Source organism: Lonchura striata, chromosome 3 (assembly GCF_046129695.1).
Source record: "Lonchura striata isolate bLonStr1 chromosome 3, bLonStr1.mat, whole genome shotgun sequence".
Taxonomy (NCBI): Eukaryota; Metazoa; Chordata; class Aves; order Passeriformes; family Estrildidae; genus Lonchura; species Lonchura striata.
The window spans coordinates 22196184-22318079 of NC_134605.1; the positions used below are offsets into that span (position 1 = coordinate 22196184).

At 38.5% G+C, this 121896-nt stretch overlaps 1 long non-coding RNA gene across 1 annotated transcript; it reads right to left on the bottom strand.

Moving 5' to 3' along the window:
* Positions 1-59501: 59501 nt before the first annotated feature.
* LOC110475799 (uncharacterized) lies at positions 59502-116229 on the bottom strand. Its single transcript, XR_002466329.2, has 4 exons — positions 116198-116229; positions 114703-114765; positions 64055-64082; positions 59502-59575 (listed from the first exon to the last, which is right to left on the bottom strand). It is a non-coding gene; the product is annotated as an uncharacterized LOC110475799 (long non-coding RNA).
* Positions 116230-121896: the final 5667 nt, after the last annotated feature.

Here is a 121896-nt window from a genome sequence, read left to right on the forward strand (position 1 = left end):
GATAGGAATCTTTTGAAAACTATTTTTCACAAAACTTCACTAACAAACTGATCACTGCAACTTCCAAAAGGAAAGAGAGATCAGAATGGCAAAGCAGTTCAGTGTGTATTTTAAACTGCAGCACGGTACATTTATTTTGGCACTCAAATTCCTTGTTTCCCCAAGGACAAAGTGTGCACATCTCAAGTAATGATGCCCAGATGTTTCAAGGATATGGCTTAGCAGTCAGGCTTCTTGCTGGTATAAACTGGCAGTTTCCCTGAACTCCCACATGTGCTGTTGAAAACTCACAAGCTATTTCATCCACACCAACAGGTCCAGCACTCTGCCTAAGCTACCTTTGCAGTAATAATATTTACCATTTTGATTTTGAAATTTACTTCCAGGAAGTTTGCAGTATTTACCCTAAATACTTTGCTTTGTGTTGGACCCGTAGCACCCATTTATGCCATTAAAAGTCTGCCTGTGAAAGAATATCTCCAAGGAGTGAATGCTACCAAAGCAAATGTGATACCAAGTCAAGGAAATATTTGCAGAATTCTTTCAGCACCAACCAAGCTTTAGTGTCAACATATTTGAAATCACTGGAATTAGCAGCAAGTGAGGCTTCAAGATGGTGATGTAGGAAAACATCCTAAAAGAAGGGAGGGACCTTTCTTGACTTGCTAAAATGATTAGGGAAGAAGTGAACAAGCAGCACATGGCATTTCCAGAGTTACACAAGTTTAGCAGAAAGAGCTGCTCCATTAGTTTATTTAATAGAACATTCTGTCACCCCCAGCTTCCCCTGAGGCTGTGCAGAAGAAAAGAGGAATTATTTTCCATTAAATAGCATCAAAGTCTAATCAAAGAAGAATATGTAAAATAACATAAGTATTCTGAGGCTGAGTTAGTTGCTAGAATTGCTACGATTAAGCCTATATTTTAGGCACAGTTGCATTTTCAATTTAAGGCCATAATCAGTATATGTGTTCAAACCCAGGGCAGTTTATATGGAAAATGGGCACTTTCTGATTTCCAAATGAAAGGGGTTTAGTATTTTTTTTAATCTCTGAACACCACTGAAAGTCTACAGGCAGATGAAATTAATCTGTTTATTTCAGTAACCACAGAATTCAAATATGAAGGTACCTTCTCTTTTCTAAGCCCATATCAGACAAAATATATCCTCCTCTCTTAATGACATAAAAAAGAGGAAGGTGAGATCAATGGGGAAAAATGGAAAATTGAAGGGGAGAAAGAGGAAGACAAGAATAAATGTGGAAAACATTATTTGCACAAAAGCTTAAAAAGGAAAACCTCTCCTTGAATTAAGAAGCAACACTTAACCAAGTAATAATTTCATACTCTCATAGGAACACATAATTATTCACACAATGCAAAGGTCTGAAATAATGGAATTTGCTGTAACTCTTGATTTAAAGCTAAATAGCTCATGAGTTTTCATTATATAAAAGCACTTTTCTGTCTCATTTGCAAACAGAATCTTGAGCACCTACAAGAAGTGACTGGGCAAAGCACATCAGGGCAGGATTAGCTTCCCTCTTATTTTCTTATTATCAATTTACTCAAAAGAAAATTACAGTGGAAAGGTCATCACACTGGGAAAAACAGCTGAGGGTTTTCAAGACCAACAAAACACACAAGATTGCCATTTGCTGTGAAAATTTAACAGTAATCCTTCCGAAAGAGCAAGTTTTAATCTTGCTACCATTGCAGTTTCTGAATTTCTACCTCTTCCTTGTTCTTTGACTTTCATTCAAATTATTTAATTAAAGGATGATAAATTCTTGACCTTCCTCTCACAAGCATTCCCCTCTGACATTTGGTAATGCTCTCTGATAGGACAATTGCCTGGCAGGGATTAATATGTATATTAACCTTCTAAACTGAACCCATTAGAAGAATGTAAATTAAGCAAGCCCTCTTGCTGTACTTTCACCTTTTGATAATTCACCATTGATAAGATTTCTGAGGCTAATCAAGAGGTGGAAGCTTTCTTTTTCATATGTAGTGCATTTTGAATGTTTTCTGATATGCTACAGCTTGTTCTCCTTCCTGGGACAATCACGAAGGTGTGCTACAACCCATCTCTGTTGTTGTATAAGTTGTACAATGCCATACAACCATAGGATGCTTTTATTGTTTCGTTTCTTTTTCAGTTTTGGTTTGTTTCGGGGTTTGTTGGGTTTTTTTGTTTGTTTGTTGTTTTTTTTTTGTTTGTTTGTGGAATTTTTTTTTGTTTTGTTGGTTTTTATGTTTTGTTTTGTTTGGGTTTTTTCTGAGGTTGCTGCCACAAATCATGGTGCCAGGACAGGATGCTGTGGTCTGTGACTGGCTTCATGCATAAGGGAAGCCATGGGACTCTGTTGAAATGGATTCTGCTTGGACTATCTTGTGCACTCTCAGGAGCAATCCCATTCTTCCTTTTTAAAATCCCAGATGGTGCTCAGATAACCACCATGCATATCAAGCTAAAGTTAATTCTATTCTCTGTTCATGTGTTTTATTTCACCTCTGAGTTTGTCACCTTCAGCTCCCAGCCTTCTGACTTAGGTGTTTTCCTCCCTGCCTGACTAAACAGCCCTACAATTTCAACTCTTTGCTCATCATTTGGTGTATTCTGCATCTATTGCTCCCAGAGGAGGACATTTGATGGCACAGCCAAATCCAGTAAGGTTTCCCTGAAAGTCAAATCCTGAAAGTCTAAGCTGCTCCCAGGACTGGACTTGGCTGGGTCAGTATTAATTTGCCCTCCAGTTCATTAGTGAGCACAGGTACCAAATGTAGAGATGAAGAGCCTTCTGTGCCCCAAAGGTGTCATGATTCCTCAGGTATCAGCCAGTGCCTCATGGTCACAACATCATCCTCATTTCTCATCTGAGTTGTGAGAAACCACAATAGTTTCAAGATTTCCCCAATGTCACTTGCCAGAAGAGAATCCTCCATCCTAACTGGCATTGCCTCCACAGAAGAATTCCCCATTAAAAGACAGCTTTCTTTGCTCTTTTTGCCAAACCAAACCAGGTTATTCCCATCATCAGCAATTGTCATATTCCTGATACTTGCACTGTTTTAAACTTCACACCTGTTACACACCCTTTGCTAAGCTAATCCTAGAAAGAAAGGAAAGATTTCAGACAGGAGCCATGTCTTCCTGTTTCCAGGTCAGGTTTGGGGCACACCACTTAGCTGTTCTTCATCCATAGATTGTATAACAATTTGATTTTGTGTTACTTTTATTCCTAATGAGAAAACTGTGCATATTTAATGTAAGTCTTATCAAACTTTAATTATGTTGCCATTAAATTATCAATGCTTTCAAATCAATAGTAACAGACTCCTTTGTCCAGGGCAGATGCCAGACTGATTGGTCAACTACCAAAAACTCTCTCTTTAATGTATTTAAATGTTGCAAACTTGTTTTCCTTTACTTCAGGGAAGTTTGTCATGATTTTGAAAACCTATCAATGCCCCTGAACAGATTTTTGCAAATTGTTTAGAACCACAGAATACAGAATATTAACAGTTGCTTTTGAGGAACTTTTTGACCTTCTTGTCTGCTGTAAAGGACTGGGTCCCAGAACCCATTTGAAGACAGACTCAGTAAAGAACAGGGCTTAATGCACGTAATGCTGTGTGAGCCCATGAGAAATTGGACTGAAGGGCTGCAACTAGAGTTTTTATTTACACTCTTTTAGGCCCCTGCTGTTCCCTAAGGAGTGCCAAGGGATGAGCAGGGTGCTTATGGAGTGAGTTATGCTTCACTGAACTTCTTACATTATGGAGACAAGCACACAATCAAAGAGAATTACAGAATAGCTTTTGTAGACATTTACTGAATATTTCTAACTAGTTCTGAATTATCATTCCTTTTTTTTTTTTTTTCCTAAATGTAGTTAATGTGGCCAATAATAGTTTCAACTTTGAGAAACTGGCAAGCTCTGAATGTGATTCATCTCTGAGGAATCAGTCTTTTGGCAACAGGTTATGCCATTTTTAGAAGAATGTGACAATTCTCAAACTTTTCTCACTTGCTGCTTCCTGATTACCCTCTTTCAATTACTAAGTAATAGAAACTTCCCCCTCAGGTGTCATTTATAGTAACTCAACAGAATTAATGCCTGTGAGTAAGCAAACATTCTCTCTTGAGTTAGCCATGAAGCAGATGAAGAATTTTCATTACAGCACATGAAATAATCTAGTTCAATTTCTTTGACAAGTTCTGTAAATCCATGGGGCTGCTCTGAATTTGCAGTCCTTTGGCTTTACCATCCACTCACTAGGAAACCTGAAGGAGGGTGGAACAAGGTTTTCAGAATGGAATAACATAACTTGTATTCAGAACATCCTATTGGGTGATTTGGTTTTAGTATAGCCATTGAGACTTTGGGGATTCAACAAGTCACCATTCCTCCACTGATGCTGGGCTTACAGTCAGTCAAGTGGTCAATAGGTCAATGGGTTAAGATTTCTAAGTGATAGAGCATTCAGTATCTTAGCAAAAAACCCTTGATTTCACTGTGATGGATTATGACACAATACTGATCAGTAACATAAGGAATCATGGACAGAGCATTTTTTAAAAAAACAAATCCTACTTTACTGAGAATTTCACATGTGGTTATGCCAACATGGATGATAAGACAACTGTCCCCAGTCTCCTGAATGGAAGGGTCAGTTGCTCTCTGACAGACAGTGAGAATAAAAGTCTTTCCAATAGTGATTTGAGAAATTTGCTTGAATCTCAAACCAGTGGATTGTCACACCCAGGCAGACACATCAATGAGATTCTGGACCACCCAAGGAATTACCAGTTGACTTTCATCCTTGTATCTCCCTCACTACTTAAATTTGATGGCTTATTTGGTTTGTAGACTGTATACAAAGCTGTAATTTAATAAAAATAAATGCCCATTTATTTTTTAGCTGATGATCTTCTGTAAAGTCATACTGCATATGCCTGGTTACAGATCCAGAATGTCAAGTACATGTGTTTGTGGGATACAGGGGTCTTTTTAACATTGTTTCATGAAGGTTTGGGATATTTTGAATTCTACAGACCTCAAACTTTCTCCCAGCTATCCCACAGCAGTGCAGAAAGAGCTAATTAATTAGGTTCTCCATGAAGTGAATCAGAACATGTTTTGTTGAGGAGGCCTCAATGCTTTAAGTATACACACCTGAATTAGTGCCTACAGTAAGTTAGTAGATGCACAGAAAGGAAAATGACAACCTAAAAACAAAATGTGCAATGGTATTTTTTACTGCTCACTGGGTTTAGGAATCTAGTCTGTGTTTTCTGACATGCCAGGAGGATTCTTGGAGACAGAAGCGCTGCAGATGTGAACTACACAAATACCTGCTTCTTAAGCCTGCCCTTGACAATAGACCCAGTAGGTATAGAATACTTGCCCTCACATTACTTCTCAGGGTTTTCCCCTCTTTCCTCCCCCTATAAAATCTTTTTATCTTGTCCAATGGTTTTTCTCACTTTCAATCTCCCTATTCTCTCCCACATCTTGCAGGGATGGGATGGGAGAGGGAGTGAAGTGAGCATGCAACCCTGTGGGTGCCAGGGTCAAAATACTACAAAAGGTGATTCTGTATCTTCATCCCTTTTTCACCTTAAACAATTGATATACTTCTCTTTACATATTGCTGAAATCAGTAACATCTCTAAAGTCAGAAGGAATTTGGAAGCCAGCTGGCAATATTCAGTTTATCAGCATGTACCTTGTAATGACAGACAGAATTAGCTACTATTCTATTTTTTTTTTTTTTTTAAGTCTGGTCAGAATTTAACTCAAGGCAAGACTTGCTTCACATATGAAGCAAGAATTCTACGAAGTTCATTCACTCATAAATTTTCACCTAGCTCTCAGTCTGGTTTAGAAAACATCATGCATCAAAAGACAATAAAGTCTAGACTTAATAAAAGGGCTGTAAAAATGAAGGTGGCAAGCAAACAGTGACTTGAAATTTACATCAGTCTCAGAGATCTTCATACATCTGAATTTAATGAAAGTGTTGAGATTGACTTTGGAGGTTAATGCAATTAAGCCTTAATAAGAAGACAATGAAAAAATCAATGAATACAAACTGAGTGATTACACATTTCCACAGGCCAGGTAAATTGGAGTGTACTAACTTTACCAGGATTCAAATTTTCTAATTATGCCTACCTAACGGAAAAAAAAGGAACAGCAGATTAATATTGGAAGTACACAGTCAGCTGCGCTAGGTATGGAAAATAACATGCAGTGGTATGGATTCTGTCCTATTCTCATTTTGGAAGGTAAGCAAATATCCTATTGTTTTTTAATTCTTTTACTTCATCAGCAAAATTCAATCTTGAGAGAAGCAGAATGAGGCCTATAAAAGCAGAGAGTCTAAAAGATTGGAGAAATGTAACAAAGATGTAGCATGGACAGAAATTATTAAAGGCTAAATTGGAGAGATTCTCTTTTTGCTTTGCTGCAGGCATCTGATAACAAGAAACATTCTCAGCAAGACAGATGGGACTCAAAATCTGAGTTCAGGAATGGCAGAAATGTATTTCAGGAGGTTGTAAGGGACAATAAAAAATAAAGACATTTGCCACCAGTTCGCTGAAGCTCAAAAAAAAGGGAAAATGCCCTACCATGTGTAGATTGCAACTTTCTTCTTGCTAGGATTCTGTTACTAGATTCTCCATGATTCTACATGATTGGGAAGCTTGAATTACCACCTAATTTCTGCATGACTATAGCCTTCCACTGAGAACAAGACAATATTTACTTCATGTTCCTCTCTCCCTCATGGCAATGTTTTTTAAGCAAGGGGCACAAAGATCATTGCCTTAGTTCTGCTCCTGTTCCTTGGTGTCCAACATTTTCTGACAAACTTCATCTCCAGGGAGAGGAGGTAGATCTAAAAGCCAGGCCTACCCAGCACCTATGAGCATCACTTTGAATCCTTATGGAAGCCTCCCAGGAAATCTTGCTGTTTCATGAGGTAGACAGTAAATGTCACTGATGACATTTTCCCCTACCTACAAGCAACACCCATTCTGTTTCTTGGTGGTCAGCTAATCAGAGATGTCCTCAGGATCAAAAACTTTAATGGCTCTGAGCATCATGCACTTAAAATTCTCTGATGAAGCAATATCCTAAGTAGCTCAAAATGCGCAGGGATCACATTTACAGAGCAAAAAGTGTAAAGTGGCATTTAAAGTAAACACATTTTAAGCATATATTGCTGATTGCAGCAGTTTTCAAAGAGCATTTAGTTCTTCCACTTTGCATATCTCTATCAGTGTGTGTGGTGACTGTTGCATGCAGGTTTAGCAATTTAAAGAAGCAGAAAAGTCAGGTCTGATTTGATGTGACATCCACTACCCTCACCCATGCTCCAGTAAAAGTGGAAAAGATCTGAGCTGAACTGAAGAGTGGAAGCAGGCTGAGTCAGCACTTCACCTGACACAACCCAGCTTTCCCTGGTGTTTCTCTGCAACGTACAGGAATCATAAAAGTACCACAAGCGTGAAGATATTCTATGTAATTCTAAGATACTACAATTAAATTGCCTAAAATTCACATAAACAATGATCTCCTCACTTTGTTTACTAGGCCAACTGATTGTTCATAACAATGTAGATTGAAGATTGCTCTAAAAGCATTTAAAAATGTTGATTGTTTCGGTTTTGTTTAGAAGCAAAATTGCACCCCATTACATTTCTCTTTGATGTTCTGACGGGGTCAGTACATGCTGCCCCTTATTTTCAAAACAAGAACATTTATCTGTAGGCACAAATCAGTAATGAACATTAAAGATAAAATACTGCAGAAACAATCATGTAAATTATTGCAACATCAAAGTAAGGCTCTGCATGATATCCAGCTTTTCGTGTCTGGTGTGCAGGGAGGAAACCACAACTATACTTTAAATGACTGCTGAAGATCATTTGATTCAGCAGGAAACTTAAGGGAAGTCTGGAGGGAAATGCTGAGCAAAGCCACTGTAAACTCTGAGCCACTAAGGAGAGATATTTAAGAATATTCTCCAAAGAGCAGAAGCTTGGAAGCTCTTTCAAATTTTTGAGAACTTTCCTTTAAGACAAAAAAAAAAAAAAAAAAAAAAGCAATGCCTGACTTTCCTTTAGCTTATCTTATGGCTCTTATGGTAGAGCCATGCCTCTCTTTATCCCATTGCCCTTTTTCTCATGTGTCTTAATTAGTCCTTCCTTCAGACTTTGATCTAAGCCCTGCATGCAGCTGAGGTGAGATTAATGGCTTGTCCTTTCCTACATCACTTCTGCTCCCTTCCTAAATAGAGGTACTGCATTTGCTATTCCATAGTCATATCCATTCTCCCCAAAGGTTTATTAAAGATGCTCAGCCAGAGTCCTGCAGTTTCATGTGCCAGCTCTTTCAGCATTGTGTGTTGGAAATTAGCTGGTCTCCTGACTTGATAGGATTAAGTTCTTTGTGTTCTCATCTAGAAAGTGGTAATTTCTATTTTTATAACCTCACAGCTGCTTGCCTTTGCTCAATGGTCACCATCCTAGGACTGCTCAATCCCAGCACAAAACATTCAGTTCAACTCTATGCTTGAATTATGCTTCCCTCTCCTTCATCATACAGCAAACTAGTCTCTTTTTGGTTTCTAAGGCTGAAAAATATTTTGCCATTTCCTATTAATATTTCTTTCAAGGTCTCTCTCAGTTTTGCTTTTGGCAATTGACCTTTTATTCCTGTATTCCTTGACTTCTTGTAAAATCTGGCTTATGGAGAGAATTTTCTCCCTTTTGCTGCATAATGATTGTCCTCAAATCTCTAATTCTTTGAAGTTTAAATCCTGACTGGTAGTGTTGGACATCATAATGAAGCACAAAGAAAAAGTGAAGTAATACAGGAGCAAATAATGAAATGTGTGGCATGACATCAGAACACACAAAAGGGGTACCTGGAGTAGCTCTTGCCAGGTGAAAAGAAACCACAAAGATTGACAGATTTGACAACACAAAAGAAATCCCAAGGATCCAGGCATAACATGGTTTATGTATGTAAGACTTTCCTCTTTCAGCCATTCATATCCAGATAAGCTCCACAGAAGTCAAAGGAATCCCTTTCCATTAACTATGAAATAAAACAGAGGGGAGTTAGGACTGCTGAAAGGAAAGGAAAACCAGAGCAGCTACATCCTGACTTGAGGCCACTGACAGCCCCCTTTAAATGGATCACCTGCAAGCAGGGACTAGAATTGTAGAAATAGAAAATCCCCCTCTGTTCAGCTGCAGTAGCCCAACATATTTAATGCAACTCAAGGAACATTGAGAGGTGTATGGTTTAATACTCTGTTAAAGTTATGCACCACAGACTCTGGGGGAAAAAACCACTGGGTAAATCTCAAGAGTGTATTACACAAATTCATTTAAGCCTTTCCTGTAGATCCTTGGCAGTTTTCAGGACCCTCTTTAATTCTACTCACAAATCAAAGTAAATCCATTGTAAATAGCAGTGCAGATCTCATTTAAATGTAGTTCTAGAGTCAGACCAGAAATCACCAAAACTGTCCCTTTGAATTTAAGGGAGAAGATAAGCAGCAGGTACCATCTGGCTGAAGAGGAGCTGACTTTTATTGACAGGAATGACATGAGGTATTATAGAATACATGAGAGAAGATTTCTCTCTGGTTCTGCTGTTCTGACAGCTCTCTGAAAATGGCACTAAATGCCAAACTCATCTGAAGTATATTCATCCTCACAAGGAATAACAGCAGAAAAGCTGTGCACAATAGACTTTGCCATTAAAAAAGAAAGAATTATTCCATCTCCAAGTGTTTGTGTCACTCTCAGTAAGCAATAAATCCAGTTGACCTCATCTTGGGAGTAGGAATAACTAGCTACAAAGGAGTATTAAAACACAGCCCTCTGACTGCACACTGGGCTGGATGGAAGCGGATGAATCTGGCTTGCTGAACCTGCTAATGGAAACAGGCTCTGTAATCTGAATCCCACTTTCCTAAAGAACTATCCCTCCTCTCCTGATGTATGCTGTCCCAACACAGCTTTTCAGGTGGCTCTTCCCAAAGTTCTTCAAGTCTCCCAGTCTGGGTGGCCTGCTCTTTGCTATCAGCCAGCTTTTTCCCACTGGTAGTGCTCAGGCACTGGGGCCTCTATAAGCACACACTGACCTGAGTCACATCATCCGCCTCAATCCAGCTCTCTTTTCAAAACTTTTTCAAAGTTTCCAAAATCAATTTCAGTTCTGCTGAAATGATAGAAAATAAGGATGGTGTAGAAGGGGATCGCGAGGAGCAAACACAGCTGCAGATTTTCAAGGTCTGTAGCACAATACAGGTATTTAGCAGCAGACAACCAAAAGTTTAAAAAAGCTTTACCCACTACTGCTCTTCTTACCTGAATATCAGCAAGGTTCTCTCAGGCTCTCTCTCTGGGAATAGCACTAATCCCTGTGCACCAGCACCACCAACTCCTCCACCAGGATAACTATTTCTTCTTTAGCCTCACCTACTGTTATTTGCCTAATTAACATTCTCTACTCCTTTTCTTCATCTTCTAATCTGGCAAGCCCAGATGATCCTCATAACCCCCATTTTGTCTCCTCAGAATCTGTGAAGGAATAAAACAAGGTCAGGTGTCTGCTATAGGTTTATCCTTTCAGCATTAAGCTCATTAAGAAAACCTCTCCTTTCCCTTGAATTAAATCCCATGTTGCCATGGGTATGGACTGCTTTCCTGCTGTTGTATGTAGGCATTTTTTTTTAATCAGACCACAAATTAATCAGGTGGGCCTTCTGGGATCCAGATTGCTCAAAGCTCCATCCAGCCTGGCTTTGAACACTTCCAGGGATGGAGTATCCACAGCTTCTCTGGGCAATCTGTTCCAGTGCTTTCCTACCCTCAAAACCATACCCCCTTGTTCTATCACTGTGTGTATAAAAGTCACTCTGCCCCTTTCATGTGTTTTAGCATTATATCAGCTTTTCTGGTTTCTGTGATTTTATTTTCTCATTCTGTTTACTCAGATTATCCCTGAGCAAACCTATCTAACTCCTTTTTGTTTTGAAAGGGGTTTCCACCTCCAGGACAGCCCAGGGTAACATGAGATAAGAAATGCAGATATCTTCACCTTGCCATCACCCCAAGGACATGTGTATATCACATATTTGTCTCCTGGGAAATCCATATCTTGACCAACACCTCAGTGTTTCTTTGCCATGAAGGGAAGCACAAGTAAACCTAAAAAGAATTCCAAATCCCTCCTTCTCATAGACCCTTTCTCATCATTATAACTCACATTTTGCTTGTTGTTTAGGATGATAAAACCCTGCCTCATCTTCAATTCTGAGTGCAGGTCCAGGTTCTGTAGAGCTACCTTGTGAATAACTTTTTAGTAAAAAACATTCCTATCTGTCTACTATCATGCTGCTAAAATTCACTTTTAGACTCCCACTTCCATCTTGCTCACTGTTATATAATTTAATTTAGCTTTTAAAAATAAAAATAAATGTTCATAGCCATTTCACACATGGCAGGAGGTATCCTATTCCTATCCAATCCCTTTAACTATAGTGGCTTTTTTACTTTGCATTCCTCTATGGACTCCATCCTCTCTCACAAAAGTCACAAACTCATTTTCCTCCTTCACTTTTAAGGTATTTCATTACCTCTTCCCCAAAATCTTCCATTAACTATTGAAAGACTGTTTTCAGTCTTAATTTGGTTTATGATCTTTCCCACCATCATTTATTTGCTGCGGTTTTTGGAAGTAGTCTTTCCATTTGTCTTCCCTCTGTTCCTTATGACACCTTCACTGGAAATTGTGTATTCTCCTCAGCCAGCAGCAATATAACTGAACAAAATCAGATACTGAGATAACAAACCACCAATTTCCTCTTTCCTCACAGTCTCTAAAGCAGCTGCATGTGCTCACCTGTGGCCTCGAGCAGCAGCAGCATTGTTACAAGAGGTCATTGAAGTCTCTTCTTTGCTTGTTGCTTTTGCCAATACCTGAGTGAAAAAACACTAAAAAATGCACAAATTAAAATTAAGTCCAGTAGGAAAGTGTAGGTATGAACATTTGTGCTGAAAGGAACATTTGGACTACAGATGCATTGCATGCTTAGAAATATCTGACAATTCACTGAATTCAGGGGAATCAAAGTGAAATTATTCCAATTCCTAGCCTTGACCTCCTCTCTTTACAAGTCAGCAACTCCTGTATTAGTCTAACATGATCTAAATATTTGTTAATCTTACTTGGGTTATGTCAACACACTTTGCACATGGACCAGGGCCTCAAAGGGCTATTCCCACACAGAGCCAGATGGAGAACACATCCCCAGTTATCTCTGGGTGTATCCTGAGCAGCACCACAAGCCATGTTTTCAAAATCAACTCTCAAAAATATTCTATCAAAAAAAAAAGAGGGGAGGAAGGACTGTCCTAAGTGAAGATCATTTTGCACACCATCTGCGAAGTGCTAATTAAACACATCATTGTTTTTTGGCAGGATAAGATATTTCAGAATGATATCTGTAAGCCACCTGCCAGCTCTTACATTCTTTACATCACCAGCAGGAGATTTTTTACTTTTTTTTTTTCCTTAGGTAAGAATCTGCACTATGCAAAATAGTTACATTTTCTAAAACTGGCTTCTTAGCATATAACAGAAGTCAAGTGAACTCCAAATGAATTGATTTGTTTAAAAATGACATTTTAAGTAATGGTTATAATATATGCAGGCATTAGGCAAGAATTTAAACACATGCTTTCTGCTATATTTTCTATATCTTTTATGTGATTTTTTAATAGAAACAACAAGGACTTTCTGTGATAAAAAATTACCATTAACAATTACATTATGCAAACATCTTATTTTATGTTCCCCTAATCCAAATATTTCTATTTTGTATTTGCTTAATATGGTAAAGTATTGTTGGTTTGGGGGTTTTGAGGGTTTTATTCTCCCTATGAATCATTATTATTTTTGTAAACATGAAGAGTACTACCACAGCATTTTACTGTTCTAACCAGAGATTAGCAAATTGCAAGCTACTGTAGAGATGAAAACCAAAATAATTAATTTCTCACAAAAAGAGGGCAAAATTGTGTTTAAGAAATTTAAACAGATCCAGACACAGATGATACTTTCTTGAACATTTTTGAGAGATAATAGAGATGACAGGCAAGTGTCTGCTAAAGGCTCTTGGTATGTAGCTTCTCCAGAGTCATCCATATAAACTCTGTCTTCATGCATAACACCTGTCAGGATACCTGAACAAATATATGTAGAAACAGAATTGACAAGAAAACTTTCCTGAAACCAGATTCAGTTTGAGGGTGGTGGGGAGAGAAAAGGGAAGAAATATATACCCCAAGCCATCCAACCTTCAACACACACAATCCAGTGGGATACTTTCTACTCCCTCCTTAGGAACACAAGCTTCTAGCTTTGCCACCCTCACTTCACCTGATGGAGTTCTTCTACTGTCAAAGATTATATTTCCACTGCCAAAGAAAGGGTTGACTGTTTGATAGCATAACAACAAACCTGATTTAGCTAGAACATTCAGTAAGAGAAACAGCTATATAGGTATCATCTTAACAAAGCTGGCTGAGGTCAACTGCAGTTGAGAAAACAATACATTAACTTCATCTATGTCAAGGGAAGGATCAACTGATTCCAGCTGGAATTTTGACACAAAACAGCCATTTGGAATTGCTTATCCCACTATAAAAGCACACCATTGTGGAGAAATGTATATATATTATCATTGGACACACAGAGAGGCCTTTGAAGAGAGAAATGATATCCAGGAACAGGCAGAAAAAATTCCTGGCAGATGGAGGAATTGGTGGATAGTGAATAGCTTGAGGTACATTCACAAATCTCATCAAAAGGGCATGAAACTACATGGGAGAGGAGAGGACCACTCATATTCTGGAGAACATGGAAATGCTGGAGAACAACATGTGGCTCTGTGGGGGAAAAAAAGATGGGAGAAAAAGGGGTTAAGTAAATCAAATTTCCTGTATTGCCCCAGCCAGCCATATGTGGGGTCAAACAGAAATTACTATTTATGAAGTAACATGCATGTTACTTAATCAAGGCTTAATGAGATAAAAAAACATCAGCAGTGCTCATTAGCTGGATACCACTTCTTTCCACTAATGCACACAGCATTTTAGGACTGATATCTCATTAGAAATAATACTGCCCACTTCCAGTCCATTATCACACAGAATCTAAATCACAAAGAACACAAACACTCAGACCTGGAACAGCACGTTGTGTTGTTTCTCTTTCAGAATATATATTTTTAAGATATCCCACAAACATCTCAGTTTGAATTTCCACTAACCCCAGGTTGCCTCTCTGTGCCAAGTCTGTCAAGTCTAACACCAACAGAGCTGAGTCAGAAACAGTCTGTTGAGTCCACAACATCCAGAAATAGGAATATTTAGGAGTGTGGACACCAAATCAAATGGCCAATGCAAAAACTTCATCCAAGTGCTCAAGACCTTTCTCACATAGAATAACCAAGGCCTCTCACACGTAGAATGAGACACTATGGTTATTGTGCAAATGTTGTCATGCAGACTCAGTACTCCCCAAGAATTTCTCTATTGCACCAGTTACACAATACCCTCAGCTACTTTTTTCCCCTCTTTACTTATTTTGTTTTAAAATAACAACTCTTATGCTTTGTACAAAAGGTCTTACTTGCCAGTTACAATGTGGTTTTCACATGTGACACAAGCACTGCCTCAATGAGCTCCTTTGGTATAGTTATCTTATTGCAAACATGTATTTCACCATGCAGTCTCCAGCTGTTATTAATTTTAAAGAGAAACAAGCCCCACTTTAACTGTGTGTCCCTTGGAAGAAGAAACTTGAGAAGATAATGAATGAAGAAACCTTTAAAGTTTTGAAAAGACATGTACCACCATAAATCTTTTACTGTCTCTCCTCTTGTGTATGTGCCTTATTTCTTCATTTGCAAAGGTCACCTCTCTTAGAAGCTGAGATATCAAAACAAAGGTAATGACTGGAACAGAAGAGGTTGTAAATCCCACTTCGATTTTGTTTCGTCCCCACGCTATAGAGTTGAAAGACTTAAAGCAATTGCTCATCTGCAACCACTGAAGCCCACCCTCCTGAATATGCCTCTGGATTCCTGGAATTTGGACTGTGAACTAAGCCACCTGATGGGAACCTTTCTGTCTCTCTCTTTCTCTCTCCACCTCATATTTACTGTTAAGTAAAATCCAAAAGCTATTGTTTTTGTTTGCACCTTAATTCAGGCAGAGGCATCTCTAATAACCAGATTTTAACATACATTACTGCTATGCCTTTTACATTATAACCTGACAGTCCTTGTGCTCTCATGCTATTTATTATGTAAGTAATATAGAAAAGCAGTGTATAATATATAAACAATATATGAAATCAGTGTATAAGTTTTCTAAATGAATTAAGGTTGTTCCAGCTGTTATTGTTCTTGCTGACACAAAATCATTCCTTTTCTCCTGCATGGTAATTCAGAACTCTTCCCCAGCACATGCAGGGAAAGCAAAAGAAAAAAAAAAAAAACTTTGTGTATACATCCACCATCTTTCATGCATGCAAATAACCAGCAGATGAGTATTTATATTTTGGATTAGAGCTTTGAATAGACAAACAGCAGATAAATTTGTGCCCTCAGAATCTAGGTTACATCCTTTAGGAATTTAGCCTAATATTCTTATTTCATAGGAAAAAAAATTATTTGAAGAAACAATGAGAAGATGAGAAATGAGCTTACTTTGCAATATGGCGATAATGATACACAAATGCTTGCCAGAAGCACATTATTTACATTCTTAAAAAGGTTAAAAGTTCAAGAAATGTAATATAAGGTACAAGGTATAATGAGATGTAACAAGTGAGAACCAGGAATAGCTGTGTTGTAAGTCAGAGGACTGTGCAAGCTTATTTACAAGTCAAAGGGAAAATAATCACTCTCACATTCCTATAAAAGCCCTTTCCAAAGCTCCCATTAACTTTGTTGATGCTTGCTGCTGCCAGGTTTAAAATAACTTGGCCTTCATTTCACAGAACTGATTGACCTCTACTTGCAACCCTTCTCACAGGTGGGCCACTGGAGAAGGCCCTTCCCCATCCCAGTGAGCCAGAACTGGCCATCTTTTTCAGGACTGAACCAGCTCCACAAGTGACATTTTGGGGGAACACCAAAATCTCAGAGATTTGGGGTTTTGTTTGATTTGTTGGTTGGGTTCTGTGGTTTTGGTTTGGGGGGTTTTCTTGGTGTTTTTACTTTTCTCCATGCTTCTTTCTCTGTGGTAAGTCTGGTGATTTTTGCCACTACAGAGAGAACATCATATTAGATCATTTTAGATCAGCAACTTCAAAACTGGGAGGCAGCAAAAAAAACAGCTGACAAGAACTTGTAAAAGCAAAGCTCGAGGCCAAGAGCAGAATTTCAACCTGTGTCCTCGAGTGCTCTGTGTGCCTTGAAGTTGTCCATCACTGCATTTGTCTCGCCGAAGGGCCTTCAAAGCACCCTGTATATTCTGCTACACAAAAGCAAAGTTTTCAGTGCTACTCTCAGTTTGAGCAAGAGGAATGTCATGTACACACACCTTATATTGGCAAACAAACAGAGGTGAGAGATGGCTGCAGCACGGACGTGCTGGAAAGCAAATGCAGCTGAACAAATGAAAAGAAGCCAGGGTGGCAGTGAATCAAGTGGACAAAAAGGAATCTGCCCATCTCCTTGTTATTCTGCAGGGCAGCTCACTTTGTCCAGCTCTATCAGCCTTCTTGCTCTCTGTTCACTACAGGGAACTGGCAGCACAGTATTCCTTTCTTTTAAGAGAGTTCACATGAGTAGGTACTTTCAAAATAGTCCCAAAAATGATCAGGCCTGCCAACAAAGAAACTCACTACATGGAAAGCAACAAAAGGAGAGTCATATTGGTCATCTGGGCTGCTTGCATTAAGATTTTAATTTAGAAAACTCTTTTATTTGCAAATAATTTGTGATTTACCTGTTTTTAATTTTTGAGTAGCCCAATCAGGGTGATTAACCAATACCTTGAGAGTCCTGGGCCTACCAGTTTCAGGAGCAAAATTCTCATTTTAGTTTGACCAAATCTTTGTTTTCACTTCCCTGTGAAAGGGAAGATCTTGAAGAAGATCACATATTATGCAAACCTCAGTATTTAACAGGGTGTAAGAACAAACACTCTCACAGATTTGAAAGGGTTCATGCATATCTGCATTAAATACAGTAAATAACTCAGTTTCCATCAGTCCCAATACAAACCACTTCATGAACCCTGAAGACACAAGCAGCACGTGCCTAGAAATAGTTAAATACATAAAACCTGGGCTAGGGTGACTTTCCCTCCGACATTCCCTGCTGCACCACTGAATGTGAGAGGTATTTTATTGGCATCCCCCCTTCTGCTGCCGTGCCCTTTGGAGCCCCAGCTGATGCGTGGTGTGGCTGAGGCCGTGTGGAGAGCAGTGCCACAGAGTGAGGAGACACCGTCTCGCACTCCCTGGCTCCGGTGGCTCTGCTGGCTCCCAGCACCAGAGCCTGACAGCTTGGCATTTCCCAACAGCCTGATGGATGAAAAGCACAATTCCTGCTCTTCTCCCTGACACCCTGCAGGAGCGACGGGGAGCTTGTGAGAAAAAGCTGGCGAGTTCAAAGGACGCAGATCAGAGTTTGAACAGTGTTTTCTACAGCTCTAATGATCTTTAGCTTTCACTAGGGTCTTTCACAGCCCGGGAATGGTACAGCATTTCTTCCTCTAGTTAATAGTTTCCTTCTATTCCTCATTCCCAGCCCCTAGCATGGCAGGGATCGCAGTGGCTGGGTTGGAAAGGGAGACCATATCCTTCTTTTTGCAGGTGTCTGTCAGTGGCTGCCTAGAGCACCCAGACACCAATTAGCTGCAGTCACAGAGAATACACTGCCCAAATCCCCACTGGCACTGGGGGGATGAAACCCAGGGAAATTTTGTGGGTCACAGGTAAAAGATAAGGGTCAAATGGTTCTCCCAGTCCAAGCAATCACTTTTAATGCTACTGCAATTTAGTGATGTGATAAATTGAATCTACATAATCTGTGAACTTATTCTCTAGTCTGAATACAACAAGGAAAATGCTGGAAAAATATCCACCACTATTTCTTTGGCTATTTTAAGTTCTTTTTCAGCCCCTCTTGAGCCCTTTTGTTTGGTTCTCAGAAAATGTTTGAGTGATCTTGTTTTTCTGACCGAAGGCTTTGGAAAAATTTTAAAAACTCAAGTGTTCCTAGCAACCAAGCTTCAGCTTCACCCACACAGTTATTTGAGCCAGAGTGCTTACATGTTTGTCTAATCAAGGAACAGGAAAAGTATTATAAAATGCTTCTGATCAATAGTCTGTAGGTACAGAGCTCAAACGCTGAATATTCACCAACAATCAAGAGAGCAAATATTTAAAAGAATTTGCTGAAAAAAAAAAATCAAAAACCTGAGTAAACCAAAGTCTGCTGAGAAATTTACTGCTAATGCAAAAAGGAAAATTCTTCTAAGCACTATTCTTTTCAAAGTATTAATTCCTTCCCCACTATGTATTTAAGTTGCTTAAATCTTGCCATAAATAACAGAAATGTTCTGGATTTAATATTTCTTTTCAGGTCATGAAAGAAAATCCTAGTTAAAAAACAATTATGAACATATAGGCCTTAAAAGAGAGGACATTTAGAAAAACTTTGACATTTGACATCATTCTTTTAAACAAACCACAAATGGCAGGAATCAACAGATCTGTGCTATTTATACAAGCATAGCAGTGGGCATGAGAAGGAATAATATGCAATTGTATTTGTATATTTTCCTATTCAAGCAAGATGTCCTCTCAGAATTTTAACCCAGGATGCTTACTTTGCAAACAATATGTTAAGCACAATTTATTTTTACTCTATTTCTCAAAAAAAAAAAAAAAAAAAAAAAAAAAAAAGTCAGGAGCCACATGCAGATAATGTAACACTACATTTCACTTCAACATTGAAATTGTGGGTATGAAGACTATCAAAGAGACAGCAGCTTGCAAGTAAACAAATTATTCATTTTGTTCCATGTGTTCCAAAGGAAAGATCCCACATTTACACTTCAGCACTCCAATCCCTCAGGGCATAAATGTGATTGAGCAATACCTGGATATTGTTCAGCTCTGTACATGCCTCAGTGCTTCCCTGGTTTGCTGAGCCATCCTGTGGTGCACTGTTCACACTCTGCACTGCTATGACTCCATCCAGGTGACAATCTCAAAGCATTTTTGAAACACGAGTGAATTAATTCTCACCCACTGAAGCAAGGAGAGATTCAGTGACTTCCTCAGGGAAACAAAACCCAGCCTTTATTCAAGCCTCAGGCTGCAGTCTGGCACTTCAGTAGTTTTATAGTCATGGAAAAGTCCAAAAGTTCACTCTAAGTCATCAACAACATTCTGCTTTACAGCACACTTTACTCAGGTGATGCAAATAAATGAAAGAGTTGTAACTGCAGAACTGAACCTGTGCATAAATTGTACAACTGGGCCAGAAGTCAGATCTCTCTCTTCCTCCTAGATATCACACCATATTTTCTGATGTCTACAATTAGTTGGGACAGCAGAAGGACCTGTCATCCTAAGCTAAGTAACACAGCTAAAAATGAACAGCAAACATCACCCTATTGTCACATCATTGCCCAGCTAACACCAAAAAGACCGGAACTGAATTGCAGAGAAAGAACAGCTTTGCTGTAGCAAATGCCCTGATGAGATGTGCCATACAGATCTAAGCCATCATTTCTTATTCTAAGCTAAATGGACAGCTAGAAGACCTAAGGGTTAAAACCACTAACACAGATCAAAACTCAAAAGGCATGCTACCTCTCCAAGAAATCATGGGCTTTCATCCCCTTCTCTCCAAAGAACTTTTAAAAAGCATTTAAGGAAAAGAGGTAGAAAGAAAACAAGGCAGAACTTTTATTTCTCGACATACTTTTAAAAAGTCCCACTTTGAGATGCAGAAGGAAAGAGCATCACTATGCAATGAAATGCAGCATTGGCTATCCAAACAATAATTAATGGGGCTATTGCAAGACTAGAGGAACTATCAGTTCCCAGAATGCTTTCATTTATTGGTTTGCTTTCAGCCATTTGTGGTAAAGGCATTGCTATTCAAACAATGAAATATGGAAAATACAGTGAAGGACATGCAGCTAAAAAGTTACTGAAGGAGGCAATATTAACTGTTCTCACTTATTCACTGCTTCAGTACACAACTCATTCTTCACAGCTGCACTGCAGCAAAAATACAGTAATTCACTTCTTATCTCTGAGCTCTGTATTCACCCTATTTTTATTTTTCTTTAAAGAAAATATTAATTTCTTATCAAGGAATACCAGTTTCTCTTAACTTGCAGGGATTATAGGGAGTATATCTTCTCTACCTGGATGATAGACCAGAATATCAAAGTTTCTGGTTCACCTCTTAGCTGAAGATGTTTTCAGCATTATGTCTAAAACTTTTAAGCTTCAAAGATTGATAAAGCATTAACACATTGCTAAAGCAGGAGGTCTGGTGCTTGAGAACAGACACTGGAGTGAATAATGTTGTGGTGGAGATAATTCTGGAGATTTTAACAGAAGCTGAGCACATTCACCTCATTACCTATGGAAACCATCTCTTCCCACTAAGTTGCTTTTATCTATTTCCATATATACAACAAGTTTGTGAGACAATGTAGGATGTGCTCCCAGGTCAGAAAACAAACACAACAAATAATTATAATATATACAGACTGAGGATATGACCTCTATTTTCAATGAAATTACTCAAGTCTCTCCAAATGAAAGAACACAGGGTCTGAGAGGACACTTTGCTTAGCAGCAGGAAGACAATTAGAATAGTTACAAAACATCAGATTATCCAACTGCGTCTCATCTCATTAAACCACTTTTTGCCCACTTTTTCCTTCTTAAAAGACAAAGCATGTCTTGTTAAGATGTACAGTTCTTTTGTGACATCTCTACTCATTTCGAGTTTCACCCGGGGGTTGCAAAAGGTGAGACCAACACTGCAGTGTGCAGCAGTATGTATTGAGCCCTGTAAGCATGGAATGAGATGACCTGAAGAAGATCAACCAAAGAAGGAAGGGCTAAGGCAGCTCAGACCCATCTCACTGCCCCAGCCATGTTAACAATATAGTTATTTTAAGGTGCTGCACACTGCACAAATTTATAATGAGATTCTAAATAAATAAATAAATAAATTCTATTAGTGCTTGTTTGAAACATCTTCAGTGTGACCAAAGAAGTTAATTCATATTTACCAAGGTCGGTCTCTATTGTTACTTGTGGCATGGTCATATTAATTCTCTTTCATGACTGACCCCCATGCCACCAAAGAGCAAGAACACCAAAAATATTTGCTAAAAGAGTTAAGAAATGTACTTCAAGCTGTAAAGCAAAATTTGGCCTTTTACCCTTTCTGTTTTCTGAAAATATATGATCAACTTTTTGGGGCTTTTTATGCCAGGGTTATTCTGAACCCCACTTATGGCATCTTAGCATCATCCCCCCAACTACGTGGAAGACTCAGTACTAAAGACACAAATATTTATGTAAGACAAAAGGTGACAAAGGGACAAATAGAAGTGCAACACTCACTCTTGAAGTGCCAGCTTGTGCCAAACAGATTGTGCCAGATGCAGAGATCAATTATTCTACAATACTGCCAACTGTCTCCAGCATTTGTTCAGGATATTCAGTGGCAGTGGGTGGAGGCCAAGGGAAAAGAAAAGCAGCTCGTATACTAACTGGGCTATTTGGAGTTTTTCAGAATGGCAATCACCTCTCCCTCTAACGAGCAGAACAAATGCTAATGGGCCCCAGTTCACTGCAGCCAGGAGAGGAGGTCAGGCTGAACAGAGAGCTACAGAACTCCCTGCAAACCAAACATCTATTTAATCAGCACAATGAGGCCAAGCCCATTATCCACAGGCAATCATATTGTCTCTCAAATACACTCTGACATGTTAAAACAATAGTCCAACACAATGAGAGGCTCTTTGTGCTACTGTGGGACACTTTGAAGCTGTGACTGTCAATTTTGTGGATTTGTGTCAAATGTTCAGTGCAATAAAAGATGTGAGTGATACCCCCGTCAAGTCTTCCCATTAAGTGAACCTCTGTGACAAAGTACTTCAACAAAATCATGCTGAAATACTTGGGCAACAATGTCACACAATTGTGCTGAAGGTAAATGACATCATTGAAAAAGGCACCAGGCAAAGCAAAACAAAAGGGTTGCTCTAGCAGGTCTTCACTATTATTTCACAGGGAAAAAAATAGAATGAATCAGCTCAAAGAACAACTAAGTGAAGAGAAATCATTAACACTTTCTCCATAATTTTTATATCATTTTCCTTTCCTGAGCTTAGGTACAGCAAATACCTACAAATACATTTATCTTACGCATAAGTGTGGGGGTCATTTCATTAGTAACAGAGACCAGCATTCACAAATATTTCTACAATGAGATTTGAAAAATATGTCTAGTCTAATAAATTGACCTAATAAATACAAGAAGAGCATGTCAGTATAATTCTTAATAACTGCTAACTTGTTTTCTTAAAAAGTATAAATATGCCAATGTACTCTAATGCAAAAGGCAGACATTCATTCTCAGCGTGGGCATTATTATAACCACAGTCACATGAGCACATCAAAAAGCACATGTTGCTCAAAGTGTGCTACTGCCATAGAAGTATGAAAACAGGGCAGAATCTGCCACTGATTGAGCCAAGGAAATTATACTAGGAAAATCAGATAGCATTTCATGTTTTCAATTATGGTTTTCTCCACTACCCTCTGTTTTTTTCTTTACAGCCTACTGTATTCATTATGTAAGACCTCAAAGGGTTCTTTCTCTTTGACTCTGCCCCATTTTGTGCTCAGTTTCCAATTAGAATTTAGCTGAAGACAACAGATCAGCAGAGACAGACAGGAGAAGTGCAGGTCCTGCTGGAAACACTGGGCCCTGCAGATAACCTGTCAGAGCATCAGCATCATGTTTCCATGCCAACTGAAAGCACTTCAGAGGTACTGAATGAACTGTTGTTGGGAAGAAAAAACTATCAGGAATTTTACCTCATCTGCCTTCTGGAAGGATCAAGGACAATGAAAATTTACAACCAAATAGGGTGTGAGCCATTTAGGCACATGGCTTAGTAGTCAGTGCTAGGTTAATAGTTGGATTCAATGATCCTAGAAGTCTTTTCTAAACCTAGTGATTCTGTGATTCAAAAAGCAAAAATGAAGTCTTCACCTTCCAGACAGTCCCACTTTCTAGAGCTCTGAATTTAGGCATTCCAGGCACATCTGCTTCCACATGAGTCTGTCCCCAGTGTTTGCCCAGGTCAGAAACTAGCTTGCCCCTCTTTTAAACTGCTCAAGTTGACCTCTGGCCTTTGGGTCTCTCCACCCTGGATTTCAAACCCCTGCTGCCCAGGGGTGCAGGGGTGTCCTACCTTAGAGCATGCTGGCCTCAAGCCAATTCCTTTCTTCTCTCTTCATTCTGTGGTTACCACAAGTCACTGTTGTGAGTCTCCTCTGCTTCCTTTCCAGGTGTGTTTGGCTCTGACCACATTAAAGGATTACTCAGGCCACAGAAGCAGAGCTGAAATAGGATGCAATAGGATGCAATGTGATGACAGGCACACTACATGGGCAAGTGGGTATCTACCTCACATTCTCAAAACTGATCCTCTTCAGCATCCAGCACAGGATGGACCACATCCCCCTTGTTTCACCAGCTGAGATTTGCTGAACAGTCTGGTCCCTGAAGCAGCTTTTTCCAAAGTCTCACAGCTCCTCTGGCCCCCTGAGTCTCCCTGCTCCAGGGCTGGCTCTTAGCCCTATCTAAAGGTCCTTATTCCCTTATTATTTACATCCGCAAAAGAGAGGCCTTGACAATCTCACATGTCTGCAGCCTGCCTGGTGAGTTCCATCCTGGTCTGAGTTTGAGGTGTATTTACATGACCAGGCAACGCAAGCAAGCCAAAATGCATTTTGAGATAGAAATTCAAGTTGCGCAATGTGTCTTTGTGGGAATTTGGAGTTACACTTTTGTCTCAGTTTAAGACAATTTAGGGGGTAAACACTCTAAAATTAGTTACTTCCCCTTGTATTTTTAACCCCTTCCCTTTTACCCATAAGGAGAGATGAATGTAAGAAGCCATAAGTGAAAAAAATAACAGTTCACTAAAACACAAAACAGCAACAACCAAAACATCAGTAATAAGCCCCTGACAGAAAAATGTTGAATGCCATGGATTCCCTGGGAACAGAGGAAACCACATGGCTGAGAAAGTCCCTCTCAGCTCAACCTTCCCCCTGGAAGAGAAAAACAGGGAGCGTGTACAGAGAATTTCTGGCAGCAAATGCAGGGAACTGACTCCATCCAGAACAGTTCCAAACCTGCAGGGCCAATTTCTGTGAGAAAAGTGTGATTGGCTGGGGGCTCTCTCACCTATGGGGTAGCTCCTAAGATATAAATAGTGTTAATGTGTCCCTAAAGTTTGTACCTCCTATCTCCTGGCTTCACTAATGATCTGTCTCTTTAAGCCTATGTTTAATTACATCATCCCCTGTTCATATCATATTGGTCATTAATGCCTTTATAGCTTAATGCAGCACCACAAATGAACACAGAGCATTTCACAGAGCTGCAAGTACAGTAATGCTTCATTTGGTATTCCTACCAAATGAAAATAGAACCAGCAGGCAGAAGTGTGCTAGGAATGCAAACAGGCATAAGGAAAATATTTGGTGTTTACAAGTTTCATGCTGCTTCAAGTGTTCCGCATTTCTGTGCACGTCTGAGTTTTGATAGCAGTTTAGGTTACAAGTGAATTAGTTCCAAAAAAAAAAAAAAAAAAAAATCTGAAGATTTTTCTGATTGCTTATTTACAAGACTACCCCTTTTACCCATCCAGGCTGAGAAGATGAAGGAGTTGAAAGCAGATCCTCGGGGAAAGACTTGAGGGGACTGGTGGATGAAAAGCTAGACACAATCCATCAGTGTGCATCCACAGCTCAGAAAAACAGCTGTATCCTGGGCTGCACAAAAGAAGTCATGAGCAGCAGGGTGGGGGAGGTGGTTCTGCCTCTCTGCTTTGGTCTGCTGAAACCTGTGTTCAGTTCTGGGGTCTTCAGCACAGGAAAGATGGGAACCTACTCAAGCAAGTCCAGAGGAGGGACACAGACATGATCAGGAGGATGGAACACCTCTCCTTAGAAGAAAGACTGAGAGAGTTGTTCACCCTGGAGACAAGAAGGCTCTATGGGCACCTTATTGAGACCTTTCAGTACTTAAAGAGGTCTTACAGGATGGTGACCAACATTTTAATAGGGCCTACAGCAACAGGACAAGGGGTTTTCAACTAAAAGAGGGTAGATTCAGAATAGACATAAAGAAGAAATATTCCATGAACAGGGTGGTCAAACACTGGAACAGGCTGCCCAGAGAGGCTGTAGATGCCCCATGGTTCCATTCAAGGTAAGGCTGGGTGGGACTCTGAGCAACCTGATCTAGTTGAAGGTAACCCTGTTCATTGCAGGGGGTTTGGACTAGATGGTCTTTGATGATCCCATTCAAACCAAACCTTTCCATGATCTTTGGTTTTCACTTCCCCTTCTGCATTGAATCCACAAGTCCATTAATGCTGCTTTCACTTTCATCTTTCCAGTGCTGCTAAAATCCCTCCTTTACCTGTGCTAACAAGCTTAGGAACACACTTGAATGTTCCTCACCTTCAATCCCACAATATCCCATTATGCACAATTCTTTCTCATGCCCCCTCTGCTATGTTTCCAAAATACTATTCCAGAATCAGCTTCCCAGAACATCTTTGTTCTGTCTTTTACTGTCTAAGAATAATCTTCATTATGCCATGAGCAACTTGTTAGACAACTGCGTGACAGAATCATTGAAAGATTACATTTAAAAATTAGCTGAAAGTGTTATGAAGATGAATAAAAAATAATTTGGACAAATTTCAGAATTATAGAAGATGTGTTTTGGCAGTGCTTTATATAACCACTGTGCAACTGGGTACTGGATAAATGCAAGTTCTAATACTGAAGTAATTTTTTAAAGATATTAGTTTGGGACTACTGGAAACATTTGAGATTTGTCCTGTTATACCTAAGTAACAAATATTAAGCATGAAGATAAATGTCACAAGCAGGTAAGCTTCTGACAAGAAAATATTTTTTAAGATTTTTTCATAGCATTCTTATTTAACAATGAATTATAGCTACCTTGTATAGCTCATGGTCTCCTCTTAGCACTTTTTCAATACATCTAAGAACAGAGACCACATAGGCTTTCCAGACATGTTATTCCACCCTCACACATCAGAAGGTGTTTGAGAAATAAGAAAAAAAAAAAAAAAAAACACTGAAAAATAATTTCCAAATTACGTATTTGTAAATGGTAATAAGATCTGCCATTTGGCTGGGCAAACCAGCACCTACAGTTGGCCTTCAGGGCAACATCAACAAAGTAAAATATGAAGAACAATGTGCTCCCAAACTTCATCTCCAGGAAATACCTGCTTGAAATCCTTCCACAAGTACTGGCCAATTAGAGCAGCTATGGATATCCAATATAAAGACTTACTTTATTCTTTCATAAATATTATGTTCATGATGTCAATAGTTTGGTGTGTCTGAGAGTTCCACAGTTAAATCAAAGGTTGTACTCAAAAATATGCTACATTTCCCTTTTCAATATAATCATATTCATTGCAGCCTGCTAACTTCAATTTGATTATTGAACTGAAGTCAAACATATATAAAAGGATAGACATAACAGAATTAGGTATGAAACTATTTCAAGGCAATCTCTCTAATTTTCTGTATTGTCCTTTCCTTGGATATGGATCTTAAGTCTCTTAGCCTCAGGCATTCCTTTTCCTAGTGAAATGCAAAAAGGAACCACCAGTTACCACCACATGGGCATTTTGCTGTATTTTTTGCATTGTTCATGAAGTAATCCATTAGGGATACATCCATATACTCCTGCAGGTGCTTTTTAGTGTTTTATATTCATTTACAGGGAGGAATTATTTCCCTTCCTTCCTGCAGTTAAATAAGGATTAGCCAGTGCAATTATTGCACAAATAAGCCAAACAAAAATATTTCAAAAAGTGCACTTTTGTTTAATACCAAACTGTTTTGACAACTTGCATGCTCAGCTCTGGAACTGATGAGTCTTCTCACAGCTGCTGAACCTATGAACTTTGATTTTCTCTCCCTAGAAGTTATAGATTTCCATGGGTTTGTGCACTGAGGAAATCAAGACTGTATTTTCTATCGATTTCAGCCCTGCAGAAGTCAATAATCCTAAAAAAGGGCATTTAAAAAGATCCTGAGTGGGCTTTGTTGTAGCTGTTCACCTATTTTTATCCATTAATTATAAAATACTGTGTGATTCAGGGGGATAAAAAGTCCGTTTAAAGGCACTGTTGGAAGGGAAACTAAGTCTTCTGCAGTCAAAAAGGTGGAAAACATTGAAACCTCCCAGAGGTTCATGATGTTCATCTGAGAGCCTCTGCACTACTTCACTGCAGGAAAACCTACCTCAGTCCCCATAGTCCCCATCACATCCCAGAGATCTAGAATGCCTCCCTCTTGAAATAACATCCTGACTTGCTATGTTTCTCTTGAATCCAACAGAAGTTTCTCTAAAAAGGAGGAAAAAGGAGGAAGAAGTCAGCATTTCAGTAAGCTTAGAGTGCAGGACATTAGGCTTTCAGTGAGAGGACAAAGCATGCAAGGGATGCTTCTTAAGCAGCATTCATTTCTGTGCTGTGAAAAGATCATACCATAATAGACAGTCCAGAAAATTTGTAAACAATGATTTTTTTTGTCGTTGTTGTTCTTCACTGTATCTTATTCTGCTTTCCCACTAAGGCCTGCCTGTCAGTATCATGTATGCTCACCATTCAGGTGCACTTGAATTTTTTTTGTTTTACTGTTACTGTAGGAAAGGTTTGAAAAGATTATTTTCTTTTCTCCTGGCAGAAAAATCCCTACTCTAGTCAGCTCTAACTCCAAATACATCTATGGACATCTATGAAGTGTAAAACAACTTGCAAGGGAAATTTCACCTAATTTAATCTCATTTGATATTTTTAACAGAAGTTTGACTTCTACCATTGTACTTCTTAAGTAGTTCAGACTTATTCAGAGAATCAGGACTCATATCAGACACAGGAATAAAAGCTAAATTGCTATCTTGAGGTCTGGGGCTCATTTAAAATAGATTTTTGAATTCTCTCCCAACATTTTGTCAAGCATACAAAACTGAAATGCAGTTACTCAGCACAATCACTCCCCGCCAATGCTCGACCTGCTTGCCCTAAATAGGATCCTTTTCTCTGTACCAAGAAAAATTAACAGACTATTGCCATGGGGATGTATAATAAATAACTCAAAATTCAGTGGAAAGTACTTATGCAGGAAGCATTCACACAAGCACACTACAGATAAAAAATAACAAGGAGACTGTGGTTAAAAGAAAAACAGGAATACTTTACTTTCAAAATACTTTCAAAAGATGGGGGAGAGGATCAGAACAGAGGTTGCCACAAGAGCCAAGACTAAAGAAAGTCAATATGGCCTTTTGTTTGCAGATTACTGAAAAAAAAGATCAATAGATCTACAAAATCAGGCCAGGGTTCTTCAGATGCTATTTAAACCTATTCTCATGTTAAAGTATTACTTGTGGTGATTCAGCTATCAGAAATTATTTGAGTAATGTAGCCCACTTGCAATATAATCCTTATTTTAGTAAAGATGAATGTATAAAAATTGATTTGCACGCAATGCTTAGGAGATTCTTTTCTTCCAAATCACACACAAATACCCAGTGATACTTCCAGATTTTGTTTCTACTGGTATAAAAAAAATCAGCTTTTACATTTATGACACACATAAGATTACTAAATATACCTTAATTTAAAAATAGGAGTTGCGAATAATATTACAGAAAATACTACTGTATCTATAAATGCTTTCATGCTTTTCTCCAATGTCTTGCAAGTTCACCAAGAGCTTCATGCTGCAAATGCATGAAGCCATGCAATTGTAATTATTGTAATCATACCCAAAAAATGTTGTTTTCACAGACTTGGTTTAGAGAGAAAAAAATAAACAAACAAAAACCCAAACAAACAAAAAAACAAACACCCCACCACATTCTGTCATCATAATTTGGTAGTTTTTACTGTGAAAGCTTCTTGTGTTCCACAAAATTATTTAGATCCAAATTTATTCTATATCAGGAGGCTCAACAATTTCAGGGCAAATCTTTGAATGGTTTTAATCCAATACATTCAAAGTAACCGAGTTGACCACACTTGTACCAACATCTCAATGATGCATGGAAAATTTAGATGTTCAAACAAGTTCCAAAACAGATCAGTGCAGCTGAAGTGCTTCACTTTGTTCAGAGTAAGAAAGGGTTAAAAAAGAATTAAAATATTAAAAGTAGAAAAACGATAAAATAAGTTTAAAAAGTTAAAAAAGTAAAATAAGATAAAATATTAAAAATATTGGAGATATATTAATATTAAAATTTAAAAATATAAAAATTGAGACAGAATGGAGGAGTAGACTGTGGGAAGAACAAGGAAAAAATGTGGGTGATGCAGGTGGGACAAAAAGCCACCATTACTTTGAGGGATTCAAGGTGGGGTAAAAATAAAACCAGTTTCATTCAGACTGCAAGAAAAAGCTCATTGATAAGAGCTAAGCAGTCTTCCATCAAGCTCTCACTGACAGAAACACTGAAAAATCTCAAGGCCATTTAGAGTTTTCTATCCATCAAATTGAGCTTATCTTTCTTCCCCACTAATGTTTTTTAAATGCATTCTAAATAAATCTGTTGTCAACCCAACAGTTTTTAACTATCGATTCAATTTAGCTTGTTCCCTATCACACAATTAAAACAAAATAACAGCAGCAGCAGGAGAGGAGCCCAGAAAAAAAAGACCTTTCTGTTCACTGTCTGCAGATAAGGAAAGCATGAAATGTTGATATTCTGCTGCTAGGTCCTATAAACTGAGTAACCAGATATATGAGACCATTGTCATGGTCAAGGAAGACACTGGAGGGAGGGAACTTTATAAATCACAAGCTTCCATTCCTTTCTTTTGTTAGGCGGTATCTCCTCTGTTCAGTATAGAAACTATAGTACAGACTCTACCCCAGATACTGCACTCAAGGGTTAAGATCAGTAGATTGATGCTGTAAATTTCCATATGGTTGATCTGGTGGATTCCAGATGAAGCCTCGAGCTCCAGCCCCATGGAGACAACAGGTCCTTGTGGAGAGACACTGACTGTTCTTGGTGTGCTCAGTTCCACAGCTTCCAGCCCCTGACCATTTTAGCTCTGAGCTCAGCTCTTTATCTTGATCTCTCCCCAGATAGCACTTCACAGCTATAAAATTCCAAGAGACAAGGAAGGGAGAAATTGCTCATCTCTACCCTCCTTTATTCCCCACTCACACTGATGAAAACAGATTTTAAAAGGGGAATTTTGGTCTGCAGAGATCTTTCACTGAAATGAAGCACAAGGGTTGGAGCTATATTTTTCTATTGAAGGATTCACAAATGTTTTGAGGGATAATATGTAAAATATGCATTGATTTCCCCTTCAAATTTCAAATATATCACACTCCTTTCAGCAGAAACCAAGATAAACTGTGGAATTATTCAGAGAACAAATTATCCAGACCTTTCCATAGTTATTTTGCAACAAGTCCAGTTACATCTATCACACAATATAAAATGCTATTAATAAGGTGTTAGAAAAATCCCAGCAGTGGTACAAAAATTTGTGTAAAATTGTAACTCATACACTAAAAATATTTGTATTTTTACAAGTAAGAAACTGGGAAAAAAACCTAGAATGGTATCAAACAATCAGTACAGCCAATAAAATAACATTTTACAAGGCATACTAAGTGGCTTTCCAAAACTGAGCTATTTGTCACATATATGCAAACTAATAAAACTATTCTGCATGCTTCTCCTCTCAGATTCATGGAATATTATTATCAAGATGCAAACATGACAGGCACATTCTCTCTTTGAGAAATGAGAGCTGAGTCATTCCATATCGTGCATTTATCTCTGAATACTGCATTTTCCTCTGCAGTATGTGGAAAAGAATAGACTTAAACATTACAAAGAAAACTCTACATCCATCTTATCCAAGCCCTTCTCCCTAGCTTAATGACGATAGCCCTCCTCATTAAAAAATTCATTAAGAAACACACTTCATGTCCTGATTTTTTTCTCTAGGACCCTGGTAAATAATGTAAATATTCTCCCATTCAATGGAATTGAATAGGTAACACCTTTTAAAATAGGTATTTCTTTCTTAAAAGAAAGCAAACTCTAAAATCAAATGAGAGAGAAACTGCAACAAATTATCCTTTAAGCAACTAAAGCAGAACCTTACAAACCTGCAGGGCTGGGTTTGTACATGGATTCCATGGTAATTTATCCAAAGCAAGTACCTGAATGTGAATTTTTTAGGTTTTATAGACTGGGTCATTGATTCTTATCAGTGAACCATCATGTATTATTCAATTAGTGCTACTTTTCTTGACACCTATAACAAGGACTTATTAACATTTAATTTGTCCAGAAATAGCTATTCATTGATGCTAGTCAATGGGAATATTAGCAACTCTCAACAGACAAGGTACATACAAAAGGAACAGGGAAAGTATAACTCTTTCTATATAACTTTATCTTTCTATATAACTATATATATATCACTATAAATATATCACTACTACTACCATCCTCAACAGAAGCTGGGCTCATCCTTTTGACCAATTCAGTCATTCAACAGCATCAATAAAAAAGTATAAATAGTCTGTTTATTAAATTTAGCTATATAGGAAGTGAACAGTGTGTAAAATTTATGTGTAAAATATGCCCTTTTTCACTGGTGAATATACAAATATTTAGCTGCACTATTTATGTGTCATCAAAAAGTTCTTAATGACAGTGAAAAAGTACCAGAAAGGCAAGGACTAGCAAGAAGGGAGCTCCTTCTACCTTGTGTTTCTCAGGAACATAAGGTAAGTGGGACAAAGAACCCCTAATTTTATATTCATCAGGGTGTAATTACAAAAGTAAAGACAATGGAAGTCAGTGAAATAACTCTCAAACATTTTTTTTTTTAATTTGGCCCTCTTTTTGGAAGAATAAAATAGTAATGAACACTCAGATTGTCCTCATAGGACTGAGATTTACTTCTCATCTTCCAGACAGAGCTATTCCAAATGTATGCACAATGTTCCTTGAAAGATGAAAAAATTAAAACATTTGTTCTTTAGAAATATGTCATTTGAAACTCTTGCCTCCCAGACATGCTGGATTAATGTGAACATATAGAACCTTGCAAAGGAGAGCATTCAAGAGGTTTCTTCCAGTCACTTGTGTTTTCCCTAGGGCATGGATCTGTCCCAAATCTAAAACATAAAGTACCAGCTCAGGCAAGACAGAGTTGAGTAAGAATTATCTATAACACAGATACTCAGAGTTCTGTGCTGGGATTGGCACTGGTCTGGAAATTGAAAAGAAAAGCGGAAATATTCTGATTGTTAAAGATGCCAGGGAAGAGACCTGGTTTCTGAGCAGAGTTAGAAAACCCACACAACATGACACAGCAGTGCACTGATAAATCACTTCAGCTGGAACCAGAACTGCACATAGGAGCTCCTCCTCCTTCCCCTCTTGAATGGAAACTTGGGCTTTAAAATAATTCCATCACATAAAAAGCAGGCATATGTGAACAACTAATTTTGGCAATTAAGAACACCCAGGTGGCTCATGTTTGTTGGTTTGAAAAACACCTTCTCATTTAGTGATATAAATCAAGAGTAATTGCATTAAAAATTAAGAAATCAAACCAGCACAGCAAGTGAAGCAGATCCACTTAGAGTTATGCAGAAAACAGAATTTCAGTCCCAGGAGAATCTCTGACACTTCAACACTAAATCCAATGTGAAAAAGGGAGGCAAGTCAATATATGACACCTTGTGGAAAGTTTGCTTTGTTTTGCAATGCTAATTAAATGAAACTGTCTCAATTTGAACTGTTCTGCATTTTTAAAGCTGAAGAGTTGGAGGAAAATTTTGGGGTTGAAATTAAATTATTCATTCTGTGATTCCATGAGGTGCCTGTTTTGAACTTTCCTATTGAAAAATAGAGGCTCACTCACAAATCATAATTTACTGAGAAAAACATGCAATTATCAAGAGCTCTATCTTCCTCAGGAGGATCCTTGTACAAGTTTAAGACCATGGGGCACAGATATAAATCTGTCCTGTTGCTGCCTCATGGGTAAAATGGGTAGAATAAAAATCAGCCTTACACTTCATTATGTATTTTTAGTATTTTTATCCCATGTTCTTAATTTTGAGTTCTGTAACTTACCACAGAAAGCCTAAACCAGACAATAATACAAAGTCTTCATCTTGAACCATGAAGGAGTCCTGAGCATCACACCCCTTGTCTTGCGATTTGTGTCTGCAAGGTTCTTGGCCACCTTCTGCTGATGGAGAAAGTCCTTGTAAGGTCAGAAAAGCTTAAGAAATCTCAAATACTTGGAGGCTGCCTTCAAGGCCTCTCTGCTATGACATTGTACAACCTGGGATTAGACTGCCAGGAGATGTCCTGTTAAAAGGATTTCCCTGCATGCAGAGTTGTCACCCTTGCTCCCAATCTTGATTTGTTTTCCAAAACAGATCCATCCTTTTCTCCCTGACTCGTGGTCTTTGAATTCTCAGGAAGCTTCTTTTGCCCTTCTTTATCCTCCCTAACTAACTTGGGACACCTGACAATGACATAACTCACTCTACATCCAAGACAGGTTATCTCTGACAGAGCAGCTATTTTGGGAGGAAGAATTTTTGAGCTGCTTAACTACATATCAAGAAGAGAAATGTAATGGCAAACAGAATTAAACCAAGGAAAAAGGACTTGTGCTTGAGCAGTTCATGGAGAACTGCAGCTTGTGGGAAGTACTCACACTGCAGAACTGTATGGAGGACTGTCTCCTGTGGTAGGGACACACGCTGGAGCAGGGACATGAGCCCTCTCCTCGAGGAGAAAGCAGCAGCAGAAATTGTTATAAACTGACTTTAACTCCCATTCCTATCACTCTGTACCAGTGAGGGGGAGGAGGCAGAGCCCAGGAAGGAGGGAGAGATGGGGAGAAAGGTGTTTTTAGGATTTGTTTCAATTCTTATTATCCTGCTCTGATTGAGATTGGTAAAAAACTCAACTAATTTCCCCAAGTCAAATCTGTTTTGCTCATGAGACCAGCTGGTGAGGAATTTTTCCTTGCCCTATCTCAGCCCATGAGCCCTTCATTATATTTTGCCTCTGCTGCTCTGATGATGAGGGGAGGGATAGAGCAGTTTTGGTGGGCAACCTGTCCCAGGTGTGCAATACATGAATGTGAGGAAGAGTTTGCCTGGCTGACCCCTAGGCACCAGCATTATGCACATCTTGCAAGCTGTTGATTATTTTCTAGGTCTGGTGGAAATACGAGTTAGGAAAATTAAGCAAAAGCAATCTCCTGCTTCCACAGGTTAATCTCTTCCTCGTATTTATATAAAGAAAGAAGATGGTAATCAAGATGCTGTCCTACTGCAGAAGGAAGCAAATGCTGGGGTTTCCAGTCCTCAGAGTAAAATCTGGGGTTGACAATTATTGTGTAAAACAGATTTACCTTTGGTTTTTAACACACTGTGTATATATACAGTATGTGGGCCTGAAGACAAGCTTTTTTCCTGAACAGTAATTTTCCTTGCAACATCTGCTGGGTTTTCATCTGCTATTTGTGCATGCAGCCTTCTTACTCACATTATGGTCTGTAAATAATGCATATCTTTCTATTTATTTTCACTTAGCCTGCTGAAATGGGTTTTCTTGAATAAGCAGCATCCATTTATGAAATACTGCAATAAAATTTAACACATCTTCCCAATAGCATTCTGCATCTAAATAAAGTTGTGTAGAATGGAGCTTTATTCCAGGTAAATCAAGAATCACTCAGGTTGGAAATGATCTCTAAGATCATTGAGTCCAACTGTTAACCCAGAACTGCCAAGTCCACCATTAAATCATGTCCCTGAGTTCCACATCTACATGTGTTTGAAACACCACAAGGGATGGTGACTCAACTGCTTCCCTGGGCAGCCTGTTACAATGCTTGACAACACTCTCAGTGAAGAAATATTTCCTAATATCCAATCAAAATTTCCCCCAGCACAACCTGCTGCCATTTTCCTTGTTACTTTGGAGAAGAGACCAACATCTGCCTTGCTACAAACTCCTTCCAGGTAGTTACAAAGAGTGAGGTCTCCCAGATGAGGTGCCCCAGAGCCTCAGGTCACTAGAGGCTGGAAATGTCCTCTCTGAGCATGTATTTTTCTAGGTTGAAGAACCCCTGGTACCCTCAGCTGCTTCTCATAAGACTTGTGCTCTGAGCAACTTAAAATAAAAATAAAATTGATAAAAGGAAGGCCGGGGGAGCCATTAAATTGAGAAGATTTTAGGCCATAACTGGCTAAATGGTCTGGGAAAGTGGTCAAAGATTTCACTTTTTTTTCTTACTAACCAGCTCTTCTATCTGCATTTAAATATGTAAAAACCTCAGCATTCAAACACTGGGTGCAAAGTGCTGACAGTCTAGTAGACTAAAACAAGCAAGACTGCCTTATCATATCTCTTAGAAGTCTTTCTCTGGGCTAGTGAAATTCACTGCAAAAAATACATGTATCTAATGAAATGCATTTATCATGCATTTACAGAAGAGAAAAACTCCAATTTTCAAGGAAAATTATTCTGATTCATTTTTATAGAGATTTCTTATGTCTGTGGAGAAACAGCTGGGGGTAGAATTAGAGGACTCTGAAGTTATATTCACATCCTAACAGAAGCTGCAACAGTACAGGATTGACAGGGTAAAATGCAGCTGCTGCTCCCTGGATGGAATGCTGTTGGTGCGCTCAAAGCCTGCTCCAGGATGGTTCCCCACAGACACAACCTGCAGCCACAGCCCCTGCTGAGGGAGATGGAACAGAGGGTGGAGCAGAGTGGAAAAACTCCAAGCTCCCTTGGAGTCCTGGCAGGGAGGGATCTTGAAGGTGCTTTGCAGCTGATAAACTGCACAGGGCCTGTCAGCCACGGGAGATAGGAGGTGCCCTGTGGCCGAGCCAGGAACTGTGGAGAAATCACTCTCCTTGGGTGAGCTTGGTTCACTACCACACAACTGTATTTACACATATCCCCTTCCCAAAATCACCCTCCTCAGATGAACTCGGTTCACTACAACACAACCGTATTAACATACATCCCCTTCCCAAAATCACCCTCCTCAGGTGAGCTCAGTTCACTACAACACAATTGTATTAACACACATCCCCTTCCCAAAATCCCCCATCCCAATGTGACCACCCCTCACAGGGCACATGCTCTGTGTTTTATTGACTACACCTCTGAGAAAAGCAAGAAACTTTTACACCAATCAATAACAAAGGCATGTACAACTAAAAGTCACTTGAGCTTCACCTAAACATAAAGAAATAGTATAAAAGTAAGCTGAGAATAGAAGTAAGTTAGGGAAGACTCCATTGTAACTACTGGCATCAGTCAACAGGTTGAACCCATGCTCTTCCCCTGCGGGTAAGAAATGTACTCTACATGCTGGGTACTTTTACTGGGAATTAGAGCTTCTCTGAATTGCTTTGAATATGTTTTTGCAGTCCGATACTTCCACTGGCAGTCCTTGAACCTTAAACCTGTCACAATTTTATGTTAATGAGGAATGTTATTCCATGAACTGTCAGTGTTTAAGTCCTTCCCAGGCACTGGCAGCCACCAGCAGCAGGGAACACAAGCGAATAAAGTGGGTGACCTGCTGAGGGATCAGAAAGCAGGAACGGACATTGAGGGTCTCCCTTATGCTGCTGGTGTGTGTCCCTGAACAAGCCAGACATTACCTCTGATTCAGCAGGACTGTTCAGTGAAGCATCCCTGTAATGGGACACTGACAGAATGGTCAGGCACAAGGGTCCTGGTTTTCCTGAGGTGCTGACAGACAAATCAAACACTAAGGGTCAAGGAAATCTCCCCTTTTCACATGAACCAGAGCTTTGAACTCCTCCCCACAAGCATGTCAGGCTGTCTCAGAAGCAAGACACAGCTAGAATGAATTAAACTCTGCTTTTAAGTGCATTTCTGAGCAGATTTACTCTAGAATATATTTCATTACAAAGCACTTTAGCAGGTGTTTGAATTAAACACTTAAAATAATCAAGAGTGGCATTCATATGCTAAAAGAGAACCCCACAGTCAAGTGCCTTGCTGAATGAGAATCTTGGTGAAATTGTTAATTTCGTATTGGTTGAAAGTACTTGAAATTTATTCTACACAGTGCTGACAATCTCACATACTCTTATTATAATTGCAGTGTATAAAAACAGTAAAACAGTCCCTGACCAAAGGTCTGGCAGCCTAATTAAACAAAAGCACTGGAAAAAAACTGAAAGAAAACATATACAGAGTGGGAAGTTAAAGTACCAAGATTTGTGATCTTTAGGTTATGAATAAAACCATATTTCCTCCTCAGGCAAACTTTGCTGGTTATTCTGACAGTTTCTGTGTAGGCACAACATAGAGACAACACTAATTTAGATTTTTCACAATCTCCTAAAGAATTCCTTGAAATCAGTTAGGTCCCAGTGTTCCTCTGAGAAATGTAAGCCTTTGAAATAATTCTATTTCATCTCTACTTAAAAACAAAGAATCAGTATAGCTCTACTTTATACTTCAGGCAATAGTTTCGCAATTTTTTTGGAAAAAATTCAGCTAAAGGAGACAGTTGGACCAAAAAGAAACCACATTAACCTGTAAGTTACATACTTAGGCTAAATGCAGGATACAGAATCTTGATTAAATATTTGAAAATCATCATTTCTAATAAAATAAAAAATACAAATAAAATAAAAAAATAAATGAAAATAAAAATACAATATAATAATAATAATAGGATATTTATAGAAATTGTGGTATAATTTTGATAAAGACACTATCATCAAAGATTCTGTCATGAAACACAAAGTGTGACCATTTAGAATATCCTGAAAAAGAAAGTGATAACCTGCAAACCCCCTTTTTGGCAGTTATCAGAAACATCTTACAATGCCCAAAACGTTTTTGGCAACAAAGAAAGAGACTGCTCACTTAAAAAGTCAAGAAGAATGCTCTTTATGGCCTTCTTGATCCTCTAACCATATCTTTCACAGAGGAAAATGAATTTGCCAGAGAGAAGCCCACTAGACTAAAGAAATGCTTCATCCAGTATTTCCTAGCTCCTGACAGTGTCAGTCATTTAATTCCCAGTGAAAAGTGAATCCTGCCAAGTCATTCCCAGATCAACCACATTCATTTCTGCCTGGCAGTAAATGATGGCTCTTCATTACTCACCAGGTTTGATGAGCACTGCAATGTTAGCTCCCATCTCCTGGCCAAATTCCAGTACAGGTAATGGCCTCCTGCCTCCCCAAATTCCCTTTGTGATTCCCTTAGGTCAGACACTCTTCAGTCTGCTCTAAGCTACCCATGCAGTGTTAAACACCAGAAGGGGTCACTTTTAATGAATGAATTACAGAGTGAGCTAAACTCTTCCGCTTTTTCAGGCTAGAATTCACAAAATGCATTACTGCCATCCATTAATCATTTTTCTAAATGTTACTGGGTCACTCAGTGTGTTTTAATTAACGCCAAAGTATTTTAACAGAGCCTTTAATGTGTGTCCAGGTGTTTTGTTGGCTTGCAGACTGAGGCCAGCCAGGATCATGGTCACAATGAAATGTGTTACACTTAAGTGTATTTCACTGAAATATCAGTGAGATATCTCATCAGCCCCAAAGCATGTACTTGCTTCGGGCCTTCAAAAAAAAACCATGACCAAACTGTGCTTTTTTGTTGTTGTTGTTCAGAAGTGAGGGGGTGGGGGATTAGGATGTGCTAAAGTGTTCTGTTGTAAAGCATCAAATTCTTGCAATTTCTGGCTGGGTACTCTTATTTTACCATGCAGTTTCATGACCTCAAAGTTTTGCATACACAGCACTGAAGGTCAGTGTCAAAACTCCATCGGAACTCTCTTGAAATTAAAAAGTGCCACAAAACATTCAACTCCATGTCATCTACTCTGCCTATTGGGTAAATTCCAGTATTTGCTCCCACATACAAGGATGTAAGGGAGATTCATACCTAGCAAAACAGATCCTGTCCTTTACACTACACTACCCTTACATTCCAACCACAAATTCCCTTTTCTTTATGCATTATTTACAGTCATTGTAGAGTTTTTTATTAATCTGAGCATTTTGTTAATAAAATATTAATAACAACTTTAAAATAATTTCAAGTGCTTTGCAGACACAGAATAAGTTTATGCTGCCAGTAAAACAGATGGAGGAAAAAAAAATCTACTTCAGTTGGTAGCAGAATATTCTAAGCTCCAATTTCACATTTGGTTTAGTCATGAAGACATGCAGTTAATCCACAATGCACCTTCATGAATTTTTGATTATTTAATTTCAGAGTTATCAATATGCAAGTCCTTTTCCTTTTAGAGTAAGGATTTATTTCGTCACACTTTTATTAGTTTTTCAGTCCCTTTAGAAGCTCCAGTGTTCAAGTTCTGTGCATACACCATCTCTGAGGGTGACAAGCAGGTTTCTGGAGAGTTGCAGAGGGGAATCCCAAAGAACATGTGGCTGTGAGAAAATACCATTTCCTTTTAATAACAAACGGGCATCAGTGACAATCCCTCACTGAGTGGGACTTGCAAGCAGCTTGATTTCCCACAGAACTGATGGAGAATCAAAGCCAAAGCACATCCAGCTGGATAAGAGAATCCAACCATCTCATCATTACATCAACTGTGTGACACACTCCAAAGGCAGCTCCAGAAGCCTCCACAGCAATTACCTCATTTACCCACAGTTTCTGTGAAGAAATAAAATCCTGCCACTGGTAAATATCTTTCATTGTCTGGTATCTGGGTGTTTGATTTCTGTTCAAATACAAAAGAGCAGGACAGGTGAAATAATTTCTGTACAAAACTGTTTAAATATGTCAAATGTAGCTGCAGAAAACCAGATATATGCCCCCAGAAAAGTGAGGAATAAAAGGAAGCACATCTCTCTAGAACTTCAAATTCATGCCAGACCAAGAGGTCAGTTCTTCAGCACTATATGCAAAACTGTTGGAGAATGTGTTCCTTTTATACTGTCATTCTGTTATGACATAAATCACATTTATTTCCTTCAGTTCTTCAGTTCAAGACAAGATCTAAAGTGACAGAGATCCTCAAGTTCAGGACTCCTCCTAAAACCAGAAAGATGCTCACCAAGTATTTTTCAAATTGCAAGAAAGAATAATAAAACTCTTTCAAACGGTGTCCATCTGAAATCATGCTATAAATAATTTTGAAACAAAAATAACCAACAACAAACTAACAACAGCAACAAAATCTTTCCATTAGAGAGAAAGATGGGCTTTACATCTAAGGCAGGGACATTCTCCTGGAGGTATCTGGACACAGGTCCCAGTTCCAACTCTTTCCCAGCACTATTACAGTGACATCTAGGAAACTCACAACCACCCTCTCTTATCATAAACAAGGATATCCAAAATCTTCTTTGCTGTCACGACACTTTAGAATATAAACTTTTCATGTCCAGAAACACATGCACAGCTAACCTATTTTTTGAATAGTGAGATGAAAAATCATTCTGCAAATGTGTTGGATAAAAATACTCTGCATGTATTTGAGAAGATTTCAAGGCTTTTCTGTACCACACGTTACAAGCCTTTTAATCATTAATACTTTTACCTATTATAAGTACATATAAATAGCAAAAAACCTCCCACAGATATTGAATGATAAACCCAGACAGACTTTAAAAAGTATTGATTTGCTCCAGATGCACTGCTAATATGGGGTTGTCTCTCATGGATTTCAGCAGGGATAAAATGCAGAAATTATCCCTAAAGGAAAGCATTTAGTCCCCAATGTAAAAACAAGTTTTTTTTTTAAACAGACCTGCAGCTGAGCACTTAATATTTACAGTGGTGAAGAAATAGGATGTATAATTTAAAAGGTGTAACTCCAGAATAGAACAGAAGCGGAAGGAGTATTTGAAGGTTTAGGATCCACCCAAGTACCACTGCCTAAATCTTTCCCACCTATTTATTTCTTCTCCTTCCTCTTTTTCTGAGTTTCATTATAAAGAAATGAGCTATTCAGTTAAAAGCTCAATCAACTCTATGCAATCGTCTTCAAAATATATGTCCTGGCACAAAATTTGTTACTGCTGCCCGTGTTGCTAAAAAAGGATGTTTTTGGAAAAAAAATAAATATTATTTTGTTAAACTGTGCTCAGTAGTTATGCCATTAGCAATACAATAAGCCTCAGCCTTTACCTTTTAATGTAAATAAAGAAGTCCATTGTATTATTTATTAATTGTGTTCCAGAGTACAAAACCATGTGATTAAAAAAATATATATAATTCACTTCTCAGGGAAACTAGTTCTTGATCATTTTTATTGATGTCATTTGAAGTGACTGGTGCCCAAGATCACTGGGAAAAAGAAAAGCCTTACCAACCTCACACACCTGTCACTGAAATCAGCTGCAAATTAATGATGCATGATCTAAAGCTTCACATTCCAGGGGCATTTTTATACTGACATCTCCTTGGAAGGCAAGAAGAGATCAACTCCTAAAATACTAAAACATTCAACTCATACTTTAAAACCAGAGGTTGTACACAGACCACAATTATAAGACTTTGATTTTTGTCCTGCATTACCTGATTTACCTTAGCTATTCCCTGGACACCTTGTTATTCTCTTCTCTGGAGTCCCTCTACCTGACCTCCTTTTTTAACATGATCTCCTCAAGTTTTTGTTCATGTGGAGTCTCCATAATGCAGCCAGTGTACATTCTCCTTTTAGTGAACCATTTTGACTCACAATTTATTACTCTGGCATAAAGAGGGATGAATGTATGTGGTATTAATGTTCTATGTTAAACTGTATTGTTATAATTCTCCATAGCGAAGAAAACAGGATCATCTCCAAGCAGGTTGCTCCTAGTGCTTGAAACCACACCAAGCATGATGGTTTTCATAGATTTCCCTTTCAGCTCAAAGGTCAGGCCAGCTTTTGGACATAAAAATTCCTTACACAGAAAGCAAGAGCCAAGCCTGAGACCAGTCTTGGAGCAGAACTGATTTTGCTCCTTAGAAAAAGGTGTGACATTTGGGGCAGAAACCAGTACATGAGAACTGCTGAATGGACAGTTTCACTCCCTCCAAGAACCTGAGGGCTTCGTTTATAAAAATACTTTAAACTTACAGTACTCACACAAAGAACTGAGTCAGCAAGATGCACATTACCCACAGCCACTTGAAGGAAATAAAAAACTACTTTGAGATAATATCTCCTATATGTACTATCCCTATTGATTATGGCAGCACACAGTGAGAGCATTATGAAGCTGGAATTGAATTTGCCTTACAATATATACTGATTATATTTTGTAAATGCTACTGCACTGCTCCATTTCCTACAGGATGCAGATAAACACTTTTACACTCCCAAGGGGTAATAAACATGATGAGGCTGAATGCTTTGTACCTCTCCCTCCTTGCACACTCACACTTTTGTCTGCCAGCCAATTTACTTGGTCCTTGGGAGAGTTCTCACTTTGCTCTGCAAAAATGGACATACAAAAGCTCTAGTATACTACAATGTGAAAAATACTTTAAGGCTACTGTTAGCTTTCTTTATTAACTGTTTTTATGATTTTAATGCTGTTTGCCATCTGACCATATTGCTACAGTGGCTGCACATTATGGAGTGCTCCTGTCAGCAAGGGTTGATGTGCACTCCAAGGGCAAGGTTTTATTTAAATTCAGTGCACTGAGACTTTATATTCAAGGCATCTTCCTGAGGAGGTGCTCCTCAGTTACACAAGCTCATCAGTGAGCACATGGGAAAAAACAGAGTATATGTACCTTGGCCCAAGAGCCTAAGGCTCTAGAATACTCAGCTCTGAATTAGAAAATGAAGTCAGATAAGAAACACAAAATTCAAACACTGCAGGATGCACAAACCTTTATGATAACCAGCTACGTGGACCAGGTTTTCTTGTTTAATTACATTTGCTTCATATGCAGACTGATATCATTAAGAAAGAGAAAACAACACTTCTTCAAGAATTGTCAGAAATCATATTATGCATAAGAACTTAGATAGCCTGGGAAGAGATTTAGAAGCAATTTATTGTTTATCTAAAACTACCTTGTTCTATAGGTTACAAAACACCACAAAAAAAAAAAAATTATAGTAAACATGCAAAAGTATCCACATTATATTCTAAAAACCTATGTTCTGACCAAAGAGGCTACTTGAAAATTTGCCACAAAGGCCTGTTACAGTTTTTAGTAGAGTGTATTAGGCTGATTACAATGGATTGGTTGGATATTTGGGGGGCTTGCAGAGGCCATAGTGACTCCCTTCTTCTGAGACACTCAGTGAGAAATGCAGAGGTAGCAGCAAGAGGGAAGGACTGAGCTGCCCTTCGTGGTTGGGTAAACCAAGGCAATTTATCACTCACACCCTGAGCACACACCTAGGACCTGAGCCATCCTCCACCTCCCCTTGGCTCCTGCTGCCTCCTGTTCCTCACACGGCTGCTGGGCACTTCCCAGGAAGCTCCACACCCACACCAACTCCTTTCTGAGTTCTTAATCTCATATCTCATCCTGTCTCTTCTGCTCCTAAGTATCTTCTGTTTCCCCTCTCTGCTGTTTCTTAGGTCATTAACCCCACTGACTCCTGCCTACACTCCATCCCCCTCCATCATCAGCTCCTTCCCATGCTCCACAGCCTTCTTCAGGGTATATTGCCTCAAAAGCAAACAGACACCTAACAATCATTTTTATTTATACCTCAGGTTTAATTTTCTCTTTTTGTATCTGGTTTTCATAAGAGATGTACTTTTTTTTTCACATCTGTGCTGACTTGCTCTCATTTTTTTCTCTCTCCTACCTTTAAAAGTTCTTTGTCAGTACATTCAACCAGCTAAGTGGTACTTTTCTGTAGCCTCCTTCACACCACACCAGGTATTTTAAACAGAGGGGAGCTGCAAAGTATCTCCTGACCAGTAGTCACAGACTCTAAAATAATAATTATATTCTCTGCCTTTCAAAATGGCCTCTTATGATCCCATTTTATCCCAAAGACTCAAATAATTTTGGAGCCAACATCAATCTAGAAATATATGCCACTGAAATTAATGCATTCCCAGATAATAGGAAGCCCCAATGTATCTCAAATTTAAAGAAAGAGTCCCCTAGAGTAATAAAACTCCAGCAACCACCCACAGCTAATTTATTTCAGATGTACGTATAAGGTTCCAATTTTATTACATCCCACCAGAACAAGGCAACCTTAACCTCCACTGGATTATTATAATTTCCAAATTGTTTGCCCATCCTTCTTTATATCTTAGGGATATAGTTTGTATCAAGCACACTGTTAGAGCAGTCAAACCTCTGGAGTGGGATTTGCTTTGGTGGAAATGATTAAAAATGAGGAGGGCATTACAGCCTCAGTAATGTATGTTTAAATTATACAACTGACAGCTGCAGTTTTATCTAAGGAACTGATTGAAACATTTGAGCAGATGCCTAAACTTCTCTTTGCATGGTTTCTCCTCCCTCTGTGTGAAGGTGCAGTCTTGTGGGTGCCTTCAGCAGTATGAGTATATATTTTTCTATAAAGTATGTGATGCTACTGACTTTATGGTATATATATTTTATATGGTGCATACTCAAATACTGTCTGAATCTAATTAAATATCCTGTGTTCTCCATCCATTTAAAACAAAAATTTAAAAATTAAAAAAACACCAAACAAAATAGAAAAACAACTTTGTGTGATATTTTTTCTCCCCATTTACAAGTGCACATAACTAGTCTTGAGAGTCTGCTTCCCTCTTTATATTCTCTGTATCTCCAGGGTCTTCTGCTGACACCCAGGATGTCAACTACATGCATGAAGTTAGCAGCAGCAGTATTTTAGTGCACATATCTGAATTTCTGTCACTCTCATAGCTGTTGTGGAAAGTAGCAACAATCATGCATGCAGCTACATTTCTTAGCATCTCTGTAGATATATACACACAAACTCTTTTTCATAAGTCTCCAAGGCTTGCAGGGTTCAGGAAATTTGATAAATTCATGCATCTGCCTTTCTCTTAAAGACTTCTGAAAGGGTGGCTCTTTTGGAGGACTGGGAATTGCTTTTAATTAAACAAACCAATTTCATGGTTGCTTATTCATATGAGCAGATGCAAAAAAGCGTTATTACATAAGGGTTCCCAACCCACTGGGCAATATTCTGGTGCCCATCTGTTCTCATCAGGATGAGGCACTATGCTGAAACATGGCTCTGGAATGGCATTTAAATCTCCCTAGGGACAAAGTCAAACGTCAGCTTCACATGGAATTCTGTGACTGCTCCCATGAAAAGCAGCACAACGTACCTGGACAAGGAGGCAGAGCCTGCAGATCCTAGTGTGAACGTGAAGGGAACTTGAGCAGGCACATATTCACCAGCTGAGAGCCTACTCCCATGTTTGTAGTTCAAATCTATTAAAGGCCATCTACACTGTAATTTGCCTCTGTTGAGTTTTAAACTCCATAAGCTAAATTGCTGCAAATAAGTATGTGGAGCCTCTTATTTCCATTAAAGCCTAATTTTCAGCATAGCTCAATTAGGAGCAGCCTTTCTTAACTAAGTATGTCCACAGCAATTTAAATTTCTTTCCATTAACCAGTGTAGTGAACAACTTTGAATTTCCATGCAGACAATTCCCACCTTAACTTTCTCATTATCACTGCTCAGAAAACAGCAACATATTCCTAAATGAATACTTCACGTAGCCTCTTCTCAATTATACTTTTCCAATTATTGCCTTTTCCCCATTCAGAACCTGAATTTTATTGTATATCTTTACTGAAATTTAAAAGATGCCTGTTCAGTAATTCTTACACACTCTGAAGACAGGCAGATAAGCTTTCTACACGACCCAAACTGAAAAGATCAGCTAATAAAAAATTCTTTACCTTCACTTTTCCTGGTCACTTATGCCAGTCACCAACAGTTAGAAACATTTTACGTAAGTATAATGTGGGTTTACATATAAAATGTATATACAAATATATAATGCACAATAAGATACAGTCAGCATAAGGTGCTGACGTACAGAGAAAGGTTGAAAGATTCTGCTTTCACCAGTATTTTATCCACTGTCCAAAAACTGTGAAAAGAATCTAAATAAAAATAAATCAATACACTCCTCTCATGAAAGATGTGAGATCAGATGCTCATTTTTCCTTTCTTAAGAAGCTCAGAAAAGAACAAAGGTGTTAACAAAACACAGTGCTGAAACCATTAGCCTCATCAGATAGCAGTGCTATCTCCCTGAAGCTACAGATTGCTGCCTGCTTTATTTAACAAATTCCATTCTCACAGGTGCATATTTATGTGCAGATACTCCCTGTGATTAAATCCTTCCATGAATATAAATTCCCACTTAGGAGTTATCAAGAGTTATCAACCTTCATTCATATATATACACACAAACACTCATTCTGACCATAATTGTGACAGTGACACAAAGACATTCTCATCAATTTTGTACAAAAAAAGCAGATTTTAAAGCCCTCTAAAATGTACTTCAATGTTTACACAGTTTCTGACCAGAAGAGAGGGGTCAAAGGTAATAATCCTAAATTGCTAAAATGTTTGCAGCATTTCATGTTAAAGCTGTAAATATTACAGCATTGGTTTTCACAAAACACTTGTTCAAATAAACAGGTAACCAAGGAACTGAAAACAAACTGAACTCGCAGTAAATATAAGTGATATTTTGGTTGATATAATTTAGTGGGGAAAGCTTGGAGAACAGAAAGGAGGGAAAGCAGAGTGTCAGCTTTCTGTACAAGGCATGACACAGCTCCTCAACCAGATAAAAAATTTACATCTAAAGGGCATCAAACAGCTCATAAAAGAGCCTGGTGTGGTAAAAGAGCAGAAGGAAGTCAAGGCTGGAAACATGATCCACCTGAGAAACAACACAACCAGGATTTCCCTACAATCATGTGTAAATCCTAATTAAATCTCCATGCTGTAGACACAAATTTGACATATCATGGAAATTTTGATATCACAGTCACACCCTCATGAGACAGGGTGGGACACTGATTGCTCTATAATGCCCTGGTAAGCAAAAATAGCTCTGCAGCCACTCTACAAGGTTTACCTTGCCCACTGCTTTCACAAACCAAGGGTGAGAGAAACATTTGCCTTTACACCGCTGGCCTGACTGATGAGAGCTGTGGGGCCTCAGCTGGTGTGGAAAAACACCTTTGTTCTAATTAATCTGAACGAGGTATTTTTTAAGAGAAACAACCACTGTTGATGACAATTTCTGGCACTGGAGCGCAAGCCAGGGATGAGTTGTTCATGCATTTTGCTACTGCATAACAATCACCATGACTTTCTCCACTTCAGCCTTGCATTCATCTGTTCTTAAATCCAACTCTTATATCAGCCTTCAAAGTTCTTTTCAGTTTTCATTACAGGTTTGCACAAGACAGAGATTGCCATGCTTTAAGTATGTTCAGTGTTCCTTGCCACAAGCCTGGTTTTACACGTGGCCATGAAGAATATTGTCTCCTTGTGCCTGCCTCACCAAGAAGTTCAGCATCACTCAGAGCTTTCAGTTTGCTCTCCTGCAAGTGACACATTTCTCCCAAACTGGAGTTGTCTGCATAACTAAATTCATGATGATTTTACTTGCAGAGTAAAACAAAGATGTAAAATACCTTAGGGTTAAAAAGCAGTTCCTTTAGGGACCACATTTACACAGGTGTGTAAAAATTATTGTCTGCTTACAAATATATTCTGAGACATATTTACCTGCTTTATTCCATTTAGCAGGGCCCATGGAAATACTATTTTTTAACAAAAATGCCACAATCTATTGAATTCACACCTCCACAGATATCTATGACTGACTAAACCCCTAAGGGTGGAAAGAGAATCTCTGAATGAATCCCTCAAAATGAACACTCAAAGCTGGGCAAGGCTGAAGTGCTCAGGAAGCTCAGGGGACAACACAAAGCAGCTGGCTTTGTGGAACCACAGCAGTGATCAGACCAGAATGGCAAAAGCAATGATGTGGCTCATCCAAAACTAACAAAATACTTTCAAACAAAGCAACAGGTTCGAGGTGGCTTCAACCCAAATATTCCTTCCTGGCAACTGAGGATGGATTACAGATTTACTGACAGAAAGTCCACTTATCCTGTGACAAAACTTTAACATTACCATTATCTCTGGAATTCCCATAATGTTATAAGGTTATTTTTAAAAAAGGTAGGAATGTCTGAGAGACAGTTTAATATAAATTTTTCCAAAGTTGAACTGACTCTTTTTTAGAGTTAAGCAATTTTAATGAATCATTTCCTTAAGCCAGAGAGACATTTGTGCTGGTAAAATGTGTTCCACAAGACACCTACAGTGCCAGAAAAGGAGTTTCCCATCTATCAGGGACACATCTAAGAGAGATGCTTTCCTTAGCAACTGTCTGGTGATTTGCTGCCAGCACTAGCTACTATTACACTACATTTCACTAGCTGGAATTCAGCTCTTCTTGGGATCCAATGATTTCCAAGATCATTTACTTACTGACTTATGACACAAAGCAACAGTTTAACTGGTTTCCCTCCTGGTGCTTCCTATGCCATGGATTTCAACACTGCAGTTGTACATCTCTCTTTTCAGGCTCCCACAGGCTCCCATCATAACATTAATATGATATAAAAATCCTTAGGTATCATTTTAAAATGTTTCACTCAATGTTATAAGAACACTGCAAAGCAATTTTCTGGTTTATTTTGAACTAGAGATTGTCTCACTTATTTTAATAAGCCTGCCTGACATACAAAGGGTATTTTCATATAACAGAAAAAGCCCAAAAACTACTTTCTCCTCTCATTATGATGCACAAGCAAAATACTTCAGTATTTTTGCACGCTAGCTGAGGGCCTCCCAAAAAGAATTATCTATTATGGAAGAACATCCAGACAATGCAAAAATCCACCTTTCCAGGTGAATACCTTCTGTCTTCCAGAGGAATGGGGTAGAAAGAGCAACTATGTTCCAGTTGTTTGTTAATAACCAGCCCAATTTGTTTATAACCAACTAGTGTGAATCAATAGACCAAAAGCGAGCAATTGAATTTTCCTTAACACACTTATGAGCTACTCAAAGCACGAGTTGGATGTTTCATGTCACCTAAAACAGCTCATATCAGCACCTTGCAAGCATTCATTTGTATGTTTAAGATGTATAATTTTAATAGCAATATTAAAAAAAAAAAAAAAAGAAGAAAAAAAAAAAAAAACTAGAATCAAGAGTGAGCCCACATTGTTATCCATGGGTTCCCATGGCACTTAGGCATCTAGATGCAAATTTCAGGAGCAGGGCCTGATTTATAAAGGTGCTTAAAGCTAGGAATAGAACTCATAATCATTTTGAAAATCCCAGCAGGTCCTTAATCTTCATAATTAGTCACTTAACTGCCTCATTACTGTTGGCCCAATTCTCAGCTGCAAGCAAGGGCTATGCTGAGGCACACCATGTTCCTAAAAGTTCTTCAGCTCAATCTCAGCTGGCTCAGCCATGTTTCAATGCTTTATCCCTGGTTTCAGTCATCACAGACCTGGGCAGAGTAGAAAAAATGCACACAAGGCAGCAATAATTTTTTATGAAACAAGGGTAGACAGGGCATAGAAAAACATCACTCTCCAAAAGCCTGCCCTGCAGTCTGTAAGTTGTAAGGTGCTGTTTTCTGTCAGAACTGTTCAGTGGGCTTTGCTCTAGGTCTTATCCTAAGCTGTTAGACAAGTTGGCTGATCTCTCACAAGTCTGTCTAGGTCTTGGCAATCTGGTGGGAAACAACTCAAGAAGTTCCCCCAGAAGTGAATAAACTTCACTGCTGTTTGTCAGATTTAGTGAGATGCAGGTAAATGAGAATTTATAGCAGTCTTCAATCCTCCAGGCCCTGTACCTTCTGATGTGCTTCTAATTTCTTTATAAATCACTTTCAGCCATCGCATACTTGTGGTCAGGCAAGCACTGGGCCTGCAGTAGTTTAACTCTATTTTCCTCTCATTCTCTTAATGAGTCCATTTATTAGTCAATGAGTGGGACAATCTATTACAAGCCAAACCTCTCCTTTTCCAGTCCCAATACATGAGAGAAAGCTGGAGCCTCTTGTATGGATTTGCTCACTATCACCAAAAAAATCCAAACAAAAAGTCATCCATGCCTCCTCAAAAAACTCCATACACTATAAATAAACATATAGGACTACCCACCCATAAACTTTTGAGAATCCACTGGCTGCCAATCATGGACCTTACATGAAATCCCACTGCTCTTAGAACAGTAACATCATTCCAGATATTACAATATGTTCATCCAACACTCACATTCTTCTCACAAACTGCATTTATTCTAATGTGATTCTGGGAACCTTGAGCAAACATTAAGAAAAAGCAGGAATTCCACAATTACAAGACATAAAAGTAATAAAGACCTGTCACCCTCCTACAAGTTGCTTTCATAATAAAACTGCTAGAAAACACATCTTCAAAACTTTAATTTGCTGCTGAGGAGCTTCCAAGATACTCTGATCAAATCAGGTAAATTGGCAATGAAAACAATTTATCTGCACCAGCTCCACATCTATTCATTGCTTATTGTGGGTTCAGTGGTCAAAGCTACTCATATATTTATTGGTGGAGGAAAATGTTATTGAGGAGGAGGATGTCCAACCCATCCCTAGAAACAGGTCTGGCTTCAACAGGAAGTGAGCAAAGGACCACTGCTAGCACCAAGAAGCTGTCAGCAACTGTGGCACAAATTTCTGTAATAAATACTCCTTCAACTCCACTCACAGTTTAATTAAATCCCTACTTTAATTGCTACACAAAAAAAAAAAAAAAAAAAAAAAAAAAAGCACACCGATCAGGACCACAGCTAGAATTCTGTTTCCATTTTTAAATTAAGTGACTGGAAAATACTCAAAAGAAAATTAAACCTCTCCATATCAAGACTGTGAAACTCATCATAGATATGTTTAAAACAAGCATAGCTTCAATTGGGTAAGAAAGCAGGATAAAATTTTAAAGTTGCTTGGTAATGTTTGAAATATAGCTTGGTTATATTTACTGACAAGTCAGAAGTTGTTTGAAATGCAAAAGTATTTAAAAGTAATTTCTGGGCTTTGGGGTTTGACTTAGAGCTTTTCATAGAAGTTCTTATTAAAGAAGCCTTCATTCTTATAAATAATGTGAAAGATGACAAATTATCTGTTACTATAGGGTTTTAAAGAAGACTCAATCCTCTCATCATTGCAATTAAGAGCAAAAGTAAAAAAAACTAGCTTTTATGGGGAACTGATAGCAATCAGAGTTCGTTGATTTTACTGTTGCTGACTGACAAATTGATGTGAAAACATTTATAGTACACCATAAATAGAGCTTGCAGGCAGTCAAAATATACAAGGCAGAATGAGACTCCCTAATAAGGGAACATCTCTAGATATGAGCATCACTGATGTTGTGACAGGCCTGGTAAAATCTTCGCCAAGTTCATGGAGATTTGGTCGTCCAGAGTTTTGGGCAGCACATGGCCACAGGAATTTCAATTCAAGTCAGCAGTGTGTTTCTGACTTGGAACTTTGTATTCCCTGAGGTCTCAGGTCCCCAGTATCAGATATATTTTAGGCAAATTTACTCTTCCCTCATCTCATAAAATTCAGAGGGTGAAAAGGAACACTCCTGTGGAGGAAAACAGGAGCCCTATTAAGGAGTCACTGTTACCCTGTGTCACCCGTTTACTAAAATGAGACCCCTACAAGCCAATTACTTAATGACACTTCAAGTCCCAGTTATACACATGATATGCAGGTCTTGAAGATGCTTATTGTATTCCTGAAAATTTTAGACTTTGTCCTGGCTTGTCTGATATTAATGGAATTTATTTTTGTCAAGTCAGCTTGCACCAGCAAAAGGTCTTATCTTAGACCCTTTCTCAGCAAGTGAATGGTTTAGATTCTGTCATTATCTCTTTCATTTGAAAAAAAAAAAATACACTTTAATTAGTGGTTTCAAAAATAGTGTTACAATTTGTGGCTCCACTTACTAAGAAAAAAAACAAGCAAATCTCACAACCAGATGCTGACAGATAGAAAAATCTAGATGTATCAAATTGTACTCTTTAATAAGACTTTAATAAAAATAGCTGTTATCCAAAAAGTTACCTGCATTTCACTTATTTCAACTTCTTTAATGTTTACAGCTACCTCTTCAATGACTTTGGGTTTGTTTATGTCAAAGAAACAACTTCCCTTTCTACAAGGAATTAATTAAAACATTAATTGGGGGCAAAGAGAGAAATCCCCCAGCTGACTTCATACCCTACAAATGGACTTGAAGAGCAGTTCACAAGTTGCAATAGACCTGTTGTTCCCTAAAGTAAGCATGAAAACATAAAAATACACCATTTTCTTTAAGCATTTACTGAACCACAGAAAATTCAGTAAGTATCGAAGTTACCAGAGCAGAATTCTTTTTGCCTGAATCATGAAACAAGATGTGATTACTGCTCCTGGTATCACATTTCCCTTCCAAGTTTAACAGGATGCTCACACACTTCCACAGTGGTCTAACACCAAAGAGCAAGATATATTGACATATATAAAATACATATAAATAGTCACAGTGGCATGATTTAGTACCTAAATGAAAATTAAATAATTTTACATAGTTATTAACTAAATATATCAGTTTGATTTGCTTTTCTAATTTTCATACCTGCAGGAAATGTTGCACACATTTGTGACACCTGAAGATCCATTGTGGAGTTTAGCCAGGGTGCTGGAAATTATATAACTTTCCAAACTAATTAGTATGAAAAGAGAGAAATCAATAACCAATAGAGGAGAGAATACTAATTAATGAAGTGAAATACATAACTTAGAGACAATGAACATTAATTTCTTTGATTGCTAAAATGTATAAATAAGTGAAAAAGCTTTATATCAGCATCTGTGTGGAGGCCATAATTTTGAGGGCCACACACCTCCTGGACAAGAATAAAACAATGCCTTACTCACCAACATTAAAATACAATGTTAGGAGGTCTTATTTATCCCAACAAGTTCAGAGAATTTTGGTAATAAGGGAAGTGTTTAACTGATTGCTGCATAATAAACAATTTCATAAGCACTCTCCAGAATCCACTACTAAATATACTGTACAAGCACTGCAATCAGGTATTATTCAAATTATAAGGAAGCAAAGATAATCCAGTCATTTTCTGATAGGCAGCAAAAATATGCCTGAAATTAAAAAGCTGTCCACAATAGCAGTCATTGGTTTCCATTCCCTGTACACAGTTATTCCTTCCCTGCAGATTACCTGAGGAGAGCTGCTCCAGACCCCACATTCCAACGCTTCAGCCATCCTGGCAACATTTTGCCCCAAATGCCAACTTGGAAGTTTGTTTACTTGACAAAAAAACAGATTCAAAACATGTTCCATGCTCTCAAAGTCAGCCAGAGACATTCAGAAATTGAAGAGTTTCAGTTCCCTGTGCAACTTAAGACCTCTCCATGATGTGTGTGTGATATCAAGTCAGTTTTCCTTTCCTGCTCCTGTAACACTTCTTGGTTGCTCTCTACCCCACCCCATCCATGCTCTCCCAAGCTGGAGCCTTGGTTTGTTGTCTCTTTACCATTACAGAAAGGTGAGGAGGGATCTGCTTTGGACATTAGTGCTGATCTCAGGTGTGTGGCCAATGTTGGGACCACCTGAAATCAGTAGGATTATGTGAGGAAGTAGTTTCAGGCTGCCTCTGGACTAAGAGGTGTTTAATTTAAGAGCAAATCAACAAAAGCCTTTTTACAGTCTCAGAGCTGCTCAAAGTCCCTTACTCCAAATGGGGTCCATCTCTTACTTATTATGTTCTTATTTCCACGTGAATTGGTAGATGCAATAGCAGTAATGCCAGTGGCACTGAACACTGGGACTGGCTTATGGTTCCCCACTTTGCCTGGGTGCTTATTTTCTATAATTTCCCACCTATCAATTAGCATTTATCTTGCTGATAAGGACCATTACCAAGTTAAAATCCATATTCTACTGAAATTAATCACTTAATTAAGACCACAGTGCTATTCTTACTGTGTAGAAAAGTATATTCTCAGTCATTTTCAGTGCACTGAGTACTGCTATAGCTACAGGAGCAATGCAGTGTAATAATATACTCTGGAATAATAATTTGCACTTGTACTGGGTAAAGGTGATTAATATTTTTTGAAGAACACCACAGGATACACCATCACATTTGAACTCATTTCATTCAAATTCTGCTCATATGACACATAAATGTGTTTTCAAATAATATTCCCATTAATTGCATCAGCCCTTTTCTGGCTAAAAACTCAAAGAATATTTGAAGAAAATGTTCAGACCAGGAACTCTAAAATCATTCAAACAAAGTAATTACTATTTTCACTACCCTTTAAATTACGCTTTTTAACAAGTGGGTTGCAGGCATTCAAAATTAGCAGTTTTACCTGTTATTGAACTTGCAGCAGCTGATTTTCTCTCTGGGACACCAACATGGCAGATTCCCACTGACCTTGAACAAAACACAAATGGTCTCACGGAAAAATGGAATTTTTTTTTCCTTACAGATTTTCCTGAACCTACAGTTGCTAAGTGCAAAAATTACTTTAACATTGCAATTTCACAAAAGCTACAGAAATCATGGTGGTGATATAGGATTTCCAATGGGGGAAATATTGATCTTTATGACAAATGGAAGAGGAGTGATGGAGAATAATACACTTGTAGTAGTAAAATAAAATATGTACACAGTAAATATCAGAGACATGCTTTGAAAGTTGGAAAAAAAATGTAATTAAAAACTTCTGTTGATCAGCTTTGCACACAGCCTCACCCTCAATCATAAATAATCACAATTCCCCCTTTCATATGTATTCCCAACAGATTTTTTTAGCATCTTTAGTCAATAGTAAGTTTAAAAAATCCACATACAGTAATTCCATAGGACTACAAACGCTACCAATTAATAAAATATATACAATGCATTTTTAATATATTTTCTAAAACCTCAGATTCATCCTTTTAGCTGTAAAAAAAGTGAGAATTCAGATCTAAAATACAGCCTGTTTCTCCAGTGGAACTATTAATTAAAAACCTTTCAGATATTCAAAAGAAGCAGTCAGTAGCTTTTAACCACTCCTACTACTATTATAGGTTGAGTCTTAGGTGATGGAAGAGGAATACAATGCAGAATCTTAAAAAGCTCATGCTTCAACTTCTTTTAAATTAAAAGCAAATCTCTTTATGAAGAGTCCTTGTGTGATTAAAATCTGCCATTACAAAGGAACTCATTTTCTATATCTATGTTTAAACAACAAGACTTATCAAATACCAAGATCATCACAAAATTCAGGGAGAGCTTTTACTGATTTAATGGTAATAAACAGATTTTTTTTATTTATCTAATCTGTTAAAGACAACAGATTTGTTCATATAAACTATCAAAGAAAAAAGCAGTAGCAGAAAATAGCAGTAGCATTGTTCAACTACAAGGCTAGAATAGCTACTACTACAATAAATCTGTTGAAAACCTTATCAACAAACTTGCAAACAGAAAATTTACAACATTACTGCTTAAACTTTTTTTAAGAACATTTCATGTGGTTTCAGTGATGTGTCTTGTGAGAAAACACAAGAAGTCAAAGGCACTTCTAGGCTGTGTTAAAAACACAACAAATTCTGCCTGTTTGGGTTACTATAATAGCAAAATATCTTGACTGCTCGGGGAATAAAGAATGGTCCTGCCTTGTGTGTGGCTGAAGTGCTGACAATGTGATGCTGTCTCACAAGCACAACAGGACACTGAATCTCCTGCCTGTCTTGCACATTCTGCCATGTGAAATCTTCAACCCATCCCTTCTGCACCAGAGTTCTTCCTCATGCTAATAATGTCATCCAGGCTAGCCCAAGATCAGGTTACTGAGGCCAGTGCACCCAATTTGAAACCACCAGTTCACTCTGGGGAAAGCCAAGGCCACCCCGAAGGAGGAGAGAGTCAGAGGACAAAGAGACATGGAGAGTAGGTCCTTCCTTGAGGTCCCTACACATTGGCACATGAGTAATGCAGAATGTAAAAAACTTCAGGTGGCTGAGTAGCAAAAATAATTTTTCCAATATTTCAACCCACCTTGTTAACCTGCTTTTAATGCAAGGATACCCCATGCTCAGAGGAGGTGCCGAGGTGAGCTCTTGTTTATCCATGCACATCAAAGTTAACTTTGTTGGTAAAGTAAACATTTTTTTGTTTCCAAAGTTTGCCATTACAAGAGAGGAACTGAAAGAAGATATAAATCCATAGTTTCCCTTTCCTCCACCAGTTTCATCAGTAATTTGCTTTTCCCTTCCATCCATTCCCATCCGTCCATTGGGTCTAACAGAAGGTATCACGAAATTATCTGCTCCCTGTGTTTTTATCTCCAGAATCAAAATTTTGTTAAGGCTTAACAGGGATTGTACTTGTTCCCACTTTCTGAGGAGATGAATAAGGACCAGTGGCTTGCCATGAATTAACAGATACCAGATCTTAATAATATTTCCCCAACTCTGTGTTGCAGAGCCATAGACACTTCCTGCAGAGTCTAAGTGAGAACTGCTGCTTACTTCCTTGTTCTGTATGGGCTGAAATGTCTGAGTTGGAAGCCTTGCTGAAAATCCTTTACATCCAAACAAGACTTTTTCACTGAAATGAATTAACCTAAATCAATAATCTGGTGCTTACTGTGCTGATGGCCAAACAAGTGAATCTAACTTTCTTTGTCTGAAATTGGACACAACTGGACACAACTGCAGAGCTCCATATTTGTAAGTTACATCTGGAAGGGGTTTACAGTTAATTCAGAATGAGTTAACCAATGTCACCTAAAATTAGGTAGGACAATCTCAGACTGTATTAAACAAATGGGGAAAAACAAAAGACAAAAAAAAAAAAAAAATAGTAATATTCCTCTACTTCTTACCAGAGGCAAAATTCTGAGACACTGTGATATCTTTATATTCTAATTCAATGGGCCAACCCCCCAGATAGAAGATTTACTCCTTTTTAATGACTCATGTGGCAATTTTTGCCACTTCTGCTACTACAAACCAGCCAGATTTTCATTTCTCTGTGGGTTTTATTCTACAAACAATTTAAGCAAACGTTCACAAGAAGGCACGGTATATATGCTTTGGGTTTTTTCTCTAACCTTTGAAAAAATGAATAATAATGCTGGGATTAAAAAGTTCAAAAGCTTTACATTTAATTGCACCTGACTTCAACGGGCTCTCAGTCCATTCCATGTACCAAGAGGTATTTAAAATCCAGTATTTATAGAATTTTTTTCCATAGGAAAAAATCCAATATTGTTTAAATTTCCTAAATAAAGATATTTATGTATTTTGAAACATAGTAACCAGTAGATGTACCTTTTAAAAAGCTTATGAGCTATCAAAAACCTATTAACTTTAGGCAAAATCTTGCTCACGTAAAAGAAATTAGTATTACAAGATTTTTATAATTTTTAAATCTCCCTAGTCTTGCACCTGAGTTTACAGGTTTCACAAACAACCTTGGCTGGCAGGCTTAAAATTATTGTAATTTTTACAGCACCACACAGAAGAATTGGTTTTTATTACTTGAGGCATACTTTTGCTAAATACATTCATTGAGAAATGATCCCACTGATGTTGACAATCTGATTACCTAGTTTCAAAACAACATAAATTGAAATGGCTGCACTAACACACAAAGCCTCTATTACAGAGATTTATAAAGGAAAAGCTGAGTGAACTTTAATTACAGCAGCATTTCCCATGCCACTGTGTTATAGACAGGTCTATCGCCTCTTGCTCCAAGTTAGGATCATAGTTTTACTGAAAGGCTTTCTGTTTCAGAACCTGCGGCATAAGCTTTCTATTACAAAGTGCCTAGAATTGCACTGTCTAAATCAGCATAAGCCAGTGTTTTTAAAAAGGAAAATCTTGCACCCTGCAGAAGCCCTGATCTCTTCCAGAGCAAGCCAAGTCCAGCAATGGCAAAAGGTTATGAGACACTGGGAGTGGGAGCCATAAAACAGCTGGATGAGATTAGTTGCATTGAAAAAAACCATCAAAGCAACATCAGCTGACACTCAAGTCTCAGGAAATTCAAGTGTTATGATTAGTTCTTCACCTTGCACATAGCCTACTTCCAAAGGCATAAATGAGATAATTAAGGTGAAGGTCTGGCCTAAGTAAATACCCCGAGTCCCATTTCTGGCTGCTGCCAAACACCCTTTCTCCATTAGAGGCATGGCAGCTTTGCTGATTCAGACCAGCTGAGGGTCTGGGCTAGCAGTCAATATGTTACTGTAGTCATTAAGGGGCTGAGGTAGAAGGTGCAGAACAGGCCACAGGTTCCAAAAGCCTGATTCTGTCTTTCACTCATCTCAGAGGTAGTTGCAGGGGGAGGCAAACCAAATTTGTGAACGTTGCAAAAGGGAAACTAAAACTTTATGAGCATCTAGTGCCTAATGCTGCTAAGGATGAAACAACAAGCTTTCTGTTCTTGGGTTTTTGCTGACGATCACCATAAAGAGTCATTAAAGGCTATGGTTTTCAGGTAAAGCTGACACAAATCTGTCATTTGGAATGTTTGAAGTGAAATTAAAACTTTATAGACCTCTATGCACAAGGAATTCACAATTCACACACAATTCATGGATTTCTTCAGACTCCGCTACAGCCCTTATGAGACCACAGCTTGCTGGGGCTGCATGACAGAGGAGCAGAGGAAAGCAAATCAGGAAACCATTCACCTTCCTGACTCAATTCCACCTGCAGTCTGTGCACACTTAAATTCTGCTGTCAGACAGCTTTAACTCGAGCCACTCCCTGGAGGTCATGAAGGATTTTCATACCTTAAGGACAGCCATACATGCAAACACAACCCTTACCTGTCTCTGCACATCTCTCTTTCAGGGAGGGTCTGCCAAAGAAAGGCATTTTCCCAACAGAGATGATCCCTCTCTGGGCTCCAGGATGGAGCTGCAAAATAAAATCCTTGTCTTCAGCCATGCATTATACAGATTTCTTCATCAATACACACCTAGCAAAAGCAACAAAAGAAAGCTCTGTATGCAGAAACTAAGGTAATGCTGAAACTATCTGTGGATAATGTGCAAGTACACATTCTATGTCCAGCTGAACTGTTATAAATCCCAATGATATTTTTGTGATATGTTAACAAGCAAGCAGTGCATAACCAGTTGTGAGTAACACACAATATGTGATTTCCTCTGTCACTGACTTGTAAGAGTGTTTATTTAGCTGTTGCTTGTCCTTTCAGTGATCTAAACCTCCAGAAAGTAGAAATACATGCTGGCCTCAGAAACTGAAAATATTCTCATTAGCCATCCAGATGTTTTTACCTTATACCCCAGAAGTACATTTGCAACAAATGGTGTATTAAAGTAACACATTACCCTGGGTCTCATTTTTTGAGTTGCTGTAACAAGCTTGTCTGGGTCAACTTATTTATTGTAAAGTTGTCACATTTGCACCAAAGCTCTTCGCCTTAAACCTTCAAACTCATTCCTTCAAACAAGTACCTTCTCCTTGGAATTCTTATGAGCAATAAAGCCTCCTTCAAAAGCATCACTTTGAGGTCCAACAAATGAAAAAATTCTTAGCTGAAGACTCCATAAAGGCCTCAGCTTTTCTTTGGACCAAAGCTCTATCACATCTGTATTAACACCAGGATAGAGTAGGTAAAAAACAGTCTATTATAGAAATTTATAAAGGAAAATTGGAGGGCTCTGACTGTATATCAACTCAAGCCTTGTAATAATCACATTCTGAGACTCCTGATGAGTTATGTGCAGGTTCAGAAGCCCAGGGAGAATAGATACTTGAATAATTCTTCTGCTATATCTTATCCTATCAAGTTCAAGAAGAGGATTTCCCTTTCTACCAATGCTTGTTGCCTGATTTTGCATTCAGAAATCAAAAGAAAACAATGCTATGGAGGAGTAACATATTCATGACCATATAAGCTGTACCTTTGTAAATATGATAAATTACCAGAACTAGGCCATCCAAGTAAGGAAGAGAACTTCCCAGTTTTTCTCCTGATCTCTGTTTTCACCATAAACAAAAATGTCTTGCATGGACCATGCCAACTTTCTTCACATACCAAAAGGAAACCCCTCCTTGACAGCAGATATGATCTGAATAAATCACTGATGTGTTCTGGATGGGTGGAGTTTGGGGCAAGATGGGATGAGAGCTGATAAGGCTACTGCCAGCCCACAGAAGTCTCTCCCTGTTGCCTTTGCAAAAGAGCAAAGGCCATGAAGAACAGCACTGTAAAGAAATCAGCTGAGAGCTGAATTTTAAAAGCCTTGCTGCCCAGGCCTGAATTTCAAAAAGTACTGGTCAAATTCACATTTAGCATTTCCAGTATCAGGATATTTTGGCATCCCTTGACCTCTTCATCAGAGCTTCTGGACATCTATTGCCTGCTCCTCCTCCTTCCTTCTCCATCTCCACAGCCTGTTACTTCTGTTACAGCCCATAACTCCTCTGTTGCTTCCAGGTCTATCCTTGTCCACTCTTTTGTTTTGCCTCACGTTATGAATTCTTATCTTATTTAGGGAAACTCAAAGCCTACAAAACACTGACAGGTTTACTCTGCTTCTAGCATCCATAGGCAATGTGCCAAGAAAATCCTCAGCATAAGCCAATCCAATAAAATATTTGATACTATCCTTTCAGGACCGCTGAAACACTTTATTTAGAAAACTCTTTAAGGATTGCGGTGGGGGTTTTTGAGTTCTTTATCTGTGGAGCTCAGGCTTTGCTACTATATAAAGTAAAGCTGTTGTTTCTCTGCTGCAGCATCCCTGTCACTCAGGGACAGCTCCTAACCCCGCACCTCTCTCACATCCCACAGCGATGCCATCACCGCGTTCTGCCGCTGCCGCCTGCGCTGCCCCGGGGCCGGGATGGGAGCTGAGCGCCAGGGCCCTGCACAGAGCGGGGACCGGCAGCGTGGGGGTGTGTGTGTCACAGAAAGTGTGTGTGTGTCTGTGTGTCACAGTGTGTGTGTGTCTCTGTGCGTGTGTCCCCGCAGGGCGAGCAGCGGCTCCGGCCGGGCTGGCCGTCACTCGAGTGCCCACAGTGACATCTGCTGGATCCGCTCCTTCCCGAGCGCCGCTGGAAGGATGGGTCAGGCGCACGCAGGCTCCGCTGCTAGGCGGGGAATCAATCGGCGACACCGATTTGCGATGCGCTGTGATCATCGGTACTGCTGACAGCGGAGCTCCTGAGCGGGGCTGGCACGGCAGAGGGAATCCCAAGCCCTTTGCCATCCCAAGCCCTCCGCCATCCCAAACCCTGTCCTACCCACTGGGCTTCTCCACACAGAGGCCTGAATACACAGCCTTCTCTTGCAGTGCGGAGATAACGTCTGCACAAGCTGGCATCTTCTTTTGATCATTTCACTGAGAGCACTCAGCTCCTGAGCAGAGTGCGAGAGTCACCAGGCTTCTAACAGAGTTGAATCCTTCCAAGTTTTCCCAATCATGGATTTTTTTTTTCCACCTGCTTCTTCCAAGCAGAGTATTCAAATCCTCCAAATCTTAATTGACCAACTTGAGAATCCTGCTAGAGAACATCAAACACATTTGACAGCTTGGAACTGCTTTTCAGTTACAAGATTTTAATAATACTAATTCCACTTAGCAGTTCTACCTCCATGACTTTTTTTCTTTTTTCTCTTTTTTTTTTTTTCTTTTTCTGCTGCTGCTGTTAACTGAAATATCTTTCTGTAAAGCTGAAGCTCATCACAGGATTGATGAGCAACTGCTTTGACATTGTGGGTCAAGCCTTTCCAGGTGACCTTTCCATATGCTGACAGTCAGAGCACAAGAGAGAGGCATTGATTGTCCTGGAGATGAGGGGACACAGTTCATTTTAGGATATGTGGGAGTGTGGAGACTCTAAGGGGAGGATTGCTAAGCCAGGATGTTGGTTTTGGTTTGTTTGTTTTTTTTTTTTTTTAACAGGAGCATATAAGAGGAAAGAGAAACTGGCAACAAACAACTAAATTCAGAGGAAGAACAGAGAAGTCCACAGCCCATTTTGCAGAACTCAGAGGCTGGGTATCCTGAAGCTTCCAGAAGTGGCAGCAGGACAGAGAGAAGGAAAGAAGGTGTGTATCCAAAACTTACAGAACCACAAAAACCTTTTTCCCTTAAAATTGAATGGGAAATAAGAAAGCCAGGAGGAGCTGACTTATGAATTTTTGAAATCCAAGTTACTTACTTAATTTTTAAACTTTAGTTACCCAGCTACAAAGTCTTGACCCTTCTATTGCCACAATCATATTTATAAAGTGCTTTATCCTATTTTGGAAGCCTGAAGACTTCAAATAAATCATGACCTAACCAGAAAGGCCTCTCTGGAGGAAGTTGTCACCAGTGTGTACAATATTGTACATGGGCAGGGGGACGATTCAGAATGGGAGTTACCAAAGGTGACGCAGATTTTTTGCCTCCCAAAGAGCCAAAAATGAGTTAAATGGCTGAAATTGTAGATTCAAAGAAAGCTTGAAAATGCAACTCAGTTATCATGATCTTGAGTACAGACACATGGCACAGCTATTCAGTTCAAAGACAAGCAGGGATGAAAACAAGACAATCCAAACCCAGATAGGGCAGCTGTCTAGATATTTCCATTAACAGGCCAGGTTTTCTGCTTTCATTTCAACAAAGAAATGTCTCATTCGTGGAGGATCTGGCCAAAGTTTTCAGACTGTGTGAAATACTAACAAACTTCTATTCATGTGAATAGAGAAAGTAAGAGGGTTTTATTAAATTGTAAATCTGCTGCTAATTCATCAGTCTAGTCTGCAAGTGCCAATTATAAAACCCCACATGTTTTGAGGATAAAAATTAAATGTTTTGACTTTGATGAGACTATTCATGTGTCTGAACATGTGTTTATGGTCTTTTCTGGCTGGAGGCCTAACTGCAAATCCTTTATTCTTTAGTGCTACTGGAATAGGAAATAAGCAATAAGAACAGTTTTCACTTCTAAGAAATTTTAATATTTGGCTTTTAGCAGGTATTTCACTGTGTTTCTTAGGAAACATTAAAATCTAGTGAACCCACAAATGTCACCCTGATTCTTAAGATTTTCTAAAGCCTTCTGAGTTTACATTCTGTTGGAGAACTTTCCCACACAATTTCTATAAACAACATATTGTTTTGCATTCCTTTATGGGGGTGGATAAACTTGATGTACTGGTGGTTTGTCCAATGTCTTTAGAGAGGTGGCCCATTCACTCTCCAATCCAATGTCACCTTTGGGAAAGTATAAAAGGTGGAGTCAGAGAAATAAACTTTCTTCTTTACCTTGCAAATAGCAGGTGGCTCGTGTCATGCTTTCACATGTCCTATAGCAACACACAAACTTCTTGGGGGTCTTTTTCACAGTACTTAAAATCTGATCCACAGTAATACAAATAAAAACCATGGGATTTCTGTTTGGCAGAATTGGTCAGAGTCGATGTTTATATACTTACTGTAGATGTGGAGAGAAGCTCTGCATATCTGGGGAAAAAAAAAGGAATCTGAAATATATCTGCCATAGTATATATACTGCCACTACACAGGAAGATTTAGTTTAATGTTGGAGTGATCCAGCACAAACCCTTCTGAATTAATGAAGCAAACTGAGCTATTTCTATTCAGGTGCTCTAACACAAAGTTAAATATTTGTTTTGCTGTTCATTGTGGAAAAAAGTTTGTGGGTTGGTTTGTTTGGGTTTGGTTTGTAGGTTTTTTTCCCAAAATTAAGGAAAAAAAAATCCAAATTATAAAAATAAATTCATCACAGTTACCTGTTGAAAATTCAGGATTATGCAGGGAATTTTTCAACTACATCTGACCAACCCATATTTATATGGGTTTCACTGCTAAATGCACCTCAGCTGCTGGCACTCCTACCAGATGAAAACATTTTAAAGACTTGATAATATTTCTATTAATTTTATCACTGTTTATATAGATACTACTGAAGAGTATTCTCATTTTGTTCCAATCTTGGGTCCTTGGTTCAAGCCTTGAATCCTTACTTCAAAGTTCCTTATTATATCAAAATTTTAAATTCTTAATAATTACTTTGAAAGAATGTGTCCCATTTTCTATATTTTTTCTTGAAAGTTATAGGTATTGAGTTTATTTTTCAGAACATACATGATCTGATTGTGAACATCCCTTTGAATTATTTAAAAAACATTCCACGTGAATAGGAATTCATATTGTTCACTAAAAAATGAGATGTGCCTTACTGTCTTCTAATTTCTGAAAATAGGAGATTGTGGGCCCCTCTTTGAATCATTGTTTGATCAATATTTTCAATATCTTGAAAATAATAACTTTCAATAACATTTTCTTAATTCTCTGTATAGCCAGAATTAATTCTAAAAACTGTGAAAAAGGGTTGAAACATGAATGCTTTTGTTTCCAAGCCAGAATAACCAGGATACAAATATTTCTATAAAACAATACACTGATCTCACTGACAACTTTTACTAGCACTCTAAGAAGGATCATTTTTAAATAGCAAATCTTCAACATTTAACATAGAGGATATGACCTAAAAAATAAAAAACACCAAAAAAAACCCCACTCTGAAATAGCACGAATATGAGCAAACTATTACAGAAACTCAAATTGCTTGTCATTAAGAAGAGGGAGGAAAGCCATCTCTGTGATAAAGCACTACCCTGTAAAAGTATTAACCAGTCATTTAGTCCAGCTGACAGCTCTAATGCTTCAAGAGCTTCAAAGATTTCTCAACTAGAAATGTAGTAGTGCCAAAAATACATCAAATGGGCCTTTAAAAAGTCATTCTATGCCTTCTATTATGCTAACACTGCAACTTTTAATCACTGGCTTTAGCTCCAAGAGTTTATGAAATGAGTGAATTCTTTTTGACCCTTTTCATAATCCCTACAGCATAAACTCATCCTATTGTCTACCCAGTAAGGCAGACAAGTTATAAGGGATATTATCTAGTTAGCCTGCAGCATTATTAACTCATCTGGAAACCACTTGACAGGAAATCACACAGAAGAAGGTAATTATTCCTCTTTTTTAATACTCTCCAGCTATTTGAGTGCTGTTGTCATTCCTTCATGCTTCAGACCAGGTCAAGCTCTCTCCTAGGAACCCACTGGCCCTGTCCTCTTGTGAGAAATAACACAAGTAACACAAAGAGGCATCTCCTCACTGCCTTATACATTCACAGGCTCCAATACCCACTCTAATTTGGAATTACCTGGTAATCAGACAATGTGGGAAATGGACTTGTAGAGAGTTGTCAGGGCCTGACGGAAGGCCCACACAGTACACATCTGCATGCAAACTTCAAGATAAGAAATGCCGACTTAGAAATGCCATAGAATAGGACAGATGTTGTTGAGAGAGAAATGGAGCTAAAAAATGTTTCAAAATATGGCCTTGCAAATAAGACTAGATACTTAAAAAAAAAATAAAACTATAAAAGATACATTGCAGTAAAACCCACAAAAAATAGTTTTAGGTGATTGGCTTTAAAACATCTACAACATAGTGTGACAAAAAATTAATAAACCAAGAAACGCTTATAGTGTTTTGTAGTTAATTCTGATTGTGATAGCGTAAATTATAACACCTATATTATCTCACCCTTCTCATAAGACTAAAAATAAAATAAAATTTTTAAAACACCTCTCAATTATCCCATCTCTAATTCAAAAAAAAGTATTATCCAACAAGACCCCTCTATAGAACCAATGCCTCAAGGCCTAGCAGCAATTAATATGATGCCAAACTGGTGGCAATTCCCTTCCTGATCCCATGCAGGAAAGCACCTTCTTCCAACATACACCATAAAACTTTGGAAATTCAGTAATTCTCTTTCTTCTCTGCTCATGCCCACCAGCAAGCAGATGCTGGATTTCCTGGGCAGAGCACATGGAGCAACAGAGAACACTCTCCCTGGGGTTGTCCTGTGCAGGGCCAGGACCTGGGCTTTGATGATCCTTGTGGGTCCCTTCCAACTCAGGATATTTTATTATTTTACTCAGCCAGCATGCAGAATAGAGGACCTTGGCCATGGATCCCTCTGTGCCCTGATAAATATTCAAGATCTCACAAAATTTCACACTTTTCTTCCATGAATATATGATTATGGTTTGCTGCCAGAAAGTCAAGGGAGGGCATCAACACCAACAAGTGCCTTCTGCTTTTACTACTGGTGTAATGTAATCCCTTTACCTCCAAACACCCAAATAAGAGAATAAAATGACTCTCCCAGGATCTCGTTGATGTAACAGTGATGCATTCAAAACTCATAATTAAACAGTCTCTACAAAACCTTAGGTAAAGTTGTTCTGCTGCAAAAGCTGCTAAATGACAAAGGTGTAAAAGCAAGGGATGATAATCTATTGCCAAACACATCTGACCTGCAAAAATGTAAACCAAAATCAAACTCAGCATCATCTATGAATACCTCTTTTTTTTTTTTTTTTTTTGGCTATATCACAACTTGGGAACATTATTGCTTTGTAGAGTTAAGCCCTGTTTAATGTGACCGTATCCAAATATGAACCAGTCCATCAGCTGTTTAATTACCAGTAGAACAGGCATACCAAATTAAATGCTAGAAAGCACCCCCAACAACTCAAGGCCTAGTTGTTCACTTTGTGTCACATTGATACTCTTAACCCAGAAATTCCTCCTTTCCTTTATAAACTGTTCTCTCCATTAATTACTTTGGCAAAGTGTAGAGGAATCAACAAATCATGGTGAGCAGAGTGGCAGGCAATCCTGTTCCTGAAGCTGGATATTTCATCATCCCAATTCTTTCCCGAGAGCTGCTTATTTTAATCTGTATTTTACAGGGTAGCAGGCTGTTCTTCCATCTCTGCCAGGGGAGTAGGGAGGCAAGTTTGAGGTAGATTTATGAAGAAACAATAATCCTCAAATCACTTGCAATTCCATCACCCTTCAGCCAGAAAATTCTCATTCTATTTAGCATGTGTTCGAAGGGCCCTGGTGGGATGGAAGTGGTGCAGGCACAGACAACTCCTGCCACATGCACAGGGTGGTAACTTCAGCTTGTAAATTATGACACAGAAAGTACTTGTAACAGCACAAGACATCTCTGAATCATGCAGGGAGATGTTCTGAAGCCTCCCTCTGCTTAGTTATTTCTCTTTCCTTCCTCTCAGAAGGCTCTCATTCCCTGTAGACTCTATATAATTTTTTCCCCACAGATTTATGTCTTATTATTATATGCAGACATTGTTGAAGCCTGCAGAAGGAACTAAACACACTCCAGCAATGCTATTCCAGAAGATGTTAAATTTAAACTACTTGTAAAGCAGTTTATAAAATCGAGCTAAGCTCAGCAATAAATATTACCATCAACATCTTTCCATTTTTTCCCCTCAGACACATCAACTCTGTCTCCTGAAGTGGTCTCTGATTCAAATAGGATCTCCAGATCATGGTCCTGCTAACATACTACATTCCAAACACATTTAAATCTTCACAATGATCAAAGATGACAATGTCAACACTCAGAAAAGATGCTCTTTAAAGCACTCTGTTTCTGTCACTAAAATTTTTTACACCAACAGCCTTCATTTCCAGCATAAATTGTAAGAACATTTTAATGAATGTTGTATTTGTAGTATAGCTTATATTTACTTCTCTGTGTTGTATTTCACATCCTCTAAGTTTTTCTCTAGTGCAGTTTCTTGCTTTGCTTCCACAACTCAGCATTACAGAGAAAACTTCAATATGGAGAATATTCTCCAAAACTGCAGCCAGTTAATGCTGCATTTCTGTCTTTTGGAGGAAAAAACCAAGCCTCTTCAGCATTATTAGGAAGCAAATATACCAGAAAAATTTACAAGGCTACCCAGGAAATCACCTGTGAAGGTCAAACATTTTAAACCTCTGGGATACCATAAAGAACATTTCCCATCAAAACAGCACATTTATATAATATTTACATGTATATTTTGACCAATTCATATGGCGCAATGCCATTTACACTGAGACTGACAGGAACTTTCATGGTTTAATGAGAACAAGCTTTTCCTTCTAGATTTTAGAGGTAGAAGGGCCCCATTAAAATGGTCTGGTTGAGCTGCTGAGTACCAACAGCCACAGAAAGTCATCCAGTAGTTTCCATATTGAGTCAAAATAATTCACAGATGTATCAGCACGCCTGTCAAAAAGTATCCAGTTCCATTTAAAGATTTTACTCAGAGAGCTTAAATGATTTTTTGCTTTTTGTTTATCTTACCTAGCTGATATTTTCATCGTGTTTCATGAAGAAATTTTCAAATTCAGGCATCTTTTCTCACAATGGAGATTTTAGGCATCAGCAGCTACTTTTTAACTTTCTCTTCTGCATATAAATATTTATACTCCATATTAATAAATTGAAGAAAAATCTCAAAAATATGCTGCTTAGTCACAGGGGATGAATAGCATGACTCACAAAGACTGAGATGGTAACAAGTTAATACAAATCATGCACTGTACCAAATACTCTTAGAGAGGATCTAATAATCCCAAAAATTTTGTTTTCTATGAGGAATGAAATGGCTCATGTGTCTCTTCAGAAGGTTGTTTTAGTCACAGTAGTTTGGTTAGTTACTAGGATTGTATATACAGTGCACACTGATGAACAAAGCCACCCTTTCATCCATTTTCCAAGTAATTTCTGATGTGCCTCAGTGCAGGCTCCTCACAGCTCAGTGGTGATGTATAGAAGTACCCACACAGCTATCATTATTCCAGGAAAAGGTTTGGTTTCGCTCATCCTACATTTCAAATACAAGGTTTACTGCATTTTCAAACCTTTCAAAACACTTAATTCAAGTGCTAGCATTATAAAACCATCTTTTTGCCAGTATTTATCTCTGCACAGCTCATTAAACCTTTTCCCTGGTGGTTTATTTTAGACCAAAAACAGGTCCAATTATTCTTTCTACTCAGGTGACACTTTAATGGGACCTTGGAACCCCCTTCACTGTGAGGAGAGAGAACTGTGAAAGGAAAACCTCTGTGCTGCTTGCAGGGTCCTCATAATCAAATGGAAAAGCATGGGGGGAAAGTGTTTGGATGGAGGTGAAAAAAAAGGGTCTAATTGAGGGAAGGTTTGATTGGTTGGGTTTTGGGGGAGAGGGAACAGGGGTCACATAACACTTCAAAATCTGACCTAGCTTCTTACAGTTGAAGAGATAAAATAAAAGACTAATTACATATCCAGATATGAGCTGGTGCAAGCTTTTCATCTAAAGCCTGAAAACACAAATATAATTAATTTTGGTCATCACTTTAAAACAGCCACACATAGGGAATTATCAAAAGGTAACTTTTGCAGTTTCCCTCCCCCATCACTTTATTTCTTATTCCTGTCTTTAGCACTGTGTTAAAAATTAAAAAAATAAATAAATAAAAAGCAAAGATAACAAACCAGACCAATCAAATTAACCTAACTATGTAATTTAGGCACCCAACAGCCAGAGACTTCTATTTCACACCAATAATTCAATGCCTTGCATTAATTCTAAGAAAAATCCAGACAAAAAGGTTTATTTTCTTTCCTCTGCCACGACTTCTAAATTCCATCTGCTCTCCCTGTTTCTGTGGGTTGCAGAACCTTTGCACATCTTTCATCTATGTTGTGTTTTTCCTGATGTCCACAGCTACAGCCCAAGTTCCATAGTTTATCATATCCCTTCATAATTCAAGTCAGCAATATCACTAGTGCATAAAACCTATTCTCAGTGGTTATCAACAATGAATGCCAAGTGCAATGAAAAAGTCACATCCATAACTCGTTCCAAGAAGCCTCCATCCAGTCTTTCATGCCTGTTTTAACCATGTCATTTGGTGAGGAAAACTAACACTTCTTAGCTCCAAATACTGTAGTTCAGCTAGAGAGGAAATATCATTCTAATCTTACATACTTAGCGAAACAAAAGTGAAGACTGAAAAGGCTGATGTCAAAATTACTTTCCACATGGATTAACACAGAAAGATTAGAAGGCAAGCATTTTTCTAAAATCAGCAATTTAAAAGAAGATTGTGATTAAAATCTTCATATCCTGCATGTGGATGAGATGGAAAATCAATAGCAGACCATTAAATGGATGGCTCTGGCCCTTGGAAAAGGGGGACACTTCAGGATTTCTTGGAGAAGCACAGAGAGAAGAAGAGAAAACAACCTTTATCTCTGCTCCTTTGTTTTCCCCATGTGGAATGTGGTGTGGGGATTGTTTACCTGAAGTGATTGCTGGATTGGATTCTGGTGAAGGTTGTTTGGGTTCAGTGACCGATTGGATCCAGCTGTGTCTCGGACTCTCAGCAGAGAGTCACGAGTTTGTTAGTTAGGTAAGTAAGATGTAAGTATGTAGAATAGTATAGTATCTCTTTAAATAGTATATTAATGTAACATAGAGTAATTTAATAAAGCTATCCTTCAGCCTTCTGATCTGGAGCAGACATCATCATTACTTCCCACATCCGGGATTTGCCGCATTTGACTATAGATAGACACAGATTATTTATTTCAGAGCTGCACAAGTCTGGGTGCGCAGTGGTGTTCAACAGATCAAGCATGTCAGCTATCAAAACTTTTTACTAATTATGCATCAAACAAAGGATTTAGAGTTCATTGGCTACAAGTGACATAGCAACCCCAAAACATATGTATTTAACACATATTTATCAATTGGTGCGTATCTCAACATTTTATCCAAAATTTTAACATGTTAAGTTTTTAAAGAGGGAGGAGAAGGAACAGATAGGTGAAGAATGGAAATATGATATGAATTTGTACTTAAAGCCTGGCCTTGCTGAATGGGGCAATTTTGTTATTAAGCCCAGCCAGGGCAGGATTTCACATGAATTTTATGTAAAATAATCTTATTCAAATTTCACCAGCAGCCATTTAGAGGTGTAACTGAAAAATTATTTTTGCTTTGTGTGGACACTGGATGAAAATCTGAATAGCATCTTATTTCAAAGATGCTAAAGCATATTTTTTTTCTAAACTAAGAGAAAGAGAGACACTTGCACACTCCCAAAAAAAAAAAAAAAATCACCAGGGGTCAGTGGAAATAGAGCAGAAATCCCACCAGGCATCCCCATACTCTCTGCAGAGTATCCACCAGGATACTTGTCATCTCATCATCAGAAGGGGAACATTATACATGTGCCTATGCCTGAATCCTTTAATTTTAAAGATTAAATCTGCATTTTGCAGGGTAAAGAGCAATTCAAAATGGAAATGGGGGAAAAAAGTTGCTCCTTAGATCTGCAGCACTGTCCTTGGGAAACTGAGGTCAGAGCATTTCCAAAGAAATAAAAATCAGTATTATCCTTAAAAAAATAAAAATTACCATGTTACACTTCACAAGCACTAAATGAAAATATAAACATCACTGCAAAATGTTTATAAACTAAATTATAATTGATTGCTTAAGCCACTTTTTTTTTCCTCTCATTGACCATTATCCAGTAAATTTTTTATTCAAGCTGGCAGAGGTAAATAGCTGTAACTAAACATCTGCTCACTTGATCCAGGAGCAGTCTGATTTGACCAGGCAGATCCAGGCATCACAGGAACATCAAAGAGCACACATAGACTGACCCTGTGTTTATGAACTCCAGCTTTCCTGAATACTTGAATATGAGTCGTAATTCTCATTCCCTTCATCTCAACCAGTCTTCTCTGATGACTCTTTCATTAACATGAAAGAAAATTATCAGCCCAAATTTTAAATTGCAAAGTCTAAGGAAAAAACTGTATGCAACTCCAGCTCAGAGTGGAGAAAAAAACATGAGCTGCAAATGAAATCCACACAATAAAATATTCCTCAAAAGCTATTTAATCCTCTGAATTATGCTCACATATTTTCTGGCTGTTATTTTACATGGACTCTGACCAGGAAATCTATTTCTACAGAAACATTTTCACCCTACCTGCAATTTTCATGCCACCAGTTTTGCTGAATTTGAAATGGGAAGTACAGGAAGACTGACATCTGTGGAGTGCAGATCATGCTGTATTGGGCAGTCCACAAAAGATCCGCTTATCAGAATCTCTGAAGCTGTGAAAATATGGTAATTTTTTCCTGGAACGGTGCATACTGAAAATACCAACAGTGCTGATGCCACCTCAGAGGAAAACAAAGATTTTCAATATAGATCATGAGATAAAATCCTCCTCTCCTAACAGTACAAGCAAACCCATGAATTTTTGAAATAATTTATAATACTGTGGGAGGCAGTATTGCTTTATTGTCATTTATAAAATATAAAGAACCCTCAATAAAATAGGAAAAGGAAAACAAAAGAAAAAAATTGTATCTCTCTTCCAAGTTTCTCAGAGCTAAACCTGCTATGTTTTATACCTGAGCAGTAGGAATGAGACTGGTCTTTTTTTTTTAATATTTTTTTTTAATTAATATAAGACTACTTGATACTGGGACAGGACTTGTGCCAGCTTTGCTGCCAATTGATTGATTCATTCCTCATTGACACAAATGGCCTGAGCAAGCTAAGGGTGCTTTTCATTTCCTGCTGATAAGGAGGTTTTGAACCCAAAATTTTATTCCCCGCAGTTAGGACTCCCATCTTATATTGTTTTGGAACATTTCTCAAAGTGAACCTGATAGAATGTACTATGCATCCTAAAACTAAGACAAAAAAAAAATATGAAATAACACTGTAAAAGAATCTGCCTATTGCTGAATGTTAAAGCACAGGCAACAAGGACTTGAGATGATTATTTGTGCCTTACACGTGAGGGGAGAACAGGTCAGAGAAGACATGACCAAAGAGAGCTGAAATGATACTGCCCTTAATGTAATACACAGCAATTCCCTGGCTGGACAGGGAAATAATGAGAAAAAGGAAAGAAAAGATAAAGTGGAAAATTCACAGTGAGGAACATTCTCAATCCCCTAATGCCAGTGAGGAACAGAACTGCAAACAGGATGCTCAAGAACCCAAATCTGCACACCAACCTCCCAGCACTGCCAGCTTGGCAAACTTGCAGGAAGGTTCTAACCCACCAACATTGCTGGTTACTGAATACATTTTTAACCCAGAGCAAGGCATGTAGCTACACATTATTCCTACATTTGGAAAGCCAATCTACCAAGAGATTAACAGGACCTTTGGATAAACTGTCTCCAGTGAATTTTGCAGCATATTAAATGTCCTGTGTTGGAGAAGCAGTCCACCAGTGAGCATAACACAAACCACACAAGCCATGGCACTTTCACATGAAATAAAGGCAAGGGGATACCTCAAATAAAGCACTCAAGACAGGTGTAATGACATGTACAGATCATTACAGGGCAGGTGTCTTTCCTCCAGAAACTGGGAAACAAGGGGCAAAAAATACTCCAGCCATGAAAGGTTACCAAACAGATAATAAATTACTAGCTGGGCTTTGCAGCTCTTGCAGCACTGGGCTCAAAGCAAGCCTGTTCTGGCCTTGCATCTCTCATTTGACTTTATTTAGGTAACAGCACTTAAGTTTCAAGCTCCATTGAGCACTATGCACATTTTGGGTACTGAATGTTTATAATTAAGTCTATTTACATGCTACTACATTTAAAAGAGAGATGGCACAAAGATCAGAGAACCAAAATCATTTGATTCACATGATTTAGCCTGGATTTTGTATCTCAGGTCTCAAATACTTAAAACAGTACCAGTGTTTCACAGCCAACTCAGAAAATGTGTTTGGGTAAAAAATATTTTACTGGATTTACCCAAATTAACAGCTGCAGTAAAATTATACTATAACTGAGAAAACATCCATAAGTGTGATTAGAATTGAGCTTTTTTATATCAGAGCAAAAGACAGTAAAAGCCAGTTAATAAATAGCTAATTATTACATTTAGTCCAGCGAGTAATTTAGGTGATTTATCTTTCTGTCTTGATATTGTCTATTCATACACCACTATAGATTTTCACATATTTTGTCATTACATTTGCTAAAAAAACAGCTTTTACTGGGCACCTTGTCAAAGGCAATCCCAGTGTTTAATACAACGACTCACAATTTTTTATAATCTAATTACAGCAGCCTGAAATTGAATACAATTTTTTAAATTCACTTTGTGATTAAGAGTCCATAGCCCCATTTTCAAATTTAATGACTAATTTAGTGACTGTTACATACACTATAATAAACACACTAATCACAGTTAGAAGGCTACAGATAATTCTGGTCATTTTTACATTTTCTTGGAACCAAAGAAAGGAAAGTTACAATATTTTCATCTTCATTTCTTTTAAACAAGAATCAGTTTCAGTGTTGATAGGGGAGATAAAGGTATTTCTGAAACTCTTCAAAGGAAATTATTTTTATGAATTTTATAAAGTCACCATACACGATCCACCACTATGGTTCCCTATTTTTATTTTTGTGTTCTGGTTTAATTTCCAGTCAGAATGCACACTTTTTGTCCAATAAAATGCATAAAAAATAATCTTCATCCTTTCTCTTAAACCAGAATATAAAAACTGCAAGTCTTGAAAAGTTCTTCCTATAAAGTACCCATTATCTCATATTAAAAACCTCCAAAATAATGCTTAAATGAATTTTATAGAGTAAGCTGTGAAAATTTACCCAATGTGCAATAGACTCTTATAATCCATTATTTTTTTTATATAATTCTGATTTTGATTTATATTCTCAACAGAAAAGTCATAAAAATCAACACGAGTTTTTACTCAAACACAAGCTTAATGTATGACTGCACACTTCCTAGAAAACATAAGTTGTTTTATAGAAAAAATTCAGCCAAAATCTACCAATTTACCTCAGCCAAATATCACACACAAGAACTGGAATATCACACACACTATTCATTTTTGCTGAGGTTGGACAGAAACATCTTTAAAGCTGTTTGACAGGCTGATGCTCTTCAGGCATGTGTCATTTAAATATTTATGACATTATTACTTAGATAAAGTTTCTATCATTTCTGTAAACAATTTCTGGGGGAATCAAACTTGGAACAACATGGAAATAACTAAAGTACTGTGTGGCCACACTTGCAGAAATAGCGAACTTAATGTGCAGCATGAATAATTTCCAGTCCTACTCAGAGCTCGAAATAGAAGTTATCAAGGAATTTTAATCAAAACAAATTTTTCAGGATGCAGGCCATTCCATAAACCAATAAATAAACAGTCTGAATGGGCAATGCACACCCACCTCAGGGGATGCTGCAGGAAAGCATGTAAAGAACTAGAACATGAAAAGTCAACAATTTCAACCAGTCAGCCTTGCAGGGGCTGATTCTGACTTGATTTATACCAGTTTAAATCAGAATCTTATTATATCTACATAACAATCCATCTCCCTGACGAGAGGCTGGGTGCTTTTTGCAGGCTCAGGCTGCTCAGCAGTCGCTGCAGCCTTACAAAGAAATGTTCACTGAGCTCTGCTGACTCATTGCAGCTTTGATTTATTCCAGCTGGCAAGAAGAGGAGGCAGAGTGGGGCTGGCAGGGGTGGAATTAGGCTGGGTGGCTGTCAGGTGAGGAATGCCTCCAGTTTGTGGCCACCTCATTATTAATAAAAACTCTGACAATATTGTCCCCCTCCTCAGAGCCTTTGCATGGATGCACAGGCCTTGGAACTGTATTCCAGCCTAAAAGTAGGAGTGCATGGAGATTTGGACAAGCAAATGAATTCTGCACACACCTTCCGAACCAAGGCACTGTTTACATTCACAGGTTAATTATTGCTTATATTTGCCTCTCATCTGCATATGTGTCTCAAACAATCCACCCAAAGTGTGCACTTACAATTAAGAGTAATCTGCAATTACTTCCAGCCAGGGTGTAGCTTTACCTGCCGATTAATTACAGAGTTTGTGGGAAGTGTTTACAGACCAGGCAACTGCAAGGCTAAATGCAGCAGAGTAGTCATCCTGATGAGGCAGGAAATAAAAGTGCCCTAGGGTATTTCATGACTCTGTTCTTGTGTCCACAACCAAAGGCTGAAGAGAACACATTAAAACTCCACTTGGCATTTTTCCAGGGTGCCAAAATGATGTTTCCTACATTTAGCTTGCAGGATTTATAGTGCATTCCAAAATATGAAACTTAATGGCAATAGGAGATCCTTCTTTTAAAAGCTACAAATGCTTTTTAAGAGCCTTTTTCCTCACAGTCCCTTGACTTTATAAGTAGTGTAATTATTGTTGACAGGAGCTGTGCTCCCTAATTTTTCACAGTTTGTACAAAGAAAGATGTACCATCACTAGTTTAAAAGTTAGAGTAAAAAAGGAACTTATTTTATGAAAACACCTGTGTGATTAAGTTCAGTCATCTAAAAATTTTACTTTATAATTGAGCTGACAAACTTCTCATGTTCCTTTTAAGGCTGCCCCTAAATGTCTGACTGGAACTACTGGGACTGTTCTAGTTTCTAGCCTTAAATATATTCATACTACTCTATAACCACTTTTATGCTGATGTTTTATCCTGATTTTTATTGCAGAAAAGACATAATTATATTGTGAGATTCAGTGCCACAAGATGTTGGAATTATAAAGGGATAAATGAGAAAATGTGGAAATGAAAATATATTACCTCAAAACCCAATCAGGAAGTCCATCAAGGGCTATTAAAATTTATATATAACTTCAAATTGAGAATGTAAAGTGGAATAAAACTATAACTCTGCACTTCTTAGTCCCTATATTATTGCCATAAGCATCCAATACTGGCTACTAGCAAAGAAAAGGCACTGGAACAAAGATACCTCCTCAGCTGTCCATAAACTGTATTTTCCATGTAAATATAAATCAAACTAAAACTCTTAGACTAGTCACAGATCCTTTTCCACTTAATTGTTTTTCACTTTATCTAAATTGTCAAAAGAAGCCCTTTTGCTCTAAGTACTGAATTAGGCTGAAGATCTACAGTGCAGTCCCTGATAGATTCCGTGATGAATTTTATAAAAAATTAAGGGTAGAAGTGATTAAACCCTTTTTTTTTTAATTTTGTTTTCTTTCAAGGAATTCTTGAAAAGGCCCCTAGATATTAAATGCAATCAGTCAAAACCTTGCCCATGATAAAACTGCTCATAAATGAGGCCATAAATACCAACCTTCTCATTAGCCTTGTCCACATGAAAGAAATTTCCCTTTGAACTAATTAATTTTTTCAATAACTGTACAGAAGAGGAAATGTGGCTTGACAGCACTGGATGTGACAGCAACAATAAGACAAATTTTGCTTCTGCAGGGCATTGCCATTGGAACATTTATCCCTTTACCCCTTCTGTGCTGAGATTCATTGCTTTGAACGTGCCCAGCCCCACAAGGGTGCTGGCCTGAATATTTTAATAGTTGATGAGTGAGGGGCTGAGGGACCATAGGAGGAGAGACAAGATGCTTGTGCAGCCTGGAGCAATATGTTTATAAAAATCCCCTCATGGTGAACTGTGTCTCCTCCTGACTGAATCAGGCTTTCAGTGCTGCCCCTAAACCATGACCAACCATGGATTTTGAACCCAAAGCACATTTCCATACGGAGTCAGCAGGCAGGCAAGAAGTGCTGCCAGGAAATTCTATCTCTTGGCAGATACACTACAGCAACATCTTCCCTCTAAGTCAATGGGAATTTATTCAGACAACAGGTGCAAAAAGAGCCTCCGAAAAGCTGAGGCCAGCTCACATCTCCAAAAATCAGGACATGCTTCTCCAGAGACCAAGGCAAGCAACTGATTAGGCTATGGCAAGATTAAGGGCTAAAGGCTGTTTTGTCCTCTCAATGAATATGTTTTACTACCTTTAAATAATAAGATTGGGGTTGCTAGGTTTTCACAGAAATACCAATCATAGAGCCATGGTTTGGGTTGGAAGGGAACTTATAGATCCTCTAATTCCAGCCTACCCCATAGGAACCCAGTATTAAAGGGTATAGCCTTTGTATTAAAGGTATCATGCTTGCTTACTATGATAGAAATTACCTATTTACTTATAAAGTATTGCTGTTCTGATTTATATTTTTTAAAGGGAAAAAAAAAATCTTTCTTTGCATTAAGCAACCATTTCTGGACTTTAATCCCTATGTAGTATTTTTCCTTGCAAAGGTTTTTGTAGCATTTATTAATTTGAAAACATGAGGTCATTGGCTCAATTCAAAGAGAGGAACAACTGCTCCTAAATCACTACAAATATCCTTGTGTCAGCAAAATGCTGTGTGGAGTAACATGTCTGAGAAGACTACAGTGGAAACAAGATAGTGTAGAAACATAATTAAAATTCCTCACTTTTGGTGGTTATTCCTGAAAACTGTTCTATCTCAATGTCATGGATGAAGTATTCTTACAGAGAGAGGTTTTCAAAAATTAAGCAGATTATTGTTATAAAGCTTAAAAGAAAATTTAAAGATGCAAATCTCTTGAGAATTTTATCAACTTTCACTTCTAAGAAGAAGGAAAATTAAGTGAAAACATACCAAAAAAGGAACAGATGTTACTCTATGAAGCAATGGTAGAGCAAGTGAAATTATGACCTGAGACGAGCTTTGCTCAGAGCCATAATTTTATACACTCAACACCTACAATTAGGGTCAGATTGGAAATGAGCTACCTGATGTGTGAAAGCCTGATGTATCCCACTGGATGTTTTCTTAGCTAAAACACAGCTTTCAGAATGAACATAAACATATGGTTCTGGTCTGGGGTGCTGAGCAGCCATTTGTCAGAGACTTTTCAAATGATTTTTTTTTTAAATATCATGATATGGAGATTAATGGACACTCAGTATCCTACAAAAATAGGACTGTGGCCTGCAAAATATCCCCCAGTGGTTTAACATTTGAATATTTCATTTCAATACTATTTTATATTTAAAACTTTTTTTTTTGTACTGTCTTATTATTGGTATTGTAAAAGTAGCTCAAAACAAACAAACAAAAAATTTTATAAAAGCTTCAGTGTCATTAAAAACAGACAAAAAAACCTCATTTCCCGTCTATTTCTTTTAAAGTTTGGTTTTGATCAAATTCAGAAAGCAATAACATTCTAGTTCATAGCTCCCATTCTTCACACAGCTCAGCATGGAGCACTTTTTCTGGGATTTCTGCCTATAAAAAGACAATGTCACCAAAAATGCACATGTTCACCTGAAGCTGAGAGTCAATAACTATTTTACTGCTAAAAAAGAATTGCCCTTGGATCCTGAAAGTGCTACTGTAATTAAGTGAAAATCATATGATTATTTCAAGGGCCAATTCTTGCCTAGTTTTGCAGAATCTATCCCAGCAATTATGGCGATGTGTCATCAGTTGCAAGTTACTTTAATATCTTGTTTGTCAAATATGACTCCTACATACAAAAGTGCTTTAGTTCCTTAATTTGCAAAATACTTTTGCACATAAGCATCAAAGCTCTTTTAAGAGCTACAGAAGTGTCATCCACTATGGGAGGTAACAGCAAATTAAATTGGGAGTGGGAAAGAGGAGGGGAAAATTATAATGGGTGTACACAATATCAGAGTATTGAGTCAGGAAGGTATGTTTAGACTAATTAAGGGTTCCTTTCAACTAAGTGCACTAACCAGGATTAGCTCACTGTTAGATTTTGACTTAGCACCTGGGAATTGTTTGTTTATGGGAATTGCAGTTTGGGCTGCTCTCAGGTCAGGGAAACCCAATGGCTGTCACTGGGAGACCATATGTTCCCCCCACTCAAACTCATCAGACATCAGGAAGTGAGCACATTTTTGAAGCAGCAGGTCTAGAAATATCATAGTGAAGGGAAATATCTCTCATCAGAGAGACTTGGCACAGAAAAACCCCCCTCCCTGAGGTTTTGGGGAAGCACAACAGCAGGGAGGTACAGCGGCCTCCTGGTGAGTGAGATCAGACACAATACAGAGTGTGCTGCATTTCAGCAGTGGATATTATCACCTCTGGAAGGAATAAAAGAGCTGCATAACCCCCAATCTTTATATTTCTGAGAGCTTCAAATCAGTGACAGGCAGAACAAGGTGAACTGCCTGAATAAAAGACACTGTTCCCCAGAAAAACATGAAGAAAAAACTCCAAACTGGCAATGGAGCAGAGAAGAAAGAATTGATGCTCCCACACTACTCTCAACTCTAAGGATTTTTTTTCTCCCTACTTACTAATTTTTCATATAAAGAGATTTTTTTCTCATTCTCCCTTATGTAAGTGATCTTCTCCTTAGGGAATTATCAAAAGTGGGAATGATCAGTGCTGGAATTTAATAAATTTGGGTTCTAATTAGTTTTAGCAGCTCCTGCATTTAATTATTTTTTTTAATTTTTCTTTGTTGGGAGAGCTAGATTAAAATCAGTTTACAGAGCAATAACTTGGGAGGAAAGTGACCATGCCCAGTGAGAAAACATGATACACAGTGGAAAGCAATCATAGCCAGTAGCTATGATGGAAAAATTAGATTTCAAAGGGGAAATTCACATTTCCCAAGATGTAATAGGACATAATGCAGCACCGATTCACACAGATGTGCAAAAGCATACAATAGCCTTAGAGATGGAAAAAAATTCATCTAAGTTAGAGGAGGCAATGTCAATAAGGTGTTTATTTTAAAATGTCTCTTTTAGTTAACTATTTACCTTATATATCTGACCTTAAACATCAGTGCACAGCTACTAATAACCTTAATTTATTACCTAGAATGCTTTTATGATTTCTCTGTCTTAAAATGGGCTAAATCAAAAATGGAGAATGGCACTCCAGGGAAATCCTGGATAATTGCTTTTTTCAACCAACTTCAACCCTTCTTAAGCAGTCATGTTGCCCAGGAATCTACTAAAGGTGGGAGACTGTTTCATTATGGGAACTGAGCATCATGCAAATATTAATAGGCAATGGAAATACTGGAAATCACTTTGTAGCATCAGCCATAGGTTTTTGTTCAGAGATTAAAAAGGAGTTTAAGCATTCACTGCACTCTTCACAGAACAGGTTTGCCAAACCAAAAAACACAGACATGCATGCTTAGAAGAAAAACCTGCTTGTACCCTTCTGAATATTAAACATCAGCAGTAAGATAAGTCTGCCTCTGCCCAGGGGAAGAGGGGGAAGAAAACTTGTGATGCAGCAGAGTAATGAACTCCATGAGCTTCCCTTTGTCATTAGACCTTTCATGCAGAGTGTAATTTCCAAAGAAAAAGACACACTACAAGTACTGAACGACATCCTGTACTCAATTACAGCTTTGTGATGCAATCAGACAGGTTTTAAACATCAGCAGGGACAGTAATTTTCCTTGCAGTGCCCACAGAAATGTTTTTTTTTCAGGGAAAAAAAGAAAGACAGCCACATCTGACAGTGAAGACAGAGAGCCCATGCCTAATGGGCTGCAGAAAAAGCCTAAAAGCATTCATCTCTCTGAGCTCTCTCAGTGACCCCTGCAATGCAGCTGTGGCTACCAGAACATATTGCTGCAAAATGGGCAAGGGACAAGTGTGTGAATGACAGTTAAAACTTGCACATTTGGTCAGTTTTTCAAAATATTTTTATGCAAGATATCAGATTACCTCATACTTCATGTAATCTGCCTAATGTGAACCCCTCAGTATTGTTAATGTAAAAAACTATATTCTACCAGCCAGAATAAACATATTAAACATAGCAGCAAACAGAGCCCTAAATGAGACATTGTTTTCTGTGTAAGATGCTGTGTGCAAAACACAGGTGTAAACCTATAGTTACTGCAAAACTTAAGAGGGCTGTATTTCCTATGTCACTGAACAGCATCCCAGCCCCAGCCTCTTACAGCACTGCAGCATCAACCCCTTGCAGAGCCATATTCAGACAGGGGACAGTCACATAAGTCACTGGCAGCTTCATCATTATGACAACCTTAGGACAGAGGCAATGTCAGACATTTCCTCTGTTGCTAGACAACTGCTGTGAAAATAGTGCTGCCTCTCCAAAACAGAAGAGATGACCAACTTTGTCAATTTGACTGATTATTTTGTTTCACCCAAATTCCAGCAATCTGCTTTCCAGGTTGGTGCCCCTCGCTGTGGAACACACAAAATCTAAGCACAAATTGAGCTTAGCACAGTAGCAATGAATGTTGAAATACTCTAGAACCTTCCTATCTAAAACCTGGCACAAAAGCAGGAGAGAGAATCCTCCCATGAATGTTGTTGCTTTGCATTCCACCTGCATACACAGAATACTCAAGTTTTGTGTGGGCATATTTTAGGGTAGGCTGTTCAGTAAGAGACAGGCCCAAAAGCACAGGAAGAAGATGAGGCTGGACACTGCCTGTTCCTGGGTGTGCTGAACACACCAACCTAGAAGTGAGAGACAGTCCTAGAAGTGAGAGACAGCATCACTGGAAAGTCTGGAAACCAACAGCTCTATTTTACTTTCTGTGGAGTGGGGCAAATTGCAATTAAGTTGGTGAAACAACCTAATGAAACTGGGTGTAAAATCTAGAGGGGAAGGGAGAGTGAGGTGAAAGATTTTCTGTGTATTTTTTACAAAATCCAGCATTGGTATACTCTGAGAAGAAGAGACAGTCAAACAGCGACATTTTCCCACCCTGCAGTTCAGGACTGAAGGCTTATGAAGAACCCAACAAAATAGGAATAAAGATATTGCATTTACATCCATCTCCCCACAACAAGCAGCAAGAAAGATCATTCATGACCTTTATAGTGCAGTTCAAAATGCACATGAAAATCTTGAAATTGCTGTTGAACCCACACATGCACAGAAAGGCCTTTGAAAAGCAGGTCCATGTCTCTGTTAAGGTCAGCTCTGCCAGGAGTCTCCTCTCCCAGCACTGGAGGAACTCCCAGTAGTCCTCCAATAAATATGAAACACAATGAAACAGAAGAGAGGGTCAGTGTTTTAGGTCTCTTGCTGAGATTTTCCTGTGTTCAGTGCACTCAGCAATACAGGGCAACCTTAAAATTGCAAGTCAGAGCTATCTGCCAACTCTGCTTGGCTTCACCACAGAAACAAAACCCTGAACTACATCCCTCCGTGGGCTCTCTGCCTGAGGACAGCAGAACTGTTCTGCATAGAAACTTTGACTGACAAAATGTTAAGAGATGTAATTTAGCAGCTGCAGACTACTGTAGTGATGTTGCATGAAAAGCAACTCAATCTTTTTTCTTCACTGCCTTTCTGAGACAGTCCTTACTGGTCTAACCTTTTTGGGGGAGACAGATGATGGATATTTCCCTGGTATTGATAAATGCAAACTCTGCCACAGATTTCAATTCCTGGGATTAGTTTTATCATCAGGATTAAATATTTACCCTCCATAGCCTACGAGAGGAAAAATCTTGGAAAATTCCTATTAATCAGATTGCGTTTTTTCTTCATTCTAAGCCTGAGTTTGTCCCAGAAGACTTTGAAAGTTATGAAGTATCATAACACCTGTTACAATATTATACCTGGAAAATTTACCTGAGGTAAATTCTAGTCCAATCTATGTTAATTCAGATTTTAAAATAATAACAGCCCTTTTTATTAAACAGTCAATTCACTCCTGAAATGCATTGAGTCTTTAGATTCGAAGTACAATTCTTTAGATTCAAGGTAAAAAAATTATCATTTTACCCAAAAGAGAGTAAATAGGCAGCACTTTCTCTTATTTTCTGTCTTTGTTATACAAGACTAGAACAGCACAACTTCAAAACATCTAAGGCAGATAAAGCACCAAAGCCTTTATCACTACTTGTTTTGAAATAAAGATCAATTCCCCACCCTCACTATTTAACACAACCTCAAAACACTTTTCCTGCTGCAATGGGTGCAGGAGCTGAGAGACAAGAGAAATATACAGATAAATCCACGTGCAGTGACACATTCACTTATCTTGCATCAGTAGTCATGAAAGAGCAGCACTGAGCTCCTGCCTGTGTGTAACAAACAGCAGAGATGATGGGGACACAACAACAGGGATGCTCTACATCACCCACTTACAGCTGGAGAGTGGCAAGAGAAAAAATTAAAGGGCTTTATATGATACTGTGATAACCCTGGATAATTTGCCTTTTATCATTCCTTCTCTACTGTTAACAATACCAGCATCACGAACCAGTTAATGGGCACTTTAGGAATGCTAATGCAGGTAGAGGAGGTGCCTGCTTGATGTGCACAGCTGATTTTACAGCACCAGCTTTTCTTCAGGGCACATGGAAACCCAGGAAGGCAGATACCTTCCCTGGAAGCAGGGCACAGCAGTGCATGGAGCCCCCAGAGCTGTTGAGGGAAGGGCACTGCCAGCACTGGCTTTGTCACTAACCTGTTGCCTACCTTTTGCCCTCTGCAACTATAAAATGAAGACAAAGGTTTTTGCTGCCATTTAAAGCAATTTTGGGATGCAAACCTTGCAGAAAATATGCATTGGAATTTCACAACCCTACCAGCAAGTCCACTGTCTCCAGTTTTCTGGGAAAGAAGGAAAAAATTAAATAGCAGAGTGAGGGTTCTCAAGCCTAGTGCCACATCTCTGGGCCCTCAGCAGCCTACTCACCTCTGCCCACCATCCACTGAATAACAAAGTGTACTTAATATTTCTTTACTGTCTTGGATGATGGGATGGAGTGTAGAACTGTAAAATCAGCATAAGGAGATGAGGAGGGGCAAGCAGGCTAAGGGACACAATCAGAACCCAATACGAACCTGCTAAATCAGAAAGAAAACTTTAAATTTACAAGATGCATTTCAATAAAGACAGGCTCAAACCACTACATTGATTAAGGAGAAATTGAAAACAAGAATTCAAGCCCCAAAGCAGCTGGTGATTCAACAGAACAGATGATGACACCTAGGTTTGTAACTCAAAGAGGATATGCACACACTGACCATGGACAGTGCAGACAAAACAGCAACCTTGAACTCCAAATACACCAATGCCATGTCACACACCTAAGAGTTACTTCTTTGTCACTCACAAGTGACCAAGTCTTACAGTGGAAAGTGCTTTTTTATCATGTACTGAAAAGGTACTACATATGATGGTAGTTATGTCATAAAATGTTTCTTTTATTTCCAAACTATTTTAACTTCTGAGGGATGCCATTTATCTAGAGCAGGAAAAACAACAAAAAACGGGACCAAGCATATAAGAGCAAGCATAGGTCAAGTCTTTACATAGTAGCGAGATAGAGATCAATGCAATGTAACAGCAAAATAAACAGGCAAGGAGAAGCTACATAAACTTGCAATGTCTGAATCTTAGCAAAGCCTGCTAAGCAGCACCTGGCAGATTACACTGGCAGGCACCAGAGGACTCTTGCCCATTTGGTGTTTGTTCATTCTTCCTCTCACTCTTGCCCTCAGTGTGGAAAACATTCAGCCCTTGAATTTCAAGTGCCAGTGTTGGCCAGCCCCTTTTCTGATTGCTTCTTCTTTGTTTAAATTACAAGCTGTCAGCAGCAAGCACCTTGTTTCATATTATGCTACAAAATACCCACCACTGTGCTGATGTTCTAACAAAGACAGACAAGACAATGGTCTTTCAAAAGGCTGATTAAGAAAAGCTATTATTCATCTCTAGTGGCTCATACAATTCCCTTCAGGAAGATAAATAGTGCTACAAATATAGACCTTTGTGAATAAGGCACTGAGATGATAAGAACTTGATTTCCATAGGAGGAAAGATATACATTTGAGTTACAGCTGCTTTTATTCCTGTGTATGGGTTCCCAGACAGAATTTAGCTGCAGCATCACTAAGGAAAAAAAAAAAAAAAAAGGAAAAAAGAAAATTAAGAAATATTAAAACATATGGTATCTATACACTACTGAAGAGACTTTTGGTAGCAACCACCATGTGATAAGAAATTCGATAGTTAGTTAAGAAATCCAGTAAGTTGTTGAGAGATGTGAAACTGCCTGGCCTAACTAACCTTGAATCTTCCATGAGTCTTCCAAGTATCTTCAATAAGTCAACTCAAACAAAGGCTACCACTGGAAAGAAATTAAACAAAACACAGTTCATGGGTTTTCTAAAGGCTCTTGGAGACTTGTCTCCCCTTAGATTTGCTGGTATTACTGCAAGGTAAACACATGTATCCAGAGGAGAAATGGACTTTCTGTTTATAATCTGCAAAAGTAATGAATTTTCAAAAAGACAAATAGATGAGCACTATTGGTGCCAAAGGAAGAAATGGAAAGTGCAAATTGATGCTGTTGAAGTATTCTGCCGTCTGATTTTATGAATAAGGCCCATCTGGATTTTTTAACTTTTCACAGCAGTGTCACACTGTAAATAAATGTTCCATTTTAAGTGACTCCAGTATGTTTTACTTTGTTTGTGACACTAAAATTCCACTGGGGTGCGAAGTTTGCATGGAAAGTGCACTTTCTATAAACAGGTGGTTTTTTGTCTTCCTACAGCTTAAAGATCTGGCTGTGCATGGTGTTTGACTTGAGTTCTGCCCAAAACTACTGGAATATGTCACTCATCACACATCCAAAAAAAAAAAAAAAAAAAAAAAAAAAAAAAAAAATCAGTCCAAATAGTCCTGGCCACCTTTTCCATTCCAACCTGGGAAGCTGGGCAATGGACTGAATTCCCAACTGCACCAAACAAATCACTCTGAAAACCTCTCTTAAAGAACAAGAGCAAACATTGGATGTGAAGGAATTCATGAGGGAAGTTGGGCTGAATTCCTGCTTTCTGATGCAAGAAAAGCAGTGGTTCCTATCTCTTCTCTGAGATGCAAAAGATTATCCTAGAAAATCTCATTTTTTATGACACAGCTCTCTAGTGGTGAATTTCTTTACTTAAAAAGTACAACAGATGCCACCAGAGCTGAATGTTCAGAAACAGAAATCACAGGTAACAGTCAAGGTTGTTTCTACACTAAGACCTATAAAGAAAATCTTTGGGAGGGGAAGTCCTTTCCTAAACAATTAAAATTTAATTAGCAATCTCTTCTGCATTTTAAAAAACTTATCCAAGAGTAAAAAATTACTATCAGCTACCTGAGTATTCAATAAGAACATCAAAATAAATCTCTCCAGATTTCCTCTTACTTAGAACCAGTTAAACAAGAGAAAACCTGCCCCAGACCTGGAAAATTTTGGGGGGTTTCGACAATTTTCATTATACTGCCATAAGCAGCAGAATTTCTCAGCTTTCAAATATTTCCAAATCACTTAATCTGCAACATTTCTTTTGGGGTTGCTAAACTCTACTGAGCTATTGTCCTGCCTACAGCAGGCCCCTGCAGGCCTTTTTTGGTAGAAAGGTTTTGACACTCAATAATTAGAAGACAAAATGCAAATGGAAATCAACTTCAGCTCAATCAGCCTTTATTATTCTGTAGTTATATCTAGAAAGTTATCAGATGCTCATTAACCAGAGCTGTTCAGAACTGTTTTGATAAGGGAGCCACACCTAAATAAACAGATTCTTTTGCGAAGTGAAAAGCAGGGGAAATAAAAAGGCATAAAAGCTACTAACATGATGGATACGGAGTTATATCACAGAATCTTCTGAATTTGAAGGGATCCACAAAGATCATCGCGTCCAACTCCTGGCCCCGCACAGGACCACCCCCAATAGTCACCCCAACTGCCTGAGATTGTCCAAATGCTTCTAGAGCTCTGTCAGGGTCAGTGCTGTGACCACTGCCCTGGGGAGCCTGTTCCACCCACTCTCTGGGTGAAGAACCTTTTCCTAATATCCAATCTAAATGAGTGTTATTGTCAGCGTTATATTTAGATGGTGACTCTCAAATAATTCACTCTGTCAACAGCAATAAGATAAAACCAGAAAACATTTAACATTTTAAAAAGGAACATACATGGATACACTATAAACTTGAGCTTGTTAACAGCCTGTATTTTCTGTCTGCAAAGACAGACTTATAATTCATCTCTGATGAACCTGCAAAATCTTCCTAATCAGTAAAAGCCAACTGGATAAATAAAGCAATTTAGACAGCTGCACAAAACCAACTCATATTGTCAGCAATCATTACTATTATTGTTGTTGTTTCTGAGAGCTAAGAAATTGGAATATTATTATCAAATCCCACATATAGCCACAAAGAAATGACAGTTATCATGATGATTATTTTAAGTCAAACCAAGAAATTGTAAATGGATGGGCAGTTATCACCACAGAAGTGGCTGAGCAAAGTATCAGAGGTGGGGTTTCTGTCCAAATGTGATGCAAAGGATAATTTTTACAAAATTCTTGTCCCACAATGCTACAAGAATACCTTTCATATTTCCTTCATATGCTGTTGGAGAAAGCTCTGAAAGCTTCAGTAAAGCTAAGAGATGGAAATACTGAATATCTTTCTGATAGCTGAACACAAGTTAGAAAATTTATCAAGCAGAGCTGTGAGGGAAGAGCAGATAGATATACAGTTAATCCAAGCAACTTTAGAACTGCTTGATACCAACAGCAGAAAAATGTGGGTTTTTTTCTTCATATATTTAGAATATGAACCATTTTCCAGAAAGACAAATGACAAAAATCTCATTAAATTAAATTGAACTGAATCAATCCTTATAATTCTGTCCTACTTTAATGGACACTATATCTGCAAAACAGGTGTCTAAGGGGACTTAGAGCAAAACAGCAAAATGTTGAGAGAGTTTTAGAGCAAATTACACTGATATTTTGAAGCTCAAGAATAGAAACTGCTTAGTCTGGGGAAAATGAAGATACAAAGGGGGGAAAAAACCCAGCCTAACTCTTGTTGCCGGCTGAATTGATTAAGGCCAGAAGGCAGAACATCTTCACAAATAGATTTCCAGTGCAGAGATATTGTAAATGTCTCTGTGACACGGAGAGAAGTCAATAGAAAGAGATCTGAAGGTTGAAGCTGACAACAAGAATTATGGATTAAAATAATCCTACCTGCCCCTCCATGACTCAGCCCACGTAGAGATGTTATAGGACAATTCAACATTACTCATTCATCTTGGTGTTCATTATCTCAAAGATGGAAACCCCAAAATAAAGCTTATCTGGCTTAAAAATTTCTTACCCAGAAAGAATTTACATTTTGTAATGTCAAATGGAAAACCTCCTGTTTGCCCAGGGATGGCAGGACCCTCTTGGCCTGTAAAAGAAACTTGTACCACTCTGCTGCTGCCAGGGTTTCAGCTGCTCTCTTTCTGCTCCACAGGTCCAACAGATCCAGAGGTTTTTTCCAACAGGCAGATCATCTCCAATCACCTTATAACAGTTCTTCCTTGTCTTTATAACTTTGAAAATTAGTTCTTCAAATTTCTGTCTTGCTTCTCTTATCTGCCAAAGCCCATTCCATTTAATTAGAATTGTTTAAATTTTGAGTGTGCTTCCAAAGAATATATTTTAGTTTCAATAAAATATTGTATTTTATCTTTTGAATACATTATTGGAACACCCATTTCCTCCAATTCTTTTCCTTTTACATTCCACTGTGTGCACACTGTCCCATCTGTGCTGCTAATACGGTGCTCTTTATGTTCCACCATATTGAGTCCAGGGATTTAATTTCCTAATTTTTTTCCTTTCAGGTGATTTCTAATTTCTTTTTAATAGAAAAAGTTTCCTTTTTGCAGGCTAATATTTCTTTTTTACCCCTTGGTGATACCTCTGAACCATGTTAGGATTGCTGACCTCACCCCGTTCAGGTGCTTAGGACTACAGAAGGACATCCCTGTCAGTGTGGTTCACTGCTTTAGAAATTCTGCAAAGAATTTATTTCCACAAAGGTGAGAAATTGTCCATTTTGGGGCCTAGATGGAGACCCACAGACAGGCAAGGCCAATACCCCGGGCAAAGTCCTGATGAGCTGTGGAGCCTCCAGTGCCGGGATCACTCTGCTCAGCTGAGGGAAGCAGAGTGGGGCTGCTGAGGCTGCAGCTGCAATTAAAATCAGTGCAAAGATGCTTATCTTTCATTTTAGAAACTGTGAGAAAATACTTGACTCTAATTCTGAATTTAATTCTGTATGATTGTTGTAGTTGCAAAAGGGGAGGAGGTTTCCATGAGGAAGAGGCCAAGAGCAGTGTTCAGTGAGGAGGAACAGGATCTGTGCTGGAACCTCTGTGAGAAAATCATGAAGCAGTGTGAAGGCATCTGGTTTCTGACAGCTAAATCACACCCAAGCCTACTCATTTTGGTTAGTGTCAGAGCTGCCTTGCCATCTGACAGCCATCTGCTTTCCTTTCCAATTCCAATACACCTGGGAAAGGGCCAGAGAAAACTTTGAAAGCACACAATAAGCAATAAAATAAATAAAAGAAAGCAAATTAGATGTATTAAATCAAGCATCCTATGTAAGATACTTAAGGCAGTTACTTAAAGTGTTTGCATTTTAAAAAGGCCAAATTAAATTAGCCATTAATTTTTGTCTGAGTTGCCTACAATTGTCTCAAATTTAATCCAAATGGGCTGGATATAAAGCATTAATTTGCTCAAACTCCCTCAATCACCTTCTTACTGGACACAAATCAAGTGCAATGAGGAAGGAGACTCATTTTTGGATTATTTGTGTATCTGCTAGAAGGACTATTTTCAGTTAGGACTATTACTGTTATTCTTTAGGAATGATCAAAAATAAATGGGCTGGAAACAAACTGTGTTTTCTTAGTGTTTCTTTGGGTGAAGGCACAGAAAGTAAAAGAAAACAGTTTTATTTCTGCTTGGCAGAAGTGTGTTCATAAATTTTTTAAATGGCTCAAGTGAAATGCCTTCAAACTCCACTGCTGCCCATATGAAATGAGAATTTTTTGATTCACTTATATATCCATGAGCCCAATATATTACTTATATTGGAGAAAGTAGAGGTAAGAGGAAAAAACTGCTGTACTAAGAGCAGATTAAACAGTCTCTTAATAAATATTTTTTTTAAAAAAAAAGAGCCCCAAGTAGATTCAGTGGGTTTTTTAAATTTATTTACCTCTATTTCTATTTTATTTTTTTTATTTACCTCTATTTCAATTTTAGCTAGTAGAGCAAAAATTTATTTTAATGTGCTACTACAGAACAAATCTGGAATTCTTTTCTGTCTGTTAGCCACAAATATAATTTAATCAATGTCTTCTGTGGTATTTTTTCTGACATAATTGGACACCTTTTCAACCCCTTAGCTGTTCCCAGAACAAAGGGAATTGCAGCAGCCACTGGACAACTACAGAATATCCAACACTTCCAGAAGTATTCTAAGAGTAAAGCCCAGGCCAAGATGAGCAAATACACCACCTACTCATTTTGTCCCTGAAGATGCAGCGGTCAGAGTCTCTTGTTTCTAAAAAGCCACTGATTTTCATGAAACTTGTAGAAATGTATCTCTCAGATCTGCAACCTTTTGCCTGGAGTGCTTAAAACTTGACATTACTTTTTACAAATTTTTGCTGTGTGGGAGGAACTGCCCTGGCAGGCAGCAAACTTAATTTTTCTTTCAGAATATAAGCTAAAATAGTGACTGGAATGTTCTTGTCCTAATAAACTTATCCTTGGCCATTGATCATGTGGGTTTCTGAGATGGGAGCAACTTCTGTCACAAGAAGGAAGCCCTTGGGTGCAGCACATTCCATTCTTGTAGCTGTCTTCACTGGGCTTGTCTTACTCTTCAAAGATCACGCAAATAGGAACATGGCAGAAATACCTCACTCTGGATTAATCAGCAGAAAATCTGGCTGTCAGGCTTTGACAATTGATTTTAGATTTAAATTTAGCCTGATAAGGATATTCTTAGTTGTTGCAACTAAAGCATCTGATAAAACCAAGAGAATTTAAATTATGTTTGAATGCAGATCCTGGAATCAATCAGAACACAAAGGGGTTGTTCCCATGGGTGTTACAACTGTTTGTAGGCCACAACATGTATTTCTGAGTGAATCACCGAGAGCCTGATGGCTGATAAACCCAGGCAATAATTAATTTTTTTTTTCTGATATACTCTTCCCACCCACAATAAAATGTGGGAAGTCTTATTCATACTGCTCTAGCACAACAAAAATAAGCAACTCTCAACATTAATTCAATAGCTCCACCTAATCTCTAGTTAGATAAATATTAAATGCAAACTTTGTCTTTTGGGCAGAACAGAACTGAACATACTCAAATTTATGCCTTGATTTTGCAGGTGTGAATTTGTCTGTATGCAAGAGAAAATGCAGATCCTCGTGACAAAAACTTGTAAATTTGTGCAAAAGTTCTATCATATCTGTAAATGCTCATATACAAAACGGATATGCTGGAATATAAACAGGCCTCATTTCTTTAAACAAAAGAAAATGGGAATTTTAAACTGCAGTTTATAGCAATTCATTATTCAAAGTTCAGTGATTTAGCACTAGGTTCTGAGTGCAACCTGGATCTAATTCTGTGTCAACAACCACCATAGATAAAACTGGTTGACATTTATTTATTTGAATTTTCTTCTTCAATTAAAAATTTATCCTGACCAAATAATGAACATTGTCAAGAGAGCTTGTCACTGGGGAAAAAAATCAAATGTGTGCTCAACGATTTGAAGAGTTTCTGGAACAAGAATCTAAACAATAATTCTACTTCATTTGCAATGTGTAAGGCAGCAAGCTGGATGATGTTGCATTACAGCTGATCATAAAGAGGCTTTTTCAAAGCAAAGATTTCAATCAGCAGTAATTCCAGATTTTTCTACTTAAAAAGTCTCTGGAGATTATGCACATATTTTCTATACATCTGTACATACACCTCCTTACTTATGAGTATGTACTCAACATCACACTTTGCCAAACCCCATGCACTCCCAAGACATCATAAAGGGAATTTAAAAAATCATAGAATCACCCCCAGCCCACCACCTTGCAGCCTGTGTTGACACCAGGGGTGCCCCCAAGCCAGGTGCAGCTTGATCTTATTAAACCTCCTGAGATTCCCACTGCTCAAGCCTGTCCAGGTCCCCCTGGATGGCATCCAGACGACACTGTCAGAATTAAATGTGTAATGTAATATGTCAAACGCAATCTACTCAAGGCTAAGAATATCAAGGAGACTAAATTAATTTGAGCTCTAAACTTAAAACTATTTCATGCCTTTTTTTGGTGTGTATTCTTTACTGTTTGGTGTAGCAAAAACAAGATTAAAGCTTTTGAAAAACAAATGGTAATTTGTTTGTATGTATATTTGTTTATTCTATATATTGCCAATAATTCAAGTCAGGAGAAAAAAAAGCTATCTGGCAAGAAAGTCCAAACCAAGGAATTGAATATTAGGTTCCACAGTGCATAAACTAAAAAAAGAACCAAATTGTTTTCTCAATAGTCAGAAATTCTCTCATATCAAGGCTACCCTTGATCTGTTGCCTTGTGATATGTTCCAGAAGAAATCCTATCCACACCAAGTTCCAAATTAATATGAAGCATTTACTTCTTTTTGGCAAATGTGAATTCTTCAGTGGCAGCACATCTCACCATGGAGGATTACAAGGTAATTCCTGTCCCAGAGGTATTCCTTGTGCTGGAGCTGGGGCAACAGACATTCTAATTGAGATTATGAATCTGTGCCAAATTATTCTTTTCAAAAGCACACACCTGGACTGTTCTTCAGGCACGTTTCTGTGCTGATGGATCACAAATCAGATCACCTCTACAGTTTTGCCACCTTGGACACCACAGTGGCACTGAGTTGGATTAAGTCTCCAGAACTAAACAACAACCAAGCAACAATTCTAATGGGAGAACAGTTAATGGAGAAAAAAATCACATATAAGCTTTGCTTCTTTAACCTATTAAGGACTCTTCAGAATTTTGGTGTGCAGCTTAAACTTCCCTGGTAATGTCATCCTTCCTGTTCATAAGTCTCTGAAAGTTCTCAGTATTTCGGCAGATTTTCCGTTAAATGTTTGTGAACATTTCATGTGTTTTACCCTCAGTCTTCAGGAAGGAGCTCACGGTAATGGCAGGAATACAGGTAGTGTGAGGTGCATCTACTAATTTCCAGAGCCAGAAATCCAGCCACAAGAAGCTGCTTCTTCTAATATCATTTTCCTATGTGCTTGTAGACACAGAATATTGTTCACTAAACATAAAAACTGAGTGATTTCAAGGTTTGGAAAAATATTTGCTATCTGTCTGTCCTATTTGAAAGGTCTTAACTCATTTATAATGAGGAAAAGAATTAGCATACTTTCTACCTTGAAAGAGACTTAAATATCTGCAGTGCAGACAGGTCAGAAACTTGCTGGATTCCACCTACTCATATCAAGAAAGAAAAAGTCATGAGGAATGTGTGACAGGCAGTGAACTACCATGAGAAAACCTGTGTATTCCTGTTATGTCTTGAGACAGTTTTTCTGAGCAAAGCCAAACCCCCAGCAAAGCAGAGCACCAGCTCTTCTAGGCACTCACCAGAAAGTACAGCTGTCACTACTGATACGGAAATGACAAGGGCCTGTGTATTCTGCAAATGGAACAGGGAAGACAAGAGCAGCAGGCTGGGGGAGAGGGATGGGGCACAAAATGCGTGGCTGTGGCCTTGTCTGGAAGAAAGACACCCTGACACCATCTTGCAGCACTTCCCTCCTGCAGCCCAGCATCAGCACACATCATGTTTTCAGAATCACGATCAAAGATGAACAGTCAGTGTAGAGCAATCCATCCCAGGGAGTGCAGAACAAGCCTGACAGCCAGGCTTTCTCCATTACTGTGGAGTTTAAGGCAGCACCAATGCCTTAAGCTTTAGCTTTTATATTTTTCAGATTCTGTGCTGCTTTAGTGTGTAGTTATGAGCTTCATATTTAGTGTTAGTAAACTCTCTTCACAGAGTAGGTAGACAAAACAATTCCTTTCCTAGCTTGGGACTAAGAACAATCAATACTAGTTTTGGGTCCAAGAGCATAAACCACGGTGGGGTGAAGAAAGAAAATAAGGATGACACTTCATAACCTAAAGCTGCAAATGGACCAGAACCTATAAAATGAGAGACCTCATTACCAGTCATCCATTTTGTGACTGTTTTGACTCATCTTGGGTGTAGCTCTTATACTGCCCACAGTGTATCCATTAAGGCCCTCTAATAAATCCCTACTTTATTCCTTAACTCCATCTAGTCTCTGTTCTAGGTCAGCCTTCACAAGGCATCACAAGTTCTGCAAAGTTGCACATTGCTCAGGCAGCTGAATGTCTCCATCACTGCCCATGTGCCTTGAGCATGGCAGGGAGATGAGGCAGAGAGGGCTGATCTGGAACGCCTCAGATTTCAGCTGCAGTCCCAGCACTAGCACTGACCTGCTGGGTGAACCTGCACTGATCCCTGTGTACCTCCACACCTTTGCTTGTTTTTTCATCCTTTCTTAACTCTGACGGAGCAAGGACTTTGAGGTTTGATCATAAGCTTCAAGGGTAACCTGCAATACTCCAGGAATTTAAAACAAAAAGGGTTTTTCCCATCAAAAGTACAAAGTTACAGAGTTCTCTGTTGGTTGCCACCTTGGATACCCCTAGTACCTAGCAAACAGCCCAAAACTCCACAGAGGGTAAAACACAGGCAAAATGTCCCTGTGGTCTTTCTGGGTGGGCAAGACTGTGAAGCTCTCTAAGCCATCTCCACAGTGGCACATGTCAGCTGTGATCAGCCATGGGCAGTTTTAGACTGAAATGGAAAAAGACAGTGACAAGTGAATAAGAGCAGCAGCATCTGAGGCTAGAAGGCTCCAGCTAACAAAGACTTGCTGAAGGGAGAGCAGTACCAAATCCCTCTTCTACCCTTACCTTTGGTTTCACCTACAACTCTTTCTTTTGCCTTGAAACACTAAAGCCATCATCAACACGTGAAGGGCATGAGGCCCTCTTACCTAGTCAGAAGAGCTCTTATGTAGAAGCACAAAGAAAAGCTGATGTGAACAGTTGCAACAATGAGGGTTAGTCAGGAATCACTCAGGAATTCTCACATTCTGAGGCAATGTTGAACAGCAATATAAACACAGATTTCAGGAATGTATGTGAAGATTAATCCACTCCTACAAAAGAGCTTACAAACTAAGCCATCAGAACAGTAAAGAAGCAAGGGCAAGGAAGAAGGACAATGTGATTATGGTGTTGCTTGGGAGTCTAATACATATCATGGAAGATAACACAATAGAAAAATGTTTAGGTTCTATTGGGGTTCTTTTAGTGCAACTATATTAACTTTTAGTCTAGATGTAGTCAAGCTCTAAAGTCCTTAACCAAAGAATGCTATTCTACCACAAAGACCCTTTCTATGAGAAGACCACAAAAGCACAAGCTGAAGAGAGAAAAGTAAATGCTGAGAAATCAGTGTGGGAAAGTCTGATAATCTCCAGACCAATATTCCTGCTAAATCAGCAAGAAATTACAAAGTTAGGACAAGAATCTGCCAAAGTCCACTGTTACACACCGGCATCAACACAGTGGAATATTCATCCACTCCCACGAAGAGGTGTCTTGCTCTATACAGATAAAGACCACAAGCCTGTATTTATGTCTGGTGTAACACAGGAGCGTCTCAAAGACCTTCTGCCTACCTATCAGCCCTCCCCATCTCCTTGCACATCAATATAACCCTCCTTGTCCCCCCACACCCAGGGAACAGCTGGCCTTGGCCTAGTTAGGTGACATATTGTCCATTCCCTACACGATTCAACTCATGGATTTACGAGACTGTCATAGGTGAAGGTGTGCGTATGCTGACTCTGTCACCAAGATGAGGGGGAGAAAAAGATGAGGGAAGTTGGTGAAAAGGCATTCTGGCATTTGACATTGTAATTTGGAGAACAACAGCTGAGACTGTGAGCAGCTACTTTGTTTCTGTCAGCCTGAGGCTTTACGTGAACACTGAACTATGTTTGCTTCAAACTCCATAAAACTCAAAAAGCCCAAAAAGAGGAGCCACAAAAGGAAAGGTGTCCACTGAGTTACATAAATACAAATTCATGCAAAATTAAATTCATTATAATGAGCATAGCATTAATCAGCAGCTCAGTTCGTGACAGTAACCCTCTAAGCTTTATGATAGACACAAACTCTGCCTCTTGGTGTTTCCTGTGGCTCTCAGCAGAATAAATGACATGCCAGCAGCAGGCACTGCTGAATGCATCATTCTCCAGGCCAAGTAATGGGAGATCTTTTTAAGGGACAGTCCAACATGCACCTAAAACACTGGGGGTTTTCTAACTTCTGGTTTTCTTTCTTTCCATCCTGCCATTATTCTTGTTCAAATCACAGCAATGTCTGGAGTCTACAGTACTTCCACCCTGCAGACAAGTCACAGGAAACAGCTGAGTTGGAATAAACAGGGAGTGTAATCTTAAAAGCATATGCTGAGAACAGAGAGGTGAATGATTCAAGTGATTGTCCAAGGTCAAAAGTGAAGTCTGATGGCAAAACTATCTATGCACTTTCATTAGGATTAATCCAGTTCAAGAATGGAATTTATATTTTTGCAGCAAGGGCTGCATGCAGGACAAATGCTTTGCTGGCATATCAGATTGGAGTAATATACTGCGCTTTTCTTCTACACTGAACACGCCAACACTCTACTCCAGAAAGCTCAATTTAAGGTCATGGACTTCAGCCAGCTTAAAATCAAACACAAAATTAAGACCTTGGCTGGAAAGAGGTTCAGTTAAGCCTGCAAACTGGTGTACAGCCATCCTTTGATTTCAGACCACCTGCACTTTCTGCAATAATCCCTTTTCTTAGATATTAAAGGAGTTGCATGCAGATGCACCCAAAGGAATCACATTCAGGTGTCAGGAAGGTATAATTTGCTCTCTCAGAAAAGAGTTCTTCCAGATTTTCATCTGCATAATAAAATGAAAATTGCTGTTCAGTTTCATTCCTTGATGTCTTGCTGATTTTTCCCTCCCACTGACTAGCTAAATTATTTTCCAGATATATAAAGTTCACTTGTTTGAACTTTAATTTTTCAATTATATTTTTTGGCCCTTTCCTCAGCTTCTAAGTGCTGGTGTAAAATTAAACTTGTCCACCCTCACGAGCACTCACCAGTTTCCTCAATTTAGCTGCCTCTAGCAACTTCCACTTTATTTCTCTTCCAGCTCAAACCCAAAGATATCAAGTCAAATCTGAAAGTTGATCAACTGTATATCTTTTGTTTGTATCTGTTGCTGGATATTCTGGTTTTCAGGCCATGTGACAATACCCTCCATAAATCAATCTGAAAAAATTTTAAACTAAGCATTCAGAGCAGCTCCTCTGAGCTCCCTCTCTGAAGCCAAAGCACTTTCCTCACCTGAGTCTCACCTGTACCACCCAGGTTACCCAGCCTGAATTAAAACCTCAAACTGAGCAAAGAGCTTCTACTCAACTGCAACAAAACAAGTGACAGAGGCTTGTGTGCACTCAAATAGCCACAAAACACAAAGTCACAACTTTCTAACCTTTTTCCTTTCCCTATTTGCTTGTGATTTCCTCAGTGCTAACTCTTAGCACTGTAAAGGAATTTTTATTGAATACGTTGGTAGACAACTCACATTTTACCCCCAGTTCACACTGTAATCCCTGCTAACTCACTTAATAACACATTCCTACTTATTTTCTTTCGAGCACTTCAAAATTCAAACATTTGTACTTCTTTAAAAATTACAATCATTTTCCTTAACAGTTCTGTAACTGCAGTTTCTGCTTTCACATCCAGTATTTTATTCCTGCTGATGTGCAATTTCAAAATGACTAGCACAATGCTTTTAAATTATAAACATCCTCTAAACAGGTTATTTGCTGTCGAAGCACTCAAATTTATTAACTCCCCCCTTGGATGAAGGATTCAATGCTAATTTTAGAGGACAATGTTATGAAGGTACATACACCTATTGCAGCATTTATTATTTAAAATCATAGAGCCACAGGCATCTGTGAATCTTAAAAAAAAGGTAAAACCCACCAAAACCAAAATATATGACTCCTGAAGGAGTTTTCTGGATTTTAACTGGAACACAGGCAACAGACTGCATGATAACTTTTATATATGCCTTTATATATAGATATATATAAATAGTATTCCTAATTTGTTTCCACAAGGATCAGCAATATTTACCTTCTCAAATACACTTGATATATCTTGATATATGTGCTGACTACAGAATTTTATCTAAGGAATCCACAAAAGACAGACAAATCTACAGAAACAGCCTCCCAAGGATTTGGCACAAAATAGTCTTCATAAATCAGGCTACAATCATTACATATAAGCACAGAGCTTAAGGCAGATTCATAAACTGCTATACTATCAAGCCCAGGAATTACATCCCTAGGGAGGAAGTCATGATGAACACCATGAGAGGCTTCAGATGATATGAAAACCAATAATAATTTGCACAGGACAGAAAAGAACACACTCCCATCTCAGCCTCACTGGGACACAATCATCCCACTTAAAAACCAGGATGCAACACTTTAACTTTAAAGTCCAACTGTTTCTTTGTCTTCCTTGCTTTTTTTCATACAATTTTAAATGTTAAACATTATTAAATAGCTTTCTGGTGTATTAAAGGTAAGAACTCTATTTCATGAAATCTGAGTCACCCTCAAGAGCTTCAAAGCAATTCAAGAAGAAGCAGAATAACAGGGTTAGAAATCAAGTATAATTGTATATGGGACAAAAAATTTCCTCCTTTCTAAAAATTAGATTTTTAGCGAAGCTTCTCTGTTTTGTTATAAAATTTTTCTTCTACTTTCCTCTGAATAGAAACATCAAATCTGTCACCTTGTTTCAGCTCTTCATCTGAGCATTCAAAGCAGCTAACAGGTATGAATATGCAAGTTTTGAATTATGTGCATTTTTTGAAAGACCAGTCCCCAACATCTCAACCACTTTCCTCACTGCCTTTAATCAAGTGCCCTATTCAGTACTTTAATACTGTTACCACAACTATCAACAATATAAAACCAAGAAAGCAGGAGAAAAGGATAAGAACTACTGCACAGGAAATTAACAGATTTATGACAACAGCAACAATTGTGAATTTATAGGTCCCAAGTGAGTGATAAGCCCTTAAAGCAATCTGTCATACATACCCCAACAGGTAAATCGAGGTAGAAGGGAGAGATTTACTGAGTGTTTGCTTACACTTCATAGAAAATATTTACTGTAAGAAAAAACATGTGCTGTGCTTTAACTATTTATTTCCTTGTTTAAACTTGGACATTATGAATGCTGTGACTGCAATTTAACAAGTTGTGCTTATTATTTAAAACAGCATTTCTTACAAACCCTTCATTTCCAGAAGTATTGGCAGAGATGAAAAATCTGAAGCAGGATTGCTAAACAGACTGGCCCTACATGGAAACACAGATCTGCCAAAATACAATGACTTACTGTGACAAAGAATATTAGCATGAAACACTTTGATAGACACAATTAGCTTTTCAAAGGGGTGTCTGACAAGACAGTAAAATGGTCTAATTGTTACAGCCCCAAACTAGGACTTGAGACAGCTGGTTTCAGCTACATCTGCCATGAGGTGTAAATATGAATATTAGAGAAATAACCCATCAGGATATGGTTGCCTCAGAAGTAGACTTCTAAGAGAAGCTGCAGGAATCCAACCAACTATCAACAATTTTCAGACTAGTGCCAGTGCCATTACAGCAAATGCAGGGAAAGACTAACCAGGAAAACACTTGGGAAAGCTCAGACTGTTCCCCAACGCATCCAGGATTTTGTTTTTACTTTCAAAAGCAGGGAAAAAAAAAATAAATAAAAGCCCACAAAAAAACACGTGAAAACCTTGAAAACACAGAACACAAGTGAAACAGTGACATCTATCTGATTTTTTGAAGGACCTACAAGTGCTCTCACCAAGACATCTCATGCATTTCCATGTGTGTGATCTCAGGAGCCATGAGGATACTTTAGTGGTCACAATGTCTGTGCCGGTGCTCATCAACAAAGGTAAGATTGGAGAGGGGAGATCACACTTTCTAGTCGTGCTCTGAACATATCCCACCCAGAAAGAAAGAAAACATAGAAAATACAGTGCACTCCCCTTAAACTCTGCCTTCCAGATTTAGGGAAGAAAGAAGCAGAGTTTTGTCTTGCTTACATAAGGCAAAAGCAAAATGGAGACAGAGATCCAGCACTGGATGGCAAAGGCCTCCTGAAAGATAATTCTTTTCAGCATTACTTGCTTGGTGATTTGACATGACGCCACCAGAATACCTTACCTAATGACTGAATTTCACACCCTGGATTTCTTGCCGTGCTCTCCCTATTTGCTTTTATTTTTTGCAGGTGACAGTCTGTGTTGAACATCATTTCAAACCATTTACAGTGCCTTGTATCAATCCTGCAACATGATATAGGAGCCGAAACAGCCTGAAAGCAAACCCGGCAGCAGCCACCACATGCTCTGCTGTGGAACAGAGGCAGGAATGGCATCCCAGCGCAGTGCTGGCCTCTGTGGGATAGGCTGCCTCTTACTGATCCCCTGCTAGACAACAGGTATTCATTTCAAAAGCATATTTTAATAGAAGCAGGAGCTGTGAAATCCTTAGGAGAGCATAGCATAAGGCCTGAGATTCACAAAGAAAGAGAAATCTGGGAATGAGATTAGATTTTTTTTTTTTTTAATTCTGTGTGTCTTTTAGAAGAGCTTACTGTATGCATCAGACTGATCTAATGTTGTTATGTAATGTGAGTTCTTAAAGGTTTTCTTTGTTAATTAATTTCCTGCAGCAACAAGACTTTTGCCTTGTAATCCTTCTGCTGTTTGTGACAACTTGTGGTGTTACAGAGGTACTTTCTGAAATGCAGTTCCAGGAGAAAATGAGTGTTTTGAGGCACTGACCTAGGGAGGGACCTCATCTGTCAGAATCCTAGAAAGTGCGAACCAATTCAGGCAAACAAGAGTTAACACAAGGATGCTGGGTGATTTAAGGGCAATCTGAATCAACTTGCAATTTGTGAAATAATAACAGTGCCTGTGAGGCCAGATGAGACAAAGTGTAATGCCTTGAATTTGGGTAGTTGGGACCACAGGGACTCAAAAATGCTGAGGAGAGCAAGGTCTTCAGTTCCTTGCTTTTTCATTATATATAAATCTTGTAATTCCTTTTTCTCCTCAAACAGTACATCCATAATTTAGATTCCTAAAGCCCAAATTTAAAATCTACAAAAAGTACATTTAAATAGTATAAAAAAATTATTTATAGGTAAGGATGTGAGGGTATAAGTCCACAAGGAACCTAGGATAGTGTTGTCTTGGCATTAATAAATCTTGGATTAGGAAAAGTGAAATTTCACCAGCTACCCAAAATTCAAACCTGTCATCACTGTTCACTTTATTTTCATTTAACTGAGTACTGGTACAAGGGTATTTAAACTTGATCATCATCTTACTAGCCATTAAATGTCCCATTGCTTTTGCAGTCTTCTCTCTTCATCTCAATTTTATCTCACCTCATATTAATTTATATTCACTTTAAATATACAGAACCATGAAAATGTGGAAATTACAGCAATCAGTAGTCCCTGGAGCACAATTTAGCTGCCATGGAAAAGGGGTAGATGTGTCTAAAGGGTTGCAAGAAAGTTAACCCTCTTTCATTTGAGGCCAATATCCAGGGAGCAAGAGGCTGCAGCAACTAAGAAGAAAGGAGAAATATTCTTTGCAAATTTCTTCTTATTTTGTTGAGAATCTATTTATTCAACCTTCCACCTGCAACTGTGCACTTCTGATCAGGCAGAAAGAATAGTTCAGTCATGTAAGACAAATGTTACAGCAACTTCAAAATTGGGGTCCATAACAAAATCCCTTTCCTATAATTTTCCTACAGTCTCTTGGTAAAGAAGTTGCATGGCTTAGCCTTTCACTCACCCACAGGAAAAAGAGATTGAAGGCCACATAAAGAGGTCAATGCCATCACTCAAGGAGGGAAAACCTGTTTAAGCAGTGAACTAAATCATGCCAGGCACAGGTCTGTTCTACCATGGACAGATTTTTACACATACCCATCCCATCTGGGCTTACATCCACTGTCCAGGGGTTATGTGGGCACTCTCTTTTACAAAAGCTGTATTCACCAACTCCGAGAGATTATAAACTCGGTCCTACCTCTTCCCCTTCAACACACCTGTGAAACAGGTGTGTTAAACCAGCCTTCTCAGGAGGTTTAACTGCTCCTTGTGCAGCAGCAGTTCTATCTCCAAGACCAGTTTCAGTGCCTTTTCTCACACCTCCTCAGCTTTGTCCTGCCTGAGGTGTGGACACCAGAATGGCACCAAAGTCTCATTCCCATCACAGGTCTCCATCCTGTCCCACCATCTCTACTGCTGAGCAGGTGCTGCATTAGGTCCTGCAAATCATCCCTTCAACTCTGCATCCAAACAACTTGATGTGATTATTCCATGTCCTTCCCTCTGCTCCCTAATTCTCTTTTCTGCCCAAAGCACATGTGAAATGGCAGTTATTACAGCAGATCATAATACTTTTAAGCCAAGGATGATGTATGGAGAAAACACATGAACGTTTTTTATTGGATTAGGGCCATTTCTATGTTTACCACTGGATCTTTCCCCACAAATGATGGTTTAACTACAAGGTCTTTATGATCCAGCTCAAATGCTCTCACAATAGAGCTGTACAAACAGGTCATCCCGCAATTTCCCATTCAGGGTGTTAAATAGAACAGATCATTAATTTTCATAAAAGTAAGCCAAGACTCAAACACCCAGAAGGGAAATGCTGAAGTGCATTCTCAGTATTAGGCACATTATTGAAGTACTAGTGAGAATAAAGGCTGAAATGAGCTACACCACCCACAGTGTCATTACCAATACCTGTGTCCATTAATTACATCTTCATCCCACCTAAGTCTTTCCATCAAGACTCTTTTCTTGTTTTCCCAATTGTAAAGAGATGATGAAATGGCATATATAAGTAATAAAATCCCAAAGTAGAACAAAGTGTCTTTCAAAAGCCACCATGTCAAATTATTAGCAGTGGTTAATGATTTTTGGGTAGCCAGCCCACCCAGTTTTCCTACTTTTATTTGAAGTGTTTTACATATGCACATACAATTATAAGTTTATGCTTTAAAGGAAGGAAAATGGAAAAGTTAACTGCCATGGGTTAATACATCACAGCCATCTACCATCATCAACAAACCCATCAACAATAAAGAGAAAACACAAAATTCTAGACTAAATCATTAAATTTGCCAGCTAGAGAACTTGAGGGAGATAAACAGCAACTGCATCTAATAAAATATGAAAATAATACATTGCCATAGATGTGGGTTGTGAGATAATACCACTACTTTTTGTTTCACTATAGGTTCTTAATATTAAAAGCATTGTTTTTGCAGCTACTAAATCAAGCAATCTCATGATTCTGCAGGTTGGAAGAATGAATAAATCTTTGCACAGGCAGAGACTAACAAGGTCAGGTTTTAATAATCTATTTTGTTATTGTGTAAAAAACCCTTACATAAAGGCTTGTGTGGGAGTAGTTCATCTGACTCTTCACATCCAATCAAGGTGATTATTTTTTTGTCCATTATCAACAGTTCTCAGAACATCTCTAGATAAAACAGGTCCCCAGCAACTCTTCTACTCTCAGATTTCTTCACCTGAAACTGTTTTCCCCTTTTATTTCCACACTTTTTATTTTATCATATGCCTCCATTTGTCAGGGGAAAATAATTTTTCTTTAATCTTCCACCATTGTCCTTACTGCCACTCTCCTACTGGTGCTCTCTGCATGCTGAGAATATAATTGCCTAACTTTTTGTGCCTTTTCAGACTGGAGCTCCAACAGGATGCTCTGTCTGTGAATAAAACAATATTGGCAGAATTTTTTTTCCAGACCTGCAAAAGTCTGAGCAGCCACACATCTGACATGAATTCTGAGTTTGACCACAACTGAGTGCTTCTTGCAAGCAGAGATGAACCTTTGAAACTCTGTGGCAAACAAATTGTGGTACTTTGGTACTTGGTAGATTTACATTAACCACAAATACATTCTAGTAGTAATTAATAATGGATTCTTCACCATTTTTTCCTGAAACATCTGTCCTTTCACACCGTTTCAGAAGGTTTTAATCAATAAAACAGAAGATTTTACATTTCTCTGTGGATACTCAGTAATATTTAGCTGAAAAAACCCCATTAGTGTTCCAATATTTCTCTTTCCAACATTTTTTTCTTTACTTTTAAGTTTTTGTTAATACTTGTCTATCCATCTCAGACAATTTAAACAAAAACCCTAAACAATATTTTAGACCTCTAAGATTTTTTGACAGTTACATTACCACACACTTATCAACACGTATTTCTCAGCTAATTAAAGAACTGCATATAACACATTTATTATGGCAATTTTTACACCTTAATGAAGACTGACAAGAAAAATATTTTGAACCTACAACCTCAACAAATACCCTGCAAGCTGCCTTAAGGCCAGTGTTGCCATAGCAATTAAGGTAGGTACTAAAATTTCTCCCTCACTATCAGCCAGTGTTATATGTTTGATTAACTTACAACCAAAATGTTACCCTCTTCTTTGTTACTAAGAAAATGCTAAGTACTTGATTATTTCTTTTTGATTAACAGGTTCAGTTGTCAAAAGTGGTAAAAAATCTTATTTTTTTAATAAGTTAAATTTAGATATGTTAATAAGTAAGCTTTTTTCACACTTTCAGATCCTGTTTTTTACAATATTCTGATTTTTTAGAATTCTTGCTCATAACAGCATGCCTAATTCTCTTACTCATCTGAGACATCTGCCATTTAAAAAAGGAAAAAAAAATCTTTCCCTAATCAAACCTAAAAAGAAACATATCTGCATAGGCAAGATGTAATTAATTTAGACATATGAAGAAAGGTATGGTTTCCCTCCTTAAGCAGTAATGATTTGTACAGAAAAAAAAATCCCCAGAACTACTAGCATATCATTTTTCCCAAAATAATTATAGAACTGATTCACTCTTGTATTACTTCAGTCCCAAAATACATTGAAATCAACCAACTTCAAAACTACAATTATGCAGCAATGAATCAGTTTTTATACATATATATTTAAACCAAACTATTTCCAGATATGTGACCTTTTAATAAACACCCTCCTTAATGTGTGTATTTCTGCACCTAGATATAAAAACTACCCATGCGTGCTCCAACTAAATCTTAGAGATTTTTTTTTTTTGTACAAGAGAGAAATTGTGAAATATTGAAAAATTATATCAAGTAATGAAGAGCTTCATTTTCTTATCTTCCCTCACAATGGTCTCAAGTTCTTCTCTGTTCTTGGATTCACAAACAGGAATATCCCTCTTTTCCCTAAGGATCCCTTCCTTGGGCAAAGACTGTGGGGCTTTCAAATTCCATGTTCTCCTCAGTACCTCTTCCATCTCCTGAATAAAGATTGTTTGACTGAAGGGTGAGAGTGCCTATTTTGAAAAAGGATGCAATTAAAACATACATGTGCTGACCATAAGAATATTTAAAACCTTTTGAGGTTTTATGAGAAAGGTATTAGCAAAAGAGGCAGCTTGAATTTCTGCTGAACTGATTTTGAGTAGGCTTGCCAAGAGTAACAGTTGCAGTTAGAAATCAAGAATTATATGAGAAAAAGATTTTTTTAAATCCTCACAGTAGAAAATGTAGCTACTTATAGACCACTCACTCAAGACATGCTTGATTGCACAGATAAATTCACTGTTATATTACAAATTTAGTACCAAAACTGAAATTAAAGTTGCACTTTATTCATCCATCCATAAGAACACACAAAGAAAGATCCATTTTCTGAGCTGTGTATGTGCCTGTTTAAGCATGACTCCAGATCCAGCCAGAAAAATCTATTTACTCAGTTTTCATATGAAATGTATCATGGTCTTTAGAAAAAAATAAGCAGATCAAAACTTCATGCAAACCATATAAGCACCACTTGATGAAGATTTTTGCCAATGGGTTGGCAATTTGACCTGGATATTGGATTAAGGGCTAGAGAAGGCAGGTCAAATCTGGTTTTACAAACACAAAGAGCATGATTGAGACTGAGAGGCTTCCACTCCAGCCTCTGCACCATGCTGGAAGCCCTCAGTGCGGCCATCCTCTGTTTTCTATGGTGCACCACACTAAGAAGATGCTACATAGATCATGGATCATCTGATTTATTCACAGGAACATCCTAGGACCTCTACTTGAAATTTCAGACAATCAGCATAAGGTTACAGTTTGAGAAGGATATGTGGTGTAAATTAAAAATGTACAAGCAAACATCAAAAGGTATAGAAACTCCACAACAGTCAACTTTTTAAGTAGTAGATGGAGTTTTTGTTTGATATGCACCATGACAGTGTGAAATGTCAAATAAAACAGTACCCCAAGGACGATGGCACTGATCAAATATGAGACTTTAAAAGGAAAGATTTCTCTTGCTGAGCAGACCTCTTTGATTTATAAGGAAACTGAATTTAAAAAAAAAAAAAAATCACAGTAATTCAGTGGACTTTGAAAAAAAAACACAGCATCTTCAGCTGCTAAGAAAAATCAACAGGAGTTAATGGCATTCAACAAAGATTTGCTTTCAGTTTTCTGAAGGACTATGTGCAGTCCCAATGCCTTATAAAGAACTTGACAAAATCAGGGTGCAGAATGTAAACAGCCCAAAGTCCAGTACCTGATGAATTTGATAAAAATCCTGTACCTAACTTAACAGAACTGAAACAGCACTTAAACTCTCCCATTCTGAGAAAAAGTCCAGAAGTGGTAGAGGCTGCCCAGAGCTGTTGTGCACTCTGTTCTTGGATGCTTTCAAGACTCCGCTGCCCTAAGCAACTTATTCCAACTTATAAGACCCTAAGCAACTTATTACAATCTTACAGCTGACCTTTCTTGCAGATGGAGATTGGATTAGAAACTTCCTGAGGTCCTTTTCTAACCTCTAACTCCCATCTGCATATCTGCATATATATATATATAGCTATTACCATTAAATTGTCATTATTTTAACAGCTGTAGTGTGACAACAGCCATAAGGAATAGCAGGAGAAGCCCTACAAATATTTTCAAAGACTTTACTTAAAATATTTTATTGTTAAAAAGCTGTAGGATAGAGTCTCTACTAAATTTGCTGAAGAGTTTATGAGCCTTTGCAGGCCAGAAATGCAGCAGTCTCTGGGTTGTTAACTCACAATACAGCTCTAGGCTTATTCAATCTACACCACAATAAAACACTGGTCTTTAAAAGAAGTTAAACTCAATATATTCCAAAATATCTCCAAATTCTGACAATATTAAACTATTTATAAGATTACTGTACCAATTTTATATTAAAATTACTTGCTTAATTAGGGGAAAAAAACATTGTTTTCTGAACTAAGACCTTTAATCTGATCAGACATTTAACAACAAGAACAGTCAGTCTTTTAATCAGTAATCTGCAGCAGGTCCATCCTTGACTGTGTTTGTGGTTCACATGTTATCTGCCAGAAGGGACATTGAAGCAGCACCCAATTTTTACAGAGTAAAAAAATCAGTGGGAGCTTCTCCCCAAAAAAATATATTACTCAAAACATGTGTCATATACAGGATCAGAATACACCACCTTGATTGTAGTGTTATTTCTATGCCCTTATGGACTTAGGGGCATGGAACAAGTGCTCAGGGTGTTCACCAACTCTTGACAACCAAGTTGTTACTACCCCTGTGGGTGACTAGAGAAGGATGTGACAAATAATTTTCATCAGTTTACATTCCTATTATTCATATTCATTCAATATGCTGAATATTCAACATATTCAGCTGTTGCATTTGCATTGTTGCTGCTTGATCAGGAGAAAGGGCTTGAAAATGCTGAATGCCCTTTTTTACTGTGTTTTGTCAAAAGCTTTCTGAGTGTTTTGGAGTTTGCTTGGGGTTTTGTTTTGCATTATATGTCTCATATTTTATATGCTATCAGTTCAGTGTGCTTAAAAAATTACCGGTGCAGGACAGGCTTCTGAGAGCTCAGCAGTTTCACAGCCCCCCCCTGCAAACCAGGACACCAACTCAGTGACAGGACTGGTTTGTTCTCCAGTTTCTCACCTCCATGCTTTTGTTTTTATCTTTATTTTTTAAATTTGTGTAAAGAAGACTGAATTTTCCAACTATTTTCAGGAGATCACTCCCTCTTTGCTGCCCTGGTCCATGCTATCTCTCCACCCATGGCAAATATTCACATCTCAATTTTCTCATAAATTTGATTATCAATTACTCAAAAGCTGTGCTATTGCATAATATCATTTTCTTTTCTATTATTTAGTTAAATTCCCAGCCCAAAAATACTTCCTTATGCCTTTTATCTTGAGAGAATACTGGGAATCTTGGAGGCACTTTGCTCATACCCAGCAAGCCTAAATGGTCTACAAAGAGCACCACACTTATAGAGCTGTCAGAAGCTCAACACTGCCATGAAATAATTCTGTAATGCAAAATCCCAGAAAGTAACAGTAAAAAAAAAAAAAGTAATAACAATAAGGGAGGGAGAGAGAAAATAACCTCCGAACAACTGTGGGAAAAGTACAAAGCCAACTGAAGTTTTGTGCTGGATTCAGAGTTTATGGATCCAGACCTCTGAATAGAAACAATATTCTGCTTTGCACTGCACCCACTCTGTAGGATGCAAAAAACCACGGGAATGGTTTTAGTGAAAAATTAAACAAGAGTTATAACCACCACCAGCTAAAAACCAAAGGAAGAAAAAAAAAAACACAACCCCAAAAAACACAGCAACCATAACATGAACTTTGTCTCTCCAGAACAGAACAGATTTCTGTATCACTACCAGAAATCCCACGGAGACATAATGATTCCAATCAATTTTTTTAAAAATACTTCTAAAGTATGATATTACACTGAGATGTCTGGAAAGCTGGATACAAAAAACCACAGGCATTATTTAGCCAGGATTTCCAAGAGAGGGAATTAAATGAATGCTTCCTTTTTACAAGAGTGGCAAAGCTGGAATACCAAGAGCCAAGGAAGTGCAAGAGAGCCTTCATCCCCCTCAAACTGGAACCAACTGAAAAGTCTAAGTACACTAATTATTACCTACAAGAAAAAAAAATATTTTCTGATTTTCCAAAAAAAGGGTATATTCTGGTTTTCCTTTTAGCAATGGCCTTGTGGGGGCTGCCATTTAAACTGGGGTTTTGTTGATGGCACAGAATGGTGCTGCCTTTGCTCTGGAAGCCAGAAAAAGATTTTACTCTCAATTCCCCTGACATCCAGGAACCATATTAAATGACACACTGAAACAAGAGTTACTCTGGTTTTATTACTGCTCTGTGTACAGACACGGATATACACCAGAGCAAATTAAACTTGCCAAGGCTCTTGGAACTTAAAGATCTTTAAATGACCAAATGAGTCTCTATCAGCCTTTCTAATACATTAAAACCACCCTGTTCCCAGAATACTCTCACGTCATTCAACAACACTGCATCTACAGCTGCCTCTCTCCCCTTTTTCTTTCTTTATGTCTGTGGTTGCCTTCCTATTTCTCCACAACCCCTGATGCACCTTCAAGGAGCAAAACAAAACAGTTGTGTATTGCTCAGGAAAATGAATCCAGCTCCTGAATCCCAGCTGGGATACAAGAGCAGCCTCACACTAAGAGAGATATTTCACCTGCAAATGCACCCAAGCACAGAGGAAAAATAAGAGCCAGTAATTCAAAATAAAAATATCCACATTACAGTGAAAATTGGAAGCATCATATGTAGACAGCTCTAACAACACCAAAAATAGTACAGCTGAAGGAAAATTAGTGTGGAGAACAAAATGGCTGTGGAATATTTCTATTTCCTGACTGGGTTATTTTCTCAAATGTAACACTAATGCTGATTTTATTTTCCTCAGAATGGTGCCCTTCACTATCTTGCTTTTACACCACCAAGGTGTTTGTACTACAGATTTTGTAGTTTTTCTTTTCCAGCTTATTCTTTTTCCTCATGGCACTGTAAGGTCCCTCCAATCTTCACCTCACCCAGGATCCACACACTTTTCTGGGCACTGGGACTTTGGTGCTGAAGTGATGTTTATTGCATCTATAAGGTCCTGTTTTACTTTCCTACTTTCTCAGCAGCTATTTAAGGTTAAATATTCTCATAAATGTTCAAGAAAACCAAAACTTCCCTCCAATAATTAGAGAATGCTGAATGAAGGTTTAAACCTAAAACACTTTTTATTAGATATTACTAATAATTTTAAATCTTGCATATTTAGGACCCAGAGTCCTGCTAACAAGGAACAGGTCTTGTAAGCTTCAAAGTCCTCTGGCTAATTTTGAGAAAGCTAGCCTGAGTCCAGAGCCACAATTTGTGGCCATTAAAGGCTAGGAAAGCTCATAGAATGTTCTAAGAGGAAGCGCAGGTCTCCCCCATGGTAAGGACATGCACTTCCCATGCCAGCTGGCAGGATAGAGGCTCAGCATCCAACCAGATCCTGCCTGGCCCCCATTCAGATCCTTCCTCTTCCATCAGACCTTGAGTAGCTCTCCATGACAACAGGCAGTGCCCCTTCAGGACTGATTAAAGACCAGGCACAAAGCTCATTTAGAAATGTGGAGTGAATTTACAGCCCAAATAACACAGAAAGGCATTTTTCCTCTCTTAACAGAACTGTGCTGTGTTTACTGAAAATATTCAGAGCTGGCCTCTTCCCCAGAAAGACACAGAGGCACAGCTCCACCGGAGTTAATGGAGCTGGACTGATTGACACCAATGGAGAAGCCAGCTCAGGATTTGACTGGTTTAATACTAAATAGATTTCATTCAGACTCTAATTTCAGCAGTCTGCACCCTCCCTCAGGCACTCATTTGATATCCTGCATGGCTAATTTGTACTCAACATAAAATATGCATGTTTGCTGTTGTCTCCAGAACTGAAATATTCAGCCTACCCGTGCATGCCAAAGTCAGTTCCCCCTGTACACTTCAGAGTCATAAGAATATGCTGCAGCAGGCATACCTGTGCCTTTGGGAATGCACCTGAAAAATTAGAAGAACATTTTCAACTGCTTACTGAGTCTCTAATTGCAGGCCCTGATGTGTTTACTTCCCATGCAATTGCACAGCAATTAAAATAACCATTGGCACACCTACAAATTCTGAATTTTAGCACATTCGTATGTCAAGAACTCAAATCCCACGGGAGCACAGCAAGAAAACTTCTTGTCTTAAGTATTTTTTTCTGAAGTGAGGAATAGGGACTCGAGAAGGGCAAATTCAAGAATGGAAGGCCTGTGCCTGAAATTGGGAAAAGTGGAATGGTGGAAAAGTACATGGGGAAAATTCAAGCCAGCTCCCGCTGAGGAACAGCAGTGGAGCAGAGAAACATTGCAGTTTCAAAGTGCAGCATGTTTAACCTGACAGATCCAGAGAGCCACATGCTAATGAGACATGTGGCTCACAATTAAATGAAGAGCAGCACCAGCAATCTCATCAGTGCAAAGGAGCACCAAATACTTTTTACCTTATAAATGGGGCTATCACCTTGTTAGGAGTGGATTCAACTCTTTTGCTCTTTGTGAAACACTTTGTGCAATCTCACCTCATGATGTGAGGTTTTTTTATTACCAAGAGAAGAAAAATATTGGCAGACAGTGAGACACACAGATTTTAAGCTGTATAACACAGATATATGTCTTGATATCTTTTACAATAACCAGGCTAGGGAATACATGTCCTGATATCTTTTATGATAACCAGGCTAGGGGAATTATACCAAACCACTGTTATGGACTTAAACTTAGCAAAGACTTGCACTGCAAGGTACCAGAACATTTCAGCAAGTCAACAATATTAATATATTCCACTCCATATTCAAGCCATAGCCTACATAATTTTCACTGTCAAGCAGGCTGGCAGAGCAAGCTATCTAATCTTATCAGTATGATCTATATATTTTTTAAAAAACAAATATTCTATGAGTAATTTTTCTCTCCTGAAATAGCACGATGATGAAAACTGTGCTTTAATTCCTCTGCAGTTATAACTCTGGCTGCAGCCTAGAGTTTAAAGTATTCTTTGCCAACTATCACAGGCTCTACTGAGCATAGATCTTCCAGCAGCAAAGATTTCACGTGATCTTGAATTTTAAGTACTAGAAGTAGATTTGCTTGGCAAATGGAAGTCTTACTAGGCATTCAACAACTGTTCACACACAGCCCGGAACATAAAAATTCAGCTGATGAAACCAGTATCTTGCCAGAGAAAGAAAGCACAATCACACTACCACGACCAAATTTTTTCCAGAGAAAATTCAGAGACAACAAGTAAAGGATAGATATCACCTACAAGCTAAACCCAAAATAAATACATAGGATTTAGATCTGTTTCAAAAACAGTGCAGCCTAAAAAGGCACCACCTCTGTGCAGAGGCTGCTCTGGATCTGATCAAGGGTATGGTAGAAAAAAAAATATTTCAATCACTAAAAAACTCCAACCTTAAACTTTTCAGTTTTGTCTTTAGGTAACATTTCCTACCATACTTATGGGATTTTTCCTAATGCAGCACAACTTTTTCTTCTCAAAAGCAAAATTTTGCAACAACTTTCATATACTTTGGCAAAGTAAAGGGCTTCACAAAAAAAAAAAAAATCCCAAAATCTTTCTGCTTTTTTGAGCCTATATAATTTCTGATATAGGCCACAAACTTTTTGATTCAGTTGAAATAATTAACAGTGTCAAAGTTTTATTTGTATATGAGAAATGGAGATGATGAGGCTGATCCACTTTATTCAGCCTCACTGATAAAAAACACTAGGTTGAACCTTAGATCTGATTTCTACCACAGAATCACAAAGCCAAAAAAATTAAACCCTGCTTAAAAGCAAGAAGGTAGGCCCTTCTGGTTTAGAAACCAGAATTTGAGGGCTGCCATAGGTTAGTTTTAACAGCACAGACAGGGAGTGAATTTATAAGGGTAAAATATCTCCTTTTATAGAGATAGGCACTACAGCACACACACAAAAAAAAAATCATCCCAAATGTAATGATTTCCAGAATCAGACATGCCAAAATAACAGAAATTTTGTGCCTGAGTGAGGAGTGGACAGCAAATAGCAGTAACACATATTTTTCAAGCATGCTACAAAGTCATATTGCCATGGAATGTGATGCTCCAAGGGCATAAACAGGTTTACCTCTACATTTCTAGAACTCCTTAATTGTCTGGTCTTACTTACATTTTACTTTCTCTGTGAAAAATGCATGCTCATTTGTTTCTTAAAGTAATCTCAGCTTGATGCCTAAGGAAAACAACATAAACAAGTCAAACTAACATCTCTGAAAACACCAGCCACTAAAGTTCTGTGCAGTAAAAATAAAGCAGATATTTCTAGGCATGATTTCAGTATGCAGCCCTTCAGGGAAGATTGATTTTCTTAGCAGCTTTCCTGTAAAATAAATAAATGTCCAGCACCATTGCCAGAAGATGAAAAATTCAGGCTGTTTGAGCTGGTGTGGGATGGGAATAATGCACTGTATGAAAAAGCAGCCTTCTGCAAGAACCTCCCAACAGCAGCAATGACTGGTTCAGAATAACAGAAGGTATTTGCTTGCCTGTGGACATTATGTGAGCCAGTGATTTTTGTTGCTTTTTAAATAAGTTCTGGAGAAGATCTCATTCTTGTTTCAAAAATTTATTCTCTCTACCATTCCACAGCTGGAATTATTTCACAAAAATAATAAAAATCCATAATATACATGAAAGTATTCAGATGAGGGAACAAACAGCTTTCCCTGGAATTCCATAGAAAGAACTGGAATACTTCTCATTCTGCTCAATAAACAAACACCTGCTTTACAAGCACCTTTGCATCAGCAAAACAATCAAGCACCTTTTCCACTATCCCAGACATCAGCTGAGAGTAGATGGACAATGATGCCAAACCAACAGGAATTCGAAAGTGGCCAAGATTCCTCAGGGCTGAATAATGGCTTTGTGGACTCTGTCCTGAAGCAATAAAAACCTGCCAGTGTTTTGGATTTTTACATAGGCAGAGAGAGAAACCCACCATGCAGAATAGATATCTCAGTCTGGCTTCTAAGGCTAAGCTCATGCTTTTTATGTATAAAAAATAATTGTATTTCAGCATTGGCTGTGCTGGTGACCTCCATGAGACTTTTAATCAAATCTTGCATATAGCTGGGGCTTCAGAGATTATTTGATTTCTTCTCAAGAAAGAGCAAGAAAGCTCTTGCTTCAATTAATATTTCAATCTCACAGAACACCACATAATCAAAAAAATGAAAAAGGTCACCACAATTTCAAAAATTGAACTCAGTAATTAAAACAAAGATTAAAAAAATACTGTGGAATCCTTATGTGGCCATAGCAGTGAAAGTACACCTCAAGACACCATAGCAACACTTGCTCTATTATTAAAGTGTCTTGTAGGCTCATAAAATGCCAGTCAATGCAGACATATTTTGGGCTTCACTACTTTCCTCTGCTATTCCTCTTCTCTTGAGCTTGTCTTACACAGACACTAGAGGTCAGCCTCCCAAAAAAACAAACCACTGCTCAGCTTGAAATCCATGAGGAATGGTGGCACTTGGAATTTAATGCGTTCAAAAGCAGCACTGGAGGTGCAGCGATCACAGAATCGTGGAATATTGTGAAGTTAGAAGGAACCCACAAAGATCATGGTCCTGCACAAGACCAGCCCCAAGAATCACCTCATGGCCTGAGAGAACTGTCCAAACATTCAGTGGACTCTGGCAGGCTTGGTGCTCTGACCACTTCCCTTTCCTGCACAAAGAACAGAGCAACGCTTTGGTTTCTTGCCTTGTTAAATTTAGCACTGTTGCGTTTACCAAAATAACAAAATTCATTAACAATCTGATGGCCTTCCTGGTGAAAATGGGTGAATTTGGGCACAAGGGGAGAGCAACCCATGTCATGTACTTCAGCTTTAGCTCTTTACACTGTGCCCCAAAACAGACACACACCCAAGCCTGTACTTCACTTTGGATACACAGGCAACTACATGGAGTGAAAAGTGGTGCAAGGCACCGCTGGAACAAATTCATTGTATGGTCACTGTGTGGTTGGTGCCTGCAGCACTCACCCTGTGAGAACAGACTGAGGCTCCTGGATATCGGAATCTGATGTATTGATGATTCCGAGATTGCAGAAAGTCTCTGTCTTTCTGCCCTGTTGCCAAAGAAGAAGTCATAAATTGTCTGTGCTGTTTTGAAGGTTGTTTATTCTTGCTTATCTCTAACATGTTCTACTGCCCTGCCACAGGTCTGTCCTGCAGGGCAGCGTGTGGGGCTCTGCCCTCAGTGGGATGTTACAAACATTAAATACCAGAAACTACCTGTGCTATATTTACAATAATGTGCCAGTATCTATCACCTATGTGTGTCCCCAGCCTAAACCAATAGAAAAAATCCAACACTACAGTGAAACATGGAGGGCATGAAAAAGGAGAAAAAGGACAAGACACACCCCATTTCCTCCGTCTTGTGCCCTTTGGACCCCTACCTAGAATCCTAAAATTTTACTTTTGCCCCCTTGCCACACTTAATTATTACTTATATCAAACACTCAGAGCTGGTAATTCATCCTGTAATATTGGAAACTCTTTTCCATGGACAGAGATCACAGACAGTGTCTCTGGGGGCTCTGTCCAGGGGGGTTCCTGACCCCCTGCCAGGGTCCCAGACCTTCCAGGGCAGCCAGAGGGAAGCTCTGGATTCCCACACCTGGGCTTGCTCAGGTTAAAGAATTGGATTTGGAGGGAGAGCCATCTCTGAGAATGTTACAATAAGCACAGAGTCAAGCTCTTCACAGCACTGAGGGGGGAGGTGAGGAGTAACAAGCATAGATAGAAACAGAAGGGATACACCTGAACACAAGGAAAAGCTTTCTTGCCTTGGGGCATTCCAGCAGGGACAGAGGTTGTCCAGGGAAATGCAGCCTTCACTAGGAGACATTTTTAAGGAGCAAATCAATAATTTTCTGAGTAGCCTGACTTCTGACCAGCCAACCTTGCTTTTAGCTGGAGTTTGGAGTAAAGAACTCCTGAGGCTCCTTTTTACTTGAATGACTTTCAGTCTTTTCATTTATGGATATGCCATTTAAAAAGTCTGTGAAGGATGTTACCTTTTTCATCTTTAATCTTAGCCATGAAATTACATAGTTTCCCAAATAAGGGGCACAAAAACTAGATCTCAGTTTCAGTCCTTACTTTACCATTCCTCTGTAACACAATCACTCCTATTTCAGGTTGAAAGGCTTTGCACAGAGGCAAAACCTTCTGAGATGGTGCTGACCTGTCCCTCTCATCCCAGATACAGCCACAAGCATTCCAAGGTGGCAGGAGTCACTTCAGCCCAACAGGAGTTTGAATGCACAGCAGCACTACACGAGGTATCAGGACAGGAGGTGGGGCAGAGTAATAAAAACATTAGAAAATCAATCAGCACAATATTATGGCAACTACCAAAAGGAAACTACTGCTGAGACTCAAGGTGGGAGATCTCTGTTGTGACAAAGTCGGCCATTAAGGTGCCACACAGCTAAATGCAGGGGAAGAACAGCCATGCTAAACCCTGGGATCCCCTCTGCCTCCCACCACCTACTAAACAGGCTCACTTATTTTGCTCAGTCTAGTGGAACCACAGCCTGGGGCATTTCCTTTGTTTGCTTATTTTGCTGAATGGCCTTTTCATCTCCAACCATTCCTCTTTCCATGGCTGTTTTCATGCTCCATTAGCTCTCCTTCCTCCATCCTTTCTCTCTAGGCAGGCACCACTGCACTCCTTTAGCCATAACCACTCCCAAATTTGTCCCCTTCAGCTCCTGCAAAGCTAATGACCTGCAGGGACCACGGGAAGCTGCAGGTGACATCCCACACCTCCTGTGAGCTGGAGAGACGAGCAGCAAGTCTGCTGGCAGCAGTGTGACAGAACCAGCACATCCTCCAGCTGCCAGCCAGCCATCAGAGCAGCTCTCTGCTAGTGGCTGCTTCCCAGCCTGTGGTCTGCATTTTTAGTCTCATGACTCAAAAATAAAGGTGGAAGAGACAAAAACAGGGATAAGGCTAAATGGGACTATTTTCAGGAGCTGCATGCATCTAAATTAGGACATGAGAGAAAGCATGGAGAATGGGTGAACAACATTTTATCCTCAAAGAGCAATAGAGAACATCACTGCAACTTCTAGCCAAAAGTAATGAAAGGCATAATGTGTTTCTATCCTCTATACATTGGGGGGGAAATCAACACAAATCTGTTGCAGACACAGGAACATACATCACCTAAATAATTACCAGTTGTTTTATAAGGAAATTGTATTTTTAGAAAGGAAGAAAATCTTTGGGCTTGTTGGCTTTTAGTGCCTTCTTCCCTCATTTTACAAAAGCTTATTATTTAAACTAGGCATTTGGGATCTGTACTGGGGATCAGAGACATGAAAGCACAGCTTCAGCAAGGCTGAAGTTCCTGAAATCCTCTGCCAAGCTGGATCTCACTGAACCTGTCTGTCACAAGGGACAAAACCAGCATAACTGCCTCAGTAAGAAATTGCCTCCATAATCAGTTCCAGCACACACAGTAGGATCATCTAAGAAGGAAGGCTAAGAAACAGCTGTGGAAGGAAAGGAAGACAGGAAAAAGCTACAAAGGACACTTCCTCCCTCCCTGCATAATTTAAGCCGTGTATTTATGAAACACAGTGAAGGTCTAATTATGTTAGCTTGCAATGAACACTTAAGTGCAATTAGCCACAGTTTCAAGCTGGAAGCAACAATTAATTTTATTGCTGCTAATTAACATACAAGATGCGGTGTAAGATTATTTTTCCCTAATTCCAACAAAGCAACCTCAGCCACATCATTGCTTTCCTCTTTTAATATGGCAGGTTTCAGCCCTGCCTTCTCTGCTGCTCATCACAGTCTCATCCCACTTTTTTTTTTGCTTTCATTAATTCTTTGGAATTTTCCAGCTGTGTAATTTCTGTCCATATCACAAATACAGCAAAGCATCAAAGTATTTAAACATTTTCTTAAGGTGTGTAGTCCCAATAACCTCAATGTGTTCCTCAGAGCTATATTACAAAGAATTTCATTCCAGCAGATATTTTCTGGAAATTTGTATTTTTAACATTGTCCTTTTTTTTCTCATTTTCACCCTCAGGCATGTAAAAGAAAAAAAAAGCTCCATTTTTCTTTTTTTATCTTCAAATTATTTGTGATCTTCCATCCTCCAGCTCTTCTTTCTGCTGTCTTCTCCTGTCAATTTAGAACTGGGACTAGGGAGTTAAGTCCAGCTTCACAACTTTGATGAGTTCTTGGTAACATTCCAAAATAACCTGCCCTATGATCATCCTGCTGGATACCATCACCTCCTTATTCCTCTTTGTCTTTTAGGGCTGAGTAGGACTGTTTCTAATTCTTGGGAAAATTGATATGAATTTAGCTACCACATAATTCCCCTACAGCTGTATTATTGTAATAGAAAATTATAGCATTTTAACCAAACCCAGCACATTCTGAGCATTCAGAATGCAGGCAGCTCTACTCAGCACATTTCATCTAGGCAATCCTTTCAAAAAGACAAAATTTGCATTTAAAATTGGCTTTTCCTGATTTGTGGCATAATGATAGGCCACAATGGGGGAAGGCTTGCACTCCTCTTGTATTTCATCAAGGCTGGATAAACAGAAAGATTACATTGTCCAGGGAGTACTTGTGAGAAATACTAAAATCCACTGGAGCAGTCATAACTCAGACATAGACTTGGTATTTTTTGCAAGGCAGAAGGAGCCCAGGATTTTTAAGAATATATGCCACAGCCTCATATGTTACCCTGCTGTTCAGTTCAATTAATGAAAGGACACAACACCAAAAACAGGAATGGTATAAACCTTGATGTCTCAACAATTAGACTCTAATAATTACAGGGTGGCAGTCATTATCTTTCCTTACATTTTCATCTGATACAAGCCATTACTGTTGCATATGGACACCAGAACAAATGGCTCACAAGGTCAGTCCACTGCAATGATGCCCAGTGTCCCCCTCCAAGCCACTGCCATGTCCTCTTCTGCTGCAGCTCCCAGGAGACAGAGTCAGAGAAAACATTTCTCAGATTATTCAGGTCACTCAATCCAAGAACAACCCACAGGCCTACGTAAGGAGGGCATTTCTTTTCACAGAGTAGGACCCATCACTTTACAGCCATCCATAGTTCAGGACAGACATATAGCCTTCCTGTAAAAAGCAGCTCAATGATTCTCCCCACAGATTAAATGTCACTTTATATGATAAACCCACAAAAATATCACAATGTAGCTTAACGTAAAACATAAATTTAAATATTTTGAGTTTCTTTCCTGCTGCATGTCCTACTTTGGCTTACACTTGTTTGAAGCATTTTTTTTTTTTTCAAAAAAGTTTCCTCACACTACTGATAGCAATGAATAAAAAAGCTGCAAAGATCCTGAGAAGAGGTATTTGACATTCTCCAGGGCAATATGCAGGTACACTGAAATAGCTCACAGCACTCGGGCTATGACCAGGTGGGATGTTTTAACATGACAGACAAACAGCAGCTCATCTTCTCCTAAAGCAGGGAAGGGAGAGAAGGAACACCATGTTCTATAAGCACTTTGTGACATTCCTTATTTATGTAAGTCACAAGTTAATGAGAAAAAGAAGATGCAGATTCCCTCACAGAGACCCAAGCAGCTACTGTGATATGTCCCTCTTCTTATAGCACTTTAAAGAAAAACAAAACAAAGAAACTAGTAACTGGAGATGCCATTGGATTTCCCTGTAGCCTCTGAATAATTTAGCGACTTTTTCCTTGACAAGAGATAAAGAAATAATGTATACTGTGAAGACCAAACCTGTTTCAAGGAAAGAGGCCTTTTCTGAAAATGTTTTCCCATGGATAATTCAGAAACCAGAATCTGTGTACCAAAGTCACCAAATTAATTGACCAAACAAAAGAAAATTACATTATAAGCCATGCTGCCATAAGTGATGAAGTGCAACACAGCACTCCTCAAAGCATTAACACCAACATGCACAAAGCAACACAAGCAGAAGGACACTTCATACTCTGGCTGTCTGTCTGTGCTGAAGCACAACTCACAAAACCAGGTATTACCACTCATCCTGAAGTGAGGCAGAGCCTTCTCCTCTTTGCCACTCCATGCTGCTGGGAGAAGCCACCAGTAATTCCTGGGAGAAAGTATTTCTGCACAGGCACTGTGGTGCTTCTGCATGGGTACCTCATCCTGCTAGATACCAGGAATTCTCCCAGGATCTGGAACAAGTTGTTCCTGGCTTCAGCTGTCACAAGACACAGTTGTTTCTGTTTATTGGTATGGCTTGACAGTGTACACCTTCAAAAAGCTTTTGACA